Source organism: Streptopelia decaocto (genome assembly GCF_964273445.1).
Source record: "Streptopelia decaocto genome assembly, chromosome: 5".
Taxonomy (NCBI): domain Eukaryota; kingdom Metazoa; phylum Chordata; class Aves; order Columbiformes; family Columbidae; genus Streptopelia; species Streptopelia decaocto.
In genome coordinates this window covers 16,936,094-17,044,028 of record NC_138659.1, presented here as the reverse complement: position 1 = coordinate 17,044,028, position 107,935 = coordinate 16,936,094, and the positions used below count along the sequence as shown (strand labels likewise).

At 46.8% G+C, this 107,935-nt stretch overlaps 3 protein-coding genes across 12 annotated transcripts; 2 read left to right on the top strand and 1 right to left on the bottom strand.

The window, feature by feature from the left end:
- The first annotated feature begins 4,441 nt into the window (after positions 1–4,441).
- SELP (selectin P) lies at positions 4,442–13,578 on the top strand. 7 transcript variants are annotated; one of them, XM_082052999.1, is made up of 17 exons: positions 4,442–4,565; positions 5,001–5,091; positions 7,037–7,426; positions 7,524–7,631; positions 7,743–7,925; positions 9,253–9,438; positions 9,572–9,757; positions 9,896–10,081; positions 10,206–10,391; positions 10,525–10,710; positions 10,847–11,032; positions 11,184–11,369; positions 11,498–11,683; positions 11,889–12,074; positions 12,224–12,346; positions 12,756–12,786; positions 12,991–13,578. In XM_082052999.1, exons 1-17 carry the CDS (start codon positions 4,542–4,544, stop codon positions 13,043–13,045), a joined length of 2,679 nt encoding a protein of 892 aa, XP_081909125.1. In that variant the 5' UTR covers positions 4,442–4,541; the 3' UTR covers positions 13,046–13,578. The 7 variants fall into 7 exon arrangements, with proteins under 7 accessions (XP_081909125.1, XP_081909126.1, XP_081909127.1 ...); XM_082053000.1 differs by having other exon boundaries at positions 12,756–12,810; XM_082053001.1 differs by lacking the exon at positions 9,896–10,081.
- Positions 13,579–13,753: 175 nt separating this feature from the next.
- ATF6 (activating transcription factor 6) lies at positions 13,754–87,823 on the top strand. 3 transcript variants are annotated; one of them, XM_082052568.1, is made up of 16 exons: positions 13,754–13,856; positions 13,940–14,016; positions 15,044–15,131; positions 15,466–15,560; positions 16,058–16,187; positions 16,395–16,601; positions 19,056–19,276; positions 25,031–25,216; positions 25,613–25,704; positions 36,761–36,904; positions 38,709–38,828; positions 39,752–39,854; positions 41,016–41,080; positions 44,528–44,639; positions 71,250–71,334; positions 85,802–87,823. In XM_082052568.1, exons 1-16 carry the CDS (start codon positions 13,787–13,789, stop codon positions 86,008–86,010), a joined length of 2,004 nt encoding a protein of 667 aa, XP_081908694.1. In that variant the 5' UTR covers positions 13,754–13,786; the 3' UTR covers positions 86,011–87,823. The 3 variants fall into 3 exon arrangements, with proteins under 3 accessions (XP_081908694.1, XP_081908693.1, XP_081908695.1); XM_082052567.1 differs by having other exon boundaries at positions 44,525–44,639; XM_082052569.1 differs by lacking the exon at positions 16,395–16,601 and having other exon boundaries at positions 44,525–44,639.
- Positions 87,824–87,948: 125 nt separating this feature from the next.
- OLFML2B (olfactomedin like 2B) lies at positions 87,949–102,512 on the bottom strand. Of its 2 annotated transcripts, none has more exons than XM_082052566.1 (8): positions 102,180–102,512; positions 100,898–101,161; positions 97,510–97,617; positions 93,991–94,158; positions 91,952–92,180; positions 90,528–91,082; positions 89,904–90,080; positions 87,949–89,501 (listed from the first exon to the last, which is right to left on the bottom strand). In XM_082052566.1, the coding sequence occupies exons 1-8, from the start codon at positions 102,321–102,323 to the stop codon at positions 88,900–88,902; spliced, it is 2,247 nt and encodes a 748-aa protein (XP_081908692.1). In that variant the 5' UTR covers positions 102,324–102,512; the 3' UTR covers positions 87,949–88,899. The 2 variants fall into 2 exon arrangements, with proteins under 2 accessions (XP_081908692.1, XP_081908691.1); XM_082052565.1 differs by having other exon boundaries at positions 90,528–91,085; positions 102,180–102,511.
- Positions 102,513–107,935: the final 5,423 nt, after the last annotated feature.

Here is a 107,935-nt window from a genome sequence, read left to right as displayed (position 1 = left end):
TGTAAAAAAGATCTTAAAATGCACATTGTACCAGAGCCTGCCCTACCTGCAGAAAATAAATCAGCAATTTAAATAGATTGGCAAATCACAGGACACAAGCTTCTGGGAGCAGAAAGATAATCAAGATCCCAGGGAGAAAGCAACAAACTGCCAGCAGTGCTGAAGCAGGGAGGTGAGAATGAGAAGAGGAAAGCTTAGCCCTGGCCTGCCAAAAGGTGAAGAACACCCTCAAGGATGCTTCTGTCTTGGGGTAAAAGGCAGATGGGCTCAGTGCCTGGCAAAGGGGATGCCACAGGATTTCCTGGCCAGAGGAGAGGACATTGTTTGCTCTGTGGTGGCTGGCCCTGGCTGGAGACATGGCTCTCGGGGCTGAGTATGCTAATCCACTGGCCCCAGCGAGGAGGAGCAGAGGAGGACAGAGCCCACCCATGCTGCAAAGAGCCAGACAGGAGGGAAGAGGAGCAGACAATGGCGTGCAGGGGATGACGGGGGTGACAAACAGAGGAATCTGTCTCTGGGCTTGTTTTGTGAGACAGGAGAATATTGAAATTTCTGCATTAAACCAGACATATGACAAAAGCACTGGTGATGTCCGAGGTGCTGGTGGCCTGCTCCATCAGCCTCCAATGCCTGGGTTGCCCTCGTGCTGAGGCGACATGATGCCTTTAGATATTGCTCTTGTGCCAGGAAGATGGGTGTCTTCAAGGGAGGGCCTGTCAGGTTTGGTGGCCCATCCCAGCCTTCCAGGGATGCACAGTGCTGTGGGGAGCTGGTCAGGGTGCAGGCAGAGCAGTCACAGTTCCCAGGAGCAGATCTGCGCACAGGGTGCTTCTGCTCTGGCTTAGGACAAGGGCTGCCTGCATGGCTGTGCCCCTGGAGCTGCACCCCAGCGCCCTGTACCCACCCTGTGCCCCGGCTTGCTGGCAGGACAGAGGCACTGCCTGGGATTCCCCGGGTGGGCAGAGCTGCTTGTTTACTCCTTACCACAAAAGCAGTGAGATAACCTCAGCTTTATCTATACCCGTGGCATCCTGTTTGGTGAACCCTTATCTGTACCAGGCGGGTGTTACTGCTGCCAGGCGTCAGGGAGCCGGCAGGCAGAATAGGCAGGGGTACCCAGCTGGCAGTGGTGCCGTGTGAAAAGGTGCTCTGTCGTCAGCGTGGTAGGGGAAAGGTGAGAGGCAGAAAGCTGTCCTATAACTGACACAAAAGAAATGTCTCTGGGAGGGACCAGGTGGCGTGGGCAGGAGTGGTTTGCCCAAAACTACCTCTGTACTCCACAACCCGAGCTGTCCCACAGTCCCTGTGGGTGGGGGTGCAGGGTGCCATGGTCCCTGGGCTATATTGGAAGCATCGCCATCCTTCTGGTCCCAGCTAATCCTTGCAACCTTCTCTCCCCCTCCAAGCCAGGGCAGTACTTGGATAATACGTCTTCCTGTGGCCAAACACTTCCAAAGTCTGAAATAGATTTTATCGGGCACTTCCAGCATGGTTGGAGGACAGTCTGGCTGCTGGGGATGCAGGCCAGGCGTCGTGCTGAGAGACATGCCCAAAGGCACCCTACAGCCTGGGGACACCCTCTGGGTCAAAAACCCCCTGGGGACCCGCGGTGGGGGGACCTGTCCCCTGCCCATGCGCAGGAGGTGCCTTCAAAGCCACCACTCACCAGGGCATTGCAGGACTTGAGGAGAGCTGGCCTGGTCCCCAGGGTGGAGTGGGGGGTGGCAGGAGTGGGGCTACACCCCAGCGAGGTGTGGGTCGCCACAGGCACCACGCCACGTTCCCACAGGCTCCGGTGAGGCCTCCCCAGCAGGGGGGGCAAGAGGAATGGGGAGCAATGGGGGCTCCCCAGGAAGGTGCCCACTGTATCACTGGTGGCAGCTGAGCTGGGCGGGCTGTGTCAGGGTGACTTGGTTCCTCTGCGGTTTGCTGGGACATTGCACAAGGAGGGAAACAGGCTGGGGCGGGAGCCTCTGCTGAAAACAACACATTTGCCTCTGTGCAGGGGGTTTGCAGCATGCTGGTGATGAGGGTGACCCTTGCACCCTCTGTCCCCAGGGTCTCACTCTGTTAGGTCCCGGGCACTCCCTGAGGACACCATGCATGGCACAGCCTGGTCTTGGCCCTGGGGCTCTGCAGAGGCTAAGCCTTGGGGCATCTGCCCACCTCTGCCAGCACCCACCTCCCCATGCAGCATGTACAGCCCCTGTCACTGTGGGTCCCATCCACACCTGGCATTTCCAGTGCCACTGGCATCACACCCTGCCCTCTGCACAACAGCTTGCACAACAGCTTGGCATGGCCAAGCACGCCAAGAGGGAGCAGAGCATCAGCCTGAGCAGGCAGCTATGGCTGTAGGGGCTGAACTGCTTCCCCTGCAGCAAGACCTGTGGTCACAGCCTGTGTGTGAGTTGCCCAGCACCCCCAGCTGCACAGCAACTTTGGCAATTGTTTGGAGATGGCATGTGTGCCATCTTCCCCACAGATACAGCCTGCAGCCAGTCTCTCATGAGCAAGAGCATCACCTCCATCTGTGGCTCAGGACCAGGACACAGCAAAGGAGACACATTTCCATTCCAGATCCCTGCAAGGCCCAGAAGGAAAGTGAGGAGGTGACATAGGAGAGTGTCTTTGTGCCTGCTCACTCGAGCCCCTGCTGCATGAAGCCCTGGCTTGCAGCTTGTGCTATGCCCTTGGAGGGGGCAGGGAGACAGGATGCGCCATCCTGCTGCCTGGGAAATCCCGGCCCTGCTCAGCCCGTAAGGCAGGGGTGGGCCTTTCCTTGGTAAGCGGGGCAGCAGGAACCCAGTGGGGAGTGTGTGCCCTGCAGCATCCTGAATCATTCCTGGGGAGCCAGCCTTGGAAACCACCTGAGATGTGAAAGGGCTCCTGGTGATCAGCCAGCTCCCAGCAGAGCTGATTTGGGTCTTCTCTCCTACCACATGTACCTTTTTCTACTCCCTACAAAGCAAACTTCGGTACTGGTCCTTTGATGCAGAACAACCCCTGTGAGCCCAGGTACCCACAGGCACAGAGTACCTGACCCCACAAACAGCTCTGAACTTGGCCACATTCCACTATTCGCAGTGGTAGCCTCTGAGTCTCAACCACCTTGGTTCTGTTTTGAAAACAATATCAGAAACTACTTGTAATTTGAAAAAATAAAGGTGGGAGTATTTTTTTTCCTACTGGTCTGCCCTACCGTATCAGGCCTCAGCAGAAGTGAAACTGGCAAGGGCACAGCCTGTTCCCCGCCTGGGACAGTGCCACCTGTGAGTACCCCTCTGACTCCCAGCGGGTCTCTCAGTGCATGGGAGAGGCAGCTCCCACCCTGCCCAGGTGACCCTCAGCATTTGGAGATGCTCTCCTGCCTCATCAGCTGCCCCTCAGCCTCCCTGCCTGCCTGGCTGCTTCTTCCCATGCCATAACTGCACGCCCTCTGCACATGGGCTGCTAGAGAGAAAACAACCCTGAATTACTGGACATACAGGCTCATCCTCAGCAATTACATAAAAATAGACAATTGCAGTAAAACATTTTGGGAGGAAGATATCCAGAAACAGGAACTGAGTTGCATTTATATTGGCCAAGTATAAAGTCATTGTGGTGGGTTACGGCTTTTGTGGGATGTGTTCCTCCTTTTGTCTAGCATGAGTCCCACTGGAGCAGCATCTGTTTCTCTGGAACTGGAAAATGGATGTGACCTGCATGGCTCTTGCTTTGGCTGGAAATGAGCAGAGTAATTCCTGCAGAAAACCCTGCCAAGGCAATCTTACTTAAAAGCAGAATGGGGTAAGGAAAGATTTATGATGAGTCAAGAATGATCCAAGGGGAGGTGGACACAATCAGGCGTGTTCCTGAAGCATCGGTGGAAGTTCATAAGGGATATTAACAACTCACAGGAAGTTCCTCTGGCATGTTGTTGGACCATTCTCATAAAAACTTAAAGGCAAAGACAGGAAAATACATTGTGTAAGTACCTGTTTATAAACGGTATATGAAAATTCACAACCAGAGCAAAACGCCTGCCAGTGAGGAGAGGGGAAGGTGTGAACTCCTGCTCATCACACCTCATCCCTCCTCCGTCCCCTGGCCACCAGTGTGGGCACTGCAACATGGATGTGGTGGGTTGGAGAGGTCACAATGCTCTGGGCACCATGGGCTCGGGCTGGACCCTCCTTCACCTCCCAGGGGGCTCAGGCAGACCTGGCTTTTTGTGCATTGGCTCCCGTGGCAGTGTGGGGATGCACCCAGCTCCCACGCCGTGGGGCAGGTGACGAGCTGAGTCCTGCCAGAGCCATGGCCAGGGCTGACCCCACTGTTCCGCTTTGGCCATGGGCTGGGAGTGGGGAGTCTGTTGGGGTGGGAGAGCCCTGTGGCGGGGCAGGCGGAGGCGTGGGGCAGGATGCGGGCTGGCAGCGGGGCTGGGGTGGGAGGGGAAGAGGCCAAGGGCAGGGAGCGATGCTGCGTGTGCTCGGAGGAAGTGCGAGCACCACTGCCCGCCCAGGCCAGACGTGCCTCACACTGCCAGCAGCTGGGCAATGTGCGTCCGTGACACCGACATGGTAGGTCCTGCTCCTTTCTGTGGGGATGAATCGGGGTCTGCTCAGCAAAGGTGGGTAGGGGAGGGCAGGGCTGTGGGCAGGTGCTGCCAGGAACCAGTGCCACTGCCAGGGACCTGTGGGACAGAGAGCCTGCTGCAGGCAACAAGGCTGTGCCAGGAGCACAGGGCACTGCCACTGCAGAGGCACATGCTAGCCCAGGGGGGTGGGAGGCTTGGGGGCACAGGGCATGCCCTGGACTTTGGGGCTCCCCAGGAGTGAATTGCATGGGAGGCACAGCCCCTGAAAAGTGGGGGACCCCTTCTGCAGCAGAACTGTACCTGACCGGTGGCACATGGCACCTAGCTTGTGGCTACCAGGTGTGTGGCATGGGGGCACAGTGGGGTGCATGAGCCCCCCTGGGACAGACATGCTCACACCTCCCTCCCTGGCACGCAGGGCACTGCTGTGGGACTGCGATCTGCTGGGAGAACGCGGGCTCTGGGCTCCCGTGACATCTGCTACCTGGCCATCACTGCCATCGCATGGGGTAAGCTGCCTGCTTGGTGGGCACAGACGTAGCCACAGCACCCGCAGGTGCAAGGAAGGGCTGGGAGTACAGCTGAGGTAGCACCACGCAGAGTTAAAGCTTCTAACTGACATCAGGAAAAGAAATTAGAGTAGAAACTAATTTGGTTTTGCTGCCTGTAGGATATTTCCTTCACATATTGGCAGCGCACAGAGCAAAACCTGCCGGTGCCTGCTCTGTCCCTAGAGATCCTCCGTGAGCTGGAGGATCTTTATGGATTATTTTCCAAAGGACCTTTCGTGACTGAGCTGAGGAACAGCTAAGGAACAGAGGCAAGTGCAAAATTGTCAGGAGGAGGCTGAGATTTAGCTCTGAGGGCGAAACAAAAATGCAAAGGCAACCTGAGTGTGGTGGGTGAGTCCTGGGGGGAGCTTTGGGGGGCTCTCAGGGGAGTGGAGTGGTTGAAACACAGGCAAACAGCACCTACCTGAGGGTTCAGCTCTGGTTGGGGCTGGGAGAGGTAACATAAGGCTGAGGGGAAGGAACAGGGATGAGCTGTGCTACAGAGAGGTTGTTACTGGTGGAGCTGGAGGAAAGAGGTAGGAAGCATGTGGAGGATGGGCATGTAGCAGATAGGCCCCCTTGGTCCTTCTTGGTTTGGGGATGGGGCACACGAGAGCAGCAGGTGGGAGGGGAGGTAGTGAGGGCTGGGACATGGGTGGTGGGAGCTGAGGTGGGAGCTGAGGACAGGGCAGGTTCCCAGAGCTGCCCTGAGCTTCTGTCCTGCAGCCCCAGACTCGAAAGGCATGAAGACGAGAGCTGCTGTTGAAGACCACATTTTCCTCAGACTTGGTTTTATTAAGCAAAGTGGATAGTTTACCCTTTCACAAGGAAATATGGACAAATTATGGGAATTTTGCTTAGAATTATGTGTAATTATTGACAAAACTAGAGCCCTAATTAGACTTGGGAAGCCCTAGATTTGCATCTAATCTGTGATGTCCAGAACACTGCCTGCATGACCAGAGTGTGATATGCTCTCCTGAGACACAGGGTACCCCAGGCTGGTTGTTTGGAGAAAACTTTGATCCCCATCTCACTTTCAGCACAGATGAAGATACGAACCTTGTATCAGTTTCTGCAGTTGTGGAGATACCTGCTTTTGGGGAGGAGGGAGGAAGCTTTTTTTTGGTGGCTAAAACCCTTTGATTGCATCTAAGTTGTGGTGTGAAACGCTGTAAATAAGAACAGGGTTTCAGTAAAGTGCCCCTCGCTTCTGGGTGTGGGTTCCAGTTAATCTCTGGCTTTGCTCTGGCTGGTGGGCATGACCAGGATGTGAACTTGACTTTTGCAAGATGTTGTTTTGCAATACTGAGTTTTACAAGACTCTTCAGACCATCTGGGGATCCAAATGCTTTTGGGGATGAGGGCATGCTTCTTGCTCTGTCTCGCTCCAACCTGAGTCTCATGTAGAAGTGTAAAGCAAGAAAACCGAAGTGGTACACTTCTGTGCTTGAGGAAGGAATCATGTTTTAAAGAACCATCTTGATGTTGGGTTTTCCCCTTTGGGAAACCTTTGTGGCCAGGGGTGTGAGGCTGTGGGGCTGGGCTTCCACCCCTTGGCTGGAGGAGCGGTTGGCATCACTGTTTGGGGCTCTCCTGCCACCTGTGTTCTGCCTGTCTCATCCTGTGCTTCCCGTCTCAGCCTTCACCCATCCCTCACTTCACCTACTCCCTCACCTTCCTCACCCCTGTCCCACCTCAGCTCCTTCTGCAATGCCTTGATCCACCCAGGTCTCTGTATACCCTTAGAGCCCCATTCTCACCCGCTCTTGTCCTTTTGCCCTGTCCTCTCAGTGGCATTTCTTGGCCAGCCCTAGCCCCAACCTCATATCCCAAGGGACCCCATCCCTGACTGGGTTCCCGTCCTTTCTGCATCAATCCCGGTCCCCATCCTCTCTCGCAGGTGCAGTGACGTGGGTGGAGGTGGGTGCCTGGACATACCACTACAGTGACCAAGGCGACTACACATGGGAGCAGGCCAGGAACTACTGCCAGACCTTCTTCACTGACCTGGTGGCAATCCAGAACAAGCAGGAGATTGAATACCTCAATGCGAGCCTGCCCTTCCACAGGCGCTACTACTGGATCGGCATCCGCAAGCTGGGTGGCACCTGGACCTGGGTTGGCACCAAGAAGGTGCTGACAAAAGAGGCGGAGAACTGGGCAGCGGGAGAGCCCAACAACCGCCGCTCCAACCAGGACTGTGTGGAGATCTACATCAAGCGGCAGCAGGAGTCGGGCAAGTGGAATGACGAGAACTGCAGGCAGAAGAAGAAGGCGCTGTGCTATGAAGGTGAGCGGAGGTGCTGCAGCACGGAGCCAGATTGGGTGGGCTGGGGACCTTGGCAGGGTGGACAGTGGCTCCTGCTGACCATCCTCTGTGTGCGCAGCTTCCTGCCAGCCCTTTTCGTGCAGCCAGCGCGGCGAGTGCGTGGAGACAATCGGGAGCTACCGCTGCCAGTGCTACCCTGGATTCCATGGCCCTGAGTGCGAGGACGGTGAGGCTCCCATTCCCAACCCTCCTGCCCTGACAGGCATCTAAGCCCCAGTGGCAAAGTGCACAGGTTCTTTATGCTCCTAACGGGCTGGCGATGCTGCATCTCCCCCAGTTGTGCGGTGTGCTGAGCTGGAACCAGAGGGAGTACACATGAACTGCAGCCATCCCTACAGAGACTTCAGTTACAACTCCACCTGTGTGTTCGGGTGCCAGGAGGGGTTTGAGCAGCAAGGGGTGGGCACACTGCGGTGCCTGGCTTCCCAGCAGTGGTCTGCAGAGACCCCCACCTGCACAGGTAGGGTCTGCCAGGGACTGGGGGACACAGCGATGTGACACTGATGTGGCATTGATGCTTTTTGGGGGCAAAGCTGCTCAGGCAAGCAATGGGCTAGGCTTGCAGTGCGCCTGTCATTCAGGGAAGCAGCTCTCAGTGCTGCATGCAGGGAGCAGTTCCCTGATGAGGCTGCAATGGGCAGAGTGGCTGTGAGCTCTGGATAAGGCCCCTGCTCTCCCAGGTTGTCCCAGCACTTGCTCACTGTCCTGAATCACACCCAGGTGTGAGCACCCTGTGTGCACCAAGCATGGGGGCAGGAGGGTGTCTTGGCACCTCTGTCACCTCGGTGGCACAGTCTGCATCTCCCCAAGCCCACCGCAAACCACCTTGGGAAGGTGCTCAGCATCTTGGGGGTCCTCAGAGAAGGGTGAAGGGGGACTGCCAACCTCCGGCTGTGGGAAGGGTGGATCCTGGCAGACTGGGCTGCCTTGAGTGGGGGTGAGGACCCGTGAGATGAGGTTAGATACAAGCTGGGAGGGACAGAGCAGGGCAGGAAGCCACAAAGGAGAGAAAGTTGTGGTATGTTACCCTGCAGAGGCAGGGCAAGTCTTCCTGTCAGTGGCTCGAGGGTTGCAACCAGGTGTTGGGTGCCCCAGAGAGGTGCTTGGCTTTTTGGGGGCGTGTGAGGGCACTGCTCCACCTTCCCTGCACCACTGTGTGGCGCATCTGCAGCCTTGCACAATACGGGATGAGTTGAGAACTGGAGCAGACACAGGACACGCATAGGGGCCCCCTCTATTGGGTGACCCAGCAGGAGGGGTCAAGAGGAGGGCAGGGTGTGTCTCTATATGTGTAGCCACTTGCTCCAGCAAACATGGAGCGCTGCCCTGGCACACAGTGGAGCATGCCAGGCACAGCCTGGGGAGACTGGCACATGCACCTGCAGCTATCATAGTCATCCAACACCGGCCCTCTACAGCCAGAGAGCCACCAAGGTGTCCTTCCCCCTGCCGCTGTGACAAGGATGGAGGCAGGGAGGGTGGCGAGCAGAACTGCAGCAGCCATGGTCCTTTGTCCTGGGGGCTGCAACATGGGGCAGTGCAGGGGATAAACAGGGCTCTGGCAGAACAGCAACTGCTCCCCACCCCTCAGGAAATAACTCCTACAGCAGAAAAATCATTGTACCAGCTACATTATTACTGCTTTTGAAGAGGTGAGACTTGTCTGGGTGAGAAAGGTAAATGGAAGACATGTCACCATAGAATGTTTTGTTTGACTGGGATTCAACTCTTAATCCCTAGATTTAACCTCCTCTATCCTGTCTCTGAGACCTGCTCTCCCATTGCAGCCATCTCCTGCCCAGCGCTCAGTGCACCAGACCGGGGACAGCTGAACTGCTCCCATCTTCATGGGGATTTTGCCTTTGGCTCCACGTGTGTCTTCTCCTGCCAGACGGGGTTTGTGCTGACAGGTCTGGAAAGCCGTGAGTGCACGGCCACAGGGACCTGGACTGGGGATGCCCCACGCTGTGAAGGTAGAGCTGCTGCTAGAGCTCAGAGTGTCACTGGCCTTGGGGTGACACTGGGATTTTCCCCAGCCTCTTGGTCCAGCAGTTTAGTCTCCCAGTCCCCAAGCTTCTACTTGAAGTGTGCCTCTTTGCCCTGCAGTCATCACCTGCCCCATGCTCAGCGCGCCAGACTGGGGACAGCTGAACTGTTCCCACCTCAACGGGAACTTTGCCTTTGGCTCCACGTGTGCCTTCTCCTGCCAGACAGGGTTTGCACTGATGGGGTCAGAGAGCCGTGAGTGCACAGCCATGGGGACCTGGACTGGGGACACTCCACGCTGTGAAGGTAGAGTTGCCATGCAAGGTGTCACAGGCCTTGGAGTGACCATGGGATGTTCTCGGGTGTCTTGGTCCTCTATTACAAGAGGAGTTTAGCCTCATAGTCCACAGGCTCCTATTTGAAGTGTGCTTATTTACCCTGCAGCCATCGCCTGCCCGGTGCTCAGCGCTCCAGACTGGGGACAGCTGAACTGCTCCCACCTCCATGGGGACTTTGCCTTTGGCTCCACATGTGTCTTCTCCTGCCAGACAGGGTTTGTGCTGACAGGTCTGGAAAGCCGTGAGTGCACGGCCACAGGGACCTGGACTGGGGATGCCCCACGCTGTGAAGGTAGAGCTGCTGCTAGAGCTCAGGGTGTCACTGGCGTTGGGGTGACACTGGGATGTTCCCCAGTCTCTTGGTCCCAGCAGTGTAGTCTCCCAGGTTCCTGCTTGAAGTGTATTTCTCCCTGCAGCCATCACCTGCCCAGTGCTCAGTGCTCCAGTCCGAGGACAGCTGAACTGCTCCCATCTCCACGGGGACTTCACCTTTGGCTCCACGTGTGCCTTCTCCTGCCAGATGGGGTTTGCACTGATGGGGCCAGAGAGCCGTGAGTGCACGGCCATGGGGAGCTGGACTGGGGACACCCCACGTTGTGAAGGTATTGCTGCTGCTAGAGCTCAGGGTGTCACTGATCCCAGGGAACATCCTAATGTCACCCCAGCATCTAGGTCCCAGCAGTTTAGCCTTGCAGTACCCAGGCTCCCACTTGGAGTATATTTCTATCTCTGCAGCTATCACTTGCCCGGTGCTCAGTGCTCCAGACCGAGGAAAGATGAACTGCTCCCATCTGAATGGGAACTTTGCCTTCGGCTCCATGTGTGTCTTCTCCTGCGAGACAGGGTTTGCGCTGACAGGACTGGAGAGCCAAGAGTGCACAGCCATGGGGACTTGGACTGGGGATGCCCCACGATGCAAAGGTAGAGATGCTGTGCAAGGTGTCACAGGCTTTGGGGTGACCATGAGATGTTTTCTGGTGTCTTGGACCTCTCATTCCAACTGTTTAGCCTCATAGTCCACGGGCTCCTATTTGAAGTATGCCTATTTACCCTGCAGCCATTGCCTGCCCGGTGCTCAGCGCTCCAGACTGGGGACACCTGAACTGCTCCCACCTCCATGGGGACTTTGCCTTTGGCTCCACATGTGCCTTCTCCTGCCAAACAGGGTTTGCACTGACAGGGCTGGACAGCCTTAAGTGCACGGCCATGGGGACCTGGACTGGGGACACTCCACGCTGTGAAGGTAGAGCTGCTGCTCTAGAGCTGCTGTCCTGCATTCAGCACAAGCATCGTGTTGTCCCCAAGATGTTCTTGGGTGTCTTAGTCCTCTGGTCCCAGCAGTTTAGCCTCATAGTCCACAGGCTCCTATTTGAAGTGTATCTCTATCCCTGCAGCCATCACCTGTCCAGAGCTCAGTGCTCCAGACTGGGGACAGCTGAATTGCTCTCACCCCCACGGGGACTTTGCCTTTGGCTCTGTGTGTGCCTTCTCCTGCCAGACGGGGTTTGTGCTGATGGGGCCGGAGAGCCGCGAGTGCATGGCCGCGGGGACCTGGACTGGGGATGCCCCACGCTGTGAAGGTAGAGCTGCAGCTAGAGCTCAGGGTGTTTCTGGCGTTGGGGTGACACTGGGATGTTCCCCAGTCTCTTAGTCCCAGCAGTGTAGTCTCCCAGGTTCCTGATTTAAGTGTGCCTCTTTACACTTGCAGCCATCAAATGCTCAGCCCTAGCCAGTCCCAAGATGGGCCAGGCTGCCTGCTTCCACCTCCATGGGAACTTCTCCTTTGGCTCCATGTGTGCCTTCTCCTGCCAGACCGGATTTGTGCTGATGGGGCCAGAGAAACGCGAGTGCACGGCCATGGGGACCTGGACAGGAGACACCCCACAATGCATAGGTAGATTTTGTGGTCACACGAGTCTGGAAGTGCCCTGCTGTAGCAGACTGCTTTCCCCAGCACCCCTTTCTCCTTAGCACCCCTAGTCCATGGCAGCTCATCCTCTGCCTCCGCAGCCCACATGTCCCATCCAGCAGTCCTGTCCTATTGATGTATCCACTATGCTTTATCTGTGCTATCTTTATCCACTGTGCTTTATCTCCAGCCATCAGCTGCCCGGCGCTGGAGCCCCCCAGCAGAGGCCAGCTGAGCTGCTCTCACGTGCATGGGAACTTCACGTACAACTCCACGTGCACCTTTTCCTGCGAGGAGGGGTTTGTTCGGATGGGAGCAGAGGTGCTCAGGTGCGCAGCCACAGGGAACTGGACCAGGCATCCCCCTGTCTGTGCAGGTATGGTGGGACCCCCTGCTCTTCTTGCACTATGGGGTCTGGCTTCCTACAGCACATCTTGAATGGGGTGGGGGGGCACCCCAGCAGCCTGTGTGCTGTGAAGTCCTTCTGACAACTTTCTAACTTGTGGGTCTGTGGACCTGTTTCAGAGGATGGTGCCCCCTTCTTAAAGCAAGTCCTGGCTTACAGCAGCGGCACGGCTCTGGCAGTAGCCGGCATCGTGCTCTCAGGAACGCTCATTGCCCTCCTTGCCAAGCGGCTCAGCAACAGAGGTACAGAAATGCCTTCTGCAACCCACCATCACTTTCGCTTGGGGCTCTTGGACCAGGGGGTTACAGTGTGCCAGGAGAGGGTGGGATGATCGATGAGTTTAACAGTTTGACTGTCTCAGTACACATTTTATTTGCTGCAAGTTGCTTTGGTCTGGCAGTACCTCCTTGGTGTCTGTCCAGCTGGAAGTGTCAGCAGCCAGGTTTGGAGTGCAGAGCCAGAAAAACATCTTAATTGGAAAGGGAAAGGTGGCGATTGTTCCAGGTCCCCCTCCCTGCTCCATCCTGTGCTTGTCACACTCGGTTCCATTTCAGACACTGCTTCTGCAGCTTCTCAAGTACTTCACTAAACAAATCTGGTTATTTCTTTTTTATCTGTACTACCCATGTGGACATTTGACACCATTATCAGAGGAGAAGAAGAAGCTCCTGAACCCCACCAGGTGAGAGCCATGCTCTGCAGGAAGGTGGGTCTGCACTGTGCCCCTCATAGCCCTGCAGTCACCCTGTGTCACCCAGCTCTGCCCATGTGCGGCTGCTTGCATAGGCAGTGAGAGCATCTTCAGTGGGTATGGGGCTGTTCTAACCCGTGCCCTTCACACTTTTGCCCTCACCCCCAAGATGCCACCCTCATGTCTGTCTTCCAGTGACCTGGGATCACCGGGCATCTTCACCAACGCAGCGTATGACGCCAACCTGTGAGGTGAGAGGTGCTGAGATGCGTGCGGCACCGTGTGCCCTTACAGCGTGCTGGAAGCCATCTCCCCACGTCTGGGAGTCTTACATCGACAGTCCCCGGGCAGCTGCGCTCCGGGCTGGGCTGCTGCCAGGTGGGGACACCCCGGGCAGGAGAAGGGGAGACCCGCTGCTTTTTACTGAGGGGGTGACACCAGCTCCGCCTCCCCCGTGCTTCCAGCGTCGCCCTGACCGAACCCCAGCCTGTCCCCAGCGTTGCAGCCCCAGCAGGAGCCGCCGCCGGGACCTACGGGGGCCTCACGCCCCCGGCTGCAGCCCCGACCCACGCGGGGAGTGGAGCTGCCCGCCTGCACCACCCACGCGTCAAGGATACCGAAGACGGACCAGGGGCCGTGTGCCGCCTCCGTCACCTGCTGCCAGCCCTTCCTCGCACGGAGCTGCCCCTCTCCCCATGGACATTTCCTCGCGGCTCCCCCCACTCGCGCTTCCGGCCACGGGCTTGTGTCAGCAGGGCCTTAATAAACGTCTGTGTCTAACGAGCCGCCTTCGTGTGCCTGGGCGCGGGTGGGGACGGGCCCGGCTCAGACCGCGGGGGCTGGAGCCGAAGCTCCGGCGCGAGCACCCACTGTGGGGGACCCACACGCGCCCGGAGGTCGCCGGCAAGCCGTGTGTCCGCCGGCGGCCGCCGTAGGCGAGGCGGGGCGCTGCCCGGAAGGAGACGTAGTTTTCGAGAGGAAAGCGGAAGCGATGGCGGCGGCGGAGGCCGAGTGGGAGCCGGCGGGGCTGCTGCCGGCCTCGGGGGGCGGCCTGGACTGGGGTGAGCGCGGGGGGCGCGGGGCCGGGCGCTGGGGGCTCCCTGCGGGGGCCGGGCCGGCGCTGAGGCCGCTGTCTCTCCCGCAGAGGCGGTGCTGGGAGAGGAGCTGAGCGAGCTGCTGGGCGCTGCGGAGCCGCGGGAGGCCCCGAGGGACGAGCCCGACGTGAGTACGGGGGGCGGGAGGCCAGGGTGCCCCCGGGCCGAGGGTCCCGCGGGGTCAGCGCGGTGGGTTTCGTGGACGCTGGAGCTGGCGAAGCGACGGGCGCCGCAGACGTCACCCCGGCACCCCGCCATGGCTGCGGAGCTGTCGGTCTGGTAATAAACTGTCCGTATCAGAGCTGACGATTTAAAAGCCAGGGCAGAGCTGGAGGTGAAAGTTCTGACAATGCTGCACAGCTCAGGCTGTGCTGTTTGGTCTTTCTTCTTGTAAGTGTGTTCTGATGAACCTTTTCTTCATCCTAGCCTGCAGATACTAATTTCTGTGCAGTCCGTAGGCTTTCTCAGCCTCCTTTTATGAGGCAAGTTGAGAACATAAGGAGAGGTTAGATTTGAGTGCAGATCTGAGACTTACAGTTGCATCAGCAGAAAAAATGGGGCAAAAACCTGATCACTGTTTTAAAGGTTGTACAACGAATAGTGTATATGAAGTTATTTTAGTCTCATTTTTTTCCATTGAAAAAGACAACTGATGTCCCTGGCTTTAGAAGATGATGATGTTGCTGTATTCAAATGTAGGGCAGCCTAATACATACTGTTCGTCATATCTTGAGCAGATCAGTTCTCATGTCTCTCTTCCTGCTGGTAAACTGACACGGATACTGCTTTTGTTTATAAAGTACTTGGAGATCTGGTGATAGAAGGGCATTAAGTAAATCTTTCAATTAAGATGAAGGGGAGGGTGCCAACAAGTTGCTTAAACTTATTTTTTATTATAAGGTGGTTCAGTGACTAGACTTATAACTTTCACTTTATAAATTACTAATAACAGTACAGTAATTAGTGATGGTCTTAAACTGGTATGCTCCTTTCCTACAGCTCTAAGCTTTAAAAGAAGCCTTGTCTTGTGTATTTCAGTCGAGTATTGCCCTGTTCTATCCTTAAGGGCAGATTTCTAGAGCTGTAAGAACATGAACATAATGGCTGGTATATTGTCTTTCTGTATTGTTTCTTTCTCTGAACTGTCATTTCAGGAAAAGGATCTCTATAACTTTCATTTTGATCTGGATTTGATGTCTTGTGACTCGGATCTTTGGAATATCACAGGCCATGCTTATGCAGGTAATTTACCTTTTGTATTTTGCAGGTGTGACTATTCCCCCCCACCCTACAAGGGTGAGTTGTTGTAACTTAAGGACAGTGTAAATGTATGTGAAGCTATTTGATATTCTGCAGCATTTAGCTCTCTGATGAGAAGTTGTGCTGTTTCTGTAGCATGGGTGCAGCTGATGATGACTGCCTTACAAGCTAAGCTGTTTAATATCTTTAATCTTGCTGTGTTTTCTGCTGTGCCTTGTTTCAGGAATTAAATAGCTGGTGTAGGGCAGTGTGTTCTTTACTGATCAGCCATTGTTAAACACTTGTACAGTAAAATTTGTTCCTTTGCCTCTTGCAGATGCAAGCGTGAAGACAGAACCCTTGTCACCAGCCACTTCAAATTGTTCGGTCCCTTCTCCGCTGTCTGTGGACTCTCCAGTGCAGAATGTGCCTGTATGCAGAAACCTCTCTGTAACACAGATAGCAGCACTCATTCAGAACCAGCTGCCACACACAAAAAGACCAGTGGTTTACTTGTCTGAGTAACTTCATGGCATAAGAGGAAACAGCTTGTTTTTCTAACCCTTGGAAAAACATTTTTCCTTCAGTGATGTTTTCCTTCCTTCCTTTCTGCTGTGTCCTGTTCTAAAAAGAGCATGTTCAGTTCTGTTTCCTCAGTTGTGTGTATTGGTCTGGTTGCCAAACAGAATGCTTTCTGAAATTTAGAAGTTGCTGACCTCTACCCCCTTTTGCTCTGATGATAAGGAGAGGTACTTCTGTGGTTTTCAGTGGTACTTAGCATTGACCAGAATAAAACTGCAGAACGAAACCTTTCTCGTGTTTGCTGAAGGGGTAACACAGATGTGATGAAAGGCTTTTATACTCTCAGCTGCCAGTAGGCACTTTTATGTGTTTCCAAAGCATTATTCTCATGTACTTTCTGTCTGCAGGATGATGTGGACTGCAGCTGTAGCTCCCAGATGTCTCCCATCTCTCTGTACAGCAAGAGTTGCAAAAGCCCTGCATCCCCTGAAGGAGATGGAGGGAAGAAGCCTCTTGTCAGCATCGCTTCTCGGTCTGGTATGAAAGATTCAGTTACTTTGATTCCACAGATAGTATGTATATCGCCTCCCATATCAATGTTTAGCTAACAGACGCTAGTATATCCTGTCACTTCTGATTTGAATTTGTCATCAAATATGTCTATTCTTAAGAAATATTACAGATGAGTAAAAAAAACATACCAAATGCCAACTGGTCCAACTCTGACTCTTTTTCCTTTCCTAGCAAATAATTCTGCGAGGACCCTGAAGAGGTGTGGTCAGACAGCATCCAGGCCTTCGATACAACCTAAACCCCTTTTGCCAGCTGTCCCTGAGGCTCAGACTAACATTGGTATCCCAGCTAAAACCATCATTATTCAGACTCTTCCCACGCTTGTGCCACTGCCAAAGCATCAGCCAGTTGTTAACATCCAGCCAGCACCCCCTAAAGGTAAATGAATTGTGACTGAGCCAGGTCTGGGGGGTAAACACACTATTTGGGATGGTTGCTAGCATGAAGTTGGGTTTCGTGGTTGAAATGAGAGGGCTAGGGAAAAAAAGAGGGGTCCTAGATGCTTTGCTAAAAAATCTTCAGGCTGAGAAGATGGCCTTATTCCTCTCCCATATAGTCCTGTGAGAACTAGCACTCACCTGGGCGTCATGTGGAAAGGAAGACAGTATAGTGAGAGAGACTATGCTGAGCACTGGTAGCTGTGGAGAAAAAACTGCTGGTTTGGAAGGATCTCTAGGGACCTTTGCCTGTGGTGGCAAGTGGTATGTAATGACACAATGACAGTGCTGTTCTCTTAAAACCAAAGGAAGATCCAGCAGAATCAGTTAGGATGGCTTGAATGAAGCTTGAAAGCTTGGAAGGAGTGAGAAAAGGGTTTTTTTACCCACATGAAACTCTGCTGCAGGATGGTGGGAGCATGAGTTTATGGCCTTTTATCTCACTTAACAGCATTCTATAGGATGTTGTGAAATCTGCTAAGACTGAAGAAAGCCCTGTCAGAGGCTAGAATAGTTGCATACAGCTGCTTGCTAATGTTAACAAGAGACAAGTGATTTCCTGTCCAGTAATAATTCTTCATTCCTCCTGTTGCCCTGTAACAGATTTTTTGAAGTAGCTTGAGCCTTCATTTTTGAATCCCAAGCATAATTTTACTCTTTAGCTAAGGCAGTAGGGACAGGACTTGTATTGCTGAAATAGTCAGATGTAGTTTCTTGTTTTCACCAGCTGATGGCTGCAGTCACTTGTGGTTGACTGTACAGGCACTGAGGCGTGGAAGGAATATGAGACAAATACTTGAGGGCATGTGTCTAGAATTTATTGCAATAGTGAAAAATTTGTCTTCATTACTAATTGCTCATCCATCAGGAGTTAAGCCAAAGCTGGAGTTGTTGATGTGTGTTACAACATACCTAAGATTGTTGGACCATGGTCAGCGTGACCTAATTTGTATTCCCTCTGATGTTCCAGCTGATAAAATACCATCTGGAATGAGGAATGTTGTGGATATGGATTTTTTGGATATAAGTATAGTACTGTGAAGAGCAGCTTCTCCTTTTCCCTGAAGAAAAATCAGGAGAGTATTTTCTGTGTGACACTATAGAGGAAATACTTTTGGGAAAGTATTTCCATGCCATGTATTTACTTTAGCTGGTGGTGTGTTTAAAGTTTTTATAGTGCTACTTCCATAACAAAAACCATAAGGATCTTTTTCGTTAATCAAAATCCCCTGCACATGACAAGTTGGAGTTACCAGTTTGAAATATGCTATTATCTTCAAAGGAGCGTGAGGAACGATACTTTTACAGTCCCTTTCATAAAAGCTTAAAGAAGAAAGCATGATCTTAGAGTATCACATACTTTGTGCATTTAAAAAATAGTTGAAATAATCTCAAATTCACCATTTGAGCTTCTTAAATATGGTACTAACTTCTGATGTCTTCAAGATCATCTCTGCAAAAAAAGGAGATATAATCCTACACCTCATACATAAAAGATCGTGGCACTAGGTAAATGACTTTGACATTGTTGTGCATTTTGTTTAGAATGCTCAGCTGGAACATGCTGTTTCTGAAAGCTGGCGAGGTCATCCCGTTACAAAGGATTAAAGAGACCTTAATGTGTTTTCAAACAACAAAATATTGCTAAGCACCTGCTTGAATTAAATGTAGTTGTTGGACTGAAATTTCTTGGACGTGACTGTTCTTAATTCTGTTTCAAACTCTGTCAAAATTACCTCATTTTTTCTGCCTGCTTTTATTTAAGATCTATTCAGCTTCTGCATAAAAATTCTTACATAAGACATTTCTCAAAAACAATTAGTCTTGTCTTAGTGTGAATTGTGGCTTTAACTTAGGCTTTGAAAGTAACTTGCATGATTCTGATTTATCTTCTTCCTCTATGCTGTTTCTGAATTGGTTTATATAGTATGAGTCACTTCTGTATAGTAAGTTTTCCACTGAATAGAGCAATAAAGTAGGGATGGACAAAAGGAAGAAGGATTGAGGTGAGCTGACTAAGTTCTTTGAAAAAGTTGCTCGAGTGCATCAAGTGTTAGCAATACCGAAATGAGTAATGTTTCTAACACGTGTTGACTTCTATAAACTTTGAAGAGCTATGGGGTTTTGGGAGAGAGTTGATTTAGTGGATCCCTGTAATATGTGTGGTTTTGGTTTGCAGGGTGAATTAAGAGTCCTGCAGACTTTTGAGTTGTTTTCTTTGCCATTCCTATCTTGTGGAAGGTACTAATGCTGAAGAGTTGGACTTAAGATAAATGGTGTGGGACCAGAGAGGAAGCAAGGCTTTCTACCTCCTGTCTCAGTATTCCCCTACAAACTGTTCATATACAAATCCATTTAATATCGTACGCTGAGCACTCCTGTCCTTGTGTTCTAGGTCCGTCGGTGGTGCTCCCCCAGCCCACTGTGGTGCAGCTCCAGGCTCCTGGGGTGCTTCCTGCCTCCCCACCAGTCATCACTGTCACCGGAGGGACCACGCCACTTCACAGTCACACGGTGAACGCGTTGCCTGCAGCTGCTAGAAATGGCTCAACAAGCGGCAAAACACCAGTGACTAAGCCCTTGCTTCAAAGCCCCTCACCAGCAATGGGACTGGATGTAAGTTCTCACTGTGATGACAGCTAATAACCAACGCCTGGAAACAGTTTTCGGTTACCTGCATGTGGGATGTAGTGGGAGAACCAGGTCACTTTAGAGGGTCAGGAAGACAGTGCTGTAGTTTGGCTCGTCTAATAGGATTTCTAACAGTAAACAAGGCATTTGGCAACTTGGTAGGAAATGGGGAGAAACAGCTTGATATCTGCTGGCCTGCCTGGAGCTGCATACCAGGTATGCAAGCATTGTGGCAGAAGACAGTGCCGATATATTTTTTTACTTAGCTTGTCTTCTCAACTGTAAGCTCTAAATGGCTGGAGCTGTCTTACATACAGGAAGATTTGATATATCTGGTTTTGGATTAGTGCTAAACTGTTTTTCTAATCCATAGAACAAAAGCTCTCTTTTGGAAGTAGATGAATTGGAAATGTCAGCAGTGTATCTGATTCTTTTTCCACCCCCTTTATCTCTCCCCGGATTTTACTCATGATTTTTAAAAACTTCAGTTGTTGAGTTTCATATGATCCTAATCTATTCAGGCTCCCTTTTGATCTTATACTGAATGAGTAGAAAAGGGTTAAACTCTCAACAATCACTGCTCAAATAAATAAGTTTTTCCACAGTAGCTCACAATAAGCGGTAGATATAAGCAGAAATGGCTTTTGAGATATGTGGGATTTTTTTTTCCCCTTCAATTTTGACATCTTAACTAGGTAGCAAGCTGGATGTTAATTGATTTAGTTCTTTGTAGTTTAGAGCTGCTTGGGTTGCATTTTGTCATCCAAAGGAAGGCATGGCTATGGAAAGTACTGAAGCTTCTTATTTGTGGCTTTTAAACTTTCAGGGTATCCTTCTCCCGTGTGGCATTCCAAGCACAGTTGTCATTTGCTGAGGGTCCTACTGCATTTCTCAGTGTGAGGGAGAAAACACTGGTGTCCATTCACATGAAATTTTGCAGTGTAGTCACCTGCTTATTAGCAGTGCACGACACTGTTTCTCAAAGGGATGTGCCTTCTGCCTTCTTTGGAGGGATGTTGTTATGCTGTTTCCTAGTGTTTGAGAATTGCCACTTGTGCTTGATGTTAAATTTTCATCACTATTTGTGTTGGTCTGTGGGCTGGATTTTTAAATGAAAAATTATTTACTACAAATAAGTTGCCAGCCAGACTGCAGTGGAAAGCTAATCTTGAATTTGCAAGAAGCCAACAAAGATCTGTCTGTAGACAGACCAATTAAGGGCTCTGCATTTTTAAATGGTATTTGCCTGCCATGCAAAGTCAAACTGAAGAGACCTGTCAGCAGTCCTTAGATTTGTGACTCCCTGTCATCAGGACTAGCCTGGCACCTTGCCATTGTCTGAATATAAGGTTTAATTGACAAAACCCCCTTGTTGTCATCACACTTCATATATACATCTGTGACAGTCAGTAGTCAAGCATGTAGCTGGGGTAAGGAACAGCTGTTTGTTTTGAGCTATGGTGGTGTGAATATTTCCACCTGAAGCTGTTCTAGGGAGGCAGTTTTAAGACTTGATATCAGCCTAAATGCTGCACATCTTACCTGTGTTTATTGAAACATGGAAAAACAGTTGCAGCTGTTCTTTGGCACATACTGTGTAATAACACTTGGAAAAAAACCAAATGTTTCAGGATACAGCTGGCACCAGCAGGGTTAAAACATCTTGTGACTGGCCTACATGCCATGTGTGGTGCTCAGGGCTGCACAGATGTAGCTGTCATTTGAGCTCTGTAACACGTGTTTTTGTTTGCTAATCTAAGCAGGTGTTGCAGGATGAAAAGAAACAATGCATGACTTTCTTTTGGTCTCTAGAGGGATAAAGTGTTAGTTGAACATTCAGCCAGTCCAGTGGATTAGACTGAGATGGGCTGGTGGCAAGCTGTACGCGTGAGCCCTCTGATGTGCTAGTCCTGGTGGCACACGTTGGCGCAGGGATGTGCCAGCCTTTCAGTGCCGTCACGCTTCACTCGGAAACCCGTGAAGAACTTTGCACTAGGAAGTTGGACAAAAGAAATGCTGCCTCAGCAAGCTGCTTTTCCTGTTGAAGGAAAGAGGCACTTAACCAAAAAAGCACATTGCCTTTCCTGGTGCAATTAAATGATATGAGAACATAAACAGTAGGTGTGAGACTGAATCCAGTTTTGTTGTGTTCTTATAGGGCCTTTCTCTCATGTTTCCACTCTAGTGAGAAAGGATTTAATTCTGCCTTCCAATTTTGTTCATAAGAAAATATTGAAAAATTAGAAGAAATTAGATTATGCAAAATTATTTCAACATAAATGTGGATTTCTATTAAAGAATCCTACTTTCTGTGCTGTACATTGGGTGATTTTCAAATTAAATAAACTCAGTCAAGTTGTGTTCTGTTGAGTTAAAGACAAGAAAACCCAGATCCTTCAGAAGAACAGAGGAAACACTTGCATAGGTTTTGTATTCCTGCGTTTCAGATGCATCTTCAAAGACAGCAGGTTTCATAAGCTGAAGTAAGAAGCCAGCCAGTGTAAAGTTGCAATGATTTGTACTTTCAGCTCTTTGTTAACTTTCCTGGTATATGTACCAAAAACTTGGTGGAGTGTGAGAAACATTCTTACCACCTTGTGCTAGAAATACAGCTTATGTTTGAGTGGATGTTAAATTTTGCTCGGAATTGAGTTTTCTTTGGAAGACTAAATTGAGATAGTGTTTATTTGTAAAGTGCATGACTCTTTGTGAAGACTCTGAAAACAAAGGACAGTCTGAATCTAGTTAGTACTGTTTGAAGCCAGGATTTTTAAGGAACCTTTCACTTCTCCATGTTTATATCTTGTGTGTGTGTTGTGTTGTTGGGAGTGTAATTTTTGAAGCTAGGAAGCGAAAGTTGCATCACTGAGTAATGTTTGATTTTTTTTTTTAAATGCCGGTATTTTCCCTTTATGGTCTGTGTTTACTATCTGGAGTGGTAAATTGATATAATACAACCTACAAAGAGGGAGGCTGCCAAAGAAGTTAGCACAGATGTTTGTTACACTTAATCTGTGTTCAGCACTTGTGCAAAGCGATGTTGTTCAGGTGGTCTGTCATTATAAATGGGTTCCTCTCACTCTTCTGATTATCAAAATGCTCAAGCAAGGGGTGTGTTTATTTTGATGCCTCATCAGCTGTGTAATGCTTAGTGCTGTGCTGCTTCCAGGTTTAAGCATTGTTGCGCTGTTTCACACACACACACCTCTTTCTGTTTCCTCCATCACATTTAGGTAGGATCAGGTGTGTGGTTGTGGCTTATTCACTAAGAGAAGCCAGGCAAGCCCTAGAGGATTGACCAAGGACCTTAAACTGATTTAGGGATTGTCAGTTAAAACAAAGTTTTAAAACTCAAGGACAGGAATAGTTCTGGGTTTCATTTTAGCAAGCTTCAGAAATGAGTCACAGTGAAATTGGTGTGGCATAGACTGAAATGCACAAAGTACCTTGAATTGGACTGTTGTTCCTGACAGCATTTGGAGAACACTGTAAAGGAGCTCAGTCTACATAAATACCATCTGAAACGTAACCAGTAGTGTCTGAAATGGCGATAGATGTGCCTTAGGATGTACTCTTGGTGTACAAACGCTGCACTGGTGCTTCAACTCTGTGTTTTCTCCAGGGAAGCAGGTAGATTTTTCAGATGTTCCAGACAGTCAGAAGCTGTCCAGTAATGAATAACTCTGACCAGGTCTGCAAACAAGAATGGATGTAAACAATTTGGTCTTCTCTGACTTCATCGTGCAAAACTTATTTTTGAAAAGAGGAATGTGACTACTTGTTTGGAATATCATGTAACTCAAGCCACAGCTGCTGCACGAACTCATTCCTTATTATTTCATCTCTGGACAGTTGAAATGATCCTGGCCCCAAATTACTGTGTTCTATACACTGCAGACCTTGGATAACCTGAATATTTTTTTTTTCCAAAGTGTTTATGTGTCTGCAGAAGTTTTCTTATATTAAGTATTGTAGTGCTTAAAAAATTCAAGACAAAGCTTTGTGTTAATGAGAATATGTTAAAATCTTTTCCTTCTCTACCCTCTGCTAGAGAGGGAACCTGGAGTAAGTACAAACAGCTTCACTTTCACAGACTTTTGTTGGTGTCAGACTAGACATATAATAAATGATCTTTACAGAAAGCAATTAGATCAACGTGGAAACAGCCCAAAATGTTAATGCACTGTAAAATGTTTTCTTAGTCTTTGTCACCAGACTGCAGTATCACAAAGAAGAATGACTTCTTCAAACAACCTGCAGCCAATTTTTCTTGCAGACACCAAAGCCCTGGAGCAACATATTGTCTGTGTGCGGGTATATACAGGGAGAGAGTTGGAAGCTGTAGATAAGGTTGTTTAAGCAACAACACCTTAACTGGAGCACACTATCTTAAGTTTGTTAATGTTACTATTCTGTGACCTGTTCATTTTTTCCTACACTGATACTTCTAGACTAGTTCTCATATTTTTTCTTTAGCTTTCGTGCTGTGATAGATGCAGATTACTCCAGCGCAACTGTTGGTAGCTACTGGAGGATATTCAGGTTGCTGTAAGATAAAGCATTCAGTTCTCTTTCAGTGTAAACATCATTAAGGCACATCCTGTTGTAGCTTAATAATGTGATAGAAGTCTTCTGTTTTTAATAAAAACAGAGTTGCTGTTACTACTCTGTGAGGGAAAGGAAATCAACAGAGTAGTGTTTAAACTTGCAATTTCAAGTAGTTTTGTATAGCTCTGCAGTATCGATCATCATTATCCTTGTCAGCACCAAGGTGCTTTCAGTCTAGGTTGTCCCACTCAGTGCAAACCACAAAATGAGTAAGTGGTAAAAGATGATAGACTGTTACTGCTTGGGAAAAAAAATCAGAGTCCTCAAGACTGTTGGAGGATGGGGAGGGATTACTTTGAACTGTCCCCATCTGGTCTTGCAGACCAAATGCCTGCTAGCGGTTGGAATGAGTTATGTGCCCTCCTGGAGTGTATTTGCTGGTTTAGCTTCATCCAGAAGGAATTCCAGTTTGTGTGCTCTATCAGAGACTGTTCTGTGATGTGAACCAAAGCATATTAAGTGGGACAACCAGGATATGTGCATTGAAGCAACAGTCCTGATCTGAATTAAAATGCTAGTACAGATGCAGCCACACATTGCATTTAAACTGTCATGTAAGTGCTTGATACGCATAGAATGTACCATCTGAGATCAGCAACAGTATTCAGAATCTTAAAGGCTATATAACAGAGCTGGAAAAGATACAGAAACAGGTGTAACCAGTATGGAAATAGCTTCCATACAAGGCAGACTGAAAAAAATATAGGACTTTCTACTTAAGAAAACAGATGACTGATGGTAGCCTATAAAAGGGTCTGTGGTAAAGTGAAGGTGAAAGACATTCTTGTTACCTTGCAGACCTGTAGATATGTATTTTCTGTCTTTTTGATTGATCACATCAAACTGCTGGTTGAGTACACATTTTGTTCCCCCTACACCTAGAAGATTGAGAATGCAGGAGAAAACAGAGAGAGCACAGGACCTGCCTTTTCATTATCTGCAGGCTCTAACTCTTGGAGGTGTACCGTGAGTCCTAGTTGCCTCTGTGCTGAACATTTCAGCTCATTTGAAGCAGAGTGCAAGAAGCTATCTGTGCAGACTTTTGACAAAGGAGAAGAGCAGGAGTTATGCATGAAATAGAGGCACTTTTAACTTGCAGATCATTAACAGGCTTCTGAATTGCCTGTTTAGGTCAATGTCTTGAGAAAACAGCAACGCATGATCAAAAACCGGGAGTCAGCCTTTCAGTCACGGAAGAAGAAGAAAGAATACATGTTGGGACTGGAGGCGAGGCTGGAGGCAGCCTTACTGGAGAACGAGAAACTCAAGAAAGAGAACAGCACACTGAAGAGGCAGCTGGATGAAGTAGTATTAGAGGTAAGAGATTGTGATGATGATCTAACTTTTTATATAAAGACAGTTGCTCAGGTGGAAATGTTCAGAATATGGAAATGTTAACTGTAAGACCTTTGGGGGTTTCTAGCCCAGCCTCCCACTCCGGGCAGGACTTTCACCATCTCTAGGTCACAACAGCGGTCACATGGTTCATGGTGCTTCTGAAGATTTCACTGAGAAGATAGACTGGATAGAAGCTGAGTATAATATACCAAAAAAAGAGGTTTATTTTAAAGTAGTCCTGGCATGTATTTGTACATAACTAGGCAAATATAAATCTAAAAAGCAAGTACAGTCTGCTCTATTTAGCATCTGACATACCTTTGCCTGTCTGTGCTTCTTTTTTATTGCGTGTCTTCTCTGTTTTTTCCTGTGTAGAACCAGAAGCTCAAAGTGTCATCTCCAAAGAGAAGGACCCTGTGTGTGATGGTGGTACTGGCTTTCATAATGTTGAATTATGGTCCATTGAGGTAAGCAGCCTAGGAATTCCTCTGCATGGCATCTTTGCTGTCCTGCAGTTTTTGTTTGAGTCTTTAATACAGGCAGTATTGTGTTGTAAAGCCTTGAGCTTGAAAGCTGACTTCTGTCTTTTACTCTTCTCCTGCACAGGAGAAGACTCATAGTCTTCATGTTTCCTCTTTTGGAATCTTTCTGGCCACAAGACGTAGATCTTGTACTTTTAACTTCTCTTGCCTTGGCATTTTATTCATCAATGCCATGCACAGCAGTTTGCAGTTCCATTTATACCTGAAGAGAATGAAGAGCTGTGTTTAGAATCTTTTTAGAAAAAAAGTCACGGACTTGAGAGCTCTTCTGCTTGTTTATACCAGTGCTAATTTCAGTAGCTGCGTTTAAGCTGCTTCTAGTACCCAGTGCTGAAAATCCTACTGTTTGTTCCAGTGCTTTGCAGTCCTGACCATTAAATGTGTCTAGCCACAATCATTACAGTGTAAGCCCTGTATTACTTGTCTTATAGATCTGGTGAAGAGGTTGTTCCCTCTCCTTAATTAGTTGAAGTGGTAATTAAGAACCTCTCTTGTTCAAAGTGTGTCAGTGGGGCATGGGAACCAGAGAGCAGGAAAGAAATACTGCATTACTTCGTAGACACTTTATGAAGAAATCTGTGGAAGAGCACAGACTAAAAAAGGATGCTTCTTGCACATATCTGTCTGTTTAAGCTGGTTTTGGAATATAAGGACCTTTTTATATGAAACTGTTCGTTTTTGGAAAAGGGGAGTATATTTCAGTAGATTCTCAGTCAGCAGTGTCTCCATTTGTCCTCAAAACCCCAGTCAAACTAAAGGAATGGGATGGGATAAATCTGGAGGAAGACTTTGTTTCTGACTATGATAAACTTGTACAACGATGGTGTTTATATTTTTAATAATATTAGAAAATTTGCTAAAGCTGACATTACTTTTGAAGTATTTGCAAATACTGTTTATCTCAGGCAGTGAAATACAGCTGATAATTTTACTTTGATATGAATGATTTTAAGGTAGACCATTTCTTAGAGCATTTAGGATTTGTATTGAGACTGTTGACTATCAGGCAGAAAAATCAGCATCCAGGTACTAAGTGATTGATTTGTACATCCCATTAGCATTTGCAAACATTACCACTCACTCAAGAGACACTGTTCTTACTTGGTGAGAACTAATAGGACCAGTAATTTTTTTGAAGCTGGAAAAGATTTTAGTTGCCTCCACGTTACGGTGAGGAGTTGGAATGTGTTGAAGCTCTTGTTAGTTTTGCAAGGCTTGGAAACATAGAGGTGATGAGTGGGAAATCTTTTTACCCCAGTGGTCTAAAGTTCCTATGTTTACTTCTCTGCTCCCAGGAATAAGTGTTGAACTTGATGGCAAGATAAGTTAATTTCTTGGCCTGTTTGATGTTTAATAAAGTAGATAAAGCAAAAAGAAATTCTTGGGTGTCTGGCTGAGCATGTCAGTGTAATCTTTGTGCCTGAACTAAGTGGTCTGCATCAGTACTGGATTTGGGCGGTGAGAAGAAATGTAATTGCAAATTTGCAAGGAATTACTCTTCTCTTTCTGCTTTTTTTTTCCTTAGCAGAATAAATGCTAGACTGTATCAGGGTGGTGTGAATGTTGGTTGTGCAGTACCCTTTCAAAGGCCCAGAACGTGGGATATGCAAACCATTACTTAATATTTCACTCCTCCCGTATGCATTTTCTTCCTTTTATAGAGGTGTCGCTGAATGGTAGCTGCATGAACCTGATAAGTCATGATCGCTGTTTTGCTTAGTCTTTAACAACAGAAGCTTCCAGTAAATGTGAGGTTTTTCAGTCCCTGCAACTTCTTACAGAAATAAGGATTTTTTTTCTTTTTTAATATCCGTGCTAGCCTAAAGTTCAGTGAAAGTTCCTTTTCCCCCACGAGTTAACTATCCGTGGAATACCTGATTTCTGTGCAGCGGCCAACTGGAGATAAATCTGATTTGAAACTTTGTGACAGTGTTGCCATTTCTTCTATGTAGGAAATAATTTCACTTGCACACCTGTATGAAGGTGTGACAGCATTCAGGTACAGGATGTTTTGATTCAAACATATTAGTAGTAAATATTTTATTATTTAAAACCAATGAACCATTGCAAAGAGAGAATGACATCCAAAAAAAAAATTGAAAGTGTGGGAATTTCACCCTCTAAATTGCCTTAGTTGACCTTCTCCGTTTCTTCATCAGAAGTGATAGGATTCTTTGCAGGCTAGAGGTAAAAACAATGAACAGATAACGCAGGTTGTCTTTTTAGCTGCCGATTTCCATAAAATCAAGAGCAGGCACAGCGGTCAGGCTGTTTGGGGACAGGGGTGTGCAAGTGGGGACAGGCAGAGCCTCCCTGGCCTGCAGCAGGTCCCGAGAGGTGCAGCGCAGTGTTTGGGCACTCGGCATCCCACCAAATCACATCTGGATGGCGACTGCGTGGTTAGTTCTGTGTTTTCTTCTGCATTAGTGGATAAGTGTTTTACTAGCACTGGTTCACACAGTTTATTGGTCTTAGGTCTTGTTGACTGTGCATGTAAGCGGTGAGATGATTGTGATGTTCCATGGAGGACTCTGAGGCTGTGCTGTTCTGCTGTTTTAAGGTTAAGAGAAGCAGTTCAGGAAGTGGCAGCCCTTGGCAAATGAGTTTAGCAGATAAAATTATTCTGCTGATGCTTTTTTTCACGCTGAAAAATAAGACTGTGTATGGGCAATCTGTAACATTGAACATGGGAATATGAGAGTGGGGCCAAAAGCCTGGTAGGGCTGCTGACATATTGACCCAAGAAATCTGTTGAAAATATTGGAGAGGGAGTCTGGTACAGTCTGTTTAATTGCCAACCAAAAAAACATCCATCGGTCTTGGAAATGGCACCATCTTATCTCTGACAGAAAATTTATGTCAAATTAAATGTGAACTGAATATAAATGTGAACTGAATAGTTTCTTGTCATGAAAGTGACTTTTATAGAGTTAATGTTAACTCTGCCTTGTATTTTACTGTGTTACTAAACTCTTTTGGGTTTGTTGATATTTGTATAGAAAACGGAAGCTTTCAGTTATTAAAAGCAGAAGTGATTTAGCAGGAACTCTATTAGTGTAAGTTTCTATTTAATCTATTTGCTTTATACTAGAAGAAGGACATCCAGGAATTTCCCATCTGTGTATCAATGAACTATTCTCTAATCTTTGTGAATTATTTGGACTTGGATTTAGCATCTATAAAATTTTCCTTTTATTATTATTTAAGAATGATTGGTGAGGTGTATGAAGGGAAAAGGGTGCATTTTGATGTAATTCCTTGAAGATGTCAACTCCCCTTACCCCCCAGCTTTACATACCACAAGGTACAAGAGAGGAATTGGCAACCCCTGTGTGTGCACAACAGGCGCAAACCCTGTCACGCAGGGCTGGGAGCTGGAGCAGGGCAGCGGCAGGCAGGGCTCTGCGGGCGGCAGCGTTTCTGAGAGCCGGTGCTGCTCAGCACGGCTGCTGTGAGCTGGCCTGGCACCCCAGAAAGATGCCCGACTGCTGGCGTCAAGATACATCTAATGAGCTGTGCATTTTTTTTCATCACCTACGACATGAAATCTGAAAATTTTCAGGCTGTTAGAATTCCTAGATGCCTTTTTTTTTTTCTTGTTTAATTTCCGTATTTGTATTAGACTGTGTCTGGGCAGTAACCAGATCTGAAAATGCGTTAAACAAGCACAAACAATGCTGGAACAAATGGAAGCCAAGCACATGTTCTAGCCTAAACAATCCATGTATATATTTTGGGAATCTTTTTCTTTTGTTTCTCTTCCCTGTTCCTATTTGTATATAAATTGTCTTGTGTGTTTGTTTTTTCTCATGCAAGCCCTAGGTGTGATAGTGAAATATTTACAGGAAACTAACCCAACTAATGTATAAAAAGTAGAGAAGGGAGAACAATCACAGAAGATACAAAAGGTAAATTTTCTGCATCTCTGCTTCTTGGCGCAGTAGCCTCAAAGCACATAAGCCAGGTACCTGCTAGTGGCCCTAGCATTATCTTTCTTGGCTTCCTGGCTATGAGAAAAGTTCAACTAGTTGTTGTTGTTGTTTGTTGTTTTCCCCCTAATGAGTCTGCTCAAGATTACATGGTGGTCATCATCTAACAACAGTCTTAGAGCATTTATAAAGATGTCACCCAACCAGAATGTGTCCTAACTACCATTTCGGATATTTAGTGGACAGAAAGCAAAGGAAAATAGGAAGTTGGAGACAAGAAAGGGAGGTCTGTGAAGAGATTGGAACAGGGGAGTTGAGAAGGTGGTGGGTTTTTTTGGGGTTTTTGTTTTGGTTTGGTTTGGTTTTTGTGGTTTTTTTTTTGTTTGTTTGTTTGTTTTTTAATTAATTTTGTTTTTTCTTACAAGTTGGCCCTCTCTGTATGGCTGAACCCCTTTCAAACTGGTTAACAGACTTGATGATGCACCAAGACTTTGTAGCCTGTATTTGTGGTAGAGGATGACTGAGGTGGTGATTGATTGGAGCTAAGTAAAGCTGCTGATTCAAAGTCTTGTGTTTTGTTGACCAACAGCAGCTGTGCTAGAATTGCTGGCCTTTTGTAGAGACTTCATTGCAACTCCTCTCTAGAGTGTCTTGATGGCCTCTTCCCTACTTTCCAAGACTATCCTGGAAACTGAATAATCTATTAAAAATTTAGATCCAGTGAGTAATCTGCAAATAAAGACACCTGCTTGGGCAGCTGAGAAGTGTGATTTTTCTGCTGTTGTTGTAGACTGCAACGAATGAAGAAGCAGTTATTTTTGACTCCTGAAAAGACTTAGGGGTGTGTCTAATTTCTTAGATTGGTCACACAAACATTATAAAAAAAAAAAAACAGAAGTGGTAAGATTAATCATCTTTTACTAAAAATAAGGAAGTCACCCAAAGGTTGTGCAGCTGCACGCAGCCACGATCTGCTTGTAAACATGAAGTAAGCACAACACAAATCTTTCACCATCACCCAGATGAGCATCCCAGCGAGTCTGCAGGCTGCCAGGCAGCACCACTGTTGCCTGCTGAGCTTTCGGAGTGCACATGGTTTGAGCTGCTGGAAGCACCATCCATTGAAAACACCTGTGTTGGTGTCAGTGCAGGTTACAGCCCTCACCTGAGCTGAGCAATCTTGAGGTGGTGTGTGGGAAAATGGAATTATTCTGAGGTTTGGTGCATTCAGCAGTCTTTATGTGCAAGCTTGCTATTGTTTGAGCCTTAATGCTGGACTCCTTGATTAAAGAAACAGACCCATCTTAAGGCAAGTAGGAGGCTGGGGATATGGTGGGATGTCAGAAAGTTAGAGAAATAATTTTGTAGTTCCCTTAAAAGGAGCATTTTGTGTGTGGGTCATAGAGCTGATCTGGTTATCATAACATCACATGCGGTGAGTGTTGTGTTGCTGCAGAGATGTTTGAGCTGTATATTGTATTTTTTTTTCTCTTGCTGTAACAGTCTTTCTGACTCTGTGTGTGCTCCTTCCTTGCTCCATTCTGGTGTGATGTGAGGCAGGTTAGTTGGAATCACCAATGGCTTGTGGTGTAATGGAGGAGGAACTCCCCAGCCAGGCTCCTTCCTTGTCCAACACCACCTTCCAGCTGGGCTGGTGCCTGGTCTGGGGGTGCTGAACTGTGAGCGTTAAACCTGGTACCTGTGGCCTGTGGTTTCCTTCAGCTGCAGGCTGGATAATGCTGTCTAAACTTGTACCGACTGCTGAGGCATCTCTAAAAGATGTTCTGAGAACAGAGAACCACAAATTATGGGCTGTACAACAGGGTGGATTTCTTACTCTCAGTTCATCCAATCCTGGGCTTTTTTTGCACTCGGGGAGGAACAGGAAAGGATTCCTTCTCTGCTTTTTGCAAGCCTCAATAGTCTTCCAAGTATCTTCAGGAGGTTAATAGACTTCCATGTGATGTATACCTGAAGTGTGCTAACAAACATACATACAAATGACAGTCTGTTAACTTCTTACACACTCATAGAGAGGAACAGGTTAAATGTGAAGAGAAAACTATTAGATGAGTGCAAGAGGCGCACAGCAGTGCCATGTTAGCCAGCTCCTGCTGACTGCCAAGGAAATACGGAGCCCTCTGTGTGTTTTAGCAAACACAGAAGCAGCTCTGGAAGACACAAGGTGCCTCTTAACACTTCTCATATAAGAAACTTACTATAATGCTTGTGACACTGAAAGAATATGTTTCAATACTGAGTGGAGTGTACATTTGTGTTGGAGATGGCCCGAAGCTGGAAAACTGCTTTCGTAGCACACCTTTGGCTTTGTGTTCTAGTTCCTTCTTGAAAAGAGAGAGAAAAATGGAGAGGAAAAGGACAAACTGAGTAATTTGGACTTGGCTTCAGGTTCCAGACTTTTCAGAACCTTTCTTGATGGGTTGGTACTTGAATAAAATTGGATACCCTTGTCTTTCTTACAAACCACAACTGCAGGAGCAGGAAGTGATTCCTTCCTCTGTCCTTTGCTGATCCCAGCCACATGTTCATCCTGGCAGAGTTGTGCCGTGGCCTGGCTGTGTTGTCCTGCACAGAGATCATCCCTCTGGTTTGGGTTGCTGTCTTCATCCTTCCCGGCCAAGGAGAGAGGCCAGGCTCCTCTCGCCAGCCCCGTGTTCGTGGAGGGTAGCTCTGGAGCAGCCCGGCAGGAGAAGGTAGTGGCTTGCTCTTGGCAGATGGTGCCCTCATTAGGAATAAGAAAATAGAAATACTTTATAGAGAGCATTTGGCGCTGGGGCAGCCTTGTCTGGAATCAGTTAGGAAGAGGACAAGGTCCTCAGTCGGTGTCTCCTTGCAATGTCAACTTTAGCCCATTGGAAACATCCCAGCTCATACTCAGATATGGTTCTGTCCCTAGAAAATTCTTTGTTATGATATCACTATTGGCTTTTGTGTACAAATTACTGTACAACTTAAATGTCAGTACTCAAAACTTGAAGTGCACGGGGTTTGTTCAGCCAGAAGTGCAAATGAAATTTAGTTTGGGCTCCTGGCAAGGCTTGCTTTCACATTTTTCAAACTGACATTCAAACCAAAGAAGTAAAAATACAGCTAAAATATCAGGTGCCGTTGAATGCCTGGAGAAACTATGACAGGAGTGGTGCTTTTCTTTCCCGTCTATAATCAAATTTATCTACACTTCTGAAAAAACATCTGCACAAACTATTTATTGGTTCTTTCTTTTTTCCCTTGGATCTGGTTTTGCATCTTAGACAGGCTGACAGCTCAGCCAGCTTGGACAGAGTGTTTGTGGCTGTGTGAAAACTGTTTAATATTCATGGTATGCAGGATGTACAAATGCAGGCTGCAAAGCCTTGGTAGGCACCCCAGGTGTGTAAGTGTGACCAAACAGAAAAGGTTCCAGATTCCAAGTTCTAACTGGTCATCTTGTCCAGTAAAGCCATTTCTCGGGTTCAGTCTTTCTTGACTCTTAACGTAGGGCAATAACTCAATTCCTGCAAATAGAGGACTTGCTCAAGGCAGATATGCCAAAGTGCTCTTTCTTTTCCAAATTCTGATCTTGTAGCCCAACAGAATGAAAAAATTGTCCATGCTTTTACCATCTGTCATATTAAATCATTTTTTAAACAACTATTGATAGCTTAGCTGAAAATACTGCTTTTTTCTGTCTGAATGGGATCGCCTACCATTCCTTTTCACTGTTTCTAGCCTCTTCTATGTGATGTTTTTAAATGCTCAATGTTGACTTCGTCTTCAGTGTCCTGGTGTTGGGATCTTCTCTGAGGACCTTTCCTGTTCCAGCCTGCTCTGCCTAGCACCTGTGAGGCTCAGTGTGCCTCAGGTGGGCAGGTGTTTCAGATGTAGCTCTGCAGGAGAGGTCTGTCCTTCCTTCCAGCTGCTAAAGGGATTCCTTGGTCGTAAGTCATGCTTTCCCCCCCGTGTCAATTTGAGATGACAAAGGAGGAATATTTCTGCTATCCTGTGTCGTACTCTCATGTCTGCACTGGGCAAGGAAAGGTCTTTGAGAATGAGGGTCAGAGGATATAGAGTGTTACCTGCATGTCTTCTCCTATCTGTTACCTGAAGATGGAGCCATGTTTACAGATGAACTGCACAAGTTTCTCATGGGAGAAAGGGAGGGGAAGAAATGATACAACAAAACAGCAGCATCTTTTGTTCAGATGGGGAAAAAACTAGCAAAACTCCCCAAGTAACTAGAAGGGGGAAGGAGAGCAGTATTTCAAATTGCAGGGTTTTTCCTTTTCCAAAATAAAAGTTATTTTGGTTTTGGGTCATTACCACAAACCAAAGGAGCAAGGAAAGGGATCATTTTTTTTTTGTGAGGCCTATTTGAGACTTTGAGAAGGATGCTTTTGATCATCTTCAAGGTCCTAAAAAAAAATGAATGGGAAAGGGGAGGCAGGTGTAGCCCATGTCGCTCAAAGCAGAATTGCTGCTAGCACTTCTTCAAAAAAAGCACCTTGTAGAAAATAACAATAATGATAAAGAGCATTGGTATAAATTGGTGTCCATGCTCTCAGAGGTGGGAGCCATGGTTTATGCCTGTAAGGATGGCAGCACACACTCTGTTCACCTCCTTCTTTGTCTTTTGCTGCTGAAGATACCTTCTTTGAGGCTGAAGATCCAATACTTAGCTGCTGCCAAAAGTGAAATTTAATTTTGATGGAAAGATTAATGTGTTTTAAGCATGAGGAGGGTAAAAATAAACATTTCTTCTCTGTCAAAGCTGATAGAATGAAATGAAGTATGTGTGACTTTCAGTGGCTGTACAGCTAAAACAACTAAATTACAAAAACTAAAGATTAGCTGTGAATATGGAGTGCTGCTTAGCTTTATCCTTTATGGACTTGGTTTGGAATTCTCTACTTTGATTGTTCAGAGTTCAGGGTGAACTGGAGTAGGAACATGTTGCACAGGGCATTTAACTTCAAGCTAGTGACCTTGCCAAGCTGGAACCTGAAAGACCAAGAATCGCCTTTGCAGAACGAGGCAAGTAGCGAGGAAGAACCATCATGGAAAAACGCTGATTTGCTACAGTTCTACTGATTAGGTTTTTGTCAGCTTTAACTAAATAATCACATGGAAAATTTCTCTGGTTCAGTATGCAGTTTTGAACAGGAAAGGAGATAAGTAGGGTAGGATAAAACGCCAGATCCAGTAGGTCCGTCAGCACACTGGATGGCTGATACACTTCAAGCTGTGGAGAAACTTTGCAGGATAATTATACCTTTCAGAACTTCGGATGGATGTTCTTGATTTCATGAATAAACTTCTGTATACTTTTAGCTGTCATGGCTCCAACTTCGGTAGAGTAGGGACATTTCACAGATGAGTGACTTCTAGCCAGGAACGTGTGCCATCCCTTTAAGCATCAGCTTTAATTTGGAGCTCTGGTTCTGGGCTTGAGGTGCTGCCAGCTGTGCTGATGCTTTCATTGGAAGCGAAGAAATGTGATCTCATGAAGTGTTGTAGGTAGTGGAGATGGTTTCTGTAAAATTGGACAGCCTGGTGTGGCCTGATGAGGCAGTGAATAACCTATTAGCTTTCCGTGCTATGCAGTAGAGACAATGAGACATTTGGATGTTTGTGTACATACACAGTAAGGAAACAGTAAGTACGTTTCTGCCCGCTGTCATGAGTGAAAACAGCCTGTAGCCTTGCTGCTGCCTGGAAACCTGAAGGAGAGGAGGCAGTCCAGGCAATGTCAGCCTGGATCTGGGATTGCCCCGGCTCTGCGGTTCTGCAGAACGTGACACAATGACTCACGGGGAGACCTGGGTTCCTGCTAACAGGAGCGCAAATGTGTCGGCAAAAGAGAGGGGATTGCTAGGCAACTGTCTGTGTACCTTCTACTTAGTTGTGGAGTGTTTAATCTGCCCTCCTTGCTGTTCTCTGTTATTATCATTTGCATTCGTTGCTTGTTGCAAAGTGATGCCATGTAAGAAATAGGAAGAGGAGATTTTCTGCTGCAGAGTTTGTGCTCTGCTACTCAGGGGAGGTGGAGCATGAATCAAAACGTACTCTGTGGGCAGGGATCAAAGGTCTCACCGGCATGCTCGGGTCTTGTTGCATTTTTGTATTTTGTGAGCTAAGAAGGTTAGGACTTGATTTTGTAAATATACGTATTTCAGGAAGCAACTGTGTTTATGACAGAGCAGCCTCCGGAGAGGATATCTGGAAGTATTTCTTTTATGCTTTCAAGATTTCTCACTTGTAAATCCTCCTTCTGAGCTAGGATGCAGTTGATCTCGTATAGCAGTTGTCTGGTCATTTTTCCAGCTCCCATGTGAAATGCTGCAGCCTGGCTTTGCATGGAGAGCAGCACAGATGTCCCCGTGCTGCACGGCTGGTGGCCGAGCAGCCCCAGGGGACAATCCTTCAATCAGTGCTAGCACAGACCAAGACCACAGAGTATCGGGGACCATGGCCTGCTGCCACTATGTAGATGGGATTGTCAGTCCTGCCAGTGTTTATGCATCCAAGTAGAATTGAACATATATAAGCTTGTGTACAGTTTTGTTAGATTTCTGGGGTAATATTCCAGCCTTACAACTGCATGGAATTTGGTAGCTATATTTTCCTTACGTATTGTGTTTGTATAAACTGTGTCAATTGTGCTTTGAGGCTAATGAAAGTAAAAGTTCAGAGGTACTTTGATTTGAGTACAGGTAATTTTCTTATGCCTGCAGATCTAGATTATGAACAGATTGATGTCAGTTTCATCAGGTGAAGCTTGTGGTGGAACATGAAAACCAGAGCATCAAAATCCTTTGAACAATTAAAGCTGAAGAAGAAAACAGAAATGCTTTTCTGTCTACTAATCTTTTGAATGACAGTACTATAATGACCCAAGATATCATGTTTTTAAGTTAAATATGACATGAACCGTGTCAATATAACATAGCAGCAGCCAAAAATTATCCACCTGAGTATTTAACACCTTACAGTAAAGTGTCTTGCAGACCCTTTATATCTGTAATATATTTTGCTATGATTATTATGTTTTCCAGTATATTTGAAAAGGATCCCAATGGAGCTGATTCCACTGCAAGTTCCAACCACCGAACCAGAAATCTTCTGGAGTTCTCAGCTAGCCAGGAGTCTGGCACAGCTCACAAAATACCTGGGGACAACATTCCACAGAAGAGTAATAGGTGAGATGAAAATCTTTGACATCTTTTAAGTGGTAGAGGGCAATGGTGCTTTTAGACTTCACTGTCCTTCCCTTTGATAATCTTTTTGACCAGGGTTATTGCTGCTCTTCCAGAGCAACTGAGTTTACAAACACTGTGTTTTGAAAGCTGATCTCTTTTTAAAAAATTATTATTATTTAATAAAGTTTACCAGATTGCTTTTCAAATGAGTATGATCTCCAAGATAACCCAATACATAGAGCTTCAGAAGTGTGCACCCGATTATGCTGTGTAGTTGTAGGGACAGTATGTTAGAAGAGAGCATATAGACAAGTATATGTCATGGAGATTTTCATGACCTTCTTCACATCTTCATCTGTCTGGTTTTTTTCCCTCATCTTTATTTTAGCTTGCATAGTTACGGTATTTGTCGCCTATCTCTTCTTACTTTTCAAGCTGGAGTATTTATTTTCTTAATTGCTCAAGAGAAGTTCACAATTGAGAACATATTCTGCACTTTGCACTGTACTTTTTAGCAATCTCTGAGTCCATCCTCATGTTTACCCATTATTTCATGGTATAGTTACTTTCAAGCTTCCTAGATCTCTAGCATTCAGCATGTAAGTGAAAATATAATTGTCTCCAGATTGAAATCTGGCTAATCCAGCTCATGTTTTCCCCTTACAAGATTTATCGTATCGGAGTGTTTTGGCTGGTTGAACAAAGCCAGGCACAGATGTGCAGAAAGCCCTAATGTATTTTGCCATGCAGAAAGAAGGCAATAAATCAAGAGCATTTTAAGGCTGTAGCCATGGTGAGGGCTTTGTGTCCTATGTGGCAAGTTTTAGACCGTGACTTACGTGATGTAGTAGTCGAGTGGTTCTCTTAGGAGGATATGCTGGTGCCTGTACCTCCTCCTTTTCTTTTACTCTTTCATCCTGTTTTCTAGCAAGCTAGGAGCTCTTTGCTGCATATTCTCCTTTATCAGTTCTGGATACAGTAAACAGGAGAAGCAGATGTGAAGATGGACAGAAAGCTGAGAAAGGGAGGGCAATGTGAATAAGGCTTTCATGAGCTCATATACCTCATTTTTCAGAAGAAGCTGAGTTTTAGGAGCTACAAGTTTCTCAAAACCAAGAGGACTAATGCTGTTATATTGATACCATGTCAAGAGGGGAACTTATCATAGGTATTTGGTGATAAGTAGTTAACCTCTCAGGAGGTAGGAACGTTAGTCTTTGCTTTGTTGGTGAGAGTGCTGTGGGTTTTTGCATTACAATACATGCTTGTTTTCAGTTTTTATCAAAGCCAGGCTAGCTTCTGGAGACTGTTGGAGATCTAAATCCTCTCCATTCAGTTGTAATATGGTTTGTGGCTGCTCCATTATCATATAGCTCGTGTTCTTTACATCTGCATGGTTTTAGTGGCCAATAAATTTAATATTTCTGTAGCAAATCTTGTACAGCTCTGGAATGAAAGAGAAAGTTGCCTCTGCAGAGATCTCATAGTTTACATATTATGAGGAATATTTTACAGGCTTTGTTTTCTTTCAATATCTGGCCTGTTTGGGAAGAGATCCAACATCTGCTAATGCTTATGTGTCTTCCTTATATTGAGTGCTATTAGACCCCTTTGGAGGATTGACTGAGACTATTGAATGTTTGATAGAGATTGTTATTCACCTGTTTCAAAGCTCCCACAGGAGCAGCTGTGACCTCTGCGGGTTTGCCACTGCTAGCGCTTATTCTCTGGATTTGGTCAAAGGCTCATGAAGGACTAGTTTCAGGGATTTCTTGATGTCTACTTCTTTTTTTTTTTTCCCCAGGTATGATGGTTCTATATCTGAGAACAAAGCACTGATGGTAGTCTCAGAAGAACCACTGTTATATATTTCACCACCACCACCACCCTGTCAGCCCCTGATCAACCGAACAGAGTCGCTGAGGTGAGCAAACAAACTTTTCTGAGCATTTAAGCTTTTATTAGGAGTTTAGATATAAATTGTGTGTTGGGTGAGTGCTACTGGACAGATAACTGTGAATGCTGTTATTGTCCCTTCATAGTGTTCATCCCGTATGTGGCCAGTGCCTCTGTAAGTGTCTGTGCTCTCCAGTATCTACTGCCATGAAGACAGGAGATCGACTTGGATCTTTGGCATCTTTTGATGTTTTTAGTAATGATTTTCACTCAGTTTTCACACTGGTCTTTTAGCAATAACGAAATAACACTTTTCTGGTTGCCTAGAGGTTTTTCGTGTTTCGAGAGAAATCACTTCATATGTGGTAATGTTCATAATATGGAAATGAAGTCCAGCTAAAAGCCTGTTCCATCTGAAATACATAAAAGATGGTGTCCTGCTCTTCAGCTTCTGATACAAGCGGTCTTAACATTGAAGATGTCCTTTATTGACTGTTAGAAAACACGTAGCTCCACTTTTTCTAAAGACATGAGCGCACCACTAACCTTATCTCCATTCTGCTGTGTCCATTCTTTCTCTCAAATTTATTTGTTGTATTTTAGCCTTTTAGCCAGTATTTTGTCTTGAACTGGCCAACTTTTGATTTTAAATTTCAACAGTCCTTCCAGTAATTTCAGAATCGCTGTTCACTGGTCAAAAGAAAGTACTGCATCTGGTTTATGTTGAAATATCCATTATCCCAATAGTGTATAGACATTTACTTACAAATTCTATCATAGATTTAATTTTGCAATTGTATTTTCTTACTTTGATATTAAAACAAGTTATCATAAAGTAGAAGAGTACTGATCTGCAGAGTCTTTACAGTGGCTAGTTTAAACTGTTTTCTAAAATTAAAGAATTCTACCACTGTTCTTTGTAACATCTGTTAATGCTGTGGCTTTTTCTAGGCTGAATCACGAACTTCGAGGATGGGTTCATAGACATGAAGTGGAACGAACAAGATCTAGAAGGCTGTCAAATAACCAACAGCAGAAAGCAAGGGTGATGCAGGTAGGTGGGTTTATACTGGTGAGTCAATAGCATGACAAGATAATTTCAGACGACATAACAAAACATTCTCTCTTACTTGTCTGTGCTTGTCATTATAGACAAAAGTAGCAATGGTGCCTGTAATTAAGGTACCAAACACTTCCCATTTTAAATTGCTAGGTTTGGTTTACTATTATGTTGTCAAAGTTCTTCCATTCCTGCTCTTGGACTCAGGCTAAAATTTGTAAATTTTTTTTAGCAGTCATCAAAAAAAATATGTTTAGTGTTTTCTAAAATTACTTTCATGACTGCTCTGTAACGCTGTGTCGGAATAAGGATAAACAGTTGGTTAATGGAGAGAAATATAACCTACAACACATTAGTCTGGCTCATGCTGTAGGGGCATAGCTGATTGGTTTTGTTGAACTATTTCTGTTTCATTTTTTCAGATTTTTGCTAAAGGCATACATTTTTGGTAAGACTACAGAATTACAAGATTTTTGTTCATATTTCCCATTTTTTAAAACCCTTTCACCTACACAGCATATCGGTAATGAGGATGAAATTAAGACCATGACGTTTCAAAGTGTTTCACTTGATTAAGAGCTGGTTACAGGCTTAAAAGGAATTGAACTTAACAATGTGGGAAATGCCACACTGTTCTAGAGAAAAACTATTGAATGTTAAACTTCAGATTCTTCTCTCTGGTGTCCAAAGGAGAATGGTAGAACATTGAAGCAGAGCAAGTTTGGGGGCTTCTGATGTTTCAGACGCCAGAAGTGTGTTGTGGGTAGTGTATTTTAGCAGAGATACAAAGTGGGTGTGACCTCAGAAGAATTCTGCAAATCTGACATCAGTGAGAGCAAATTTTGCACAATATGTCCAACTGTGTGTGTGGTGCTGGCTTGACTTCTTGATCTCTGAATGTGCGACTTCAAATTTGGCTGTATTAAAACACTTGTTTTTTCTTTGGGTCCAACTGGATTACTGGTTGCTCTTTCAGTTATGCATGTTTCACCAGTGAAAAAAATGTAAATTTATTGTTCAGGGCACTGATTAACCTCTGCACCCCATTATATATTCACTCTCTACAGATGTGATTCATATTTTATATAGTCCCAAACCCAGAAAATTATTATTTTTTTCAGTTTGCATCACCTTTTTGTTTTCCTCCCTTTGCAGAGCTCTCTCAGTCAGAAGGCAGATTCCCAGCTAATGGCCATGCCTTACACAGACACCAGCCTCAGGTAAGGCAGAACAACTGCTTTGTTATTGCTTTCTACTTAATAACCTAGTTTTTCACCAACAGCTGGCAAAAAAATGCCAGTTTTCACCTTGTTGTCACAATTCTTAAGTCAGGTGCTAGCTACATTTATTGGCCTAATTTTTGTACCTTGGCAAATAACTGCTTCTAATGATTCAGACTACACTTAAAGGGACCTCTGTATCACAACTCCACTCTTCTGGGACCTTTCTACTAATGTGTCTTAAGAAAATCAGAACTTCACTCTGCAGGATCCCTTCCTAAAAAGATTTTCATCTCAAGGGGAATAAAAGGAGGAATTGTCTTGGTATTATCTGGAGGAACATCATTAGCTTATAAGAAGGTTTCAAAGGGCTGTGAGTCCAGTAAGAGCACCAAATTATTTTAACGGAGTGAATGTATCATTACATCTTATTTGTACGGTTTGTCTTCATCTGGTTTTCCCTGCTGATTGTTAGAAAACAATAACACAAAGTTTCATGATTGCCCTGCCCTCCTTCCTGCATACCTGTCCTGTCCCTTTTCCTGGGTACAGGAAGAACTGGAGGGAAAAGTTGAAGGAAATGAAAATTTTCTCTCCTGAATTCTCTATGACAGTGTTTAAAAAGGATCCTATTTAAAAGGATCTTTGCTTTGAAGTGCCAGAAATGAGTGTGAGAGCAGAATGTGAAGTATGAAGGGGACTTTTTTTTTTTTGAGAAGAACACCTGAAATGTTGCTGTTGAAAGTAAGACAGCTGTGGCTCTTCTCTTTGCATTGCGGCTTTGAAAGCAGGATCAGCCTGGGAGAAAATAGCAAGCTGCAGGCAAATGTTACGGAAACCAGGCTGCCAAATTTTGGTATGTCTTGACTAATAAAAAAAAAGACAAAAATTTAGTTCTACAGGCAGATGAAGGACATCTGTTTTAACTGAGGACTGGACAAACAAGCCTCCTGGCATAAGGCAGTTTAATATAAATGCTTGCATTACTCCTAAAAAAAAATGTCTGGATTATTAGAAACAGTCTGCAACATCCTCCAGCTCTGTATGGAATAATCTGTGCTTCAGAAGGAAGTGAGAATTTTTTCAGATGAATGATGTTTAAATGAACAGGACCAGTGAGTCATGGCAGCTGCATGCTGTGACTGTCCTAGAACTGCTAAGAACACAGAACAGACTTCCAGTTGCTCCCAGAGCCATCAGCTATTAGAAGCTCCATGAAATCATAGAATCACAGGGAAGTTTAGGTTGTAAATGACCTCTGGAGATCTCTAGTCAAACCTCCTCATCAAAGCAGGTTTATCTTCAGCTTTAATGTGTGTGTCTGTCAGAAGAGACCATCTCTGCCTCTGTTGTAACCCCCCTTAAGAAGCTGAGGGTTGCAATGAGAGCTCTCAGTCTCCTCTTTTTCAGGCTGAAGAAGCCCAGGTCCCTCTGTCCCATCTCTCCTTGCACATCCCACACTCTAGGGCCTGACTGTAACTCAGCCCAGCACCCTGGTGCCCTCTGGACACTCTGCTGCACTTGTAGGTTTCCTGATACATAACATGTTTGTAAATGTCCCTGAAGCTTTTAATAATAATAGAATTACCTTTTTGTGGAGTTTACAATCAAAGCTTTTGATTTTTAATACCAGTGATTAATTTTTAATGGCCAGACTCAGCACCACTGTTTTAGATAAACAATTCAATATGATACTTTCTTGTAATATGGTATGGTATTACTAAAACAACTGGTAGCTTTGCACCTGTTTTGAGAACTTAAGTTCCTCCCTTCCTTCCACGGAGCAGTCCATAGTGGGTACTCTTAAATGCCCAAAGGTAAGTACAATGTAATACCAGTAACCCACTGATATTACTTGGAATTTGGAGTTGGTGTTAGACTTGTTACATGGACCCAAGAGAGCTTTGTAAAAACCCAGTGGTTTCCAAATGCTTTGAAACAACTTTCTCTCATGCCTGGATTTAGAATTATAAAAGGCTGCTTTTTCAGTCGAGCTGTATCTTCTGGAGTGTGGGCGAGCAAACGGATCTGTGGGACCTGTTTCAGTTTTCAGGATGTGTTTTACTGAGCAACGCGTGGGCGCAGTGCCTTTTATCACAGTAAAGCTTCAATGCTGAATCTCAGGGGTGGTTTGGTGGGCCTACGTGTTTTTAGGAATGAGTAATCAAGCTCAAATTAGCTCTAGTCTTTGTTTCCTGTTTGCAGAGGATGTGATCTGATTCCTCACTTGCATAATTCTGCTAAAGAGGATATATAGGGTAGAGCTGCCTGCCCTTGATCCCCCAGGACTTACATCCCAATCCTATTAAAGGGCAGCTGACTTGGCAGCAGCAGCCCTTTGGTTGCAACAGGACTGTATTTGCAGGAGAAGAGGAGATAATGACCGTCTACTATTACTGCTGCTCAGGAAAATCACTTGATAGATTTGTACCTTGTTTTGGGTGCATAATTATGTGTATTTTAGAAACACAACAAAATAATCTAAGTCAGCCACCATAGTTTAAAATCTGGGTCAGCAGAAGACAGCTTGGGAGGAACTGCCTGATCAGTGTTTTTGCCACAAATAATGCAGACAGACAGTATGCTATTAAAGTGGGAATGAATTAAAATGACTGGTTGAAGGTCCAGCTAATGGTTTGTGTAAATTCAGCTTTCCAATTTGATTAAATATGTTTTCAGTGAGATTGGGGAAGTATACATGATAGCAGGGCGTGCTGGGAATTTCTCACCTTTCCAAGATAAACAGTGGATAAGTACCATGACTGTATGACTTGCCAGTGTTTTTGCTTAGAATAGTTTAGACAGAATGTCTTTTCCTTATGTCTGGCATATGTAAGACAAGAATCGTGTAAAAGATAAGCCAGAATTCTCTGAATATCTTATTTTTGCTCCACTGTCTAAATTGAAAATCAAGAGGAAATCTTTGAGTTCACCACAGAGGCACAAAAAGTAAAAATGGTGGGTGAGAGAGAAGATGGGAATGTCACTGACAGTAAATTAAAAGCTTTGTTTCTGCTTAACTTTGCACTTCTTTCAGTTTGAGTGGTTTGGATCCTTAGCATTAAAAAAAAAAATAGATGTTTTCATTTGTTATTTCAGAATGACATTTCATTCTAAAATTTGCTAAAATCTATTTTCAGAAGTCATCACAACTTTTCAGACACTTTAAGTTGACTTGAAACTTTTTTTTTTCTGTTGAGCTAGCAAGTGGGTTTTTGCATGAATAAAATCAAGCCTGGAAAAGTTTCCTGCAGCAAGACCTTTGAAACCTTGAACTTTCAAAAAATACCCAGTAGTTTCACTGTCACCTGTGTTTCCTGTTCCTCATGCTGCCCTCAATAGGCTAAGAGCTGCTCTTTTCAAAAGCAGGTCTTTAAAGTCCTTGTCTCACTGAAGTTGGCTTTCTGGTCTAAAATAATTACCTTCACCCCATCTTCATTTCAGCAGGAACTCAGGGAATGAGCTGCAAGTGTATTATGCCTCTCCAAGGAGCTATCAAGACTTTTTGGAAGCTATTCGCAGAAGGGAAGATACGTTCTACGTGGTGTCATTTCGCAGAGTAAGTGTAGTAGTTGTTTAATACTGGCCTTTTATGTGTATCCCTAAGACTATTTCTAACACTGAGTGTCTTTCCTTGTAATACAAAAGATGACCTAGTCAAAGTTGAAGCTAAATTTGTTTCTTTACATGTGATGCTTACAGTAGTGTGGCCAGATCATGCTCTTTGCAAAATAAGCCCATCACAGGTAAGAATGGAAAAAGAGTTTTGCAGAAAACATTGTAGTGCCATTGCAAGACAACACAAAGGTGCATGAACCCTGTGGTTAAACACTTACACATGGTAGCAGTCCAATAATTGGAATAGTTAACTGGATGTTTATTTAATAGGTGTATAAACCTTCTGTGCTTCTGAGTATAGGAATAAATGTACGCTGTGAACAAATGATTTCTGCTAGGTTAACATATTATTATTTGTATCTTCTCCTAAAAGACTTGTATTTGCAGTTTTATCTGTCACATATTGCAGCTGTATAGGACTTTGCACAGTGGCACCATTTTTCTGTGGTTTTGTGACTTGTAAGCTGAGACAGATGAGCAATTCTGCCATCTCTGCTGGGATACAGCACTGACTTGTACTACAGCTTTGTCAGGCATATCCTTGCATCTGCACCGCAGTTAGTGACAGTAAAAGCTGTTTTAAAATGGGATTCCAGGTGTTTGATTGCATTTTCTGTACTGCAAGCCTGAGTGGTGTTGAAGCCAGGACAACTGCAGTAGTGGGAAGCTGTTTGGGGTCTGGTGATGGAAGTGATAAAGGAAAACAGTGGCTGAAACACCAGCTGGGGTTGGGAGAGTTAATTCCCTCCCTTTTGCAGAGGTCTTGATGAGTCCTTAGACATTGCTGGTAATGCATGTTTATCCCTGACCTGAGCCCAGGTTCTCGGCTTGCTAAGTCTCTTGCCTTGCCATTTTGCAGTTGGGATATTAGGTGAGAATTGTCATATGCCTGCTCACACCCAGCCATGTTTTTTCTAGGACCCTGCAAATCTCCACTTGTTTCATTATCGCAGGAGAGTCCTGATAGGGGTTCCAAGGTGGCGGGGGACTAGTAGTCACCGGTACAGCAGCTCATCCAGCTACAACCAGTTCTGTGCAGGAGCACACGGACAAGCAGAACTAGCTTTAGCAGTTTCTCTGTTGTCATGATTCTACCAATCTGTAGATGTCATATGTACACAGGTAGCACAACCCTGTTCGACCTGGTCTACGGCAACTTTCTTAATTAGTGAGATATGTGCCTTTAGAAAAGGTTCAGGCAAAATAAAAGTACCGGTGCTCTTGTTAGGATTAGGGTTTTATGCTGAGTAGAAATATGAGGTTAGTTTCCAGTTTGGGGATTACTGGATTGTGTCACAAGGCTGGAATTTTGTTATTAAATGCTTGGCATGTTGTGCAGTTCTTTCAGCTAGCAACACAAATATAGCCAGCACCAGGCTCCAAATATCCAGAAGATGAGTGGAGAATTGATTATGAAAGTTTTTCTGGAAACTCAAAAAGTAGAAGAATAGTGTTTATCTAGTTCTTCACTTGCAACCTTTGCTCTAATCTACCTGAATGCGTGTTCTGGTACCCAGGTTCTGTTTATGCTGTTGGATTAATGACCTGAAAGCTGTCAGCTATTATTTGGACTTGCAGAGCTGTCCTTGAAAACAGAATGTGGCTTGTGCCATGGAATCCCTACTGCTTGGCTCTGCTCTGTTGCAAGGAGAGGTCTGGGGACTTTTTTAAACCATCTATGAAGTTTATTGGGTAGCAAAGCTCTAGGTAATTCTTTTTTATGAATGAAACATCCTCAAATCGATGGCAGTTTCCTGCATTACCTCATTTATTATTTTAACGGGGCAAACCTGATCTAGTGACAATCTCTGCCCTCAGGCACTTTTAAATTACTTGCTTGGATTCTTTTGTGAGTGCGGCAGAAAGGAGTCCTGCCCAGCCCGAGGGGTGCCATCCGCAGGGCCCCAGCCAGGGGCTGCCCTTTCCCCTTCTCCTCAGCACTCCTGACTTCATTCTCTTTGCACCACATTTCCCTTTCCCCTGATTAGGAGCTGGGAGGGGGAACTGGTTTCCTCCTCAGTGTTATGGGACAGTTCACTTTTGCTTGCTCTCTTGTCCAAGTTAGTAGGCAAGGCCTGGAGATGACAGGTTTTGTTCTCCTCGCTGGCTGTTTTCCATGCAGACACTCCCCAGCACTTAATAAGCTGTTAACAGCTGCATACAAAAGAACAGGAATAATCCAGTTAAGAGTCCCAGGGAGTGGATGGTTCTGGTGTTGGTGATGATCCTGCTCCAAGTGGGAGGTAGGACTATGGATGTGCAGAGATCCCTCCCACCTGATGTCTCTGGGATCCTCTTTCCGCATGTTTTCTGCTCTGTGTGCAGTGTCACGTAACCCAGCATCTCTCCTGGGTGCATGTGCTGGAATGTAATACATTTTTGTGTATGTTTTCTGTATTTTCTTGCTTACGTTACAGGAGTTATGCCCTGAGTTCCTTGGATTTTCTAGAAAATGGCATTTGCTAGGGCTGACCATGCTGCTTTTATGTAGTAAGACTTAGCCAGGGCTTGTGAAGGTGCAAGGCAGGGGAGCAAAGCTCAAATGTACTGTGTCATCTTCTGGTGATGCCTAGTACCTGTGAGACCAAATTTATCACGATCTCTTCTCTTTTCTTCCCTTGTCATGGAAGGCCAGCATATTTTGCATATTTACAGTTGGAGTTTGATATTTATTTATTTATTTATTTATTTATTTATAAGGTAGAGGAAGGAAAATTCAGTAGTATTTGGATGAGTCCATACAAGAAGCTTTCACTCTGGGAGTCTAGAAAATTTAATTTTCTGCTGTTGCCAGGGGAATGTGTAATGTTTAAACAAGAAGAAATATGTAACAGAGGAATTCTTGAACTGAGGCACTGTTGTCTCACAGCTCTGCCAGGCCCCAGCAGTCAGCATCCCCTACAGACAGGGCTCGGCACCATTTATTTCTCGAGATGCTAACTTGTTAATTTTATTTTTTCTTACTGCTTAACTTCTAGGAAGCCATTGTTTTCAGTGGTCATTTAGCACTGCAGAACTGACACCTGGCAATGTAACAAGATGCGCATTCCCGGTAGTACATGTTCACACCTGGACCCTCTGCTGTCCCCAAGTACCCCAGCACTCAGAAGCCACGTCTTTGCAGCCGACCTCTAAGTTGGGCTGGTTTGGGTTGGTTTTGGGAGCATGTTCTGAGCTGTCTGGTCTGTGCAGCAGGTACCAAGAACAGGTTGCTGTGCTTCTGTGAAAAGGGTACAGCTGCTTGAGCTCTGCTGAAGCATCTTGGAGTCTCCAGCTGGCGCTGAACCTTCCTTCCATTTCTGCCAGGTTTGAGAGGCAGAACTGAGAGCATGTTTCTCTGCCAACACCTTCAGTTTCTGCCCTTTATTGTCTGCAAAATTCAAGTGAGTTGGTCCAGGGTGCTCTGTCAGCAGGGAGACAGAGACGTGGCTGCTGCTTCAGCTCCCCGTGAGCCTGGCACGGAACCAGTTCTGTCAGAGCTCACATCTGTTTTGCCATGGACTATTCAGACTTGGAGATTGTTTCTAGAATTACTTAAATAGCTAGCTTAATTTGAAAGGTAATTAAGTAAATCATCAGAGAAAACAAATCCATTCCCATTCACTTTGGCCTGTAAATGCTGCTCCAGATCATCTCACTCTTGTGTGGTTCGGGTCAGAGTCCCCATACCTTGCAGTGGTTAAGCAGTAGATTTCCCCATCCTGGAAGATTCTGTCAGGTATCCTCTGATGACATCTCTGCAGACTTACTAAGGATGGTGACATTTTTTTAGGGTAAGAATGTAATTTCTCTTCTTAAGGAAGCATGGTTTCAAGTTTGATTCACTTGGAAAATTTAGAAGGCCACTAGCATTCCCTCTCACTGCTGTCTCTGTTTAAAAGTACAAATGTCTCTTGATATCAAAGTTTAGCAGTTACATTTAATGCAGCACATATACATTATCTTAAAGTATATTACAGTAAAAAACCTAGATATTAAAAGGTGATCCTTGTTATCATCTGTTAGAGCAAGAGTGATGCTGGCCCTGTATAAAATCAATGACAAAGCCATTACAAAATTCAATAGACTCAGAATTTCAATTTCCAAATTTCTGCTTCAGTGCCCTGGCATTTAAACCAGAGAGCTTCAGGGAAATGTATTATCACAGATGTGAATTTCAGGCCCTACAAGCCAACATCCATGATGAGCATTTAAGGATTTCTCAATTTCTGGAAACAAATTTTCACTGAAGTGTTTGAGCCAAATTTAAATAAGAACTTTTGTTCTTCCTTTGTGTGAACACTCAATGTGCTAGGAATAAAGATGTCTAAGTTGTGTTTTGCTTTGGTTGGTAATAAGCCTGTGCTGTGTTAATTGTATTTGGGATGATATATTACTTTCCGGCAACAAAAGATTATGATGCCTGGCTTTGACATTCTTGTGTAGCACTAGTTTGCTGTGCTGCACACACAGTTCTGGCAATAATTTGAATTTATTCAGCGAACATGAGTGAGGCAGGTTCCAATTCGCTGCACTCTTGATGCCATCCACATCCTCCAGGCAAAACTGCATTATAAGAAGTGGGCTTCAGATGATGTTTCATAGCCAGAAATTCAGTCTTAATGTATACTTTTATCCTATTTTGTTACATTTGGCAACGGCTAGTTTTTACTGAACATGAAATTTTCTGCTGTTGACTTTGTTTGTGGATTTCCACGGGCTGGGATGTGTAATTTGGTCTTCTCTTCAGATAAAATGCAATGATCAGACTCACATAATCTTGCTGCGTCTAAAGACACAGTAGCTAATTTATACATTTCAGTCTTGTGGGTTTGCAACTGCTGCAAGTTAACATGCAGATTTTCAAAAGATGTTACAAACTCCCCTTTCTCCTTGGGGAACTTGACGTGAGCTATTGAGAGGAGGAAATGACTTTATCCCAGGATCCTAGGGTTTTAAAATGTTGTTTAAAATATTGTGTACAAATGCTGAGAATAACGTGTTGAAAGAACAGAGGGTAAGGACATAGTATCCATGATAAAATTGCCTGTCCTGTTCAAAGCAGGGGTCACCCTTTAGCCTGTCTGCTCTGCAAGTCAAACTTTTGCCTCCCTGGGAGAATCTGAGAAAGCAAACAGTGTGTGTGATTGTCCTTCAGCAAGCCCTGGAGCTCAGCAAGCCAGCCTCTGTCGAATTATGGCTACATTCGACTTTCAAATTTGAAAATCCATATTGAAAACCTCCTGTTTGCATTTAAGCATCGCCGGTGAAAATGAAGTCTGGCCTGCTGCATTCTTTGATACAAATTCCTTCTTTTCTGGCTAAACTGTGGATTTTCTCTGTGTCAGAGAGAATTTCATCCTCCTGAAGCCCTGGTGGCCTTAGGAAAACAGTGAAGCAACCTTTCTTTTTGGTCTTTCTCAAACTGTCATCCTTCCTGGTGTGCAGGTGGGGAGCAGGGAGAGCTGACTATCAAATGGACTGGAGAAGAGTCTTCTAGATACTCAGCTGGGAGAGATGTTGCTTTTGGTAGCATCTTAGAGCTGTTCTTGCATAGTCCAAAAACCTCCATAAAGAAATTTAATAATCTAAAATCTAAAAATATATTTTATTCTGTAGAGCACAAATGGCCTTATCTTTATCCAGGGCTTATCAATATGGATGTGTGCGAGAACAACACCGCTCCAAGTCTAAGTAACAGGAAGCTCAAAAGAAGGTTTTTTAGGTTTTCAGCTGAAGGCCAGTAATTCTTTAAAAAGCATTTCCATCAGCATCTTATAGTGTGTTCCAGCAAAGCCTACGATTGCTCCATTATTCCTCACTGTTGTTACTCTGCAACACCTGGAAGTTTTGTTCCCATGTGTGTACAGACTTCCAAGGGTGAAGCAGCAGAGGGGGATGTGTGTGCTCCCGAGGGGCAGCATCCCGGCCAGCGGAGACAAGAGGGAGGAGAAGGAGCCGGGGGCCACTGGGCTGTGCAGTGGCTGGAAGCCCAGGAGGAGCAGCCGGCGAGCGGCAGCTGCAGCGGTGCCTTTCCTCTCCCAGGCAGCAGCTGTTTGGCTCAGCCAGATGCAAACAGCAGTTGGGAGGGACCGGAACAGGAACGTAAAACGTGTTTCTGAGAAGGGAGATAATGCCTGTTGCATCAAGTGGGGTTTTGTTTCCTTTGGAAGTGTCTGTTCTGTTCATAGCCCTTCAAGACATTTTGGAAGCAAAGTCTTAGTCACTCTGATTTTTATCTCCTTGGGTCCTTTGAACCCCACTGTGCTCCAAATAAAATTGATAGTGAATGTGGTGTTGAGGAAAGATGTATAAGCAGAGACAGTAGAGTCACTTGAATGTGTCTGGCATGGACCAAAGGATACTCTTGAGTTTATGTGTATAGTCTTGATTCGTTTGTCTTCTGTATGGTTGCTGGAACTTCATGAATCATATTAATACTGTCACTGAACTTCTTTCAGCCTTATTTGTCCCAGGCCTAACTAATACTTTGTTATTTTTAAACTAGTCTTTGGAAGGACAACATACACTGTAGATAATTATAGTGAAAATAAAATATACTGTAAAAAATGTCTCCAAAACCCAAAGTGGTTGCAGACAGACGTGACCAGTAATAGTATACATGTATTTAAAATGTGCTGCATGCTTGACAGACAAAGAGTTGTGGGCAAGGAATAGAGGAAGATTGCTCGTTTTGGAAAGCCTCTGTGAAAGACACACCGCTTATGAAATTGGTGTGGACATAGGCTAGAGCAGTATAATTGGGAAGTGTGGGAGGAAGATGTGGTTATAAAGTGGGAAATGTCTCAGTAAAGGAAGTGACAATAGTATCTCACTTATTAAGAGCAGAGAACAATTGTTGACAACAAAATGAGTAGGAACACAAGTTTATCCACAAACAAGTAATGTGCATTCCATCAGAGCAGGCCGTGGAAATAGAGCTCTGAAGCGGTTCCTTTCCTTCAGGAAATAACCCAAGTTTAACAATGCATTAATAACGCTTTAATAATGCGTTTTTCTTTAGTGATAGCATGGTATTCATTGAAGAGAATTTGGCTCAGATTGTTCTGAACAGGTTCCAGGAGGGAAAGATGGGATCTTGCTTATGATCTGTAGCGGTATTAAATGGAATTGATGCTGACCAAGCCCTAAATGTATAAAGACATAAATGATACCTTCACCTCTGGAGCTGCAGTAGCCAGGAAGGCATTGACTTGTGTGTGGTAGGAATGAGATTCTACATGAAATAAAGGCCTCTATTATATTTAATTTGCCTTGAATTATGGTGTATGCAGAGACCACTTCGAAATACCCGTGCTTATTTTCTTAGATGGACTTCACACTCTCACAGCTTCAGACTACTGTTTTTTTCCATTAATTTTCAATTTTTATATCTGACAGTCCTAGACAGAGTCTTTATAGAAGAAAAATGTGCAGAGCTGAGATGTTCTTGATTTCATTAAGTAGAAATCTCGCTTTATAGCAAATGTTGTTATAGTATTACATTTGAGAGTGTTATTTAAAATCTTAGGCACACTTTTAGAGTTAATTCTGGTCAGATGAAGTTATTTGCTTCCAGTTTGAATTAATCCTTTTGCCAGATTTTCAGCTGGACAGCACACAAAGATTTTTTTTTATGAAGTAAGAGCCCAGGTGTTATTATGAGCGTGTATGGATTATCATCACTTCCCACTGGACCAAACAGAACACTTGTGGTTTCCAGGTTTTATTTTTAAATCACTTACACTCCTAGGACAAGAAGTGTGATAAAATTAACTGTACTTTTTAATCTTCAAGCTGGCTTTGAAACTTGTAATTGGCTTTTAAACTATTTGAGAGTGGAACATAAAACTTGTTTTCTGCTTCTGGGACTCATGGTTGCTTGTGGCCTACCTGCTGGGATGGCTGATGGAAAGACAGAGTAGTAGCTACAGAAATTGTCTGGCTTCTCATAAGGACTAAGGTGTGTTAGGAGGTTCTTTGACACCTAAATCTCCTCTCTCTGAATCCTAGAAAGCAGCAGACCCATTTCTCCAGAATGTGGTCTTGTCTTTTTCACTGTGTTTTATCACAGCATTGGGATGGGGCTGTTGCAGAAGTGTGTGCTCTATGGCTAAATGCTCTTTTAGAGAGTCCTCTGTAGGTGTGTTCTACTTCTGTCCACAGCAGCTTCTCACCACTTAATTATTTTAAAATACACTTCCATACCAGCTCCTAGTAGGGTGGACTTTTGTTTCTGATGGTCAAAGCAGAGAGATGCATCTAAGAATGAGATTGTTTTGCTCCATACCTGGTATGGCTTGTTCCTCACCATGTAGTTGGATAAACTCCAGCTTTGCCAGCATAGTTAATGGAAACTGTACGGGTTTGGGTCAGTGATTCAGAATTTTTAATATCTTGGGCTAAGCTGAGAAATCTTTCATGCTGGAAACCACTGTTCAGGAAATCCTCTTTGTGTTTTGATTGCAAACATTAAAATGTGCCTGTGAATAATTCTGGCACTAGAAAATACTTCTCATCAAGAGAAGGTGTGGAGGAGCAGCACATGAGCGACTCGAACAGCGTGTGCACCACGAGAGTCCTGGGCAGAGCAGGTCTGTCTGTGAAACCCCACGGGCCACTGCCCTTGCAGTGTGGTTAGCAAAGCTCCTTAAGCATTGCATAACTGATTATTATTGTTGCTTGGTGTCGTGACCATCCAAAGTAAGGTTTGAAGTGATAGTGGTCTCAGAGAGACTTGATATCCAATTTGAGGAAAACAGTCTAAGCTGTGCTCAGACAGAGCTGGCTCTCTGTGAGGAATGTAAACCGACCTTCTTCTCTTGATCTGAGTCCAGCCAGGCTCCTGTGTATTAAACAATACTCTCCTCTGAGGCCCTAGACGTGGATATTCCCAAGCTGTTCCTCATTGATGGTTCCTTCCCTGAAGCTTTGGCCAGTGTGGCGGTTCCTGGGCTTAGTCACTTGTTTGCATCTGGGAGGCTCTCGTTTAATGTCCTTTCCAGGAACCCAGCGTAGAGCTCTCCTCCTTTCTAGGAACAGTCCTAAGCACTCAGACCTGGACGTTTTCATCAGGCTCAGGAGCTCAGTAGTTAATCCCTGGGCTGGTGACTACTGGAAAACAAGGTTGAAAATGAACCATTTTCATGTCTCAGGTAGTCTGGGGCCAGCATCTCCAGAAGGGGGTATCTCCTTGACGTCAGGGAAACACACTGTGGGTTTCTCTTTGCTAAACCATCTGTCTGGTATTTGCTTACCAGCTGTAAGCTGTAACTCTCCGGCAGGGAACCAAGGTGCTGCATACAGTCTAGGCAAAAAGTTTCCTAACTTCTCAAGTTCAGTTTCTGAAGCGCCAATGTAGAGAAATGTGTACAGAAATGAAACAGGGCATAAACATGCTGTCATTTGGAGAAAAAGGACAGATGTAGCCGTTTTCTTGGTTTAAAACATTGACAAAAGCAGTTAATTGTGGTTCTAGGAGATTAAGAGAAAATGTAAAGAACTACATTTGCACAAGCAGAAAAGAGCTCTTTAGGTTCAGACTAAACAGAGAGGTTATACTACAAATGCTAAAAAAAGGAGTGTTAAGCCAGCTGCGTAAACTGTTGAAGTGTTGTGACAGGATATTTCCGTTTCGGTGCAGAACTGGTTAAGTGTTGCTTTGGTGTGGCATGTCAGGATGAGGATTTTACTCACAGCTTGTGCCTTGTCAAAAGGTTTTAACAAATGCATGTAAGAAGTGTGTATGTACTTCAGGCTCAGGTGCATCTGTAAACAGGAGGGTATGGCTGCAGGCCTTGTCAGGGAGAACAGCCTGATGTCCTGTATGTTCTTGAATAATTAGCATTTAACACTCTAGGACACTGCTGTCCCCCCTCTGCTCCCCTGGCAGTTATGACCATCACCATCCCTTATCCTCCTGTGGATTAGGACCTCTTCACATGGATCAAAACTGACAGCCCTTGTGATTTATTAAGTCTCTCCAAATCTTGGTAGTTGATTTAAGAATGTATCTGTTTGCTTATAAAAGTCACTTCCAGTAACTTAATTCTCATAGGAAATAGATGCCTAAGAACAAGATTGGTTTGCATTAAAAGAAGGAAAATAAACCCACAGCCCTGTACCTCAGATATGGCACCTTTTATCCAACTCTATTACAAATGACCTTTGTCTGCTTGCATTGCCTTTTTTGTTTAAAAACATCCTAACAAAGTCTTGATGCAGTTGCTTTGGCTTGTATGAAATTCCAGCATTGAATCTGACCCGTCAAAGGACGAGTTGCTGTGTTCCTTGTCTGCATTTCCCGCCCAGTAACGGCATGTGCAGTTGTTACAGGGCTGCGTGCACTTTTGGTATGCTTATAAACAGGTTTCTGTGTGATCAGAGGGAGAGAGTGAAATGATCTGCAGCTCGGGGACTGCCTGGAGTTCACCGTGCCTTTGTGCAGGTTGGGGGAGCTCTCAGAGAGCAAGCGGGAATGGAAATGAAAGGGAGCGCAGCCACCAGGACCACATAGCCTCAGGCTCTTGCTGGTCTGTATACCCTGGTGCTGAGAGCCTGATTACTAATCTTTTCATTGATCAGCTGGGGTAATAGAACAGACACTACACATTACATTGGTTAATGACAAGCTGAGTGGCTCCCCAGCTGTCTGAAGGACAGAATTAGGAGTTAGTGCCCAGTACCTCTCTGATATTTTGCAGAAATTGGGGTGAATCCAAGATGTTAAATCTTTTTATGTAGAATTAAAATCACAGTGGTAGTAAGAAAAAGAGGGGACGGTTCATGTGGGAGCTGGTTTGAATGATTAAAAAAGTGCCGATGCAATTGATGATGTCCACACAGTGAGATCAGTTTTATTGCCATAGTATTTGTAGCCTCACTGTCTAAGAGTTCATTGATATACTTACTTGCCTAAAAACCTTAATGTGTCATTTTTCACATCTTTATTCTATTATTAGAATTCCAGTAGTCTTTCTTTGACCTGTAAGTCCCCTGTATTTTGAAACAGTTAGAAAAGCTGGAAACTCCAGTGGCTGCGTGAAATGTTGTCAATGGGTCATTTCATTTTTAAAACCCACACTTATGGAAACACAGCTTCTGTGGTTCTCTGATATGATTGCATCATACTTTGCAGGATATTGGCAGAAAATGTTGAAATTAGCTTGAGACTTCTTGTTTCACAAGCAAAATGTACATAATTAGAATATGTGAAGGCAAAAGCATTTCTTGAAGTTCTGGATGTTATTGTAGTTTTGAGTTTTTTTCTTAAACCATTATCATGGGCTTCTGTTGCTGCTTTGTGGACTACCAGGCACCACCAATTCTCAAGCACCATGCAAGGCTCCTTCTCTGCTTAGTGGAGGCAGAAAAGCCCTTCTAAATTTTTGCCACTTATCCCTAACACCTACCATTGCATGGACTGAATTTCCTTCTGGAGATGCCTCTCCTTCTGCAGATTTTAAAGAGAGCCTAAACAACTCTGTCAGGCAACTAAAGCTGGAAAAAATTAATCTCACCCTGAGTGGGGAGATGAAAGGCTTCTATTTGCTTGAGCCATTATGTTTTAAATGTGGTTGAGAGTTGGCAAGCACTGATAGAAGAAAACATCTTGCTCTCCAGGAAGAGAGACAGGCCCAGGGTCTGATGTGTCTTTTGAGTGCAAGCAAGCATCTCTCTACATTTTTATCTTCCCAAAGCTGACCTTTCACTCTCTTTAATCGAATCTGGTGCCTGTGATCTGGCTAATTCAATTGCTGTGGCAGACAGGCTGTTACTCACATGCGCAGTCATGAGTTGGATAAGGAGTGTGATGTTCTTGCACCAGTTTATACCGCTGTTTATCCTTTATCTGTCAGGCTGCAGACCGGAGTCCAAGCAAACTACTATTGTCACAAGTGAATGCTTTTTCTAAAGAAACTGCTGGTTTGGTCATGAAAAGTGAATAATGCTTTGCCTCCATCACGGTGCTGTAAATCTTGGTGGCTTGAGTTCCTGCAGCATTTTAGTAAAAAAAAAATTTAAAATGTACTTTCACACTGTTCAAAATTGAATGATTTCTTCTCTTCCCTAGCTACATGAGCGGCTTCCAGGATTTTTTTAGGGTAAAGGCCAGTGAGCCAATTAAACAGTTTACCACCACCAGAAAGGAGGGTTCCTGTTGTCAATGTTTCCGTGGTTGTGCATGTTCTTGTCAGATCCGTTCTTGAGCCATTTTATCGCCTTGGCAGAAAAACAGCCCGAAGAGTTGAGAGGACTTGGAGGAGGGTTGGACAGTTGCCAGAGGTTGGCAGGGATGGTGCGAGGGATGCGGGAGGCAGAAGGAACCCCCTGTTTCTGGTGGCTGTGGGGTCAGGTTGCTCAGCCACCTGTGGGATATGCCTGGCCAGTCTGAAGTACAGTTTTGTAAGATGGGCTGGGGGAGGATAAGGAAGAATCCTCAACATCAGGTATCCAAGATCCTTTTTGCTACCATGTGTGAGTTAATCATGTAATTTTGTCTTTTAAGACCATTTTCCATCAGGTTGTTTTCTTGTTTTGGTTTGAGGCTTTCTTTTTTTGAGAAAAAATGTTAAATGTTTATAGACTTTTTTTTTTTTTTCCCTTATAAAATGAAGCCTGTTTCTAAAATTGATTTACATCTTCCTCAGCAACACTAGAAATTCAAACAGAGCAGGCGCTTGGCAACAAAACTGGGCTCAGAATTGAGATCTAGAAGTGAAACTTAGCTACAAATGTGCAGAGAAGGAAGCTCATCAGGCTGGGGTGAATATGAGTTATGCAAACCAACAGGCAAAAAAAAAATAAAAGGAAACTTCATGCTCTTGTTTTAGTTGAGATTATTAGTCACAGAGGTGACAACTTCTTTAACATTATTATATTGAATATCTCTTTAATTAGAAGAAACTATGAATAATTGGTGAATCCTTAGCCATACAAATGTCCTGGGATCTGCAGAATGAGAAACATCTTTCCAACAAGCATCTGGAATGTGATACACATTGCACAGATTAAAATGCTGCCGTCAAACTTGGAGTCAGCCCACTGCATCTTGATATTAAAACTCCGTTGTCTCTGAACTGACATTTTGGGAAAAACAAAAGGCAGTTTGCATTTGGAGCACCAGCCCGGGCCCGAGTGTGCCAGACCACTGTCCAGCCATCGGCGGCCATGGAACTTTGCCTGTCCTGGCTGCCAAGGCGTACAGAGACCCACCCAAGTCTGAGCTGAAGTCATTGCACAGCTCTGGGTAGATCCAGCGGATTCAGGCAAAAATGCAATCTTGTTGCTGACTGAGAAGAGTGTTTGTTTCATTGTTATCTGGTTGTGTTTCTCCCTGTATCACTCACGTTGCTTTATTCTCGTGGTTTTGACAGTGGCATTTGCATTGTAGGAAATCATATTTATATAAAGACATGCTTTTATTCAACTTTGGCAGAATGTGGAAGGAGGGGGAAACCATTTTTTGTAGTGAAATCAGAAAAGGGAAAGTGATAGATCAGTAGAAAAGGAAGAACACTCATTTCTTCAGGTTCCTTAGAGAGGTGCTTTACCAGCCTTTACTGACAATGCAAATGAAACCTAAATTTTTAAAATCGGATCAAAGGCAATTTACTAAAAGTACTGCCTGTATTTATAAAACACCTTTCTGCCTGTGACCTAAACCATCGTTTCTTGTCACTGCTGGGAGGTGATACCTCCATCTCAGTGAAGAGGAATTGACCTCGGAATGTTTAAGAGGAATATTCAGGTACCTTGAGCATGTAAGGCTGAAGGATGGGGGGCAGGAGGAGATCCCCAGAGACTTAACTCATGATCAGTTGCTTTTTCCAGAAAGTTGAGGGACAACAAATATTTCAAGCAGAGACTTTCCAGCCCTTCTGATGTGTGTCTGTGTAGCTGATTCAGCATCCACATTTAAGAAAGATTTGTTGCTGATTTCCTGTACATGTACCGCGTGCTCAGCAGCAGCATCTCTTGGGCTGCAGATGAGATTCAGGCTGCCGCTCCCTGCTCTTGGGCAGTCAAGGGGAAACAGCAGCAAGGGAGAATAGAGAGGAGCAACCTCTGCTGCTGAGCTTTGACTTTCACTGATTTAAGCCTAGAATTTAATGCAGACTATCACTTTATTCTCTCCTGTCATTACCCTTGAAAGCTGTTCCTGGATTTTGCCACTCATTGCTTTCAATTTTTTTGCTTCCTCCTCCATATGCATTACCCTCCTCAGTGAATATATTGTCAGCAATTTATTATAGCAGCAATCACAGATCAGTGGATGGATCAGAAAAGGGAGAAAGTCACAGTAACTGAGAGATGTAAGATGCTCTTGGCCAAATGTCATTTTATTCCCACAAACCAGATTTTAATTCAGTACATGATATCATGGCTGCAAAGGACATGTATGTTCTTTTGACAGACACTAAAATATGTTTTAAGATAAATCCCATGGTAGGTGCTCAGCTCAAGAATGCATCTGCTCATGTTCAGTATTTGGGCTAACGAACAGTTTGGTCCTTTTGTACAGTATGACAGACTGGGTGCATACTTTTTAGAATAACTAGCAGGAGTTTTGCAGTCTGCCATTATTTTTAGCCAAAACCTTAAATGTATATTCAGCTGTGCACCAGTAATAAATATAATTGTTCTTTTCATTAGAACATCTTTTGTATCCATTGTATGAAAGTTGCCCTGCAGACTGAATCCTGCATCTGTGTTCAAATTCTGGCTGTTTGGCTCTTTGGCTGAGCTATCTGAGATGATGAGTCGTCTGCACTGACAACTGCAGGTGATCTACTTCTTGCCTTGCAGCTATCTTGCATAGCGCGGAAGTTCAGTGGGGGGTTTAAATACATTATTTCTGCTGCTGCAGAAGGCAAGAAGACAGTAATTTCAAACCAGGGCTGGATCTTGTGCCATATGTGTTGCAGGATTGAACACATTGTGATCAGATCAATTGTCTTGGTTTCAAAAAGGTTGAAGTTTGGATGCTACTTGGCAGTTGTTTCTGTTTAGGATTTTAAAGTTCTTTTGCCTTCTTGGCTGCCTGTATGCATGGATGGATTTGTTCTGTAAGAAAGGATGCTTTCTTCTGCTTTGAAAGGAAATTGTTTTGTCAGAAGTGTGTTCAGTCACACACTTGTGTGGCCTTTCATGGACTTCTGTAGCTATTCCTAAACATTTCTCATGTGTATATAGCCTTGATTGCTATCAGCATTCTTTCTCATATGGAGTTTGCATGAGTGGTCTGCAAGTTACTAAGGCAGGGAAAGAGTAAGGTAGAAGTATCATCTTGACAGACTCTCCCAAATTTGAAACAAGGTGCTGATGGGTCTTAGAAAAGCTGGTTAGAATAGCCCTCTGGTCCAACCTCCTGTGTGAAGGAAGGCTGTTGCCGACACTGCGTGAGGTTGGCCATGGCACTGTCATGTGGGATCTGAAGACCTCTAAGGATGGAGATCTCACCACAAAGTGAGATCAAGGTGTTGAGTACTTCACTGCCCTTTGAACTCAGTTGGAAGAGAAAGAAGAGGACAGCTGTATTAGCAAATGGATTTTGAGCCACAGTGTTATGTTGATCCAAGATTTGGAGAAAGTCTGACATAAATTTCTCTTTACCCATCCAGCTTCTGTTTCATGGGGAATCTGAGCTAGGGAGAAATGAGGATTTACAGTCTAGTCCATCTCAGGATACTGGATCCAATGAGCGTGACCATGAAACTGCATCACTTTTGTGCATTGTTTGGCTCTCTGCGTATGTGACAGGGCTGCAAAGGCAGAACAGCGGAAAAAAGATGTTTGTTGGTGATAACATTTCCCCCCTCCAGTTTGTGTTGTGTGTGTTCTTTTGGGGCAGAGTCTCCAGCTGGGCAGTAATTCTGGGAATCCAGAATTTGTCTTCTGTAGAAGACCTGAAGTCTTGCAAGCAAATATAGAAACTTTGGGTTAACATTTTGTCAGAGAAGCAAAGAATCTGGATTCTGTCCTTTTTGGTTTTACTGGGCCTTATTCACATGCCCTACCTAAATTACATGTTTTTGCAATTACAGATTGCAGTTGCAAAACTAATAGCCTGCAGATGCTGCGTGAAAGCAGAACTCTGCTGCAGTGAATTAGAGAAGAAGGGGAATTTCTTTTTATGGGTAGTAGTAATAAAACAATTAATTCCTTTTGGGTCTTACAACTTTATAAGATCTACAAAGATAATTGACAGACCCAACTGGGAGTTACAGATGAACTGCATTTCTGTGCTTATATAGCCCACGGGAGGGACAGAAAATGGCAGAGAAACATTATTTTCAAATATTTTGGAGCAAACTTTTTTTATTTTTATGATGCTAGTTCGATTGAGAGAGCCTTTAGCAGAAAATCTGATCCTTATCAAGCATAATAGGAGGAACTTTTCCACCAGTATAAGCTGGGATATTTTTTTTGTCTTCACAGAAGCTCAGAACTGAGTCAGCTGTTTGCATAGACGTGTCTTTTCCAGTTTATCTTGAAACTCAACTAATTTCCACGACACATGCACAAATTACCAAAACATTTTCAAGTCCTTAAAAACCTTCCTATACGATTTTAACCAAAACTGTTTACTTAAACATAGAATTCTGTTCTTCACATCCTCTTACTTTGGGTTTAGGAATTTTTTTTAATCTGCTGCCAAACCAAAATTACATCATAGCAAATGCATGCATTGTTCTTTACTTTTGGGCCTTGCAAAGCAGTTCTGCAGACAAGTTTAATTGGCTGGATTTCTAGCCACTCTGTCCTGTGCCCTCCTTGTTCACATGGCCTTTTTCTTTCCTCTACAAAGGAAAAAAGACGAAACTACAAGGAAGAGTATGTATATGAGAGAAATGAAGTCCAAAGGGGGAGCCTTCACCTCTCTCCACAGCAATCGGATTGGTTTTGCTGTTCCTCATGGTGTCCCTAATTAGCAGATGTATCCACAAGCTTCTGCTGTTTTTCCAGATGTGTCGCAAGTCAAAAGTGAGATTCAAAAAGCTTGGATGGAAACGAGGCAGGTTCATCTTGGGCAATTCCAGAATGCGGGATTTGCAGGGGAATGGGGGGCTTGGCAGCAGCTGGTGGTTTTGCAGCTGGTGTCAGGTTGTTAATGGGATGGAGAGAGGTGTTTTGGTAGGATGGAAGGTTAGCAGGCCTGTCTTCTGGAAGTGTGCTTATATTTTGATTCCTGAAGAGACACATGATTCCTTCTGAGAGGCCACTGGGTAGATTCTGCTGTTTGACTAATAGATACCTGATTACCAGCATATTTCAATGTTATCTTAAGGCATAATTCCTCCTCTTTGGCCTTGGAAGTTGCATATAGGGATTGTAAAGCATGCAAGTAGAAAAATTGAATAGTATGTCATTTTTTTTCCACCTTTATATGACACCTGCTTTACAGCTGCCTTTGCATTTAAGTAATACTTTGCATTATAGTCTGTGGCATATTGGAAAGGTGCTGGGTTGGTCCTCTCAAACCTTGACAGAGTAATGAGATTCTCTTGCATTTTTTTTCTTGTTTTCTCGCTTGTAACCTTGGTATTCTACGTAGAGGGAACTGAGCAGGATACCAAATAAAACAAATGGCAGCAAATTAAGCTGGGAGGACATGGGTTCAAACCAAGGAAAGGAAGCAATTCATACAATAAAAGTCAACTTATGGAACTTCTTCCCAGAGTGCATTATAGATGTTCTAAGCTTACGTGCAATTCAAGGAAAGACTGGGAATGTTCGTGGAAAAAAATTGATTAATAGCTGCTAAATACGTAGAAGTCACATCTTTGTTAGAAAACCCCTAAAACAGTAATTGAAAATGGTTGGTGGCTGGAAGACAGGTAGGGGAGAGTGTCATATCTCTGCATACTGCTGGTTTCTGTCTTCGTGAGATAATCTGGCTTTCCTTGGAGTGGGAGGAGGACAGCAGCAGCTCCAGGGCAGCAGCAGGAGTGCTCAGCCCAGGACAGGCAGGAGCGGAAAGCAGGAACAGCTTCTGCAGCAGGAAAAGCTTCATTTGCCTCACATCATTGTGAGACTGGGTCCTCTGCTTTTACACCTGCAGGGATTTTTCTGTTCTAAAATAGAACCATATGGTGACTGCTGTGATGTCTTGGATCTTTTGGGAGTCAAGGGCTACTGGAAAGATGATTCGAATAAATGTCTAAGCCCGAGACACTTGAGCAGCCCATTTAAAAATCTAAGCTATGTCACTTTTATTTGGCCTATGCTTTTTGGGTTTGTTTTGGTCTTTAGGGGAATGTAACATAAATTCAGTCCAAAAGGAGTAGGGACAAAAAGTAATGTTTGCTGTCTCCATTTGTGAATGGCAGAGGAGGACACAGATCGCAGCAGGTCTCCATACCTTAGCAGTCTTCATAACCTTTTTAGTTCTTAATCCAGAAAATGTCCTTTGCCACTTGTTCTCCTTTACACTGGGAAAACGCTTAGTGCTGACCTCCAGAGCTGAGCCCGGCTCATAGACAAGCAGCAGTGCTGCCGTTGAAGGGAATGGAGGAAATTCCTCCAAAGGAGGCTCGTGACAGAGTGAATTTTCCATTCCTCTGAGGTCTCTGGGATTTTCACAAGGCACTCTGACTCACAGCGAGGTGCTTTCCAGTTAGTTTAGTTTTGGAGCCGAGGCCATATCACATCTGGCAGTAGCACAGTTGACAATAAAAGGCACTAAAAGCTTCTTCATTAAAAGGTCTCTCATGTGGGAAGTAAATTGGATAGCAACTCCCTCTTGTGCAGGGACACTGACCAGCAAGTGTTCCAGAGTGCAGTTAGGTGTTATTTATAAAAATTCGTCTGGGAATGTCAGAAAGGTGTAATCTTACACTACAAGACATTTTATTGACTATGGGATTGAGCTACTTCTGGTAAAATGCTTAAATAAAAAGCATATCTCATCACTTCATTGCTGTGTCCAAAGTATGGGCTGTAAAAACCACCTGTGCCCTGGGGTTGGAACAGCATCAGTGTGAATAGGAGCACTTCTGGCAAAAATAAAAGCAGAAAAAGAAGCTCTATTCCCACCACTTCTGTGAGCTTTCATGTTATGTGATACTTCGCTCCCTCCTCCAAAATAGGCTTAAAACTTAGAAAAGTAATTAAATTCTATGATTAGGGATTGGGCGTTGAATTCTTGATTACAAACACTCTTCTTTAGTATGCTGCAAAATCAAACTGTGTTAATATATGCTAGCTAACCTCAGGTTTAATATATGCAGAACTGGTACTCTTTGAAATTAGGTTGAATGGTTATTATTAAACCTAAAGTAGTAAAGCTACTGGGGCCTCCCAAGGTGGGCTGTCAAGAGCCGGTGCAGAGAGGCTGAGACCTTGTGAAATTTTATTGTGGGATTTCTGTGGATTCCTTTCAGTCTTTATCCAGTCTTTCACTCCCTTACTCATCTTTGCATGTCCTGGATTCCCTGTAAGGATCCATGATGCGGTCAGTAAATCTGTTTTGATTTATAAGATCTACCTGTAAATAAATAAATAAATAAATAAAAGACACATCAACTTGAAAAACAAGGCAGCTTTACAGTTTGTAGTATAATGAGCAAGTAGTGTGTCTACAAGTCACAGTTTGTGTAGAGGTTTTGACTGGTTTCCTCTCTTTTTCTGCTTTTGAAACCATCCCTCTGCTTTTCAGATACGAGGGTCAGAGTGAACTGATGGGATAACGGTAGTTTCAGAGACACCCTCCCCTCTGCAGTTACTGCCCTGTTTAATGTCCTCTGGTCGCAAAAGCAATATTGCAGTAACTTCTGGGATGTTCCGATGGACCAGCGCTGTATCCAGTGTGGTGTATCCTCAGGACACCATATGGCTGCCATCACCCAACCGAATCAGTAGTGAAATTATACAGCCATTTCCTCTACAAATTTGTAAACTTTCATAAGCGTCCTCTTTGAGCTCACAGAGGAAAATAGAAACAGATATGTCAGGACCTGATTCTCATTTACACCACAATCTGTGCTATGTGCTTGGCAGAGTTGAGAACTGATGGGGTAAATGAGAATCAGCCCCTAGGCCACGAGTGCATTTCAGCAAGTTCTCCTCCCTGGAGAAAAACCTCCTTTTGTGTCCAGAGAGCTGCTGAAGTTCAGCCTTGGCTGTCCTGAGAATGAAGTTCCAGCTTCACAGGTACCATTTCCCAGGTAGGAGCCATGTGCCAAAGGCTGTGGTGCTGCTCAGGGCAGGTTTGGTGGCCTGTGTAGGAGATCAGGACAGAAACATCACATCTCTGGCAACACCCAGACAGCCTGAAAAAATTGTTTTGAAATTTTCGAAAACTGTGAAGTCTATGGTTTATGACAGAAAAGCTGGCACATTGGCTCTGTCAGCCCAGGGGTTTAAAAAGTCCAGCTCCTCAGAGGAGCTGTGTGGGGCAGTCTCTGAAGTTCCATGCAGCTTTTTGAGCCTGTGAAAGCACATTTCTGTTTCACACACTTTGTATGGCCAAAAGCATACCTGTAAAAAAGGTCCAGCGTCATTTCATTGACCTGAAATCCCTGAAGATGTTCAGAAAAAAATAGGTTTGAAAAACAATATGTGTATTCATGGATTTCATGCACAATTTTTCATGGTAAAAAACGCACTTGCTTTCTATCTGCTTCATCTTGAGATCACTAGGTGTGGTCAAATATTTAATAGATAAGCTTTTAGCTGTCAGAACGTGCTGAACACTACCAAAATAGTGTCATTGAAGAAAAATGGTACCCCTGGCAGCTTTGGGAAGCTGTCAGCGCTTTGGTGGGATGAGGGAAGCTCCTCAGCCTGTATCAGCAGCGGTTGTAATGCTGTCCTAGAATCACAGCATGAAGATCTAGGCTGGAAGAGGTTGAGGCACGATTCCCTGGGACACCTCTTAGTCATAAACAGAGATGAAGAAATGCCCAGCTGCAGTGCGTGTTTGCTGTCAGGGGGCTCGGAAGCTTTGAGGACAGGGTGAGTACCCTTTGGCTTGCCGAGGCGCCTCGTTCCGTGTGCCCACTTGCCTCTGGCAGCTGTCTGTGTTAATCACAATATTCTAGCTTATAGCTGGTCTCCAGGGCAGTGGTAAAGATCAAATCTCCTCATCAACACAAATTAGGAAAGCAGTATATTAAGGTTTTCCTTTGGTATTTTAAACCTTGGAGCTTTTTTTCATGTAAAGTAAGAAATGTCACTTGTTTTTGAAAAGCTTATCCTTAGTTTGTCAGAGATGGGTCCCTTATCGAGACCCCTTGACAAAGCCTTTGTGAGAAGTGAGGTAGGGCCTCCCACACGGGTCACATCTACACTTTTGGGGGGTACAGTCTCCAAACCCCTGGCAGGGTCAGGCATGGCGTGTCCTTCAACAGCACGGCAGACAGTGCTTACATGGGCAGATGTGCTAAATATGCTGTAGCAAAGCACATTTAAATCAGGTTATGTTAATTATTTTCTAGTAAGTAATGCTTTTGCTCAAGACACTGGAAAAGGCCTTTTAAAAGTACTTATCCGTACCCTAAGCACAGCAGCTAAGAAGGTAGGAAAAATCGAGGGGAATTGATTTGACAGATAAGTAGCCTCAGGGGTAGGAGGAAAGACAGCTCATGCTGAGAGTGCAGAGCCTTGGCGTGTTTGAAAGTCCGTTCCTTTGTGTCCCCTGTTGCTCGAGTATCTCTCAAATGCACGCATTCCCCATAGCACTGGTAATATTTTCCTCCATCACGGGCATGCTGCAAGGACAAATTCTTTCACGTTTCTTTCAAATACACAGAAATGGAGGAGGAGCTGCAGAGTTGCCTGTAGCGAGGTGGCAATACTGGTCCCTGGGGAGGTGAATGTTACTGATGGGACATGCATTGCAAAAGCCAAAACAAGTAATATTACCAATTCTAATAATTTAAAAGCCAAGAGTCCAGCTTGTGAAATAATGATAGTTAAAAAAAAAGACCCTTGACCAGTGTGTTTTGTCTCTGTTGAATGAAACGTCATGGTATGCAGTGCTATTTTCTTTATGTCCTTTAACTACGAGAGTTAGAATCAATTATTATTATTTTTTAAATAAAAGCTAAGGTGCCCATACGTTTTCATACATCTGGAGGCTTTGAGAACCAAACTACATGTCGTGAGACTCAGGCTGAAGCCACAGGAGCAGCTACTTTTAGAATATTCTAGCACAGTGGAACAGGATTTCCATTGACAGTTGACTCTGTGGATTAGAGATACACAAGGCTCCAGAGCTTAATCCCTGTTAGAGCCCTGACAACACTTATGTTGGAAGCCTTAAAATCTTTATTGCAGTTTCATGTGTTGCTGAGTCCAGCAGCAGATCAGCAGGCTCTGAATTGGCCAGCAGAGTAAAAAGATTCAGTGAGGAAAGTGATTCTATGGAGGTGCCTAAGTGTTTACAACTCTGATTAATTATATTCTAATAATACAGTGTCCTGTTTTGTGTTGGCAAGGACTTAATAAATACGATTATGAATCAGAAGTTTAGCAAGTAACAGCTCCAGACTATCCCCAGGAAAAAATGTGTTTCTGCATCCCAACTTATTAAATTAAGGTAATGCATTTGTGGCTGGATTTTTAGTATCTATACTTATCTATCTGTCCATCTCATCTGGCTTCTGTATCACTGAACTGTAGAGATGATCAAAAGCAAAATGAGAATGCTGAAGCTAGGGTCTCATTTGAAATATTGTCTTTCCAGGCTGATATTTTTCCAGTCGTTCTGCCAGCAGTCTCAGATCTGCATCGTCTATTTAAATTGTCATCTCATCTAAGTGCAAGTCTTGGCCTAAGCCAAGGCCATCTGTGGTTGGGTAATAGTTGTGATTTATTCTGCCTCTGGTTGACATTCAAGCTCATGGGCCAGATGCTGACTTGCAATATTTGCTTTTATTATTTTTCAGTTTTATACCATGTGTTAATATCACAATCAGCATTTTAATTTTAGCTTTTTTTGTCTAGTGTTTAAAATTAGGGATGAGTAATAGCATCACACACCTCTCTAGGATGCGATTCAGCATACTTCGGAACAGGATAGGACATAATAATATTTTACATATTAGAAATAGATATTTAGAAACAACGAATGTGATTTCTTCCTAATCACTAGTCCATGCACTCATTGATGTTGCATATAAATATTTAAGTATTACTTTCAAATAAAAGTTGTGGACTATTTGAAAGTTTTTGAGCTCAATAATATTGTAGGGACATAAACTGTAGGCGAAATATCTATAACACTCTGCAGCACACCCACTGCTACCTTTGCCTTCTATGTAGAATGAGGGTAGTTACGAAACTTTGCAAGTTGGGACTGACTGTCAGAGGGACACTCCTGCATATAAAATATAAAGATTATTAGGGAGATGGGTAAATTTCCCTAATGCCAGATTTTAAAAAACAACTCTTTGTAGTAGAGATGGGCAGCATCCTGCTTCCAGACTGTCTGTGCATCTTGCACAGTAGCTCCTGGTAGCAGTTTGGACTTAGAGCTGACAACTGCAATGCTGTCTCAGCGCAGACCGAAATACCTGCTGGAGTTACCTGCTTCAATTGACTGATCTACCAGAAAACGACTTGGTGTTTTTGCTTTAAGCCAGAATTATTAGGAAAGAGAGCAGATAGTGGCGAACTGTTCATTTCTTCTTTGCAGCTCTTTAAACATCATTTACAGAAGCCTGAATTTGGTTGCAATTAAATCTAACTCCCGGTATTTAAAAAAAAAAAAAAAAAAAAAAAGGTTTCTAGGTGAAGTGGAACTCAGGTGAATTTTACATCTCATTTTCTATGTGAGGTTTAGAATCATGTATTGTTTTCAAGCAGATAAGTTTGGTGGAACCTGGACCTACCCAGCAGTATTTAGTGCATAGTTTGGCTGTGTTGTAGTCATGGAAATGAAATTTGTTAACTGCCGAGCCAGTCTGAGCCAAGGCTTTGAACGTAACCATGATGGAAGAGATGCAGAGCTTGTCAAGGCCAAGTCTGAGGTGTTTGTGCTGCCTCCGTAGTCACCACAGGACTCTTTTGAGAAGTTGGTGCTGCCCGTGTCTGATCTGTGGGCTGCAAAAAGAGGATCACGGGATCGTTGTAATGGGTAGAGAAAACCCGTTCTCCTTGGAAACCTTACAGCAGAGCTGTTGGTGACAGTAGATAAGGGCAGCCGTGGCTTTGTGTAGCTGGGTCTTGGAAACCTCCAAGGACAGAGATCCCCTGGTGCTCTGCTGACCTGTGCCAGCGTGGCACCACACTCGGGGTGGAAATCTCTGAGTGTCGAGTCTGAACCCCCATGGTGCAGTCAAGGTGGTGATGATACAGGAGGTATATGAGGAATTTTCCTTATGTTGTTGCTATGCAGAAATTTGGCCTTTCTGTCATGACACTGCTGTTTATTTCTATAGAGGTGCTCTGATTGTAAAGTCTTTGTGATAGTTCTTATACGTACAGTAAATAAAGGTGCCATTATAAAGCAAAACTAAGCCAACGTCAAATAATGTACCAATCTTCAAATATGTTAGCAAAGAATAGTAGTTTTTTTTGTAATGATTCATGGGTGATCATCTCTGCAGTAGTCATGTTCTGCTTGGTGATGATGCTGTTGACTCTCGGAAGCATTGAATAAGAGAAAAGCTAGGATAAGCGTTTTTTAAATGATGTTAAAAATAGTTGTCAGATCACGACAAATACGTTGTTGCAAAATGTGGTTTTAATGGACATCTTATCTTTGGCCTGTTCCCTTGGGAACACTGAATTTCAAGAACAGTTCTTCTGTAAAGTTCATTGTCTTACTGAGTGTTGTCTTAATCTCAGTGGTTCCAAAATGAGATGGGAATTACATATGTAGTCTGAGAATTATAACAGAGTGGTTTTATAGTTTTGGTACCAAGATGTTTTTAATTACAGTCATTTATTGAAGTAATGTTTTCTTCTCATGGTTTGGGTTTTGGGGGAATTTTTTGGTGGGAAAAAGAAGAGACTGATATTTCTGTAATGTATTTACAGAATATCTTCACATATTTAACACCTAACTTTGTGTGTAACTCAGTTCTCCGCTTCTGAGACATAACAACGTAGTGTTTAGAGGTTAAAATGGGGAAAACACAGATACCCTGACATGAAGAAGTTAATGACTGTGTCCTGAAGAAAGTCTGCCAAGAAGATAACCTTGGCCAAAAGCACAGGGTATTTGTATGTCTGTTCTTACCCTTAACCAGGGAGCTAAAGAGCTGCTTGGAAAGTTCTTGAGTGCTGGTTTTGTAAGATATCATGGGAGTTTTACAAGTGGGAAAGCATGAAATGAGAGCCTCAAACTTGTTTCTGCTTTTTAACTATGTGAGATAGATGTCTGGATCCTAAAAAGTGAAAGGCAGAGGTTTGGATCTGGTTTTAGGACAGATGCAAAAACTTTTTCACAAGTTGGTCTCCACATGGGTGACGTGGTGGCACCTGCTGGCTTTTGTTCTTTGCAGAGCCCCTGGGAGCGAATTTGGCATTTCTGGGACTGGGAGAGGGGCAAACACAGGGGCTGGGAAAATAAACCTTTCCATTCATTCTTTGGGGCCTGTAAAAGATAGTGATAGGCAGATTTCTGTTTCACTTAGAGCCCAAGTTAGAAATTGAAACTCAATTTGTCAATTATATGAATACAGCCTTTTGCCCCTAATTACTAAGAGAGAGCACATATACTTCCCTGATGATGCCCACTGTCTACTGAGGTGGTGCAGTGAAGCAACCTTCTGTCAGAAAAGCTGAGCTTGGCAAGGCGTGGGAAGCTTCCGTCAGCCTTAGTGCTCTGTCTTTAGTCCATCAAGATCAGCTTTGTACAGCAGTGTGAGAGGTGCCTGGACTGACACTTCATATTCTGTTACTTCTGCTGATAAAGGAGGAGCCGTATTTTCCCAGGCTGCAAGTTGAGCAATTCAAGTTCAGCAACAGCAAAAAAACCTGAAGAAAGGCTGCACGTTTTCTTGCAGGTCAGGTCCATGTCTAGGGCATCTCCTGCAGATGCACCTTCCACTGCTAAAGCCCAGGGTGGTTAGTTTGGACACTGCTGTCTCACAGCAGCCACCTCACAGTTAAGATCAACTGCTAAAGCACAGCTTTGCCATCAAACTTCCCTGGTAGGTTTTGTTTCACACCCCTGACTGATACAGTCCTGCTGCACGAGACGTGTGGTGTAGAGGTCGTCACAGACATAGCAAGATGACATTTATATAGAAAGCAGACAGCGCTGCAAGTAAAGGCTCCAATTCAGCAAAGCCCTTAACCACATGTTTAAATATCATTGAAGTTAAATTACTTTAATCAAATACATAAGTACTCTGTTGAACAAGGGCCTAATAGTAGTTTCTGTCTCTTTCCACGTGATCAAGGCTTTTTCATATTCTGCTGCATGCGATAAGGGTTTCTTCTCACTTACACAGCATGAGCAATTGCTGTGACTTTTGGAAGACTCCCTCAACAATTTGAATTTGTGAAGCTGTTGTAAATAGCTTTATGTGGAATGCCTTTAAGACAGAATGGAAAGGAATTTTCCCAGCTCTGTACTTCCAGGGCATATTTAACACAATTTTCTCTTATTTTCCAGGACCACCTGTTATTGCCAGCCACCACACACAACAAGACCAGGAGACCAAAGATGTCTATAGTGCTGCCAGCTGTAAACATCCATGGTAAGTCCCAAACATGAAAGACAATGATAGAATAATTTCAAAGGGATATGCCTGACTTGTATGTGGAAACCAAACTTAGACCAAATGTCTGTCTTTATAGTTTTGAAAAAGTCAAACTGGTCATTGCTGGGCTGTAGTTGCAAGGGTCCCTACCAGAGCTGGGGTGCTGGCAAGTCACCAGTGCCTGGTCACCAAGACTGTGACGAGAGGCTGTGGGACTTGGCCAGCAGTTCTGCCATGTCTCGTTCGAGCTCCTTTGAGGACTCTGGGCTGTTGCCATCCAGTCTCAATGATTTATACACAGCTGAATAAGGGTTACTTGAATGTGATCTAGCCTGTCTTGATAGCTACAAAGATCCCATCGAGTGTAGAGACTGTCCTCCTCCACTCATTTGGGTTCCTCTTACGCCTCCTTAGCAGGGCAAATTCCTTGGCCTTACTGGTTTGTTGGGATGCTGACTGGCTCCCGTCGGCTTCCTTGGCTGTTTATCACTGTTACACAACACTCACTGTGAATGGGACCTCTCAGCACCACATGTCAGGGTTAATAATCATCATGTTACAGTGCTGCAGGACAGCAGAGAAAACAGCTTTGCACTGAGGGCACAGGCTTATTAGTGAACAGAAATGTGCTCGGTATCCATTTTAGTCCCACATGAGAGACAGGACACGAACTGTATAAATATATTTTTAAATCGTATGGTGAGTAACTGCCAAACTGGGACATGTTTGGGGCACAGGGTCACTGTCAGGCAGCAAATGCGTCGTGAACCCTGTAACAGTATAAACTTTACTTTCTGAATATCTGTGTACTGTAATGCCTTTTAAAAACCTATGTGTTTTACTGTACACGTGAATCATAAACCCCAATGTTTTTGTTAAAATCAGGCATGCTAAAAACATCTGATAATGTGAATTTCTATGAACTAAGAAAAAAAAATCAGTTCAGGCTTTCAACATTTTGATGATTACATTTTTCCATGCAGTACAGTAGGTTGAATGTGATAATCTATAACCAGCTGTCTTAGGGGAATTTTTATTAGATGTATCAGAATCACTTGTGGCATTTATCTGTCTGAAACTCCCTTTTCATGCCCATTACAAAAATCATTTTCTGGCTGAGCTGAATTATCACGTGCAAATGGGCACTTTATCTCTTGGAGAACAAACTGTTTCTAAATTGTGGAATATTTCTTCTTAACATGCTACTGAGTCTTGTTTTACTTGAAATAATTTTTCAGTTGGAGTAAATATCATTTGGAAAATACACATCAGAATCCAGTGACAAATCTTATCCTTCAGTAATAGTGAAACATTGTGAAATTATAGTTACTTGATTTCTTTGGCATTTTTCTTCAGAACATGAACATAATCCAGGAAATAGCAAAATGTCCAGGGATTTGTGCAGAGATGTTGAAACAGATGAGACACAAGGATAGCATTAAGTAAACAATAGCACCAAACACTGCTTCTTCTGTGACAATCAGCCAGATGTTAGGAAAAAAATACAAGATACACAACAGCCAGTAGGTAACTTGGCTTGATTTTTAATTTGATTATTAGTAGATTATCTGGGGGAGATTATTCCCTACAGAGTTCTGCCTGGAGAAGAACCCATTTCTCTCTATGGAGAATATTGCTCCTCCACCCTACTCTGCCTCTGCAGGGACTGAGCACATCCTGAAAAGGCATCTGGAAGTTGGCTGACAACAAAGCTTTCCTTCCAGCTCTCTGCTCTTCTTTTAAGCCCACCTTAATTCTTTGTGCACCTGCAGAGAAATGACTGCTCGAAGAGGCTGCGTCTCCCTGGGAGGAACTGGCAAAAGTTTCAGTGAAAGAACTTGTCCCCTCCTGCCTGTTTTCATGCCTCAGCCAGGCCTCTGTGGAAGCAGGGAAACCTTTTCCCTGGCCATGTACTTGCTCTTCCTTTTTGTTTCCACAGCCCTGGCAGAGGAGCTGAAGGGAAGGCAAGTGAAATGGCCTTTGCTTGGAAACTTTTTCAGAACTTCTTCACTTGCTTTCTTCTACAGCATCTTTATTTGTCTGTGTACTAAAGCCTCCCCAGATGCTCTTGCAGCCCTTTATCCTTCTCCGATTTCCCTGCTGGCCCCCAGAGCAGCTCTCCCCTTGGCCCCTACAGCCACTCATGGCCACATCTTGATCTGCCTCTGCCCAATGACAAAACCCGACTTTGCAGACACAAGCAGTTCTCACAGAAAATCTGACGGGACCCAAGGACCTTAGGGTTGCTAAGCCTGGAGGGGAAAATGCAGAATTTGCTAGTCCTAGTCCCACTGTGCCTGGTTTGGGGGCACCATTGCTGTGGCTTTATTGAGAAGTTACTCCAAGAAGAAATATCTTGCAGTTCCTCGTGGGAATGAAAGCCAACTGCAATTTACAGTTAAACTCCGGCTTTTGTTTTTAAGCAAGTCATGTTTGTTATGCTAGATTGAAGCTATTATTTTAGAAATATAACTATGCACTTGAGACCGGTTAAGTCTCCAGTAGATTTCATTCCTAAATTTGCTTTTATTGTAATTCAGAGTCTTGTTGGCTCATTACACCAATTCCAAATTGACATATAGGCGGTGCCTTTCTTGAAGTTTAAATGAAAACATCTGCCATTAGCCCTGTATTTACTTAACTGCTGTAAAAAATGCAGTGGGTTATAACATTGATCTTTGGATCAAAATAATCTATAGAGTACAGCCTAGCTAAGTCACTCTTCCTACCCCAAGCACAAGCCTTTTGTCTCTGCAGGACGCCCGCAGCTCTGCAGCACAGCGCACACCACCAGTAGTCCTGTCCTTGCAGCATGCAAAGTGAGAACATGTGTACAGTCGCTCAGCGCAGGAGACAGCGTTCAACGTTTAGCCCAAGTAACCGCTTTCATTAGTGCATTTCTCCCTATGATTAGGTCAGATGCTCTCATAGCTTGCACTTTCTCTTGGTAGGAGCAGCTGTAAACATCTGTGCAGGTGTGTACTCACCATGAGTACCAGTGGCCTTAGAAGCAGTATAAAGACCAAAAAGGCCTTTTTTCTTCTCAGGATCACAGTGCAAAGCAGTTCTCCGTATGTGAAAGTCCTTCCATCAATTTGCTCTCTCTGAATTGGAGGTTGGTGTCTGTACTCTGAGCCAAGCAAAAGCGAGCGATGTGATGGGAAAGCCACTGGTGAGATGTGAGGCTCATTTTCTGGGAATTGGCAGCCATGATGGAGTAGTTTTGAATTTTACACAAATATTCTGGATAGGTCCTTAGTCTAATGTCACACAACGGGACTTGTCTTCATTCTGCTTTTGAGATACTTGTTTGTGCGCCAGACTCTCTGTAATTTGCATGTTCCTGGTTCTCAGGGAGCCCTGTTCTCCGAAGGGGTGTTTCTTTCGTGAAACAGAGCAGCACAATAGTCTCCTAAAGGCAGAAATGTACTGAGAACGGGATGGTGAGCTTTGCAAAGTCCACGTGCTCTGTTGTGTTGGCCAGCTTCTGATCACTGCCACTTCACTCAGCCTTCCTTCCTAGCATCCATCATCGTACTGAGGTAACAGGCTTCAAAAGTGCTCTGAAATAATATACCTTCTAATCAAAAAGGTCAACAACAAATCTAGTGGTAAGGGTTTTTGATCAAAACTGGAGGGATTTCAGCGATCAAGCAGTGTGATTATTTGCATGCAGCTACAAAGAATGTTCTTTCATCTGACAGCCACGTGCAAAAGCTGCTCACAGATGTCCGAGGCTGATAGCAAACTGTCTGTGAAAAATCCATAAGGCAAAAAAAACCCACACAAGCTGAGAAGGAAAATGAAAACACAAGCTCTTTGGGCAGTGACAGTACTCTGTAAGTTGCCGTGTCTTGGGGTTGAATAAATAAAGTCTTCAACTTCTTCTGCCTTCCAGGGTCAAGCAAACAAAAGATGCCATTTCCGTCTTTCGGAGCAAGCAGAATTCCCAGTCAGTCATCAAATGGGGAAGGTCTAAACCAATACGTACCGCTAATGGCAGCTGACTTCCCTGAAGGTTGCCACTTAACATTTTGGGTAGCCTTCTCTCTCACTCTGAGTTGCTTCAGAATGGTTTCCACGAGACAGATGGCCCCAGCTATCTCTAGCTGTTGTTGGTTTGTTCTTCTTTTCATGTTAGAAGCCAAACCTTGGTCCCTGTGGCTCCCTCTCACAGCTCCTGTCCTTGGCCCCACGCTGAGAAGCTCACGGCACTTCAGTAGGTACAGAGGACTCCTCTCTCGGCTACATAAGCATGATCTGTACAGATACTTCTCTACTTGTTTCTGCTTTTATCTCTGGATTTACCAGAAACTGCTGAGAACTCAGCACAGCCTTACAAACTATAGAGTATGAGCATAAAGCTCTGGAAGTTGTGTATGTAGAATTACAACCTATTTGTGAGATGAAAGAAGGGTGGTTTCTCAGGTTTTTTAAGAAGGTCACTGAGAATCCTTCAAAGCAGCAAGACCTCTAAACCATGATATAGGAAAATATATCTGAGATTGTCTCTGTGCTGTAAGTCTATAGGCCATTTTGAAAAGGCTGCCCTTCTGCTTCTTGAGTTGTTGGGCTGAGGAATAAAAGTAGTTTAGTGAAGCCTGACCAGGGAGAAATCAGAGCAACAGGTGATGGCCTGCCCAGGGAGGTGGTGGACTTGCCGTCCCTGGAGGTTTTTAAACTGAGATTGGACATGGCACTTAGTGCCATGATCTAGTAAATGGACTAGAGTTGGACCAAGGGTTGGACTCGATGATCTCTGAGGTCTTTTCCAACCCAGTCGATTCTGTGATTCTGTGATTGCTGAGCATGGACTGAGAAACGTGGTGAGTCTGCTGTCTCCTGTGCACTGTCATGAATAAGCAGCACGTTGCCTTACTGTGGGTCTGCTGTAATTAGGACAGTTTGCTAATGTCACAGATGCACTTAAGCTCTTCTGCTTGTGTAGAGATGTGCTGTGGAGGTCAGGAGCAAAATGGTGGCAGAACAGGTTTTATCAAGGAATTTTAACCATAGACTCTTAGTCATATTGTAAGGTGTTGCTGTTCTCACTCTTGATCTCTTTTCAAAGTGATACAAAGCACAGTTCATCAAAACACAATAACCCCTCAAAACTTCCCAACATTTCTTTGAACATCAGAAATGATCGTTGCCTAGGTTCAACATTAAATAGACGTTTTCAACAGATGTGGTTGTCTTTGAAAGATTTTGCTTTTCCCAACCATTGTCTGCTGATAAATGTTGTTTTTGACAGGAAGGAGAAGATTAAATTATTCAAAAAATTAGGAAAGAAATCATTCAAGAATCTGCACACAAAAATAATGGAATCAGTGTCACTTGAGTTCATGTTTATTTAGTTAGACAGGAAACGATCGAGAAATGAAATCATAAAGGCTTATTCCCCAGTGACTTTTCATAACAAGCTGTTTACCTAAATTGCTAAATAAGTAACCTATTTTTATGTATTCAGAAGAACAGGAAGTTGATTTCAGAGGATCTTCTGTGCGTTTTTGCTGCTTCATTAATACAACAAAGAATATCTCTTGGGTTTTGAGTGATAGAGCAGGCCAAACCCCAGTGTATCTGGTCTTCCCTCTATAGACAGCATAAATGCTACGGATGGCATTTTCTTGGGAACATGCTGTTCATGAAGGGGGTAGAGAATGAGTCATAAATTAATTGGACTTCATTCTTAGTATTTCAAACACCAATGTTGACTTCTTACACCAGATTGTTTTTTCCATGTAAGAGGCACACTTATGTAAAAATCCACAAAGCTGAAGAAAAAAGAAACCCATGACATTAGCTGCCAGTGTGGGTGCCAGTATGGAGTTGCAGAAGGAGCCAAAATCGGTTTAGAACTGAACAAGTACACGTCTCGCTGCAGAGACCCCCGTCTTTTAGATGTTCATTAACGCTGGATGCTGATGCTGCATCAGAGTTTTCATCCCGCTCTGTGACATTAACGTTGCTGTCTCGGCTACATTGAATGGTGTTTGTGCAGCACATCGTAATTCTAGCCTCAAGCCCGGCTGATCTGCCTTAATACGTTTTCAAATGTCGTAAATTCAAGATTACATAATTCCTCTTAGTATTAAATTATAGGTGGCAAACATAGTTTTATGCTTGTGATACACAGGCCAACTCTGATTACTGGTAGCTCTTTATTTCTACAGTGATCTGAAACATAATTATCCATAATGAGCTCACCCTGTAAAAACATTAAAAAATGGCAACAGAGCTGTAGAGGAGGTCACATTTATGAGTTCTGTGTTGAGAACATTGCTGGAGTAAACTGAGAGATTAGTACAAATGCAGCAGTCCAAGATGGGCTTTTTCAGTGTTTGGATTGCAGTCTTGAAGGAGGTTGCTGCCAGTGGGCCAGGGAGACTTTTGCCTTCTTCTTGTATCTCAGGTCTAGTCCTCCATGCTGCAGCTTTCCTCACCCTCTTCATACAGTCCTAGTGCTTCCTGAGCATCTTCTGGGCTTCATCCTTTGTAGCAGGGTTGCTGTAGGAAATAATTTGAAAAATACATCCTGAGCATTTTTTGGTCATCTACCACTTCATTGTAAACCATCTGCCTCCATCCTGTCTTATTCTGTAGTAACCCCAGATGAAGACACCATAGAATCACAGAATAGTTTAGATTGGAAGGGACCTTCCAAGCTCATCCAGTCCAACCCCCTGCCATGAGCAGAGACATCTTCACCTAGATCAGGTTGCTCAGAGCCCCATCCAGCCTGGCGTGGGATGTCTCCAGGGATGGGGCATCTACCACCTCTCTGGGCAACCTGGACCACCCTCAATGTAAAATATTTCTTCCTCATGTCCAGCCTGAATCTCCCCTTCTTTAGTTTAAAATCATCAGCCCTTATGCTGTTGCAACAGGCCCTGCTAAAAAGTCTGTCCCCATCCTTCTTGTAAGCCCCTTTTAAGTACTCAAAAGCCACAGTAAGGTCTACTATGGCACATCCCTCTAGGGCACATGTGCCCTCTGGGTGAAGTGGATGGAGAAATGGTTGCCAGTCTGAGCTGCCCCTCTCCATGAGAAAGGAGGCACCTCTGTGTTAGAGCAGGACTGGGCCATTAGAGCTGTAAATGTCCCGTTGTTGTAGCTGAGAGACAGAAATCTTGGAAACAGACGTCTCCCATTTATCAGCATGCTATGTTCAGATAGGCACTCTGCAGCATGTCTGTATCATTTATTTTTTTTTTTAATTAGCTGGCAAATGCCTTGAATCAGAGAAGCTCACGTGGAGAAATGTGCTTGCCCCATGCAGACAGAAGCTTCACAGACTTGGTGTTAAAAATGCACTTCTACGAGCAAGAGCTGATCACAGTATCTAAATAAATGAGGTAATTTTATGTATCCAAGTGAGACAGGTGGAAAATTCAGCTCACTCTTTGGATATCATCCAACCTATAAAGACATTTCTACTGTAAGTGAATACAGGCTCTCACCAGCCTTCCCTCTTAAATCAGTGAGACACTTTAAGCCTAGGGTACAAATTATATTGGGAGATGAAGAAGGTCCATGTCAATGAAAAAGTGATGCTGCCTCTTGAAAAAAATGAAATCAAATAGTTAAATTACTTTTATCAGTAAGCACCTACAAATTGAAATAGTGAAGTCCATACTACAGTTAAAAGGCAAGGGCTAAATAAGAATAGGAAAACATATTAAAAGAAAAACCAATATGGTAAAATGCTGTCAAATTATATGAAGACTGACTAAAGATTAAAAGCTCAATGCAAAAGTGCTTAAAAGGACCCTAAAAAATCCAACGGCTTGAGTAACACATTCAAGTAGATTCAGAGAAGTAAGAAGATCCCTTTTAAACAACAGACATTGTAGTCAAATGAGGGAATAGAAAAAAGAGCACGATTTCTGGCAGACTAAATGTCAAACCATAAGAAGTCAAGCCAGAAAATTATGTTGAGGAACAGTGTGCCTGAGGCATAAAAAATTAATAAAAACGTTTTTCAGATGAAGCCTGACAGGGAATCTCTAGTGCCTATAGAGGAACAAGGTGTAAGAGAGCACTTAAAGCTCAAGTCAGCGTTGTTGAAGAGGAAAAAGTTATTGTGCTGGTGTGAACTGCTGAGACTGTATAAATACCAGGAGAATGGCAAGTGACAAATGAGGCAAGCTTTTTTAAAATAGCCCCAGGAACTGTGAAAGATCAAGTCTCACTTTTGCACAAGCTGGCTGAATCTGTGAGAGCTGAGTGTGCCTGGGGAGACACAGCAGGTTGGGAAGAGCTAGTAAAGCTTCTGCAGAGCAAAGTCCTACCTCAGTGCTCCATCAGAGGCCTTTGAGCAAAGCAAGTCTGAGAAGAGTGGTCTCTTCAGCACAATAACCTGAGTGTTCAAAAAACTTCGAAAAAAGCGGTTCTTCAGAAACTGCTAAAAGAAAGCAAGTTTTTGTGACTCAAGAGGGGAGACTCACTTGTGGCTTGGTATCTTCCTGAAAGGTGTAAATGAAAGGTGTGAGGAGATGGTCACGTTTTGCAATGAAGGGGATGTTAGCCGTAGACTCTCATGCAGGTCTGTGCTGGGCTCGCTGCCCCTGCATCTCTAGGCACAGGCTGGGAGATCGTGGGAAGGGGAGAAATTCCATTCAGTAGGTGAAACTTGGTGTGAAAAAGTGCAAAAGAATTTACAGTTGAATTTGACAGCAAAGGCTGAGGAAAATGTTATAACAGAACCAGAAGAACCGTGAATAGTATAGATAAGGTGTCTGGGAAGCAGTTGCTTACTGTTTCATGTATCACCAAAAGTGTATGCTTGCCCTGACTGTTGGTCTGCTGCTGGTCACTCTTAGAGCCAGATGTGCAGGTCGGATGGGGCTTTGCTGCCAGGACTTTGCTCTCCTGCCTGTGCAGAACAGCGTCCTTAGGCAGTGCCATGGCTAGAAAAGGACAGCGGCCAGTCCAACAGCACAGCGGGGAAAAGGAGGAGCTTGGTAGCATTTAAAACCAAAGATAGCACTGGGCCAGCAAGGTTTTAGAGCTCTACCAGCATCTGTGGGATGCTAGACCCATGGTGGGGACCAAAGGGGACATGCCCATGTCTGCTGGTCCCTCCCTGCTGCACTCGAGGCAGCAGTCCCCCCTGTGCTGTCCTGCTCCAGCCCTTGTTCTTGCAAGAAGCTTCTACCAGAGTGCCTTTTGGGGCTGCTTTCCTGGCTACAGTTATTTGTCTTGTAAGTCACATGTCTGGGTTTGCAGGCTGTGTGTGGGAGTTTGTTTGTGCTGTTTGTGTCCCCCGCGCTGGCAGGGGATAGTTTGCCCAGCAGAGCTGCTCTCTCCAGCCTCTGTCCTTCACTCCCAACAGAGCTTTCTGTGCAGCAAAACTGCCTTTCCTCTTGTCTTTGTTTTCTCTTCTGTTTTTTTTCCCTTGTCATTAGCATTGCCACAGCTGGATAGATTTCAAATATGGCCGTTGTGCAGCAATGATACCCTGCCAACAACACGCAAATGCACAGCCAGGGCTGTCAAAAATGTCTTGGTATTTCCAAGAAATACTCTACCTGAGGGAGCTTTAAATGATGTGCCTGGGAGGGTCAACAGTGGTGACGCTGATCTTCTCTTCTTGAGATGCCTGTTGGCTCCCCCTCCAAAACAAGAGTAATTGCAGTAGATCCACACAGGACCCTTTCCTCTGTAGTTCATACTCTTTCTCAGAGAGGGAAGTGAGCATCCAGCATGAAAGGAGGTTGGAAGGGGAGGTCAGAGATCAGGTGGGAAATGGTCCCTGGGTAGAGTAGGCTTCCTTCCCTCTTCCTGAGACCTCCCAGTCTGGACCAGGTACTGGAAGCACATCTGGCACAGATCTGCCACTGACCACATTGCCTGCAGGCACCAGCCTTTTCCAAAAATCACACAGTGGTGTAAGCTAATGGCACGTTGTGCTCCTCATCCACGGCCAGTGCCCATCTCTCCTGTGGCTCCATTATTTCCTTAGGAGGCCACAGAGAGCTGGTTTCCTCCAGCTTTCTTGCTTGCCCCTTGGACAGCCCCTGGCACCACTGCTTCAACGGCTTAGATGTGGGCAGAGACCCTGTCTCGTGCTGTCAGCTTGTGGCTCATCAAAGTAATTTCGATTATGCGGATCCGGTGTTTCTGACCATGGCTGGCTCACTGTTTTTGAGAGGTGCTTGGAGACCCAGACCTCCCTTCACCAGTGTCAGGGCTGAGGACAGCTGTGTCTGCAGAGGTGAGACCATCGCAACTGGTTTGCTTGGCAATAGTTCCAAGCAGGAATTTGCTTTTAAAAAGAGAAGTTATTTGGGTCACAATATAACTTTCTCCCTTGCCTCAAATAATCCTGTCTAACAAGCAAATCTGTAAATATTTTAGGAACCCTGCTGCCTTGTTTCACTGAGCGTATTTTTAGTCTTTGTAGCTGTTACAGTAACACTGCTTCATTTATATACTTATTTGGTAGTGTATAGCAGCCCTTTGGGTGGAAACACTGTCCAGATGTGCTGGGTAGGACAGTCGGGGCTGCTCAGTGTGGATGAGATGGAAGATCGTAGAGTGGCAGAGCAGAGGAAGCCCCTGAGTTGTGTCTGGTGACAACTGCAGCCCTTCGGCAGGCCAGCCCCAGAGCTGCGCACAGCTTGCGGAACTCTGTGCTGCCCCAGACGTAAGCTCTGTTTTGCGCTATAAATCGTTTGAGCAGTTTGGTGCTAAATCATTCTTTAAACCAAACTTCAGCATCATCAGCTTGGTACAGCTAGCACAAAGCAACCAGGTGCTGGAACTCATCCGGCGGCTCTTTGAAAGCTGCTGGGGTTCCTGCCAGTGGTATGGATGGGGCTGCAGAAGGCGCTCGAGTGTAAATTAACACTGGCACTGCCTTTGGAATCTGGTGTGGTGGAGCAAGCTTTCTTGTTAGAAGGAAGTATAAAGGGTGTGAGTAGCTGTTAATGGTTTTAAAAGAGTTGGTGTTTTAGTATCACTTTGTGCAGAGATAATTTCCTGGCATGTAACTTTAACATAAATTATGTGAGCACAGTGTGGGAGTAGAGCTGGGCATGTTGGTTCTGCTGGGTGGCTCTGTAGAAGGGAAGGAAGGAAGGCAGGCAGGCAGGCACAGCGGTGTTCTCACTGCTGTCTGAACCATGGGCACTGGCTGGGGCGCATCCCTACTCTGAGGCAAACGTCAACTCAAACCTCACTCAAAGTGCTTCGCCCAAGTTGCGCTGCCTTGTCTTTGTCACGAGCAAAGAGCAGACGGACAACTGTGGCAGCTTAGTTGACGTATGGTGGCTACTTTGTGGACCTGGGCTCTGTGATTGGTCGTGGTCTGCCCAGAGGGGCTCCAGCCATGAAGAAGCACCTGCAGCTCACAGAAAGGCAGGGCGAGAGAGACCACGAGCAACTGATGAGGTAGGTGAGGTTCTCAGGGACACGGTTTAGGGGTGAACTTGGCAGTGCTAGGTCAATGGTTGGACTTGATGATTTTAAAGGTCTTTTCCAACCAAAATGATTCTATGATTCTGTTACTGCAAGTGGCTGTGCCTGTGTGGAGGAAGCAGGGTCAGGTACCCTGGGTCTTGTCTGATAGATGATCATCCAGCCTTCCCTTAAAAACTGCCAGTCACAGAGATGGTCTCCCAATAGTTTAATCCAGGGCTTGTATTTCATTATCATTAGAAACTTGGTCAAAGATAAAACTGTTTCTCTTGAAATCGAGCTGATTATTTCTAGTCCTGTCGTGCCATTGGCTTATGCAAAATGATCCTCTCTAGTCCTCAAACTTTTTCTGCAATGCTTCTGCCCAGCCCCATTTTGTACTTGTGTTTTCCAGTTCTCCCGAGTGTTGTGCTTTGCTCTGGCTTTGGTTGAAATGCATCCTGAAGATTTTGGACAGCTTCTCTCTTTTATTGAAACTGCAGTCTAATCCAGTACTCCAAGGTGGTTGAAATCTCTCCAGTTCAACATCTTCCAGAACTCTTAAAAGTACATGCTCTATTCCTCATCCAGATCATGAAACAGTTTAATGGCATCGAGCTCAGGATGGAGCCGTGTGGAATCATTTTTGCAATGGCTGCCCCTGTGACAGTGAGTTAGTCTTTCCAAACATCGGGTTGCGCCGGCTGCATTCAGGTCACGTTTGCTTATTGTTTTGTTGAGAGCATCAGCCCCTCCACCCTCTGGGCTGGGGTGGGCCAGGCAGGGCTTTCCGATGGTGGGCAGGCATCCCGGAGCTGGCACGGCTTCCACGCTGGTCCAGGTGCCCAGCAGCATCACCAAGCAGCAACTGCTGTCTTTGCTGAGAATCCCACCTCCTCTTCTACATCATCTTGGTGCTGATGGTAATCAGAAGGGCTGCTAGAAATGTCTGTGTTGGGAGTTGAGCCATTCCCACTGCTGTCCTCATCCCTCTGGGACCCTTTGCGGAGGCTTCCTCCAGCATTTCTTCATCAACAGTGCTTTCAACCCAGAAGGGGAAGGAATCAGATACTTGTGTTGAATTCATATGCACAGGGCAGGATGCAGGCACTTTGCGAATGTCTGAGTTGGGTGTGTGGGTCTGGCCAGAGAGGCTCATTGTGAGCCTGACTCCTCACAGCTATCTCAACTGCGATGGCCTCAGAAGACACAGCACCTCTCACACAGGGGAGCAGAACTATGACTTACTTAATCATGGCCCACGGAGTTGCGGGGGGGAGCCTGTGCCAGCTCTGGAGCAGCGGGATCCCGGCTGGCTGAGGTGGGCTGGTCTGGTTCCCGTGCTGCTACCCACGCAGTGCAGCTCCAGCTCCCTCCCTCGCACAGGCTCCTCTCTGGGATTGCTCTTCTCCTCCATGTTCTGCTGTGCCAAGGAACACGGTGATATCCTGCTGCGCTGGCTGCTGTGGGCAGCGGGAGAGTCTTACTGCCTCGCCGAGAGGTTTTCCTGGACCTGGTTGCCATCCCATCCCACCTCACCCACTTGTGGCTTTGGAGCACAATTTCTCCTGTCAAGCTGTCATCTTTGCAATGTGAGAGCTGAGGAGCTGCATTTTCAGCTTGCTGTGTCACAGGGAGCTGATCTGTTCCTGTTGGCTCTCTCCAGCCCAAAGCCAGGCTCCTACCCCCCGACAGCCTCTCCTTGTGCCCTCAGCTGCTCCATGCAGCCTTGTCCTGAGCAGCACCAGCAGTCCAGCCCTCTCCATCTGGTCCTGAGCCTCCTTGGTGAGAACCAAGAGTACATCCAAAGGGTGAGAGAAGGGGTGACGTGGAAGAGTGACCTCAAAAAGGGTCTCAACTGGGCACAACACCCAAAGCTATGGCAGGGCTTTATCAGCAGCACCATGGCCAGGAGGGGTGAGGCTCATGTTGGGGTGTTTGGATCAGCAGCACAGAGACATGCACAGCTGCTCCTGGCCTCAGTCACTCAGTGGCACGTACAGAGCTTTTTCCATTTCATTTCTGCAGGTGGGAGCTTTGATTTCCCTTGCAGGCTCTCAGCTTCCTTAGCAAGGGTCTACTCCTGCTTTTCATTACTGTACCAGACGTACTTGATCTAATGGCTTCTACAGGTGGCGTGGGGTACAAGAGGGTCTGTCCGCGGTTGTCAGCTGTCATCCAGAGTCAGAGTTAATCCAGGAAAACAGTAAAAATCAGTAATATACATTGCATTCCTCTAGTCCATACGCTTTCTATTAGGTGATCTGCCATCCTTCTTAGTACAGAAAGAAAATGCTGCCGCTGGCAGTCAGCGTTTCTAACTGAAAAGCAAGGGTTGGTCATGCCTGGAAATCCGATCTTGGCTCTCGCATTCCTGGACACAGTATCTATGCAGGGAATAGTCTCCCACCTTTAAATCCAGGCAGCAGATGCTGGCCATGTGCTCAGCCCCTGCCTGCGAGCCCAGGAGCTTCTGCAGCGGCCGACGTGCCGGGCCAGGGGCCGCGCTGGGGTGGTGCAGCCCAGCATGTCCTTGTGTCGGGGTCCTGCACGGTAATGAGGTACAGTTAATTCTTCTGAGAAAGAGGATTTTGACTTTTTTTTTCTCAGTAATCCTGTGAAGAAATTCCTCTAGATCCTCAGTGTCAAGAGGGTTACAGTATTCTTAAAACAATGAAAAGAAAGTGAAACATTCAGCTTTCTTAAGTAATCCCTATCTTCAATCACCTCTGCGCTTTAGTGGCTCGAGAACAACAGTTCAGTAATAAATGTTATACAAGGCAAACTCTGGTGGTAATTATGTGCAGATGAAGAAGTGGAAAAGGCATTAATATCTAGGTGTGACTGCACATGGTAAGCATGGCCCAGGCCCTTTAAGTTGTCTTGAGCAGGCTGAGGCTGCACTGTGTGAGATGGAGCTGCAAAAAGAAAGGGTTCCCCCGTCCAGCTCCTGCTCCAGAAAAAAAAGGGGTCCAGAAAGCTCTGCTTTTGGTGCCATTAGGTCACTAGCTTGCAGGGCTAATTCTGACTTTTTTTTTTTCTTTTTTCCTTACTTTTGCAGAGAATGTGATCAATGGGCAGGACTACGAGGTGATGATGCAGATCGACTGCGAAGTGATGGACACCAGGATCCTCCACATCAAAAGTTCATCTGTCCCTCCTTACCTCCGAGAGCAGCGCAGAAATCACACCAACACCTTCTACAGCTCATCTCCCTCGGTCCCAGAGATGCCCCACACCCTGAGGGCGATTGTCAAATCCCTGCAGTAGCTCCTGCGATCCCGGCATGGCCCCTGCACCTGAAATACAGCAGCTCCTGCTGCCAGACTGAGCCCCTGCGCTGGGGGCTCCCTGGGGCTCCTGGCATACGGCACAGACCCCACTTAGCCTGTTCCTGTGCCCGACCCTTGCTGCAGGCTGTGTCCTGCCTGGGGCTCATACAGCTCTGCCGGGGACAGGCCAGGTGACCCGCAGTGCGGTGTCCAGTGCCGGGTGCTGCACGCTGCTGCAGCTGCTGTCTGCATCAGCAGCCTGGCGCTGGCACTGGGGGGGCACGGGCCGTTCTTGCTACTTATGCACTGTCCAAATTTGTGGTGTTTTGTTGGTTTGGTTTGGGTTTGTTTTTTTTTTTTTGATCCCTGTTAAACCTTCTCCCGAGGTGGGGTGCTGAGCACTGGGGTCCTGCTGGTGTCTTCTCCAGCCCATGCGGCCACATGGCAAAAGCTGGGGCTTGGCCCAAGGGTGGTGATTAAGTGCAGCACAGGCATTTCTAAAGATTATACTGCTGTTCTTTTTAGTTCCTTATTTTTGTTTGGGGTTTTTTCCTTTTTTCCCTCCCCCCCCCTGTTTTTTTCCTGTTTTCCTGTTTTTCCTTTTTTTTTTTCCCTCTTTTTTTTTTTCCTCCTTTTTTTTTTCCCCCCTTTTTTCTTTTCTTTTTCCTTTTTCCTCCTCCCTATTTTTTGTTTGGCTTTTAAGCGTTTTTTTTTTGGTCATATTTAATGTTTTTCACAGCTGACAGCCTATGGAGCAGCACAGCCTGTTTCAGCTCAGTGGGACACAGCCACAGCACCTTCCTTCTGAAACACAGACATACAGACACATGTTGACAGCCACGCAGCCCCTCTCTGCCCTGCAGCACCACCAGCCACCGCTCCTGCAGCAGAGGCGCATTCCGTTGGCCCGCAGCACCAATCCGCTGGCCATGGCTCTTGCTGCCATTACCAAGCCCACTCAGAGCTCTGGGAACCGATGCCCGGTTTGTCAGCCAAGCCCCAGCTGAACTGGGCCGAGAGCCTCCAGCGCAGGGTGCGCTGTGGTGCTCAGCTGGGATGAGACGCCAGCGGAGCGTCGGCCTTTCCTAATGACTTCCGCATGTTACACTATTTTTTTCCCCTTTGCAGTTAGCACAGAAAATGATGGGCTCCAGTTTGCCAGCCAACTGCTTTTCCTCCATTGTCTGAACCACTGACTGATGATGTATTTTTTTTACTTTTACTATTATTAATATAATTATTATTATTTTTGTGTGTGCCTGTTCAGAGATAAAAGTTGATCCTGCAACAGGACAAACAGCTCCGAGGAGGAGGGTGAGGAGCAATCCAGCCTTTGCAACACTATGGAAAAGCTTTGCCCTTTGCCACGTAGTCAGGGTGAGCTGCACAGGCCCCCCGGCCCCTCGGCACTCACACTGCTGGGAAGCAGCCGCACTCGGCGAGGGGTTTGGCCGCGCTCCTTGCACCAGTTCTGTTTTCCTGGCCCCGGCCCCACCTGACTGTGGGCCAGCGCGCACAATAGTCAAAAATAAAACCCTGGCGGTGCCCCAGCCAGAGGCACGCAGCTCTCCCGGCTGCTCTGGGTGGGTGTTTGCTGCTGGGGAGCTGGGGAAGGGACCCAGGGGTGGTGGCTGAGAGTGGCACAGCCTGGCACGTTGGAAAGGGCTGCTGCCAAGGGCTCAGGGACTGCAGTGGCACCATGTCCCCAGCCAGCACCTATGGGCACTGGTGGTGGAGGGCACCCCTCGTCCTGGGTAGTTCTGTTGTTTCCCTAACACTGATGGCAATAAAATGGTTCTTTTATTTATTAATACTTAGTTACTATTATTTTGCTTGTTAATACTGTTTTACTTAAGCGAATGGCACTCCCTGAACAAACCAAAATAACCCTGTGCACCCGGAGGGTGAACCAGACCCAAAGAAGGCCCCGAACAGCTGCAACGGTACTTGATCTTTTATTATGGACAGCAGGTAAATACAAGATTCTGGTGGGTGAAGGACAGGGGCTATGCCGCAGCGAGGGGTTCACGAAAGCCAACAGGAGACACAGCAGGAGCTGGAGTGGCAGCAGGATGGGGAGCAAGGGCTCCCCCAGCCCTGAGGGGTCCCCCCAGCCCCACAGCTCCCTGAACAGGCAACCCCACACCCGGCCAAGCAGAGCCTTCGCCCAGCAAATGCCATAGGGGACTATTTCAGGTTACAAAATGAACAAACAAAAGCCATCTACACGCATTTACAATGTCCCCCTCCTGCTGCCAGCTAGCCCCAGATGGGAGTCAGGGCTGGGGGTGTGCCCAGCCCCCCAGAGCAGGTTGCAAAGGGCAGAGTTGCGGCCAGAGGGGACAGTCCTCAGCATTAAGTGCCAGCACCAGGGGCTGCCAGAGCGGCGCTCTCAGCCCCATTGTACAGCAGGATCGCCGAAGGGCCTGCTGGCCATTGGCTGGGATGATGGTCCTGAAAGGTGGGACATCCCCGTGGGACACGCACGCCCTCCACCAGGGCAGACGGACATCAGTATCCTGCTGCGATCTGGTGCCTGCAGGAGAAAGGCCAGCTTCGCACCAGGTTCTGGGGCTCCTGCTGACCATCTTTAGCTAAAAACCTCATCAGGAGAGCAGCATCTCAGCCACCTCCTCCTCTACAGGCAGGAGAGCCAGGTCTGCCCTCCAAAACCCTCCCCACGGGAAGGAAAAAAAGAAGTAAAGTTACAGCAAAAACAAAGGGGGTGGTTCTGGCCTGGGGATTGATCTACAATCCACCGTAAAAAACGAGCTCGAAACAAAACGCATCATTTACTCTTTGATTTGTACAAAATAACAATAAAAATAATAATAAAAGGTGCTGGTGGCCCCTGGCTCGCAGTGCCCCACTGTGGGGGGGGTGGGTCTCAGTAGGCAAAGATGACATGGTAGGTGACTTGATGCCCATTGTCCCAGGCATAGAGCAGGCGATCCTTAGGGTTATAGTCTATCTGCGTGGTGTAGGCATACTCATTCTCAAAGAGCAGCCGGGGGATGATCTGTGTGTTGGTATGTGTGTCAAAGGCATAGGAGATGTTGGCATTCCTCTTGTTGTAGCTGTCAACTGCGTACAGGACCCCGCAGATGACAAAGCAGTTCCCGTAGAAGTTCTTCCGCAGCCCCGTCCGCCACGTTGTCTCCTTCTGGGTGCTGAGGTCGGCTGCGTTCAGCTTGCTCAGCACAATCACCTCCTGGTTGAAGCCCTCATAGCTGATGGCCGGGTAGATGATCCACAGGCCGTTCTCATCCACGGCAAAGTCCACGTCCGAGTGGCCTCGCCACCGCCACGGGGTGGACTCCTCATAGGCCACGTCGTGCAGCATAGCCCAGGCGGCCACGTACCGCTGCTTAAGGTCGTATTTGATGATGTTGCGTGTGAAGGCTCGGTTGTAGTAGAAGGAACCATTGTAGACAACGTGTCCCGTCCCAATCCAGCTGTATGGGAGCTTGTAGGAGTTGCTCCAGCGACCTGCAGGGTGGAGACACCTTGTGGGTGAGACCTTCCCTTTGCTTTCAACAGAATCACAGAATGGTTGGGGCTGGAAGGGACTTCTGGAGATCATCTAGTCCAACCCACCTGCTAAAGCATGTTCACCTAGAGCTTTGGGGTTGGTGGCCCTGCTGCCAGCACCCCTTGCCCCCAGTCCTGCCTGCACTCCTTCCCTGGCCACAGCCACAAGCCGGCGTGGTGACAAGCATGTCCAGAGCCACCACAGGCAGCCTGACCTGCCCCGTGCTCTGAACCCCACACACTAGGTACAGCTGTCCAAGGGTGGCAGGTCCCCCACAGCGTGGCTTCCCAGGGAATGGGGACGCTACTTGGACCAGCCAAGCGATGGCCGGCACAGCATCGGGGATGGCGCAAGCCCACCTTGCTTGAAGTTGTCCAGGTTCCTGAACTCCACCAGTGTGTTCCCGTAGTAGTAGTTGGTGACGTAGATCCGCTCCTCCCTGGCCAGGGGGTCCTTCATCCAGGCCCCCTCGTTGCGCCCATAGGTGTTCTGGGTGGTGGGCCCTGAGATGGTGGACAGCGTGTCCTTGCAGCGCCCTGCATGAGCAGAGAAAGGCTTGTAAGGCCCAAGTAAGGGTGGCCATGTTCTCCCTGATCCTGCTGGGAGTGTGCGGGCATCACCCCCACTCCAGCCCCCCCAGCAGGTACCCCCGCTGCCTCGGCCTGGTCTCAGCCTCACAAGGCCTAGCAGCTCCGGCCAGATTCTGCAAACATCCCCGACAGCCATGTCCCTGTCCCAGCAGAGGCTGCTGCCTGTTTTGGATCCATCCCCAGGGAGGCCTTTTTCTCCCCTGCCCGGCCCTTCAAACTAGGAGACTACAGTAGGTTCCAGAGCTAACAAATGAGTAAAGCTGGTGCCCCAGTAAAGTGCTATCCAGTCACCACCTCCATGACACATTCCACCTGTGACCAAATCAAGGTGTTCTACACTCAGCCCCCCCCCCCACATACAGCTGGATCGGTGCAGGACACGCAGGTACTCACCAATTATGTTCCTGATGTCCTCCTCCTCCAGTCCCTGCTTTGGGGTGGCAGGGATGGTGGGGCTGACTGGTGTTGCAGGGGTGCTCGCCTGTTCCCACGCTCCTGGGCTGCTCTCCAGGGAAGGGCTCATTGTCACGTCCCTCAAGGTCCCAGCAGTTGTGGCCATGGCAGGGCTGGGGACAGCGGTGGTGGCTGTGGGCAGGCTCTCCTTAGCTGTGGCCATGCTTTCTGTGGCTGTGCTGGCCAAGGCTGCTGGTAGCTGTGAGGTCCCCTCCTCTGCCAGCCCCACCAGGGCAGTCGTGGTCTCTGGGGTGGGGGTCAGCCGGCTCACAGCAGTGGGGTCCGGGGTGGGGCCCATGGAGGTGGCAGGGGACAGAGGCACGGTGGCCGTGGCGGCAGTGTCGGCAGCTGGCGGGGTGGTGGGGTCGCTGCCAGGCATGGGTGGCCATCCCACCGGGGAGGGCTTCCTCATGCCCTTGCCAGCCCTGGGGCTGGGCCTCAGGAGCTGGTCCTCGATCAGCAGGTCCACCGTGTTGTCCCCGCTGAACAGCTCGTCTGCTGCCAAACACAGGGACGGGCATCAGCCCCACGGCAAGAGGGAGCAGGTCCCCTAAGGCCCCTCTCTGCCTGCCCCACTGCTCTGGCTCCTCTGCCTGCATCTCCAGGCTTTCTCATACTAAATCCATGCAACTGTCCTCTTAATTTGCAGCCAGAAAAGGGCTGCACAATCAGCAGGGGTTGATGGTGCTCACATTAGGAGGTCGGTGAGACCTCATCACATCCATGTCCACCATCTCAGGCTGAGTGGAGTGGGAGGTGATGGAGAGTGATTGCACCCTGCCAGCTCCCAGAGATGGGGCAGGATGGAGACAGCTGCAGCACCCAGCCAGATCCCACCCACCCGACCCGGCTGCCAAAGCGGGAGCATCATGGGGACCACTCAGGTTTCCAGCCAACTCGGGTGCCCTGTGCTCCTCCTCGTCTCAGGGGTCTCATGAGCCAGCCACAGCTCCGAGCTGCCTCCACCACCCCAGCCTCCTGGGATGCCACACAAACCTCCCGGGATGCCATCAGGCAGCCGGATTTGCAGGAATAACATATGTAATAAACCTGCATTTACTTTTGGAAAAGTGTTGGTGATGGGCATTTTAAGCCAAAGCAGTGACCTATGTCCTTAGCTCCCAGGAATTTTCCGTGCATAACAATGCTGCGCAACTCCCTCCCACAGGCCCCAAAGGCTGCACAGCAGTGAGATACAGATCCTCCCACCTGTCCCCACCTCCAAGCCCTCCTCCCCGAGGTGACCCCCCACAGGCTTTGCCCATGCGTTCCCAGGGGACAAGGCAGAATATGGGGGTTAACGCTGGTTTTGCTACAGGATGCAGCCAGCCATCCCACCAGACATGGCTGCAAACCCAACTCACGTTGCTCCTCAATGTCGTTCTCTGAATCGGTGGACTGAGCTTTGTAGTAGGTGACCCCTCGGACAATGGTGGGCTTGGAAGGAGGCCGGCTCCTCACATGCAGCTTCCTCTGCAAGAGCTGCTTGGGCTTCTCGTCCTCTGGAGAGAGGTGCAGCTCCGGGAGGGACTCGACAGAGTTGATCTGCTGGGAGATGGTTTCATCTTTCAGGAATCTTTCTTCGTACCTGCCCTGGAAGAGATGTGGGAAGTTGTTACAGGATGGGTCAGAACAGCCAAGTTTTGGGGGACAGGGCAGGTGAGGCTGGCCATCGAGCACTGGGTAGGATGCTCTGTCCTTCCTCCTTTCTCAAGGTCACCCTCAGTCACTTTTGCCCAGGGAAATGCTCCAGGACACAGTAGGGGCAGCAGATCAGCAGCATTGCCTCCACCTGACCTTCATGCCAATCTGCAAACCCAGGACCCAGTGCTTAGTAAGGCACCAGCTGTGGGAAGTGGGGTGCAGGATGTGTGAGCAGAGCCAGGGGACCCCGAGGAGGCATTAGAAAGGTACATCCCTGGATACCATCGCTTGCATGTCCACCCGCCAGACACCCCCTTGCACACCAGGGACTGGTGCCGGTAGCTGGTCCCTAGAGAACATGCAACATGCACCCAGCTTTGGTGTAGCAGAGAGGCTGAAGACACCTTCCCAGCAGGGCTGGGAACCCCCAGGACAGGGACTGGGAACCCCCTGGATAGGGACCAGGAACCCCATGCTGAAGCAGCCACCAGCTGCCACAGCTCATGCCTGAAGGATTTCATCTCATTAAAGGAAATCGGAAAGACAGCCCAAAGGTTGAAGTGCTGCCCGTTTGGCTGAGAAGACAGTCCCAGGGTTCCTTTGCAGCCCTGCTGCAATTAACAGCGAGAAAAGAGGAACACTGGGAAATGAGGTCACTCGGGGTAATAAAAGCCCCACGTTTGCTCTCCTGCCTGGCCAGGCTGGCTCCTCTCCAGTGGGCAGCGGAGCTCCTGCTCAAGTTACGGCCTGGGGAGCCGGGGGCGAGGTGCTGGGAGCGCTGCTGGACACCCTCTGCCATGGGGTACAGCCCCCCTGAGCACAGCACGCCGGCACATCACAGCCAGTGCCGTTTCCCCACCCACTGACCGCCAGCGTGTCTGGGAGTCCCCCTTTATCCCCACCAGGTCTCATGGAGCCCATCTCTGCATAGGACCCACAATGTCTGGTCCTGGTGCCAGGAGGCCCACGTGTGGGCTGTCCTCAGGAGCCGAGCACCCCTCTTTGGAGCTGGAAATGATGCAGCAACTGTTCCCCCTTCCCCAGACACCTCTTCCTGCCCTGAAGGCAGGATGCTCCAGCAGCCACCCAGCATGGTCCAAAGCAGTGTCAGGCCACCCTAGATTGCACCACCGAGGCAGAAAGGGGGTCAGGACACCCTGGGTGAGCCTTTTCCCAAAATACCCCTCTTACCCCTCTCGGGGGCAGCACAGAAACCATTGCTCTGAGCAGAGGATGTCCCCACGCTGTGAAGACCCCACAGGGACCCCCGTGCTGTGGGGCTGGGCACTGGAGCCAGTGGGACACCCAAATCTCTGCCCGGAGCCAGCCAGGCGCAGGCGCTGGCTGGGGAGGGGTAATTGCCTGGGAGGGAGGGAGGGCGACAGGCTGTCCCTCCACCGAGCCCCCAAGCCCTGCTAATCAAAGGCTCCGCATTTCCCAGCGCTTCCCAGCTGGCCCCACAATGACATCACTCTTTCCGAGCAGCACAGCCGCCACTGACCTCAAAACCCAACAGCCCCGCGGGAAGGAGGGAGGCCGGGGAGCAGCCTGCTCCTCTTCCCTCCTCCATCCTGGCAGCAGCTGGGCTGTGTTGAGAAGCAGGCTGGAGCCGGAGACACAGAAACAGGGTCAGGTGGAGCAGGGAAGAAAATGACCCTGGGCTGGTGGCCTGCTGGTGGCCACATCCAGGGACACCCCCCTGGGCTGGCTCCTGGGTTGGCAGTGACCTTGAGCCATGCCACCGTCGGTGCGGCCGTACCTCTGTGTGCATGTAGGCAGCCTCGGCGTCCCGCTGCAGCGAGCTCTCGATGTCAGCAAGGCTGTTGGTGATGAGGCGGGAGCAGTTCTCCCTGTCCCTGCGGTGTGGACCCTCCTCCACACTGGCTCCTGCCTGGTTGGCTTCCTGCGAGAAGTTCCTGGCCATGCCCTAGGAAAGCAAGAGAGGAGATTTTACCACTCACGTAAAGACAGGGGATGCTCCACAGCCACCAAATGGATGCTCCACAGCCAGCAAGTGCTGTGCTCCCACTCTGGACTTCTGGGCTTCTCTGTGGAGCTGGGCACTTCAGTTGCTAAGAAAGTGCCCCTGACCCCAGTGGGGTCCAGAAACCCCATCCCTGGTGTGCACATCCCAGACCCACTCTTTGCCATGGGGCCCCATGGAGCAGAAGAGTGGACTAGAGGTTCTTCAACACCCATCTTCAGCCATGCTCACCAGCTGGTAAAAGGAAGAGAAGACAAGCTTAAGTCCCAGTCTTATGTCTTTGCCTGTACTAGTGAGTTCTTCTCCCATTTATTAATCCCACTTTCCTAGCAGGGTCCCATCCTGGCTGGCCACTGCCTTCTTGATCCCTAAGGCAAGTCCTCAAGGTTGGCATCACCCTTGTCTGGTTTGGAGCAAGAGAAGCATGAACTTTCCCAGCTGCCTGCCAGCTCCAGACACAACAGCACCCCTCAGGGCATTGGGACATGGCTCCGGGCTCTTCTCCCCACCCTGTCCCACTGCCCAGCCATGCAGCTCCTGAACTCAGGGACGGCTCCCGCTCCCCACCCTTCACTCTCACTAAAGAGAGGGAGAATCTGGGGAAACAGAGAGAACCAGGGACCCTCAGAGAGCTGTCCTGGACCCAGAGGGAGCTGGGTGCCTTCACAGGCACACCTTGTCTCCAATGGGTGGTTGTAGTCTCTGCTCATCACTCCTTGGTCTTTTATATCTTAAATGGCAACTGCTTTGAATAGATGGTACATCAATCACTTTTGCACAGAGAGTGGGGGTGGTTCCCCCTGATCTTTCATTTTCAATCTGTCCTGCCATTAATTTCTCCTAAAGCCCACCATAACCTCCATCTGCGACCTCAAAATCGCCAGCTGATGCAACAGCTGCAAGCTAAAGACAAAGCAGAGAAGCTGCCTCGCTGGAGAAGGCACTAGCTCTGCAGACCAAGTGTCCCTTGACTGTCACCTTTTGTATAAAATACCTGGTTATCCTGGAAACAACTCGCAAACTTTCTCATGTCTGCAAAAATACCATCCTGAGCTCAGTTAATCCCCAGCCCTCTCCATGGATTATCTGAACTCCCAGTCTCTATCCAGGAACTGTGAGTCTCAGCTTTATCATGCAATTTTAAGGCTGAGTCCAGTAACACAGGGACTCTTCAGCAAGCATTTTGCTGTACTAAGAAAAGGAACGGGATCTCACGATGCTCTCCTAGGAGCAGAAGCAGCTTCAACACCCTCCTCCTTTCGGGATGATGGCTGATTCCAACAGCCATGGACCCTTATCACTTTTTCAATGTAATGTTTGGCTTATGACCTGCTCAGGGATAAAATCTGTCTCCCCTTGAGCAGGGAGGCACCACCACAGCCTGGTCTGTGATTCTGCTTCAGGCTGCTCAGCTGCCTTGCTGGGGAGCAGCTGCCAAAAGCATGCCCACCCGGGAGGCCAATGCTTTGAAGCGATGCCAGGCTCTTGTTCAGCATCTCAGCTGTCTGTTGTATCAGATCCCATGACTGATACAGGGTGTGATCCTCCTCTCAAGAGGAATTTACATGCTAAGCCAGCAGCAGGAAGCATTTCACACCTGCTGCCTGCACTGCCTGCACCAGCTCTGTCCTGCTCCAGCAGCACCGGGGAACCTCCATCTCACCCAGACCTCTCCTGTCCTTCCCCATCCCGTCCGAGTGCCTGCAGGCAGCTTCAGCTGCTTGTTACATGATACTGCAGCCCCGCTTCTAGGAAATTAAAGACCCAAATCTGTGAATCCCCCCCTCTCAGACCTTCACTGCCCCATCTCTGGGCAAACTACTTCAGCCAGACCGAGCTTTCTGCCCTTCTGCCTCACTGCAATGGGCTGCGAGCAGAGCAGCTATGTTGCCAAGTCACCATGATGTGCCCAGACAGACAAGTGCCACCAGCACTGCTGGTGCTGAACAGACAGGAACACTTGGGTACCAAACAGCACAGTGAAGTAACCACTTGTGCCATTTTTCAGTACCCAAACCCCAACACTGACCTTCCCTTAGCCTGCGAGTCAACCACGAGCCAGGTCTTTGAGGAATCTGCACTCCCTGCTCACCAACTGTGGCCATGCCACTCTAGTCTGACCCGCTTAAAGGTAACAATATCTATCAGCATGACTTTCAGTCAACTAGTTCCAGTTGCCCAGGGCAGGGCTCAACCCAACACCAGACCCAGGGCTACCAGTGCCACTGGAGAATATCCTAAACCACAGGAAGAGCGTGGGATTGCAAACAAAAACATTGGTGCTTCGTTATTTTTAGACCTCAAAAGCCCTTTTCCCCTCTTTTGGGTCAATCACTGTGCTTGGAAACCCAGAGTCCCCCAGGCAAGCGCACTCCTCTCGGCTGTCTCTTTCCTGACCCCGGGATGGAGCACGCCGTGCCTTGCCGAAACACTTCGCAAGTGGAATTTTGGCTTTATAAATCATCGCCTCTTTGCTCCTGGCTGCAAACAAGTGGGACTGCTCTGCTCCAAAAAGAATGTGGAATTACTGTCCCAGATACAGACCACGGGAGAAAACTCCAGTATTTAATCTGGCAACCTGTTGCTACATAGCTGAGCAAAGCTCAACAAACTGCAAACCCTACATTGTGCTATCCAAAGAAATATTAAACTGTATGGAAGTGAAAATTATTTCACTGGAAGTCTGCTTTACAAAAAGCAGGAGGTACTTTATCTATGTTTTTAGCAGTGCTGAGGGCTCAGCTCTTTTAAAACACATCCCAATATATAACTTTATCCTTAAGGAATTTGACCTCCTTGGCTACGAGCAGTCCTGGTGAGCGTGTCCCGGTACCAACCCTGAACCGCTCTCCCCCACATCAAGGAGCACAAAAGCACCTGGTTGAGAGCAACTATCTCACCATCACAGATGTAAAACTAAGAAGAGGAAAAACTTAACAGCACACTCTTTGGACCCCAAGGAGATGCTGGTCCTGGTGAGGCCACAGCTGGGATCTTGCACCCAGTTTGGGCCACGAGAGATGAGGGAAAGTGAGAGGGTCAGAAGACAGTAGGCACTGCTGTGAGGAACAGTGGAGATCAACTTTGGGGAGCCTGGGCTGGTCTAGTTTGGAGAGTTCAGTGTGGTCTAGCTTGGAAAGTTTAGTCTGGTCTACTTTAGTTTCAGCCAAACAACTAATCAACATTTCTTCCAAAAGGAATGAGGCTCTGAATGCGCCAGAGGTACCAAGGGATAGACTTGAGGCGAGTCCCACTGAAGGCAACAACCCTGAAGTGGAGCAGGACTTCTCTTACCTCCTCAAGCTTTTCCACCCGACCCACAAGTTTGGTTGTGACTGAGTGCAGTTTCAGAAGGTCCAGGCCATAAAAGGCACTTTCCAGCATCTCGACGATGGAGGACAGCTGTAAGGCAAAAGGAGCACACCATCAGTCAGGGGCACTTGCTGCAAAGTGCCTTGCATGGGTTTTACAGCTGAAAAGTCAAGGGTAATGCATGCATCTGAGCACAAGAAGTTTATTAAAATGCAAGTTTTTCCTTATACAGCCCTGCCACATCACTGCTGCAGTCAGGAGCAAAGCTTGCAGAGCTTCAGGGGTTCAATAACATGTTTTGGGTGCTGAGGATTAGTAAGGAGAGCACTGCCCTCCTTGCCAGCTCTGAGCAAGCTCTTTCACACTCCCAAAGGCTTAGCTGCCCCACTAGTGATGTGACTGGCAACAAGCAAACAGCAGCTCACATAAAAAAACTGTGTTTGACATCAAACTCTGAGTTCATGCCACCAATTTTTTTTTTTCCAGTAACAAGAAGAAACTTGTTAAAAAGTTTTAAAATGTTCACAAATGCAAGAGTGAAGCAACTGAGATTCAGTGCCAGCCTGGTAAGACTTTGCTTCCCTAGAGAACAACTTTGTCAGCAGAATGTTGCCGCCTTCTTCAGCCTCCCATTTCACAGATGCACTGTATTTAACTCCTCTGCTTCCTGCAGTGGGAAGTGTTGCATCCCCGCATCCTGCCAGCATCAGCCCTTGCTCATCAGTCCTTGGGATCCAGACAGCAATACCCTTGTTCTGCATTTCGTACGGTTCCTGGTGCTCATTTTGCAGAGGACAGATCCGAGCCAGGCACCGGCTGATGGGGTTATCCCCCAGGCCATCCCCTGCCTCAGCTCCCACACGCACCTGCTCTCTCCAGTCCCACATGTCCACACATGTCCCCACACATACAGCACGGTACTGCGAACCTTACAGCCCTGGCAGCTGAGAAGTATTTTCAGTGCATGGGAATTACTACAAGGCAGTGACATTTTCTCCCAGCAGCTACAAACTGGTCAACAGAGCTCCATAAACATGGGAGAAGTGCAGGCAGCGCTGCTGGCAGCACTCTGAGTTTTCACCCCAGCCTCTGCAGTCACCCTGTGGAGTTGACAGCAAAGGAAAGATTGTTGGGCCAGATAAAATAGCAGCATGAAAAGACAAGGGCTGTTTTATGGCTATGCATCCACTTTCCACCGAGAACTGGATGGAGATGACCGATACAATGCATGCAACCTGCCAGACAGCCACTGGAGACATGCACTTTCCCTCCAGGCTGGATAATTTCCATCAATGCACAAAGGTTGCAGACTTTATTAACCACCTTCAAAATCTTCCTGAACACCAACTTCTTGCACAGATTCTGTGTCCCAGACCCCCAAAACACACACCATGCCTACAAGCAAGATGCAATTTCAAAAAAATGGATCTTAGACTCAGCTACCCCTGCCAACACCAAGTTGTCCCTCCCCAAAAGACCATGCTGATGCATGCACTGACTCACTCTGTTTCCTTCCCATTACCCACTGTGGAGTTTGGTTCCAACTGTCTGAGGGTCTGTTCATTCCTGTGGGACCTTATCAAAGGCACAGATGGGACTGAAGCCTTCAGCTGGGAGGCTCAGTGCAGCTTCATAAAGCACAACAGACATAGAGCATGACTGACTCTACATGCTTCCTGCTGCTGGACCAGGCAAGAATGATGCTCATCAGACCAGCAAGAGTAAAACCCTGGGGGCTGTTAGGAACCACGAGGTGGTCTTGCCTGTCCCTCCCAGCCCCTGATGAGCACAGGAGCTGCTCCTCACAAGTCACATAAGAGCTGGAGCTGTGTCCTTTCCTATCTTCTCCTACAAGAGGTGTTTGTTCCCAGCGAGCCCAACCCCAGGGAGGGACTCTGTGCTTGGCGAAAAAGGCAGCCTGTTTCCACAGCTCCCACGGCTTGACTTTCACAGCAAAGAAAAACCCCACATGTGTGTATTTGGATAAACCTTGTGAAACCGCTTGGCTGCAGATCCTTGCGAAATGAGCGGGAAGCCTGGGCCAGTTCCTAGAGGACCAGCTTTCACACCACAGCTGGCTGTGAGCAGCTCCCCGGTGGGAAGAGGCAGCTGGAGCCAAGGGCGCAGCTCGCTCTGCTCTTCTTGCTGGCTGATGGGCTCTGGAGGGGACGGGAGAGAGGTGTGAGCTGCTGGTGGGGGACCTCTGCCTGCCTCCAGGCGAGGCACTTCAGGGGTGGCTCTGCCGCCCTGGATGGTGTTGTCTTCCCAAACCACAGAGAGCTCATGGCTCCTTATCTAAGGCCAGCTGGGACATCTTTGCTTCTCCTGCAGGCGAGGGACCACCAAACAACTCCGGACTGGGACTTCTCCTTCACTGAAATGATGGATTGTCTGCCTGTGCCTGTTTATCTTCCCTAGCTGCAGGGGAGCTTGGACAAGAAGCTGCTAACTGTCTGCAGTCAGACAAGATGAAACACATCCTCAAGCTCCAAATTAATTAGAACAAACCCACGGTGGTGGCCCGGGGGGGAAGGCTGCCCCACAGCACCCTGCACGCTGCCTGCCTTCCCACCTGAGCTGGGACCAGCAGTACTGCCCCAAGGTACGTCCCATCACCACCCACACAAGTGCCACCAGCACTCAAACTTCTGCTCTGGGGACTCCCCAGGGCTGGAGCAAAGCAGAGACCCGTTGGGGAGGATTTCTACTGCCCTACACAGGTAACACACCGGAAAACTCAGTAGGGTCTGATGCCAGCTGCTAGACCAGCAGCAGTAAGCATCCACGAAAAGTCATGAGACAAACACTGTCACATTTGGAAAAAAGGTACATGTTACTAAAGAGATAAAATACCAAATAATGTAGAAGTGGCAGCATTTAAATCAACAAAACCCATCCTGCCATCAGCCAGCTGTGTGACACAGCCTCACACTGACGCATCAGTGGCTTTAGGCCCACAGAACCCAAAATAGCTTTTTGCATGGATCCTCAGAAGTCCTTCTGTGTGATGGGAATGAGATCGAGCAGCTGTGGAGCAGAGCAGATCCGTCCCCCCGGGGACACTTAGCGCTGGACAAAGGGCAGGGAGCAGCCCAGTCCCTCCTGGGCTTCCAGCACAGGCAGCCACAGCAGACCCAGGCAGCACAGGATGAATTGAGTGAATCATCGACTGCAGCTGCTCAAAACAATCCCTTAAGCTGAGCTTGATTTTTATACAATACAGGCAGATATAAAAGTAACTATAGGATTTTTTTTTTTAGAAAAAAAAAAAAAGTTTAGGAAAAAGGTTTTATAGAAAACAATCGGAAAGAAAAGGCTTCGGAAGATCTTCCCCTCCCCAAAGACACCTGAATTCAAGCTGCTCTCCTACCTTCAGGTCGCTGCTCTCCGCCTCCCGCAGCTTCTTCAGCCTGAAGTCCCCCTCACAAGGGTTGAGGGCCGAGGGGGGGGCCACGCACGCACACTTGCAGCTGGGTCCTGATGTGATAGTTTCCACCGTGTAAAAGTCCTCTGCTCTGAAAGCGCCTTCGTTAATCCTTTGGCAGGCACCACGGCCCAGGGGTCTGACCAGACATTTACACCGACAGTCGGAGCCTTCAGACACAGCCTTCACCTTGTCATAGTCACCTAAGAGCTGAGCACAGAGCACTAGCAGTGAGCAAATTCCTCATCCTTGCTTCCCCAGCAAGGGACAAGGACACCCTGGACCTCAAGGTCCAAACGAGGACAATATGGACACCCTGAACCTTGAAGAAACTGGACAGCTCTTTCAAAATCTGCTGTCCAAGAAGTTTTCTAGAGAGTGCAGAGCTTTATGATCCCTACCTACAAGGGGAATACGAACTGGCTTCTTCCAACAGGGTATTTTTTATTCTACTTCGTGTAAAATGGACCTAATTTTAAATACAAACTGCACCCTGCTGTTTTCTAGTGCTCTGTATCCAGTAGACCCACTAGGTCACCTGCTACCCTGAGCAAGTTTTCTTTACACAGGTAAACATGGTAAGGGTGCGCTGAAAGGGTGACTGAAAGCCTTAAGCAGTGTAACCTGGTGGTGAAACAGTATTTCTGATTAGGCCCATACAATGCCAGGAATTTCCTTTACGGAGATTTGCAGACAGCACTTCTGAAAGCCCAAGCACAAAAATAACTTCGGCGGTATGTTTCCAATAGTCTCAACGTTAGCCATTTCCGAGGGCAGATAATAGCACACAGTCCAATCAGCCAAATCTAACAGAAACCTCCACCGCATCCCGCTGGCGGGGAAAGTCTGGATCCCTCCCCTCAGCACACAAAGAGGCTCCACCAATTCCTCTCCCAAGGAGTTCCCTATTTATTGAGTACCCCCTGGGAAACAATAGGATGGAGTCTGTGAACTACTCCCTGTTGTGCTTCAGTGGGTTCACTGTACCCCGGGCAATAAAATTCCCTGCAGTTGCACTCACCCAGCACTGCCAGCGAGTGCACAGCATCTCTCAGCACCATCGAGCATGTACATCCAGTATCACCCAGGGTGCGCACAGCATCCCCTGGCTGGGTACCGCAGCACACAGCAGCACCTCCCGCGGTGTGCGCAGCCCCGCGCCGCGGGTACCCAGCACCCTCCGAGTTGTCCAGCATCCCCCGAGGTGCCCCGCATCCCCCGTAGATACCTGGGAGAGGATGTTCTCCTGGTTGTCCGCCTCGTCCTGCAGCGGCTCGGCGGAGGGCCCGGCCGTACCGGTTGGGGGAGACCCTGCCCGGCAGCCGGCGCCCAGCACGGCCAGGCAGAGCAGCAACGGCAACGGCCGAGCCATGGGCGGGCGGCGGAGGGGGCCGGGACCGGGGCCGGGACCAAGGCCGGCGCGGAGCCGCCGCTGATCGCTCAGGTGCGGCGCGGCGGGCGGGGCCGGGATCCCGCCCCGGTCCTCCCTCTCTGCCTCCGGCCTTCCCTCCCTCTCTCCGGCCTTCCCTCCCTCTCTCCGGTTCTCCCTCCGCGGCGGGACGGGCCCCCGGGCGGGGCCGAGAGGGCGGCGGGGCGGGGACGGGGCCGCTCCGGGCGGCGCTTCCCACCCGTGGCGGGGGCTTTCCGCAGCCCACCCTTAGCCCGGCGGGGCGGCGGCCGTGCGTGGGACTGGTGCTCAAGCTGCCTCCGTGGGAAAGGGAGAGCCCTGTCCCAGGGGGAAGGCTGGGGCCAGGAGGGAGCGTGAGGCTGCGAGGACCTGGGCATCATCTGCTCGAAGCAGGTTGTGATGACCTACTGCACACAGGGCTTCTCTGGGGGGCCACCACCCACCTGGCAGCACATCTTCCCAAAATACCTGCATTGCCTTTCTGCACCAAGCAAACCTGCACATCCCACCCCTGGGAGTTTCCAGGGAGCTGGTGGGGGACAGAAAGCCATCTTTACAGCCTGCCTGGATCATTTTCCATCTCTGGTAACAGCCTGGCTCTCATCCTCTGCATGCTTTGGGTCATGGGGAAGCCATCCTGATAGCACAGCATGGCACACCATGCCTGCAGCTCTCCAGTAACACTGTGTGTGCTGGGGTCACACAAGCAGTTGATGTTTCCAAGACAGGCCCATAGCCATGAATGCAGACCTCTGCATTCTTACTGAAATTCGGGCTGACGCCTTTGTGAAACAGCCGTGCTCTGGCAGTCCTGTATCCTTCTGCACCTCCTGCCAAACGGAAATGTCCTGGACGCGCTGTTCCCGGGGAAAGCACAAGCACAGCATCCTCCACTGCGTAGGTGTCTGTACTGTGGTGATGATGTCTGGACCTTGCTAAATTAATGATGAAACCTGAGATTCCCTCACAAATGTACCGATGGCAATCAAACGCACGCCAGCACCACACCCCAGGTATTGCACAGGTTTCCATTTGCCTAAAAATCTGCCCACAGGTCAGAAAGAGAAACCACAAGCACAGTGGGTAGCACGAGAAGCCACACCAAGCTCTTGCTGAAGCAAGGCTGTGCACCAGCACAGCACCTCCAGCCCTTAACATGCATGTGTCCCAAAACCACCTCAAACCTGGTGCCTGCAGCTCTGGGACAAATCACATCTCTAGGGGGGCTCCAGCTCTCACATCCCATGGACAGGCCAGAGCGATGGAGCTGATAGACACACAGGAAACATCTTGCGTGAGAGAGGAAGTCACTGTGGCACAGGGAAGTTGCTGGCTCCAGGGCCAGGACCACAGGCTTGGTGTGGCATGGCGCTGTGCCCCCACCTCCTCCACCCTCCCTGGGAAGCAAAGCTTGTGGAGAAGGGGGCAGGGATGCATGAGTGCCTGCAGAAAGGCTGAGCAGAACAGAGCAGGAGGGGAAGCAGCCAGTGAGGATGGGAGGACAAAGACATCCTTTGGGCAATTGGAGAGCTATAAGAAGGCCAAGTCACTTCTAAAAGCCTCTCCCCCACCAGCCTCCCTCAAGGATAAAACATCCCTTGGGCACCAGCTCTGTTTCCATCGCTCCATGATGACAACAGCTGAGCTTCTGGAACTAGGGGAAGCTACTTCATTGTCTGACTGTCAGCATAGACCGCCCTGAGGCTGCGAGACTGGGGCTTCTGCAGCCCCAGCTCTCGTAGAGCAGGGCCTCCAGGAGACCTTAGCTGGCTCAGAGTGCTGGGCTCCTATGCAGCCCAGTCACCATCAGGGTTAGCAGCCGAGAGCAGCCCCCAGAGGTCCCAAAACAAGCAGAACCTCTGACTTTTCAAGCCTTTTACTAATGGTCACTTTCAAAGGCTGGAAAAAGAAGGAAAACAAATCAACCATGCTATTTCAGAACAAAAAGGAAGGATTTCACATATTACTGACAGCCTTTGTTGATTTCTTTTCTTTATAAGGGGAAGAAAGCTTTTCTGGTGGTATCTAGCTTGGGTTAAAGACAAGTTTAATCCTGTCCTTTCAGGGCAAAAGGAGATATTGACAGGCAGTTTGGGTGCACTGTGATCATCTCTGAAGTCTGAACATTCCCCTTTCAAGAAAAAAGAAAAACCAAATCCAACCAACAACCAAAAAAAAAAAAAGCCCAAAAAACCCCACAAAAAATACACACAAAATCTCCTCACCAAACAAACAAAGAAAGAAAAGAAAACAAACAAAACCACCAAAACCACAAACATGGGAGGACAGTGGAGCAAGCAAGTGTGGCTCTGGCTCTTCTGTCTTGCTGAAAAAGGCTGGCCTGGACCCTGGCCTGAGCAGGAGGCCCCAGTATACCCACACCTGGTCCCATTCTGGGTGACTGGTCTCATGCAGAGCAGGGGCTGCCCTAGGAAGAAGGCAGGTGGTGCTCTCCAGGTGCTAGAAGTTAAAACATCACTGGCTCTGGGAAAAAAAGCAATCAGCACTGTGACAGGCAACAGAGCATCTCTGTGCCTGGAGCTGTGGGTGCAAAAAAACGGTCCCCCACCAAGCCCTGCAAAGTATGGCCCTGTGTGCCTTGCACCTCCCCATGCTGAGGTTTGGGCAGTGCCTTGTCAAAAGCACTGGCAGGAGGGATAGTGTGCCATTACTGGTCAAATCAGGCCACGGATATGATGGTGGGAATCTTAAAGCCTGGGCTGCCCCCGATGCTAGGTCTAGGGAGTGACTCGTGTTGATTTTAGCGGATGCTGAGCTTGGCAGGACCAGGGGAGGCTGCGCACGCAGCAGCACATCGAGCCCTTCGAGAACAACCACCGCCGCCAGCCCCAGCCCCGGGCCGGCGGGGTGCTCCCCTGGCCCGGGCACCGCTCCCGGGGGATGCTCGGTGCCGGGCGAGCGGCCCCGGGCGGATTCCCGGGCCAGTCCCCGCCGCCGCTGCCTGGCGGTGCCGCCGGCGGCCGCAGTCCCGCTCCGCGGGGGCGCAGCACCACCGCGTGGCACCGCAGCCCCGCGCAGGGCCCGGCCGAGAGAACGCGGGTGCTGGGGCTGTCACTCGTTAACATTCTTTGCAATTAAAACGCTTCATACTGAGGGCAGAGAGGCAGTGCCGGCCTGCCCGAGATCGCCCCGCAAGCCTTCTCCAGGCTGAACAGTCCCAACTCGCTCAGCCTTTCCTCGCTTCAGTCACCTTAGGGGACCTCCACTGGACTCTCCAGTATGTCCACATTTCTCTAGTACTGAGCAGCCCAGAACTGGACACAGCACTCCAGCTGTGGCCTCAGCACAGTCCCCCTGTGCCTTCCAGAGGGCACACAGGGAAAGAAGCTGTTGGAGTTTGCCATGATGGCACTGGGGCTCTACAGCTCAGTGTCTGCTGTCAACAGCAGCCAGGGGCTCACGAAGGCAATGCTCCTGTGGCTGTCAAGGGCCAGGACAGAGATAACCGGGCATTTGAAGTGAGAGGTGGACCTAACAGATGGCACTCACTGGTGGAGAGCACATGGTTGGATGGCAGGAGACCATGTAGCCTGGCAAGGGGCTGCAGCAAGCAGTGACAGTCCCTCGTATATCAGCTCCACCACACAGCTTTGCTGCAGGTGCCTGGGGTGAGGGAAGCTCTCTCCTGCCTCCATCTGCTGAAGGAGAAAACCAACATCACGGAGTGATGTGACTAGGCAGGAAAGCTCATGAGGTGATCCTGAGTTGCACAGCAATTTGAGAGGTTTCTCTACTGACCTCAGCAGTGACACTTCTGTTTATGACTGCAAGTCAAACAGGAGCTGGGTGAACAGGCACGTGCTCCAGAAACCACATCTTGCTGTGGCTGTCCAACCTGTGTCACCTCCGGGAAGCACAACTACATCAAGCCTGACCTTTCAGCTTCCCTCCTTCAACAAGACCTGGGAAGACAGAGGAGGTTTGTCTAACTCAGGAGACATATTTACAAGCACGTCTTAGAAATAGTAATAAGAAAAATGTAAAGACTGTTTTTAAAAACCTGGAGCAGTTCAGGAGAGTTTTGCAGTGTCAGATATCTCAGCTGGCTGGGATGAGCCCCAGGTTCCTAGGCAGGTAAGGTTCAACCTGGTAAGAGCTTATGAGACCAGTGCAAAGCTGGGTTTAGGAGAACTTGCGCCAAGCTGAGCTGCATAGGCACCTAGTACAAAGCTCAGGACAGACTACTGAAATATGAGAAAAGTGGTACTTCATACAGGTTCTGCCTTATAATCATATTAAGCTGAAATTCATGGCTTCCTACTCCCATACACCAAGCAGTGCCACACCCTGGGGCCTGGCAGTTTCCCATCAATGTCAGAGACTTTTTGAACCTTTTTGGGTTTCCTGCACACCACGGGTGCCAGCCCTAGTACCTGTGGGGTGCAGGAAGCCCAGTTTCCCTGGCAGCCTTTGAGACCCTACAGCGCTGCTCTTCATCCATGGGAACCCCTACCCCATGGTTACCCCATGTGTAGGCATGGCTGGGAAAAATGAGTCTGGCTAGGAGCTCAGCTTTGAGCAGCACAAAAGATGACCAAAATATTCCAAAATAGAGGGTAATGGAGGTGACTGACCCCCCATGCCTACCCACTCCTTCCTTCCCCAGCACAGGATGCAGCTATACACATCCTGCCTCCCTGAGATGCTAGCTGTTTGTCCTTGTCCCCACTGCACACTGTAATTAAACCTGGGCAAGCCCCTGTGATCAAGGCAAGGTTCCACCTTGTTGTGTTTCAAAACATAAATCCCCTTGAGCACACACATCACAACATGCCTTCTCTGCTGTGTGCAGCTGTGCAGGATCACCCCTGCGTTTTGAGGCCACCCAAATGATGCTAACGCCCTGCCACATCGGCACGCTGCCAGCACACCCACACGCTGCCCTGGGTGCCCCACCAGTACCTGGACATGCAGGGATACCTGAGCTGCCCCTCAGTTTCTGGACCACCTGGAGCTGATCAGCATGTCCCAGCCTTGGTGGAGACTGAGGTGGGAAGGGACACACAGGGGATTCACTGCAGCAGCAGCGTTCACGGTACCACACGTGTGCTCACACTGCCCTTTGCATGGAGGCTGCATGAGCACCCATCTGCATCCGTCGCATGAGCTATCACCAAAACCCAGCACGGTCACAAATGAACTTCCATCTGAAAACACAAAATGAATGATCTATAGACAAATACTGTGATTTAGCAAGCTGGGCCAGAAGGACAGAAATGTCTCCATGCATCCCTGGTTATAGCACCTTGGGCTCACACCATCCCACTGCACCGGAATCCTCCCCGGCTCCCCTGCCTCTGTGCTGACCCAAGAGCAGCCCAGCAAAGACAGGGCTGGGGACAAGCAGGGCCCACAGGGGAGGCAGAGGCTCGGGAGGGCCATAGTGCTGTTCACACCTTAACAAAGCAAGGAAGCAAAAACCTGTTTCAATCTCCCAGACAGAAAACACCAATAGAATTTTCTGGGGAAACATCCAACTTGGACAAAAGCGAATCTCTGTTGGCTGTTTGGCTCTGAGGAAACAAGCCTGGCTCTCCTGTGCAGCTCCAGCCATT

Coding starts and splice junctions, on each gene's coding strand:
- SELP (XM_082052999.1), top strand. CDS start 4,542: ATGTGCGTCCGTGACACCGACATG. Junction 11,684..11,888: donor AGACACCCCACAATGCATAG/GTAGATTTTGTG, acceptor CTTTATCTCCAG/CCATCAGCTGCCCGGCGCTG. Junction 12,075..12,223: donor GCATCCCCCTGTCTGTGCAG/GTATGGTGGGAC, acceptor GACCTGTTTCAG/AGGATGGTGCCCCCTTCTTA.
- ATF6 (XM_082052567.1), top strand. CDS start 13,787: ATGGCGGCGGCGGAGGCCGAGTGGGAGCCGGCGGGGCTGCTGCCGGCC. Junction 16,188..16,394: donor CAGCATCGCTTCTCGGTCTG/GTATGAAAGATT, acceptor TTCCTTTCCTAG/CAAATAATTCTGCGAGGACC. Junction 19,277..25,030: donor CACCAGCAATGGGACTGGAT/GTAAGTTCTCAC, acceptor TTGCCTGTTTAG/GTCAATGTCTTGAGAAAACA.
- OLFML2B (XM_082052565.1), bottom strand. CDS start 102,323: ATGGCTCGGCCGTTGCCGTTGCTGCTCTGCCTGGCCGTGCTGGGCGCC. Junction 97,618..100,897: donor CGGAGAGCAGCGACCTGAAG/GTAGGAGAGCAG, acceptor TTTGCCTTACAG/CTGTCCTCCATCGTCGAGAT. Junction 89,502..89,903: donor CCTGGACAACTTCAAGCAAG/GTGGGCTTGCGC, acceptor TCCACCCTGCAG/GTCGCTGGAGCAACTCCTAC.